This window comes from Rhinatrema bivittatum, chromosome 12 (genome assembly GCF_901001135.1).
Source record: "Rhinatrema bivittatum chromosome 12, aRhiBiv1.1, whole genome shotgun sequence".
Lineage (NCBI taxonomy): Eukaryota > Metazoa > Chordata > Amphibia > Gymnophiona > Rhinatrematidae > Rhinatrema > Rhinatrema bivittatum.
This window is the reverse complement of record NC_042626.1, coordinates 52,746,981-52,891,159: the sequence shown is the minus strand read 5'-3', so window position 1 is coordinate 52,891,159 and position 144,179 is coordinate 52,746,981. Positions and strand designations below refer to the sequence as shown.

Below are 144,179 nucleotides of genomic sequence, written 5' to 3'. Positions count from 1 at the left end.
GACATTTGTAAACCAGAATAAGGAGGGGGCCTGAGGATTGGATCAATGGGAAAAAGAACCACAGATTCACTTATTTGACTTGTTTGTGGATATCCCTTCTGAAAGAGGTTGTACAGAATGTTGTATTCTTTATATTTAAATCATCAGTAAAGTTGTGTTGGAACACCATTCTGCATCCAGTTTGGGTTACTGGCACCCATTAAAGAAGCAGAAAATTCTTGCCCAGGGCAGGGAGTAATCTCCCTCCCCCAGCCCACACGAAACCTGTGGGATGAAGGCTAAAGAGAAATAGTAAAGGCACGAAGGCCACGTAACCCCGAGAATTTATATGTGCCCCATGGACTCCTATAAAGCCCCCCAGTCCAGACGGTTACTGCATTTTATGCAAATTCATGTAAATATGTAGCATATTTGCAGGGGAATTTTAAAATCTCTGCTGAAGAATTTACCCAGAGCTGCTGCAGGCAACTGGAGGCCTCTGCCAATAATCCCTTTGGCCTGCCGACATCCCTGGAACCTCAGGGTTGCCCCCAAATTCCCTCTGCAACCGAAACGCATCCGAATACCCAACCCTTCCACAGACATCTCGGGCTTACAGTGTAATTTAGAGCCCCATGATAAGAAATTGGATCCAGGCCACTTTTTCCCAACACGAGCTTAGTATTAGGCCCAGGTACCCTATCCAACGCCTTTTTGCAATTTTATGTTTTAAGAGGAGTAAGATCAGAAATGTCGGCTCTTCATCAACCAACGAAGCGGTCCAAGTGCTTAAGGCTTAAAGGTTTCTAGCTCCAAGAGAAAAGCGACACTACGAAAACAAAACCAAAAGCACGACAAGGAGAAAGCAGAATTTGTTCTTGAATTAAATGTATTAATTTCCAGGGAATGTGTGCGTAAAGACAGGCTGCTAATGATTTTTGTCCTTCCCCCGGCATTGTGTATACGACGCGCTCAATTCCCGGAACGCTTCCCCAGCCATCGTCAGAGTTTATGAGGATTTTATGACTCTCTCTCTCTTTTTTTTCCTGCTTTGTTCTGTTGGAGTCCCAAAGCTGCAATGCTATTTTCTTCAGAAGCACTGAATGGTTTGCAGGACGCTCTGATTCCTTTCCCGCCTTCAGCGCCATTCTTCCCCACGTGGATCACACAGCAAGGCATAAATCCCGCTGTCTTTTTACCAGCGAGAGATTGTGGCAGTGTGTGTGTGTGTGTGTGCAAGGAATGCAAATCCATTAACGGCTGACCCCGCCCATCAACGTCTGATACGAATGTCTTAGTGAGATGAATTAAGCTTTGCTCCATTCGGTGGAAGACATTACAGCAAGGATGATGGGCTCCGGCCCGTAGCTGGTAGATGGAAATGAGCTGGACTCCGAGGCTAGAAAGTAGGCAAAGCTCTCGCGTGATCATTCATTGCGAGTATCCTAAATAAAAAAAAAAACCCTGATCTCTGCAGCCCTTGGCTGTCCCTATCTTAGAATATTCAAGGGAACACAAACAAAAACGTGAACATTTAATACCGACTATGATAAAGTGCAGATATTAGCAGTTACTTAATGGCAGTGCCAACACACAAGTATTAATTGCAATTTGGATCAGTGAAAGGGTCAACAGAAATCCACAAAGTGCCTATCATTTCAAATTACCCTGTGCTCCCCTACTCCCCACAAAAAAATAGATGAATATCAACTCTATTATCTAAAGTGTTTTTCAAATCTGACAATAGTCTGCATCTGGAAGGAAAAAAAAGTTATTTAAAAAAAAAAAAAAAAAAAGAAATTCAAATTTTTTTCTTTTCATAACACAAAATGCCACACATTCAGTTTCTGTCCAGGTTACACCATCTGCATGCAGGCCAAATCCATCGCTCTAAGGTTACAAGTTATTTAAACCTCTCCGAGAAGCTAAGGAGAAGGAGGCTGTGTCTGGCAGAAGAGAGTAGGCCTCACTCTGTAAAATTTCTCAGACTAAAGGAACTTACTTTTTGGAGGGTTGGCCTTAGCGCCGCCCCTGTCCTGTGGACACTCAGAGGGTCCTGCCAAGCACTGCTCAGACCCACCTGCACCCGTAACCCTTCCCTAGCAACCTCCCTCCCCCCACCCCTCGCCGACTGGGCCAAGTGCACTGCCTGCAAGCTGTCTCCTGGTGGTTTCGAGGGGTGCTGAAACCCCCAAAACCCTAGAGGTAACACAGCTCTTCTACCAGTAGAGGGATGGGCAGTTTTTCAGAGGCTGCCTCTTTGCCCAGGTAAATTTTGCTTTTGAAAATGTCCCTCCCCTGAGAAGCAACGCCGGAACAACGTCATAACACGAAATAGCAGTCGGAAAGTCAGACGTGTCGCATTTCCCCTCCCACCCATTTCAAACGGTGTAGGTGTAGGATTTAATCATTTTTCTAACCTTTGCTTGATCGACCTGCCAAGCAGTGGGAGATGGAGTGGAGGTGGGGGGAGAGAGAGAGGGTGGGTTATACGCACAATCCACAGAAGATACTCAACAAAAGAACGACAAGGAGCAGCTTGCCACATTATGGTAACCAGGTCCAACACATTATCGAAATAAAATTCCTGGCGACTGGTGGCTTATGCAGGCTCAAGCTAATTAGCTAAAGGCTGCAACAGAGTAGCAATGGTGATGGAATTCCACTCTAGTTAACAGCCCTGGATCTGTAATGACCACTTAAGCACAATGAATACCATAAAGGAACCAGTTGAACAACATTTTTTGTTTTTGTTTTCTGAAAGCAACAAGATGTTTCTCTGCAACAGCTGCTAGGGACAGTTCTTCAGTGGCGAGTGCTGCCCACTGCCACGCAGAAGAGCTGGGTTTGATTCTTGGACCGTGCTTCTACTCCCCTGGCTAGCCAGGGCTGGGAATACGGCAGAGGAAGTACCCAGAGCTTCCGTGAGGTGGGAGTCCCAGTCACTGTGCAATGGTGTCACCCAGTGGCCAGACTTAGGGTGTGTGATAGCCAGGTTCCACAGGGAGCCCTAACTTCTGGTCCCTGGCCAAGGACCGTCGCCCTGTTGGTTTGGGTGAGGAATAAGAACATAAGAAACTGCCAGGCTGGGTCAGACCAAGGATCCATCAAGCCCAGCATCCTGTTTCCAACAGAGGCCAAACCAGGCCACAAGAACCTGGCAAGTACCCAAACACTAAGAAGATCCCATGCTACTGATGCAATTAATAGCAGTGGCTATTCCCTAAGTAAACTTGATTAATAGCCGTTAATGGACTTCTCCTCCTCCAAGAACTTATCCAAACCTTTTTTGAACCCAGCTACAGTAACTGCACTAACCACATATCCTCTGGCAACAAATTCCAGAGCCTTATTGTGCGTTGAGTGAAAAAGAATTTTCTCCGATTAGTCTTAAATGTGAAACAGAGTTAAAATCTCTGGGTAGTTGTGAATGAAGGCTCAAGGCCCAGCAGAGATTGGTTCTGATGGAGCTGGAAGAATAAAAGACCAGGAGGAATCTACCAAGCCCAAAATAAAAAGGAAAGGAGAGAGAAAAATGCATCCCAACTGAACTGAAAGAGATGCCAAGGCAGGTACCCACAGTGCCCAAGGACCACGTACCCTCTGCATATTCAGAACTTCTGTATTTGTTCAGCATTTTTACCTGTTTTAGTTCCAATTTTTGTTCTTCACAGGGTCTTGCCTGATCTTCAAAAGTTCATGGTACCCTCTGCGCCAACACACCCCATTCTTATGAAACTTCATTGGCTGCTCATAGAGTGGCGGATAAAATTAAAAATCTTATTGCTCATCTTCAAGGGGCTCCATGGCTTGGTGTCCACAAACTTCAATGCAACATTAAAGCTTTATCAACCCATTACTGGACCATTAAGATCAGCTGTTCGATGCCTACTGAGTGTTCCTTCATTTAAATGCATTAAGCTAGACGAATCCCGAGACCGCCTTTTTTGTGTGCAGGGACCGTCATGGTGGAACACCTTGTCCTTAGGATTAAAAGAAGAGAGTTCAGTTTCAAAATTTAGAAAATTATTAGTCACATTTGTTCACAAAGGTTTTTAATCTGACAGAAGAAAAGAGTATAGAGCGTCCTTACTAGAATGACCTGCAGCACAAAACTATGAGATCTCATGTGGACCTTGCAGAAATTTGCAGCTTACATTGATAGTTTTATGATTTTATTGTTTTACTTAGTTTTATTTTTTTTCTTTTTCATCCCTGTATTGTTTTTCTTTTTTATTTATTGTATATGTTTAAAATTGTATATCTTATTTAATGTTGAAGGTGAATCTGTAAACCGCCTAGAATTTTAGATAGGCAGCCTATACATTTTATAATAAATAAATAAATAAATATCTTTTCATTTAATTTACAATTACATTTTACAAATTTATATTCCATTTTCCATGGTCAAAGACCTCTTCAAGTCAGACTACGGCCATACCAGCATAAAACAAAATAGTGCCAGTTTCAGGGACAGCTGGTGCCATTATGAAAGCAGGAGCTGGTGAGACAGGAGTGACTGGGGATCACTCCTGGGGTTGGCACATAGTGCGGGAGCCATGGGGGAAGAGTAGGGAATTTTTTTCTTTTTTTGTTTGGAAATAGCTGACACTGATAATAGTGCACACTATTTTGTCATATCAAAAAATGTCCAAAGAATTTTCAAATATTTTCGGATGGTTTGATTTCAATGAACCGAACTGAAATTCAACTCATTCAGCATGTTTTGCCCCTTTGGGTAAAGAAAATGCACATCCCTAATAATTAAGTCTTCAAAATGTTGGCCTGGAAAGGACCACGCAAGGTCATTTAGTTCCTCTCTCTTCCTCCAGGCAAGATCTTGTCTGGTCTGCTCTTAAAACCTCCATGAGATGAAGATCTTGCCATCTCTTTGGGTGATTTGGTGCACAGCTTGGCTACCCCCAAAGTTAGAAGTTCTTCCTAAAGTCTAAGCTAAATACTTCCAGCTGTGGTTTGAAGACCATTAGATCTTGGCTTATCCCCTACGGCGATGAGAGAAAACCTATTGTCCTCATTTCAAACTGACCCTCGCCCCCATTGTAGTCGTCATGAGAGTAACAGCAGAAACACTTAGAGGTAGATTTTTAAAGTTATGAGCGGGCATAGATTTGTTCGCGATGCCCGATTTTATAACATGCGCACGCCACTGCGCGCATGTTATAAAATCCAGGGTCAGTGCTCGCAGGGGGTGCACAATTGTGCAACCTGCGCGCGCCGAGCCGAGCAGGCGGCCTCGGAGGGAACTTTTTTTTCCGGCCCCCCCACCTTCCCCTCCCTTCCCCTACCTAACCCACCCCCCAGCCCTAACTAAATCCCCCCCCTACCTTTGTTCAGAAAGTTATGCCTGCCTGAGGCAGGAATAACTTGCGCACACCAGCTGGCTGCTGGCGCGCCATTCCCCAGCCGGGGGCTGTTTTGGAGGCCTTGGCCATGCCCCCGGAATGCCCCGGGCCAGCACTACGCCCATGGCTCCGCCCCCAGAATGCCCCCGAATGCCGCGCCGCCCCAACACGCCCCCCAAGCAAAGCCCCGGGACTTACGTGCGTCCCGGGGCTTTGCGTGCGCCAGCGCCTATGCAACATAGGCGCGCCGGCGTGCAAGTCCCCGCGCGCGTATTCAAAGGAACCTGACAGGGGGGCCACAATGCTAACACTTTTCTTATTGCTCTCAGAACTGGACTGAGACCACAGACTCAATAGCCCACCCTTGTGTGTCCCCATCCAACCTGAGCTATATTTGAACCAGTGACCTAGAAATGAAGGCTCTGTAACCCTGCGCTATTCCCTTAGTCATCCAGTCGCAGCATTTCAGAAATTCACATATACCCTCCTGCCCTTTTTTCCATTTTGCCCAGGACACTTGGAAAGTTAATTGATGGGTTTTGCACTCGCAGCTCTACACAAGGTCTGAGACCTCTCTCACCTGCTCCAAGTTGCCATGCATTTTGCCCATTGACATCCATGGTTAGTGCTAGTTGCAGCCAAACCAAGCCGTATTTTGTTTCTGGTTTTGATAATTCCGTATTGGAACCCCTATTATCTGCATGGCGTGTAGTCCCAGGCCTACTACCTTCTAACCCAAATCCTTTATTTCTCAAAGACTATGAATGCTCTGAAAGCTATAGGCCACTGCTGTACAAATCATTTATCTGCTACTCAGAGGAGTTGATTTTGCTTTTAAAAAGCACACCTATAAAAGCTCACATAACATTCAAAATATCTGATAATTATAGCAACATGTCAATCCTCTTAGTATGGCTTTGCACATTAACGCATTAGCTTATTATACACCTGGTACTTCTGTTAATAAGCCACGTTTTCAGACAAGCTGCATCTTTCTGTAACCATATCACACACATACACAAAGTCAAGCTATGCATGGAAGCTGATACTATGGTGTTAATGAGATTCCTTTCTTGGGTGGCTTTCTTTATTGTGCTCAAGGGGAGGTGGGTGAGATCAGCGCACCAAGCACGTATACCTTCAGGGGAAAGACCAAAATAAAGCCTCTGCTGAGAATGCCAACCCCCCTAATTATACAGAAGCATCCAAATCCCCACCAGGCATTCAGTTCAGTTTGCTCATCTGCAAGTCAGGGGGTGCATGTCCAATTGGCCACATGGTGGAAGGTCACTTCTGTATGGCTTCTTATTCATCAAAGGCCAGTCATGGTGGCTGGGCAAAGTGTTTCTATCCTGGGCTAACTGCCTTGCTGAAGACAAGTAAGGATGGCAACACTTGTTATGCCAGACTTAGAGCCCAGTAGAACTACAGTTTATAGGTTTGAGTTTTGGGCCAAACCCATGAAAACATGTTGACGTCCAAGCGGGTGTTGATTCCTTTTCCCCTATAGCTGACGTTGACCAGCGCCAGGGTGTTCAGCCAGTATGAGGCCTTGGTTTAGATACTACCTTATGAAGCCAGAGGCTCCAGGAAGGACCCAACCAGTACAGCCATCGTCATTACTGTGGGTGTAAGAGATGCAGGATGAGGACTGGCGAGAGGGGGGGCCAAGCTGATGGTTATTTTCTTCAAATTAAAAAAAAAGGAAATTCTCAAGGTCAAAGGGGCATGATATGATGCTGGAGGGAGGTGGACACTCAGAGGAAATAGAGGGCGCTTGGGATAACCTACCAGCAGAGGTGGTAGAAACCAGAATTGTGAGAAAATTCATTCACGCTTGAGAGAGATATATTGGTGGACAGTGGTAAGAACAGAGTTGAAAGGTTCGGTAAAAGGCAAGGGATAAGGGAGGAGGAGGCCTAGGTGTCAGTTACCTATGGGAACCTGTCTGCTGTTCTGGGCAGACTGCTAAAGGATCAAGAGCAAGGTAAGGTAAGGTGTGATATCCTGCAGGCAGTCAAGCACATACACAGCTGACAGCTGGGCGAGTTCCTTAACTAGAGCAGTGCAGATGGGAACAGCCAGGCAGACAGGGTGAGCCAGTTGGCCCTTGTTTGCCAACAGCGACGATGTTCCTTAGGACCGCAGGAGAATATTATAAAGTTGTTTTATGTTGATTTTATTTTGCATACAATGTTGTATCATTTTCATTTTATTACCTCTGTCTTTCCTGTATCATTTGTGTTACATTATTTATACATTGTTCTGAAAATAGTGGCTTGCTTAGTTCACCTTTATGGAAAAATATGCACCAAGGAAAGATGATGATGAGGATGATGATGAAAATATTCCTCCTGTAACTTCTTGCTAATCCACCCCCTCACTCAGCAGCACTGCTTTGATGCCCACACTACCCTTCTGCTATCAGCAGGGGTCATTGTTGATGGCTGAAAGCAAAGGGAAGGCACTAAGATTCCTCAGGTAACCAGGATTGCAGGGGAATAATGTAAATTCTTGCCAAGCAGAGGATAAATTTAGAAAGAAAAAATATTTGCACATGCCTGTAGTGCTAATGCTTATCACCCCAACGCTTTCTAGAGATTTTCGGATTTCTTTGCTCCAGCTGAACAATTTCCCCTGTTCGCAGGATGAAAATCTGGTATTTGCAAGGTAAAGAAACCACAAGCATAAATTATACAAATTAGGAGCAGAACATTAGCGAGCACTGGGGTAGCTGCTTCCTTTACAAAACCGAAGTAATCCTTTAACACTCAGACCTGGCAGAGAAGCCAAACACAAGTCAGGCTTCTGTACACAAGTAAATGTGTGGCCTCAGCGTTAGTTAAGCGAGCCTGCCCAGTGGCGAGTAGCAGTGCTGCACGCAAGCCATGCGGAGGGAGCCGGGCTCAGTTTTCAGGTCAGGTTTTCCACTCCCCAGGCTGGCTGGGGCTGGGACTGCTCACAGTCAGGGCTAGCTTGAATGGGTATGTCATCTGTGTGGTCGCCCGGGGCTCACCACTTCAGGGGCACAGTGCCACGGAGTGGGGGACACTCCCTCCCCAAGCCTTGAAGGATTCCATTCCTGGTGCTGGCACAGGATGCTGCTAGTGCCAAAGCTGGCCCTGCTGCCAGCTCTTGGGGGTAGGGGGCACTATCAGTCATTGCACAATAGTGACACCTAGTGGCCAGGCTTAGGCTCTGAGAGGAGTGCTGGCACATGTTACAACAACTGAGTGAAATCGAGTTGGGGAGGGGAAATCCCCAGGTAGTTGTGAATGAAGGCTCAAGGCATCAGATCCCAGAATCCCAGGAAGGAAACTTTGCCAAAAAAATGTTAACTAAACATGAATATTTTTCCCTGGAGTTGGTAATTATCCCTCTTATAAGCTGGGACATGCCAAGCTCCTCCAGTCTTTGCACAAACAAGAACCTAATTACGTCCTGTTTTGGGGAGCTTTCACAGAGCAAACTAATGATCCTTCTTGCTGGAAATGATGAAATCCCACACTCAGGTTTTCTTCCAAAAGCTGGAAGTATTTATAATATTGGAAATACAAAAGATAAATCCATCAGTAGAGATTAGGCAAAAAATCCACAAAGAGAAAGCGACAGAGAACAAGTTCCCCACAGCTCTTCAGAAGAACATAAGATTTTCCTTGGTTAGACCAAAGGTCCATCAAGCCCAGTATCCTCTTTCCAGCAGTGGCCAAGCCAGGTCACAAGTACCTGGCAGGATCCCAAGGGGTAGATCGATCCCAAGCTGCTTATCCCAAGAATAAGCAGTGGATTTCTGCAACTCTACCTTAATAATGGTTAATGGACTTTTCCTCCAAGAACTTGTCCAAACCTTTTTTAAACACAGCTATACTAACAGCTTTCACCACATCCTCTGGCAACGAATTCCAGAGCTGAATTATGCGCTGAGTGAAAGAAATATTTTCTCCTATTTGTTTTAAATGTACGCAGTAAACTTCATTGCAATGCCCCTAGTCTTTGACGTTTTTGCAGAAACTGAACCAGAAAAAAACCCAAAAAGTCAGTGATCACTGTTCTATCCCATGGACAAAACCAATCCTTCAGCAAAAAGTCTTTGGATCTCCCTGGCAAAACTAGTCCACTATCTTGACTTTCTCCAGTGCAAACACCAGTGGACTATACTATAGCTTAAGCATTGTATTTTGGGGCGTGGTGGTGGGTTTGTTCACAGTTGAAGCAAATTTACAGACTGGTACCCATACTGTCTCCTAAAAGATTCAGGTGGATGAAAAACATCCCAGAGAGAATACTGACAAGTGGTATCTCCTGTCCAGAACTTCACCACTACTAACCTGAGGCAATGGGTTATGTATTTCCGCAGCCTAAGAGAGAGAGAGACTCGCACACACACACTCCCAATTAACAGGCGGAACTGCTGTCTGTGTCTGCCCTGGAACCAGACTGGTGAGGCCAAAGAAGGCATCTCTGAATCGGTCTGTGGTTTAGATCGATGGTCCAAATCATATGGAAATATTATAAAAAGGAACAACTGAGAAGAGAAAGCTATTAAATGACAAGTCAATCTGGGTGCGTTTTTCTTTTGTAAAGACTATTTCCCTGTATGTTGCAATTCACAGGAAAATCTTTTTTTTTTTTTTTTGCGCTGTGCCACAGGCAACACAGAGAAACAATAACCCACATTGTCTTTGAGTTCTGATTAAACAAAGAATCAACAATGAGAGAATATTCACCTGTGAGAAGGAAACCTTAGTTCCTCTCCAATTCAAGGTGGCGCTGGTCCGCACTGTATCTGCTGGGTCCTGCTGGAGGAGCCAAGATGGCAGCTCGAGTGGTGGTGGAGGTGGATCTTCTGCTGACCCACTCTCTTTTCCTCTGTTTTTTTGTATTACCTTTTCTTGTTTGTTATGCCGGCTTCCCCTACATTACAGTTCCATCTCCAGCTCCGCAGAGGCTCTCAATGACCTCTTCGCCTGGGACTTTGGAGAATGTTGTCCCTGTTGCAGACTCTAGTGGAGTTGCATCCGGCTGCTGGGAGTGCAGTATCTCTGAATGCTCCAGATTTTTTTTTTTTTTACTGTTAATGTGGGGAGGTACCCAGAGAGTCTGTCAAGAGATTTGAGGCCAGGAGATCATGTGGACACCAGAAATGCCACAGGGGGAGTCGGTTCTTGGGTGTGCGCCTTGAGAGCTATCTCTGGCTGGAGCAGACAGGAGATGAGAAGGGAGAAAATAGGGCACATCTCCAACCCTGGGAGAGAAGCTGGAGCCCTGGTGTGAAGCCATTGCTCTTATAACCCAAGGCCTCATTCCCTTCTGTGATCAGCAAGCTTAACCCCCACTGGTCACTATGAATGCCTTATGGACGGCTTTGGTGAGATTAGAGGCTTCGTTAACTTATATCAGCAGAGCAATTATTTATCTTTCTCAAAATATGAAACCATTGGCACACAACCAACATTCCTGTTTCAAGGAATACTTGGAAAGGATTGAGGCTTTAGGGAGATAAAACTGGTCAATGCTACCCTAACAGAAGACAAGATCATTTCCCATAGGAAGGTGGAGCAGAGGGAAATCCATGTATGGCATCTTAATCTTTGCCTTTTGAATTTTCACAAGATTCTGGGTCAGGCACCTCCGGATATTTTCAAGGAATATCTGGTGGAGGTTTTGTGTATCTCTGCTGAGACCATCCCTGTGAAGAAGATGTAATATCTCCCAGATTGGAAGGTGAGATAGAAGCCAGGGTGAGAGGAATAGGTTTAGACCTAACAACTGTAGAAGAGCAAAACAGGGCCGCCCTGTTGGGTCTCCTTTGTTTCAGCAGGTCTTAAGCATGACTATGCAATGTCTGTTTTCATAATCCTCAAACTTTGTTTATGGATCAAGAATTTGGATTTACTCTGATTTGGCAAAGGCTACGCAGGAAAGGAGGAAATTGTTTCTGGCCTTGTGCCATGAGACTCCTGCTTGTTGTTTCGAGTCGTTAAAGCGGCAGCAGATTGTGAGAAACTGCAGAAGGACCTTGTGAGACTGGGAGACTGAGCTTCTAAACGGCAGATACTATTTAATGCAGGCAAGTGCAAAGAGATGCATGAAGGAAGAAATAATCCCAACTACAGGTATACGATGCTGGATTCTTAGTTAGGAGTCACCACCCAGGAAAAGGACCTCGGAGTCCTTGTTAACAATGCCTTGAAATCTTTGGCTCAGTGTGCATCGGTGGTCAAATAGGAATTATTTGGAAAGGAATAGAGACCAAACTGAGAATATCATAATGCCTTTGTATAGATCCATAGTGCAACCGCATCTTGAGTACTGGGTGCAGTTCTGAGTCCGCTATGTCTCAAAACGACATAGAGGTCATAGAAAAGGTGCAGAGAAGGAAAGCAAGAATGAAAAAGCTCCCTGTTGGAAAAAGGCTAAACAGCTTGGAAAAGAAATGACTAAGAGGAGATATGAGTGAAATTTATAAAATCAAGGTTGGGGTGGAACGGGTAAATAGGGAACGGTTATTCACCCTTTCAAACACACTAGGACTAGGAGATACCATATGAAACTAGCAATCGGTAGATTTAAAGCAAATTGTAGGAAGTATTATTTCATTCAGCACACTATAAAGCTTTGGAATCTGTTGCCAGAGGACGTGGTCAAGGCAACTAATATAGCAGGGTTCAAAAGAGGGTGGACAGGTTCCTGAAGGAAAAGTCCATAAACGGTTATTAGCCAGGAAGATTTGGAAAACCAGTGCCTATCCCTGGGAGTGAGATGCAAGAAAGAGATCAATCATTGGGATCTGATGGGTAGTTGTGACCAAGATTGTGACCACTGTCGGAGGCAGGATGCTGGGTTCGATGGACCTTGGTCTGACCCAGCCTGGAACTGATAAGGATCTCAAGTTCTTCGCTATCTCTGTAAATGTATGGTTAAGTGATCCGGGATGAACTATGTGTTTTGTCCCAGATCCATTTATTTTGTTCCTTGAGGCTGACGAGGTCTACTGCAGTGGCAGAGACTGAAAGGTCACCAGTGTATAATCATTTTGTCTACATTCAGGTCCTATCAATCACAACCTTAGGTACGATTACTATTTCTTTTTCATGTTACCTATTACCTTCTGTTTGAGGGTCCCCAGCCCTACCATGGGACTGAGGATTAATGTGAAATGTTTCTTTGATTTGGGTTTTTTTTCATGTTGGGCCTGAGTTTCTATGTTAAGATGTATTCGTAATTATATTTTAAAATATAAATTAAAACAACTCTTCCTCCCCAAGAAGTCCTAGCAGAAAGGCAGGCACTCATGTCTGCACGCTCATCTTAAGGAGCAGATTAGTGCAGCAGGTTGGGGGCGGCAGGGCACCACTTGGAAAGGCCACAGGAACGTAGAAGACCGAATGAGCAGCCAGCAGCCACACTGGTATTGGTGGCTTTTTAGATTATTACAAAGCTGTGTGGGTAGACATAGGAGAGTTGCCTTCGAACTAAATAGGGGATGTCGTACGCTCACCTATCCAAGAGGGTGGAGTAGAAAGGAAGAAGATTAACAAAAAATGTCCTGGCTAAGGAGAGCGATCTTCCAAGCAGTCGCTGTGTGGCTGGCAGCTGAGATCTGTAGCAAGGCAGACTGGATGGGCTGGCAGGCCTTTTTCTTCTGTCATCTACTGCGTCACTGAAATTCACCTGGCAGGGAAGATAAGATCATTAGCAAAACCGTAGGGATGTGCACGGGAAATTTCGGTTTGCTTAATGTTTATTTTGGTTCGTTTTGTTTGCTGAACTGAAAAAAACATTAAATTTACAAAAAAATCAACAAAAGAAAAAATAACTGTTGTCTTTTCCCCTGCTCTGGACCATGCTTACCCCTTTGGCAAGGGTCTCTGACGTAGAAAGGGGCAGGAGTGATTCCCCCCTTCCTGCTGGTTCCTGGCTTAAAAATGGTGCCTGCCAGCCCTGGGGCCTCTCTTAGTCTGGTTTTATTTTTCCATTGAATTTCTCAGATGAAAACCAGGGGTTTTGTTTTTGTTTTTTTTGTTTATTTCATTTTTAAACAGAGCAAGACATGACTGTTTCATCACTTTCTTTTTTCATTTTGTTTAAAAACGAATGCCTGCCCCTAAGAGACAATGGGTCAGGTCTTCAAATGCCCAGTTTGCCTGTTTCTTTGTGCTGCCTCTCCCTCTTTCTTACTACATTCCAAGTTCTCCTTTCTTCTAATACCGTCCACATTAAATAAGAACAATCCAAAAATCATTTTAATAAGCTGGGAGAGGAAGCTTTATGGCTTTCGCAGGTCTGGGTCTTCCATTGGATAGTGTCGTGTCACAATTTCAAAATAATCTAATGGCCGATTGCAGTTGGTCCTCTCCTCATGGAAAGACTGGACGAGGAAGGAAGGGTTGCGTGCAGGTAGGACATACGGGCTGCCTGCTTTCCATGGGAGGTGGGATGGGGCAAAATACTATGGGCGAGGAAGGGCGTAGGAAAGCTATGGAGACTTTCATCAGTTCAGCTCTGAGATGGCCTCCTCTGGTCTCCTCTTCTTCAGGCTTTTAATCCAAGTTCTTGGCTTCGGACATCAGTAGTGGGCACAATAGGAAAGAATGGGAAAAAAAGGCCTTTTTGTCTTCTCAGTTTGTTCAGCGGTGCATTGCGGAATGGTTCTTATAGCTGGCATTTGGCTTTACAGATGGAAAACACAACAGTAGGACAAGGCTGTGGCCAGAACCAGAGAGGTGGAAAGAGGTATAATTGGCAGAAGTAAAGGAGGTGATGGTGACTCTCTACAGGTCATTGAGACCTCACCTACAATATTATGTCCAGCTGTGGAGGTCATAGTTCCAAAGGGACATAGGCTAGAGGCGGTCTAGAGAAGGGCTACCAAAATGATACAGAGCATGTAGTCCATGCCCCATGAATGAGACTTAAGAACCTAATTATGCATGCTCAAGAAGGGAGGGGAGAATACGATAGAGGCATTTGAACATCTCAAAGGGAGGAATTATTCACAAGAAGTAAGCATTTTTCACCAGAAAGGAGATTCTAGAGCAAAGGGGGTCACAAGATAAAGCTCCATGAGAGTAGGCTGAGGAACAGCATCCATAAGGAAATATGTTTTCACATAAAGGTTGGAGGATGCATGGATTGGACTCCCCAGGGGACGTGCTGTGAGGGCAAAAACAGTATCAGAACTCCAGAAAGCCTGGAGCACACACAGAGGAAGTGAAGATCAGAGAAGCTCGGGTGGGGGGAGGGGAAGGGAAGAGAGGCTGAGAGCAGATGGCCCTTCCAGTCCCCGTCTGACTCCAGAGCACAAATGGATCGGTGTGGACCCAAGCTCATTTCAGAGCAATTAAACAGAAGAAAATAAAATTAGGATGTGGGGGGGAGGGGGAATTTATTTAATTTTCTCTTTTCCTCATCTGCTCTTGTTGACTTGGGAGCCGTGACACATTGGTAAGTGCCATAGGCCAGGAAGCAGCATAAATAATGAACGAGGGCCCTGCTGAATAATTTAGGATCATGACGATTAGCAATAGAAACAATAAATAGCAAATTAACTCATAATGACAAAGCAATCTAAAAAAAAAGGATTAGCTCGGGTGCTTCCGTCTTTAGTGTGTGTGTGTGTGTTGGGGGGAGGTCTCTCTCAGTGACGTTTCTATGGGAGAATCGGTGTTCCCACAGCAAAAACGCGTTTCAGAATAGAGCAAGAAATGGGTAGGCAGTAGTTCTAGGCCACAAGATCCATCCCCATCTGCCCAACACACACACGCACACACACACACACATACATGCACACGCACACACACATACACACATGCACACACACACGTACATGCACGCACGCACACATACACACACACACACGTGTACACACACGTACATACACGCACTCGCACACACACGTACGCACGCACACACACACGCACGCACACACACGTGCACACACACACACACACGCACACACACACACACATACATGCACACGCACACACACATACACACACACATACACACATGCACACACACATACACACACGCACACACACACACCACGCGCGCACACACACGTACACACACACATACATACACGCACACGCACACACACACGTACACACAGGTACACGCGCACGCACACACACACACACACACGTACACGCACGCACACATACACACACACACGTGTACGCACACGTACACGCACGCACACACGTACATACACGCACACGCACACACACGTACGCACGTACACACACACGCACGCACACACACGTGCACACACACGCACGCACACCCGCACGCACGCACCACGTACACACACCACACACACACCTTCTGCAATACCTTACACTCGCTTCCTGACTCGTCATCTTCAACCCCCTCACTTTTCCCCACCACTAGCGGTGGCTTTCTGCTTGTCCCCTGCTTTCTTGGATTCCCCTGGGAGTTTCTTCTCCCGCCACCCTCTTTTAGCTCAGCAGTCCTGAGTCTCTCCCCTTCCTTCCAGCCTCAGACTGTAACCCCTTGTTCTACTCCAGAACTTCCTCTCTTCCAAAGCTGCGCTGCTCTCCTGTGCATTAATTCACGGATCCCCTTGAGGTGTCCGAGTGCTTCCGGTCACGTCCCCCTGTCACAGTCGCCCTGCACGTCTCACCTCCCAGGGTTTAGGGGGTAGTCCAGGCCTTGCCTATTGCCACCAGGGATTGCCCCACGCTCATCATTTCTGAAGCACTTCGGGCACATGTAGCGCTGTACTGGTACACCCAACACATGGTCCCTTCACCACAGAGCTTTCAATCTAGTCAAGACACGTGGACCAGTGAGAGGCTTCAGGACATTTATTTAGAGTAAACATGGTTAAAACCAAGAAGGCTGTGATCAGGGTTTAAAATGTTAAACGTAGCCTCAAAAAGGTGGGTTTGTGCTTACATAAAACCTGAGAGAAGGGGGGGCATGGAGCATGAGCTCAGGAAGGCTGCTCTAGGCCTACTGCGCAGCACGACGGAAAGGGCAGTCGGCGATCGGGGAGAAGGGCATGGATCAGAGCAGTCCTGCCCGCTTTAAAGGTGGTCACCAGGGAGGGTGAAGGGAGGAGAGGAAAGGTAACGGGAGGAGTACAGAAGACCTCTCGGTCCATTTTGTAGAACAATGCAAGCGTCCCCTTGCAAGGAGAGATTGGGGACAGGGATGGCAGAGTCGGTGCACTCTACGGCGGCCCTGGGGAATGAGGAGGTGGGGGCCTTAGCAGAACCGTTCAGGTATATCTAGCTAAAGCCAGCCTGCCTTATAAGAACATGCCATACTGGGTCAGACCAAGGGTCCATCAAGCGGCCAGTCCAAGTCCCAAGTACCTGGCAGGTCCCCCAGGCCAGATCCCGTGCTACTACCCCGCTGGGCACCAAGCAGCGGCCGCTCCCTATGATTACTAGCAGCTCATGGACTTCTCCTCATCAGCCCTCTACCGTCACAGATGCTGCAGCTCAGTCCCCCTTATTCCAGATTTTCTTTTTCTTTCTCCAAGAAAGTTTCTTCTTTGCCTGGCAGGGGTCACCCTCGCAGCCACGTGGCGAGTCAACGCCAGCGCGCTGATGGATGGCAGCGTCCTGCGATGATTCACGGGTCTCGTGTGAGGGGCAGGCGCTGTAAGGCACTGCAGCTTCATTTCTTACCTATTTTCTTGTGTGTGGCTTCCTGTTTAGCCTTGTCGAATTTTGTTTATCCTATCCCCAGTTGCCGGCTTTGATAAACAAGCGTCTAACGGTGCTAAAATAAAATTTCAACAATAAGAGCCGCCAGCCAATGCGAATGAAAGCTCGGTGCTGTAAACCTAAGTTCCTGTTTGAACGAACATGCAACCTTTCGTCAAAGCCGCTACTAGGACATGGCAGAGGTCAGAGCAGCAGCACGAGCTACACTTTTCAGATATATCAGCTTGCCTGTTTAATGCCCTGTGGGTCTTATTCATGCAGCTCCTTGCTTTTTTCACTTAATACATTTGAACCCTCCTATTCCACCCCTCCCCCCCCCCCCCCCCCCGGCTGATTTTTTCTTTCGTTTTTTATTATAATAAACACTGATAAATTCCCTGGAAAATGAAAATAAAAACTGCAAACAAAGTTTCCCTACTTCTTATTGGCAGCACAAGGAAAAAACGGCGCAGCTCAAGAATCAAAGTGCAACCCTGTGCATGCAACGGGGCAAAACCAGGCCTGGATCAGCCCGTTGGGTTGGGAACCCTAGCAATGGTGCCAGAGAGTGGCTTTGCCCAAGGTTGCAGAAGTGTTGATGGTAGAGGCAGGGTTTCTCTTTTGAACTTCCCAGGTCATTGTTCTGGTCCACTTAGGTCACTTGCCCACTCCACCTTCCTGTCAAGCCAAGACCTGCACGTGACGGTGCTCTTACTCCATAAGACGGACTGCACGCAACACCTTATAATAGCAACATATATACCCTGTACTGCCATTCCCTTCCTCTTTGGGGAGGCCGTAAGAACTATCAGCCCATGTCTCAAATACCTGCCAACACAGGCAGACTCTTCTCCTTCCTATCCCATCTCCAGGTCCTATGCACCAGCGCACATTTTTTTTTTTTCAAACTCATAAAGTAGGTTAAAGCCTTCGGCTATCAGCAGACTGGAGCTGAAGGTTAAAACTTCCATTCTTAAAAAGACGCCCGAAACCCAAAGGCAAATTGCTTTCTTTCAAAGCTAAGCCAGAAATAATGAAAGACTTAATTTGAGCGAGAACAAAACAAAGAAAAATAAAGCTCCCAGATCTACCCAGGGAAGGTTCTGGAAGCGGCACATCGTTCCAGCTCCTGCCTGACGAGCTGATTAGGCCCACTGTGTGCTGGGGAGATATTTTCCCCCCACTAGTTTAAGGAAAGCTGTCACAAATACCTGAATGTAATCTGCTCTGAAGTATTATAAAAGGCGAAATATAAAGACAAATTTATTATTAATATTAAAATGCCTTTTCATTCAATATATTTCCAGCCACCCTCTCAATTATTAGATTTTAATTTCATGTAACAGTGAAGACCGCATTCTAAATAGCCACATTGGCCCTGGAGAAAACCACTTTGAATGACCATTAATGTGAGCAGGGAAGCAGTCTATAAAGGTGATAAAGAAACTGGATCCCGTAATAGGCTCTGAGACCTTTTTAAAGGGCCAGGCAAACAAACATTGCAGCATATATGAGGCCCCACAGGCTCCTTCCTCAGGTCTGCAGTGGTCTCAAAAGCCTCCTACTACAATGTCCTGGGTGGGCTTCAATAGCTCTCACCGCCTGCAAAGGCTCCATCCAGCTCCCTTAAAAAAAAAACAACGCACGAATTGCACCTCCTTAGCTGTGACGGGTTAAAAACCAGGCCCTGCATTTACTTCTCGCTCTCTTTCTAGCACAGGGGTGGGGGGAATTGCCAGGTTTCCAGGACAAGCTTGATGAATATGCTTTAGATAGATTTGCATGCACACTGCTGAAATTGTGCACAAATCTGTTTCTTGCATCTTCGTGAGGGCCAGCCTGAAAACCCGACCTGCTGGCAGCCCTTGAGGAGCAGTGCTTTCTTACCCTGTTCTAGCAGGAGATGCCAAAAAAAAATGTGACAAAGCTGTTTTATCCATCCACCGAACAGTTACTGTCCAGCGGATTCAGTCTGGGTTTTCTTAAACTCCACCCTGTGCTATATTTTGGGGACCATCTCTATAAAACATAAGACTACAAAAGGCCAGGATGCAGGGGGACTGGGATTTGAGAAATGTAAGAACAAATCACTGTATTTTGGGGGGGGGGGGGGAGGTCAAACTGGTTACACCGTCTCTACCCTTGCTGCACTCCAAAATTTCATGAGATCTCAGGGGTCAAAAAAGGTGACTTTTGATGTCCCGAATTGGAAAGCGAGGCGCTGCAGTAGAAGGGCACTGAAGCCAGAACTGCCCCTGATGACGGGGATGGGATCGGGGATGCAGGGGAATGAGGAGTGAGAAAACAAGAGCACGTCACATGCATCGCTGATCGCTGCCCCCCCTCCCCCCCCTAAAAAAAAAAGTCCAGAGAAGACACCGCGGATTCACGCCTCTTCCCTGGCGTGACCCAGGCCCGCAGAGCGTGTGGGAGCGGCTCCGGTTCAGATTAAAGAGTGTTTGTCAAGTTCCAGGAGGGTCCGGACCTCTGCACTCCTCGAAGGGACCGCGTCATTCGCCTCCGGCGTGGAGCGAGCGAGCGCAGAGTCTCTTATTCTTCCAGACGTCGGGCACCTCTCCTTCTAATTACAGACATCTCCAGAAGCTTTCTAAACATATATTAGATGTGCATCTGTGTTGATATATATGCAGATCTTACATTGCTGGCATTCTCACACTCCCCATCCCTGCCTGCGTCTCTTGCTTGATTCTTACTTATAAGATCAGGAAGAGGAGGATTTTCTTCCTCTCTGCATTTTTTTTTTTTTGCCCAGGGAAACCAAAGAAACAGATGGAGATTTAAGTGAAATTATTAATTTTAATTAAAGAAGACCTGGTAAGGTCCGGTCAGGAGTCCTCATTAGGGCTCTGGTGGGGGATGATTGCCCATCACTGCTCTCGGAGTGGCTGAAACCTCAAGGGCGCTAAACGTCTCAGCCGGGAGAGGCACTGCGCAAAGGCACGCGCTCACGTGCATGAGAAACCGAGGGATGGTCGGGACCGTTCCTCTCGACCCGCTAACCCTGGAAACCATTTCGGCCAAAGCCTGGGGATGAAAGAATCACAGGCCCCCAACTGAGGTCCTCAGCTCAGAGCACACATGGGTCTCAGGTTGGCGCCAACCAAAGTGATCCTGTATTTCTACTTCAGGTGCCCACCGAATTACATTAGATTGGACTGAATTAATGCTTTTTTTCTTTTTTTGGACAACACATTTGTAACCCCCCGATGCCTGGACATGTAAAACAATGGGAGGATCTGTCCCCACATGGTAAGGGTCAGTTTATTTTGTGGGTTCAACAAGGCAGGTCATGCAGAGACAGTGAAGAGGACCCTGTTAGAAGCAGAATGTGGTTTCCTGACTGGTACAGGGAGGGCATTGCTCTTATCCTCCCCTTCCCCCTACTAATTCTCGATTAGTGCCGGCATACATAAAGTTTCACAAACAAAAGCATGCAACGGACAGACTTTTAACTCCTAACTTTATTCTTTTGGATTTCTGGTCAGCAATCATGTACATTTTAGAAGAGGATAAACCGTCTGTACTGAATTCTCAGAGTTCATGGGATATACAGGCATAATAAAACTATATTAAAATGATCTGGCACCCCTAAGGTTTGGAATATCACACGTCACTTGAACAGAATTTGAATCCATCACAGAACCCCCTTTTTATCCTTCCCCTTGTGAGGAACATGGAGCTTAGCTCCCCAATTACCTCCTGAGGCCACTCGCACCCGACCCCATGAGCTACTCCCAACCTCTCGACCTCAGGCACCTCTCTCCCACCATCCTGGGCCTCTCCCTCCAGCAATGTGCAGGCTTCCCTGGTTTCCTCCACACTCCAGTCCTCCTCAGGAACTCCTCCTTGTACCTTTTTCCTCACGGGGAGGAATTGCCTGCTGTCCTTGGCCTCTGGCCTTTTCCCTTGGGGAAGGGAAAACCCCTACAGTGCCCACCCCATACTGGCAGGGCTCCTAGACCCCACCTGCCCACTGGCTGGCGATCCAGCACTCTACACCCTGGAGGTCCCTCTCTTTCAAAGCTCCAACCTAGAAAGGGCAACACTCGCCAATTTGACCCAGAATTTATATCGTCCCGGGACATGTCCCCACCAGTCATACCCTCCCAATAATCTTAATCGGGCACCCTCATCAAAACACCTAAACATACGCAGCCTTAAAATATCCCAGAATCCTCATCCCATGGATCCCATATCACACAAAATGCCATCCAGAAGACACTAGCAGGTACTACAGGTTCAAACATTATCCATAACATTTCAAACAGTGACAAATCCCACCCTAAATGTCTTGCACTACTGAATGAGAAAGAGGCACAATCGAGGGCCCTCCCACTATTTGTTTAAACCAGAATAGGTCAGTCCCCAAACAATGCAGGAGATCTGGGGTCCCACTCATAATAAATGAATCGAGACCGGGGCGTCTCTGCTATAAATTCTGAATAGCCGAGTCTGGGCCGCTCCTTCAGCAGTCAGCCCGCTGTGTGACTTGTGGATAATTATAAGGTACAGTGCAGTAAATTCCTCAAACGCGCATGACGCTGGGAAGCCAGAGGCCCCGTGAAAAAGATGACCTTTCAGTTGTAAGGAGATTTATTTTAAGAGCTGTGTAAAACAACTGCGCAAGCCAAGGCAGGCCCCAATCTGCTGAAGGGTCTGTCCCTGGCTCAATGTCAAGACCCTTTAGCGGTGTTGAAGAGCAGGGGAGGAAAGCCAAGGCAGCCAAGAGTGGTGGCATTGCCTGGACCGAACCGGGAAGTAGGAGCGGCGTGACCCTCCCAAGGTCAGACCACTTTTACACCCCGTTTTATAGTGTGGGACCCCATCTTCACACTGGAGAGGAGGAAAGGGGACAGAGTAAAGCTTCCAAGGAGATAGAAGAACACAGGGCAGGCCACCCAAGGCCACGAGTGCAGATCTCTGGTTCCCAGGACAGAGGAGACAACCTGACCACTGGGCCACTGGGAAGGAGCAAGATGCATGGAGGGAAAGACAGCAAGGGAAGGGTTAGAGACAAAGAGGATAAGGAAGGGTGCAACGTTCAGGCATCCTGCCTAGCTGCAAAGTCTGCCGAGGCTTTCTAGCTTGCGCCTCTTGTAGGCCCGTTTTCAAAAGGAAAGTACGCACACCGTTTCCCTACCTCCCCCTCCCCCAGGAAGGCCTCACTTCACCTCCACTAAAAGTAAATGCATTATGGCAGTCTAAGCTTACCTTTAGCTGGAGAGGTGGAAACAGCTTTGTAAATTGCCCTCTGAAGGGGCAAGAGGAAGAAATATGAGTGACAAGAAAAGAGAGAGCAAACCAAATAAAGAGGAAAAAGAAAACGATGGGTCAAACCAGAAAAGAGCCAAGGAGTCTAAACTGAAGCAAAAAAACAGATCAAACCTTTAATTTTTCCCTGAACGGGACCAGAATTACCGGTTCAGAATGAAGGTTTAACATGCAAAAATAGATGTGGTACCCTGGCCGACTCCAGAACCAGAATGAGCAGATAACGCCAACATCTGGGAGGATGTACGTCATCTAGATAGGATTTTAGACAATACTGGGGAGGAGCCAGCTGTCGTGGTACATGTGGGCACCAACAGCATAGGAAAACGTGGGAGGGAGGTTCTGGAAGCCAAATTTAGGCTCTTAGGTAGAAAGTTGAAATCCAGAACCTCCAGGGAGGCATTCTCTGAAATGCTCCCTGTTCCACGCGCAGGTCCCCAGAGGCAGGCAGAGCTCCGGAGTCTCAATGTGTGGATGAGATGATGGTGCAAGGAAGAGGGATTCAGTTTTGTTAGGAACTGGGGAACCTTTTGGGGAAGGGGGAGTCTCTTCCGAAGGGATGGGCTCCACCTTAACCAGGGTGGAACTAGACTGCTGGCGCTAACCTTTAAAAAGGAGATAGAGCAGCTTTTAAACTAGAATAAAGGGGAAAGCCGACAGTCGCCCAGCAGCGCATGGTTCGGAGAGAGGTATCTTCAAAGGATACTAATGATGCATTAGAATTAGGGCATCCCGACAGTGAGGTTCCAATAATAAGAAAAGTAGTCCAAGTGCCTGTAACTACAAACTCACCTGAGCTAAAAAAATTCTAACTTATCCCTATCAATTAAAAAGCAGAATGAAAATACAAACAGAAAACACATTTTGAAATGTTTGTAGGCTAATGCCAGAAGTCTAAGAAGTCAGATGGGAGAATTAGAATGTATAGCAGTGAATGATGACATAGACTTAATTGGCATCTCAGAGACATGGTGGAAGGAGGATAACCAATGGGACAGTGCTATACCGGGGTACAAATTATTTTGAAATGACAGAGGAGCTTCTGGAAGGCAGGGTGGCGCTTTATATCCAGGTTGGCAAAGAGTCCAACAGGATAAAGATCCTGCATGAGACTAAATGCACAATCGAATCTTTATGGGTAGAAATCCCTTGTGTGTCGGGGAAGACTATAGTGATACGAGTATACTACCGTCCACATGGCCAAGATAGTGAGGCGGACAGAGAAATCTTAAGAGAAAATAGGGAAGCTAATCAAACTGGTAGTGCAGTAATAATGGGAGATTTCAATTACCCCAATATTGACTGGGTAAATGGAACATCAGGATATGCTAGAGAGATAACGTTCCTGGATGGAATAAATGACAGTTTTATGAAGCAATTGGTTCTGGAACCGACGAGAGAGGGAGCAATTTTAGATCTAATTCTTAGGATTTGGTGAGAGAGGTAATGGTGGTGGGGCTGCTTGGCAGTAGTGATCATAATATAATCAAATTTGAATTAATAACAGGAAAGGGGGCAGTAAGTAAATCCACGGCTCTAGCACTAAACTTTCAAAAGGGAATCTTTGATAAAATGAGAAAAATAGAAAAAAACTGAAAGGAGCATCTACAAAGTGTGCAAGAGGCATGGACATTGTTAAAAAAAAAAAATAATACCATTGTAGAAGCACAGTCCAGATGTATTCTACACATTAGGAAAGGTGGAAGGAAGGCAAAATTATTACCGGCATGGTTAATTAGTGAGGTGAAAGAGGCTATTTTAGCCTAAAGATCTTCATTCAAAAATTGGAAGGAGGATCCAACAGAAGAAAATAGGATAAAGCATAAGCATTGGCAAGTTAAATGTAAGACATTGATAAGACAGTCTAAGAGAGAATTTGAAAAGAAATTGGCCTTAGAGGCAAAAACTCACAGTAAAAACTTTAAAAAATATATCCAAATCAGAAAGCCTGCGAGGTAGTCAGATAATCGAGGGGTTAAAGGGGCACTTAGAGAAGATAAGGCCATCACTGAAAGATTAAATGATTGCTTTGCTTCAGTGTTTACTGAAGAGGATGTTGGGGAGGTATCCGTAATGGAGAAGGTTTTCATGGGTAATGATTCAGATGGACTGAATCAAATCACGGTGAACCTAGAAGATGTGGTAGGCCTGATTGACAAACTGAAGATTAGTAAATCACCTGGACCAGATGGTATACACCCAGGGTTCTGAAGGAACTCAAACATGAAATTTCAGATCTATTAGGAAAAATTAGTAACTTATTAAAATCATCCATTCTACCTGAAGACTGGAGGGTGGCTAATGTAACCCCAATATTTAAAAATGGCTCCGGGGCAATCTGGGAAACTACAGACCGGTTAGCCTGACTTCAGTGCCAGGAAAAATAGTGGAAAGTGTTCTAAACATCAAAATCACAGAACATATAGAAAGACATGGTTTAATGGAACAAAGTCAGCATGGCTTTACCCAGGGCAAGTCTTGCCTCACAAATCTGCTTCACTTTTTTGAAGGGGTTAATAAACAGATAAGTGAACCTGATGTAGTGTATTTGGATTTTCAGAAGGCATTTGACAAAGTTCCTCATGAGAGGCTTCTAAGAAAAGTAAAAAGTCATGGGATAGGAGGCAATGTCCTTTCATGGAAACAGAGAATAGGATTAAATGGACAATTTTCTCAGTGGAAAAGGGTAAACAGTGGAGTGCCTCAGGGATCTGTACTTGGACCGGTGCTTTTCAATATATTTAAATATGATCTGGAAAAGAATAGCATGAGTGAGGTAATCAAATTTGCAGATGATACAAACTATTCAGAGTAGTTAAATCACAAGCAGATTGTGATAAATTGCAGGAGGACCTTGTGAGACTGGAAAAATGGACATCCAAATGGCAGATGAAATTTAATGTGGATAAGTGCAAGGTGATGCATATAGGGAAAAATAACCCATGCTATAGTTACGCAATAGGTTCCATATTAGCAGCTACCACCCAGGAAAGAGATCTAGGCGTCATAGTGGATAACACATTGAAATCGTCGGTTCAGTGTGCTGCGGCAGTCAAAAAAGCAAACAGAATGTTAGGAATTATTAGGAAGGGAATGGTGAATAAAATGGAAAATGTCATAATGCCTCTGTTTCGCTCCATGGTGAGATTGCACCTTGAATACTGTGTACAATTCTTGTCACCGCATCTCAAGAAAGATATAATTGCGATGGAGAAGGTACAGAGAAGGGTGATCTAAATGATAAAGGGAATGGAACAGCTCCCCTATGAGGAAAGACTAAAGAGGTTAGGGCTGTTCAGCTTGGGGAAGAGACACTGAGGGGGGTTATGATAGAGGTCTTTAAAATCATGAGAGGTCTAGAACTGGTAAATGTGAATCGGTTATTTACTCTTTCGGACAATAGAAGAACTAGGGGGCACTCCATGAAGTTAGAATGTAGCACATTTAAAACTAATTGGAGAAAATACTTTTTCGCTCAACGCACAATTAAACTCTGGAATTTGTTGCCAGAGGATGTGGTTAGTGCAGTTAGTGTAGCTGGGTTTAAAAAAGGTTTGGATAAGTTCTTGGAGGAGAAGTCCATTACCTGCTATAAATCAAGTTGACTTAGGGAATAGCCACTGCTATTACTGGCATCAGTAGCATGGGATCTATTTGGTGTTTGGGTAATTGCCAGGTGCTGGTGGCCTGGATTGGCCACTGTTGGAAACAGGATGCTGGGCTTGATGGACCCTTGCTCTGACCCAGTATGGCAATTTCTTATGTTCTTACTTTTTCGAATCAAGAAGATACTGCATCAATCGTAGCTATATGGGTCATAAGCCATTTTGTTTTAATGGACATATCTGTAACTGGAGCCTTCTCTCCTTCTCAGAAAGAGAATGTGTGGCTTCCTAAGATATTGGGAGGGGGGAGAGATGATTTGCTGTCTGTCTTCTGTTACCCCCACTTCAGTATTCTCTGATGTTATGAAATCTTAAGGGCACGGAAGGGCGGCAGCAGGGGCCGAGCTGGGCCCCTGTATCTCGTGTGGGTGTTCACTGCCTCAGGCAGCAGAGGGCCTTCCCATCTCCCATCTGTAATTTCTGGGTATGAGTTTAAATGCATTTTGATTTGCCCTCTGTTGGTAAGAGGTGACATATCGTAAATATGTTACAATACAACCTTTCTGGCAGTTTCACAAACAAAAGGTCAGGAGACTATCCACTGTCGCACTATCCACAGCACTATCCACAGCGCTGGCTCAGGGGCGGCGTCAGGCAGAGGGACCTGGGCCCTATGCCCGGAGTGCATCTCTGCTCCTCGGGCCGACCTGGGCTGGGGATGCCAAAGGGAGGAAACGTGCTCCATATTGTGTAAGGACTGGAGGAGCCGTGTAATTGGAACAAAGCCACTGTGATTGCACACAGCAGCCCAGGCACTCCCCAGGGAGGGGGGCGAGTATGAGGAACCTTCAAGACCTTTAGAACACAAATACCGCCGGCCTGCCTGGTTGGCTCAGTGCGGTGCGCTGTAGTGCGGAGTACCTGGGCAGGCTGCAGAGGCAGCCCTCACGGCCCCGAGGGCAGCGAGGCAGCCTTGGCTCCACAGTGACACCCTCGCAGCCTGACATGGAGTCCACATTAGCTGGGTTTTCCGAGGGACCTAATGGCTGAGGACTGAGGCTGTGATGGCTGGGCTGAGTTGGGGAAGGGGATATAAAACGGGGGAGGGGGGGGGACCCCAGGTAGCTGTGAGTGAAGGCTCACACCGTAGCCCAGTATATGCCGGTTCTGTCTGAGCTGGTAGCGCAAAGGAGTAGGAGGAAACGGACAGGCCAATCCCTCACTCAAACACACCCACAACCACACTCCTAGCTCCTTAAGGAGGAAGGGAAATCTTGATGGCAGTCGGTTCTACAGTAGGACAAAATATCTTTCTTTGGGCGGGTTCGCAAGGTCTGCGGGGGGGCAGGTTTGATGCAAATTTAAATTTCCCCCCCCCCTCCCCCAGATTGGCTGGGGGGAAATTTTGATGACATTGCCCTGTCAGAAACCCCAAAGCCGGTGAAGCAGAGAACCCAGGTCCAAATTTGCTTGGGCATGAGTGCAACTTTCAGACGTCCCCCACCTGCTTGGTCCCAACTCTTGCGCACTGGCGATGCCCCTACTGAGCTGGCAAAGGGCGCCCTGGCACCGAGGTTCAGAGGGTACCGTGCCTCAGTCAGAGGACTGGGCTAGACCTGGCATGAGAGCTAAAAAAACCCCCCAAAAACAGGGAGGGGAGAAGCCCTCCCCCCCTTACTAACGGTGCGGAGGGGAGAAGCCCCCCCCTTACTAACGGTGCGGAGGGGAGAAGCCCTCCCCCCCTTACTAACGGTGCGGAGGGGAGAAGCCCCCCCCCCTTACTAACGGTGCGGAGGGGAGAAGCCCCCCCCTTACTAACGGCGCATGAAGGTTCGAGGTGCTGCCTCCCCGATTCGGATTGTGCCAAAAAAAAACAAACCAACAAAAGGAGCAGGAAAAAACCAAACCAGGTTACTCAGGTGGCTGAACCGGAACTTTCCCTGTTTATTACTAGTCGCAGCCAATAGCGCTGCTGTGGAGTGACAGACGCACCCGTTACCATTTCTCTCTGGGTCCCGGAGGGATCTTGACAGTCTCTCTGCTAATCAGAGCTCACAGGCTTTCTAAAAACGGAAAGCAGTGGGGGAGATCAGTGCCACTGCTAATCTGAATTCACTCGGGGAGCTGCAGGCATTGCATACCGTCCGCGTGATCATGGCTGCCACAGCTAAAGGCACTTCAAGAAATAAGCAAAAACAACAAAAGCGTATGCACCAACATACATGGGAATAAAGGCGAATCATGAAGGATGCAGGTGAGGAGAGCCTATAGCTCCATGTCAAGGACGACAAATGAGCCAGAGCTAGGGTTGTCAACTCTGAGCCCCCCTCCCCCCACCCACACACTCTCTCTCTCTCTCTCTCTCTCTCTCTCTCTCTCTCTCTCTCTCTCTCTCTATGCCAGTGTCCTCTTATCCTCATCCTACCCCCCATCCTTCTCATCTTCCCTCCCCCAGGCCCAGCCTCTAGCATTCATTCCGCTTCTTCCCTCTGCACTGTCAAGCAACTCCGAACTGTCAGCAGGAGGAGTCAGTTTAGAGTCCTCATGCAATTTTGGTTCCCCTCAACAACATGCTCTCACTATTTAGCTAATGCATTTCTAGTTTTCTCTGCATGAAAATAGCATGATCACCCTATTTCTGACATCATTTCCCATGTTAAATCGTATTGTTTCACTTGGCTTTTTAATGTCCCCAAATTCAAATGTTTTGCAAGCCCATACTATAACTTTTTTTGCAAAGTTTTATTTCCTAGGCATCTCCAGATTAATGCAGTGTGCACCATGGGAGAAATCCCCATTCAGTGTTAGTACAGTGTGCACTGTGGAGGAAGTCCTCATTCCATGTTAGTACAGTGTGCACCGCAAGGGGAAGTCCACATTCAGTGTCAGCACAATGTGCACTGCAAGGGCAATTCTCATTCACTGTCAGTGCAGTGTGCACTGCATGGGGAAATACTCGTTCCATTTTAGTGCACTGTGGGGGAAGTCCTCATTCCATGTTAGTGCAGTGTGCACCGCAAGGGGAAGTCCACATTCAGTGTCAGCACAATGTGCACTGCAAGGGCAATTCTCATTCACTGTCAGTGCAGTGTGCACTGCATGGGGAAATACTCATTCCATGTTAGTGCATTGTGCACTGCAAGGGACAATTCCCATTCAATTGTAACCCCTCTGCACTGTCAAGCATTTCATTTCTATGATGAGAAAAGGTCACCAGTATATGTGCAGTCATTTTGTGCTTCTCATGAGATGAGAGGCTGTAATAACTGGGACAGGACCAGGTCTGGGTGTAAAATAATAGTTTACTGATTAGTAATAATAAATCAGAGTGCATTATCCAGAGGTGTGAGTTTACATCTGACTGATGATACAGTATCCAGACCTCTGAGTAGGGCCCATGGTGGTGGGTTTAAATGCACATAACTCTCCCAGCGACTGTGCGGGAATCCCCAGCTTTACTGAAAAACCCTCATCATGGACACTCCGCCTGTCCTGGTCCCATGGGTGGAAATCTAGAATGGATCCTCCTGATCTTGTTCTTCCTTCTTTTATGTTCTGCCGTAGGGGACTTCTCTGAAGGAAAGGATAGTGGGATCAGGCTCTTACCCCTGCACTGAAATCCCAGTGAGGTGGGGGGTGGGGGGGGGGATCCAAAATCCTCCCCACACAGTTAAAGTTCAAAGCCTACTTCTCATGGTAAAACTGCATGGCTCCTCTGCCCTCACTGTCTCTCGCTGCAGGATCCAGCACTGGTGCTTGCCTACCTAGGGAATAGAGTAGGCTCACAGGTCTTTGGTCCCCTGGAGAGAGCCCCTTTGCCCCAAAGGGGTATCAGGCTTAAAATCTATTTCTCTGTAAAAGAGGAGAAGGACCCATAGGCAGGGAGTGCACTGGGAGGTGTCACTACTTTGGGTGAGACTGGGAGGCCTCACCGGAGGAGGGAAAAAATATATCTTGCTCTCTGACTTCTCTCTAACTGAATCCCATTGTGTGATAAAATGACTGGGCTAAATACTAGTCAGACATCCAATCCAGGCTCTCCTGGTGGGAGGGACGGAGAGGGATGGATGACTTCTTACTAAGGACAGGGACATCAGGTGGCCAGACCGAGAGGGTCTGCCACACGTCAGTGCAGTGCACACTGCGGGGGAAGTCCTCATTCCACGTTAGTGCATTGTGCACTACAGGGGAAGTCCCCGTTCCGTGTTTGTGCAGTGTGCACTGCAAGGGAATGCCCTCATTCCATGTTAGTGCAGTGTGTACTGCGGGGGAAGGCTTCATTCTGTGTTAGTGCAGTATGCACTGCAAGGGGAAATCCCTATTCCATGTCAGTGCAGTATGCACTGCAAGGGGAAATCCCTATTCCATGTCAGTGCAGTTTGCACTGCAAGGGGAAGTCCTCAATCCATATTAGTGCAGTGTGCACTTCAGGGGAAGTTCTTAATCCATCTTAATGCAGTATGCACTGAAATGGGAAATCCCCATTCTATGCCAGTGCAGTATGCACTGCAGGGGAAGTTCTCATTCCATGTCAATGCAGTATATTATACACTGCACTGACCCTGTAGTGAACAAAATGCCCGTCCTACATTGACAGCAGTGTATGATAGGGCTTTCTTATAGAGTCAGAGGCATCTATTAACCTTAATCACCATCTTTACTGTTGATGGGGACAAGTCAGGAGTATGTAATGCAGACTTATTACAGCAACTCCACAGATGCTAAAGAAGCTATTTGCAAAGCAGTGAATTTCCCAATCCATCAGCAGCCAAGGCTATTAGAGTGCGGCTGGCACAATATTAGCCTTTTTTAAGATCTGCCTTCATCAAAAGCTGACAGGTACCAGGCCAGACACATAAATCAGCGGTCAATAACTGGTTAGTGCGGACAGCAGTACCGGCTTGGATGTGTGACTGTCACATCAGGGTTTAGGATGTGGTTGTAAATGCTTGCACTGGCTCCATGGTCACTGCGAGATTCATATCGGGTCCTGATTTTCTGTCTTTCCATCTCCCCCCCCCCCCCCCCCCCCCCCCCCGGCCCACTGCAGCGTTGTTGTTTTCTTCTGCAGAGTGTCCATGAAATAAGAGTATGTAAAAAAAACAAAACAGGAGTGGATTCACACACCTGGTAATAGCCTAGATTTAAGGAGGGTGACAGTCCAGCAATGTCTAAGCACTTCACTTCTGGGCAGCTTGAAACCTAAGGACCTCTTAACGTGGCAACAGTAACTCCGACATTAGTACCGGGACATTTTCCCTTGTGAGGAGATTCATAAGATAAGCACTTGGCACTGGGATCTTTAATCTCCTCACAGCCCAGGGGACAGATCTGAGGTCATGAGATTTCCCAATTCTTATTCTTAAATGTGTCAATTTACTTCTCCTCCCTCACCCCAATATAGGATTGCAACCTCCACCCCAGTTCAGCCCGAACAGCTAATCCAGTCCTGGTTTTATCCCAGTGCATGTAGGGAAATGTAGTTCAGACTTTGCATGGGGAAAAATTAATTTTACTATGCCATGCATGCGGTGGGAGGCAAAAACCAGGTCTGGATCAGCCCGTATGGTTTGATCTGAATGAGGTGGCCATCCTATCCCCCACCTAATCTAGCCAAAATCACAACATTTGACCTCTTTCCCTAGCTTGGTTGTACCTGTTTCCTTAGAAAGCTGCTCCAGACTGGGTGGGGAGCATGAGATAGGACAGAAGTGGCTAAGATGTCCCATCACTAACCTTAACAGTATCACAAAAACAGAACAACTTTCAACTCATGGCGAAAAAAAGATTATTCTTGCAGCATTATCCCCCTTTTTCCTTTCAGATTATTATTTTGTTTTTCAGGAACTGTTAGCAGTCATCTCCCTCGTATTTTCCCCTCGTATTTTCCCCTCGTATTTTCCCCTCTCCTTTTTCTCTCCTCCGGTATGCAGGACAAGTACCTGGATGAAACAGGGTCCTTGTTAACTCAGGACAAGTCTCCTTCAAACCTAGCTGAGCAGTGAGCTCCATTTTTTGCAGGACAGGCAGATCCAGGCCTAAATTTTAATCCCACTGCATGCATGCCAAGAACAGGCCAGCCAGAGACATAGAGGGTGCTGGAAAGTTAATCCCAGAAGTAATGCTGCTTTAACAAAGAGAGGAGGCTGCTGGGAGTTGTAGTCTCAGGGAGTGTAAAACTAGAGCCAATCAAAAGGAAGAAGCTGACCACAGAAGAATACAGATGAAACTAATTTTTTTTATTTATTTGATTTATATTCTGCTTTTCAGGCACCTCAAAGCAGATTACATTCAGGTACTGTAGATATTAAGGATCTACTAAGAGAAAGTAGAGTTTCTCTACAGACAGAAGACTGCCAAGGTGGCAGAGGGCTCCCAGAGATGGCTGCCACTTCAGGTGAGGAAGATGCCAGTAAGGGGACTAGAAAGCTTGCTGCTCAGGGCTAGTTGCATGACACGGTGGAGAAGGATGTATGATTGTGGCATAGAGTTTATGCCAGCCTGGGTTTTAAAAGCTTGTTGTATATATTGGTTCCTTAGGGACATGGAACTGTGCGGTTGTCGGTACAGGACCAGATATTAGGAGAATAAAGAAGCTGTTTGCTGAAGTGCTTGGCCAGGCTATCATTTTCAGGCGATCCAGCAGATCTTTGGAGCTGGTCAATGGCAGTGGCCTATGGCAAGATGCTACACTCAGGTCCCTTGGTCTCTTGTTCTGTCGTGGCCATGATAAAGGCTGCTAAGTCCTTACTGTAGAATTCACTGGTTCCCATGATCCATTTTGAGTCCCTCTCTACTCGGCAGCTGATCGCTCCCTCCTCCCCCTGTACCGATGGGGCTGGCAGGGGGAGGAGGCGGTGAGCGGCACTGCCTCAGGTTGTATCCATCGCCTCTGCTACTTCAGGCCCAGCTGCCATTTTGAAAAGCACAGCGCCGCCAGTGTCCCACACAGTTCAAAGCAGCAGTTGGGCCTGGGTGGCAGCGGAAGAGGATATGGCCCAATGCAACACTTCATCTCCTTCTACTGCAGTGTGATAAGTGCAGAAAAGGGACCGGGGGATCAGATGGGGCTGGGAACTGTGTGAATACGTGGCTCAGTGAAAGGGGTGTGTATGAAAGAGGGATTGGGAAATGAGGGATATTATGTGATAGAGAGCCTGTATGGGTATGAAATGACACTTGGAATAGGGAGGGGAGAGAGAGAGCATTGACAGGGAGAGCAAAGACGATAAATGATCAAGGATAGAGGGAAAGAGGCTGTGAAGATTGGGGGTGAAAAAGGGGAGAGAGAAGGGCTGGGAATGAGAGGTACAGCAGGGCTAGAGTCAGGGAGGGACACTCTCTCTCCTCATCTCTCTTCTCAGGTTCTCACTCCCACCTCCCCCTCCACATCCTCGACCCTTCCTCACCTCTCCCCTCCCTGAGATCTCCTTTTCCTCATCACATTACCTGCAATCCCGACCCAAAATAAATTATACAGACACACAAGCAAAGTTGGAAAACTACTTGATTTTTTTTTTTTTTTTTTTTTTTTAATAATAATTTTTATTGGAGCAACCTGTATATAGCCATTTTGCTTTCTTGTTGTTTGTTACTTGATATCTGTTGTTACTTGATTTTTATTATGCAAAATATATTAACATTATTGAATATGCACAATGAGTCAAATTTCTGCAGATGTGTTAAATTGTTGCAAAATTTCAGAAACTGCCGCAAAAGTTTCTAACGTCTGCCACAGAATCTTTCTCACTCCTGAGAGAGGCAAAGAGAGGATTTGAAAAGAAGCTTGCCATGGAAGCACAAAGTCATAATATAAACTTTTTCAGGTACATTCGAGGTAAAAAGCCTGCGAGGGAATCAGTGGGGCCATTAGATGATAAAGGGGTAAAAAGGGGCACTTAGGGATGACAAAGCAATAGCAGAGAGAGTAAATGAATTATTCGCTTCAGTATTCACTGAGGAAGATATAAGAGGGATACCCATGCTATGGGTATCTGTCTTACATGAAATGATATTCAAAGGTGATGTTTCAGAGGAAATAAAACAAATCTCAGTGAACCTTGAAGAGTAGCAAATCACCTGGACCAGATGGTATACAATACATCCCAGAGTTCTGAAAGAACTGAGAATTTAAATTTTCAGACCTGCTATTGGAAATTTGTAAACTATCTTTAACATCGTCTGTGGTACCTGGAGGGTTGCCAATATAATGCCAATTTTTAAAAAGGGTTCAAGGGATGATTCAGGAAACTACAGACCAGCGAATCTAACACCCATGCCAGGCAAAATGATAATTTCTATCATAAAGAACAAAATTGTTGAACATACGCATAGTTTAATGGGACAAAGCCAACATGGGTTTAGCCAAGGGAAGTCTTGCCTCACCAATTTGCTACATTTATTTGAGGGTGTAAATAAAAATGTGGATAAAGGTGAGCAGGTTAATATAGTGTAACTGGATTTCCAGAAAGCATATGATAAAGTCACTCATGAGAGACTTCTGACTTCTTAGGAAATTAAAATCTCATGGGATAGGGGGCAGTGTCCTGTTGTGGATTGCCAACTGGTTAAAAGAAAGAAAATGGAGAGTAAAGCTAAATGGTAAATTTGCCCAATGGAGGAAGGTGTAAAGTGGAGTGCCTCAGGGATCTGTCCTGAGACCGTTGCTTGTTAATATATTTATAAATAACCTGGTAATATAAGAACATAAGAACATAAGAAAATGCCATACTGGGTCAGACCAAGAGTCCATCAAGCCCAGCATCCTGTTTTCAACAGTGGCCAATCCAGGCCATAAGAACCTGGCAATTACCCAAAAATGGGAACAATGTGTGAGGTGATCATATTTACTGAAGACACAAAATTATTCAAAGTTGTTAAATCACAGAGAATTGTGAGAAATTGCAAGAGGACCTTGCAAAACTGGGAAATTGAGCATGCAAATGGCAAATGAAATTTAATGTGGACAAGTGCAATGTGATGCACTTAGGGAAGAGTAACCCAAATTACAGATACACAATGCAAGGTTCCACATTAAGAGTCACCATTTAAGAAACGGATCTAGGCATCATTGTTAATACGTTGAAATCTTCTGCCCAGGGTGCAGCAGCAGCCAAGAAAGCAAATAGAATGCTAGGAATTATTAGGAAAGGAATGGACAATAAAACAGAGAATATCATAATGCCTCTGTATCGATCCATGGTGCGATCTCATCTTGAATATTTTGTGCAGTTCTGGTCATAACATCTCAAAGATCTAGCAGAATTAGAAAAGATATAGAGAAGGGCGACCAAAATGATAAAGGGGATGGAACGATTCCATTATGAGGAAAGGCTAAAGAGGTTAGAGCTCTTCAGCATGGGGAAGAGACGGCTGAGGGGGGATATGATAGAGGTTTATAAAATAATGAGAGGAATGAAACGAATAAATGTTAATCAGTTTACTCTGTTGAAAAGTGCAATGAAGTTGCTAAGCGAAACATTTAATGAGAGAAAATATGTTTTTACTCACCGCATAATTAGGCTCTGGAATTTGCTGCCAGAGGATGTGGTGAAAGCTGTTAGTGTAGCTGCATTTAAAAAAGGTTTGGACAAGTTCCTGGAGGAAAAGTCCATTAACCATTAATAAGGTAGAGTTGCTGCTTATTCATGGGAGATGCAGCATGGAATCTCTCTACCCCCTGGGATCCTGTCAGGTTCTCGTGAGCCGGATTGGCCACTGTTGGAAAAGGAATGTTGGGCTTGATGGACCCTTGGTCTTAAGAGCTGTCACAGGAAACTGAGGGATTCTGCCTATACCTTATTTCTATAAACAAATATTATTTTTGTTTGTAAAACTGATGGTTTATATTCACAACAATTAAGTACATTCGGAGCTTACATTTCCTGGCAAACGAAAGTGGTGAGGCCTTAATTGGTGAGAAGCATAGAAGAACTAGTTAAGTGAGTCCAAAGATCCGAAATCTGGCTCAGGTCTTATGACGTTTTGAATTTCTTTAATGCATAATTGATCCAAGGCCAGGCTTCCTTTACAGCAAAAATATTGTAGGCTCAGCAGAGGGTACGAGAGAGCCGGATTTTTGTTTCTAAATCTCTAAAGTCAATAGAAACAGCTGGGCACGATGATACATGGTGGCAGACAGAACTTCAGATCGCCTGCTAAAAACGAGAGACCGATGACCTCTCTTATCCCAAAGATTGCCAAGGTTCCCCTCCTCAGGTGTGAGGGCCTTCTGGGTCAGGAAAGCTCGGGTGCAGTATCCTTTGTGGGTAATTCTCCAGTTGGTCCCCAGTAAAAGCTTATCCTGGCCTACAGCGAACTAACCAGCGTTCTCCAATGCAGCCAACCCAACACGAATTGAGTTCAGGTCAGTTCAAGGGAACTCTGCAGCTAGAAGCATTGCCCAGAGACCTGTGTGATTCTCCTTAATTATCTTTTTTTTAATTATAAAAAACCCCCAAAAAAAATGTTTAGCAAGTTACTTGGTGTGAAGAAATGCAGAAGAGATGACATATTTTTAAATTAAACAGCATCAAACATTCTGTTTTCCAGCAGGCGCGCCAGGAACCAGGCCAGACTGGTGCCAGTTGGCTCCAATAGAGGCCTGTAACAATAACTGGAATGTCGTCTCATTTTCAAATCCATCAAGCTACTGATAAAAGAAAAAAAAAAAAAGTAACTAGCATAAAAAAACAATACAACACTGCTCCAAACACCATATGGCTGTCTGGTCTTTTTAAAGTTCTTCTTTTCCTATCCTGCCTGGTTACAGAAGATTTGTGTGTGCATCAGAACGCTTGTATTTATTTTCCTGAACACTCATTCATAGGCTGGAAGTCCTTGTGAGGAAAGAAGGCGGATGGCCCTTTCCGAGGTTGGAGGTGTGTTTGTGAGCCAAGGCTAACTTTCTAGTCAATGGAAGCAGATCTTTCTTTTTTGGGTCATTCTACAGTCATCGTTCCCCTCTAGCTTGGTTTTGGTATGGTTATCCACTAGCTCCATGGCATCTGGGGCAGGCTAATCTGGTCCTGGTTTTGTCTGTAGTTCCTGCTGTTTGTAGTCAAATTGGCACCGCAAGACCTGAGATGCAATAGGGTAAAACCCGGACCAGCTCAGCCTGCCTCTGTTGGCCCCGAGCCATCTGGTCAACTTAGATTTTAGCGATGGGTTAACTTCCTCTGACCAGCTTCAAAAACAAGTCAGGTCTTGAAGTCATTTATTTATTTTATTTATATGCCACCCAATAACACAATCTAAATTCCCTTGGATAATCAGAATCTGGTGTGAACTGGCATTTTTTTTATGGGGGTGGTGTAGAAGGAGTTCAGAATTTTGGATTTATTCAAAACCAGTTCAGGATTACATGAATATTTTGCAGATTTTTCACTGTCCAAGGATAACACAGATCTTCCACTGCAAGTGCGAACCTACCCGCTCCCCACCCCGAGGTCACAGAGCTCCAAACCAAGTGGGGTGGGGAAGTACGGAGATTGGAGTTGACCAGTGAATGGCTCAGAGTTATGAGACCTGTCCTGCCATGATTTCGCTTTTCCAAATCTCCTATCCCTCCAGTTCAGATGAGGTGCAAACTTGATCCTCGCTGGTTTGTTCAACTACACCTCACCTTAAGTATCCTGGTTTTAATTGTTACACTTCAAGTAGGTCAATTTAGGTGCCTGCACCGTACAAACATAGAAACATAGAAATGACGGCAGAAGAAGACCAAACGGCCCATCCAGTCTGCCCAGCAAGCTTCACACATTTTTTTCTCATACTTATCTGTTTCTCTTAGCTCTTTGGTTCTATTTCCCTTCCACCCCCACCATTAATGTAGAGAGCAGTGATGGAGCTGCATCCAAGTGAAATATCAAGCTTGATTAGTTAGGGGTAGTAGGGGTAGTAGCCGCCGCAATAAGCAAGCTACACCCATGCTTATTTGTTTTACCCAGAATATGTTATTCAGCCCTTATTGGTTGTTTTTCTTCTCCCCTGCCGTTGAAGCAGAGAGCTATGCAGGATATGCATTGAAAGTGAAGTATCAGGCTTATTTGGTTTGGGGTAGTAACCGCCGTAACAAGCCAGCTACTCCCCGCTTTGTGAGTGCGAATCCTTTTTTCTTCTCCCCTGCCGTTGAAGCAGAGAGCTATGCTGGATATGCGTGAAGTATCAGTTTTTCTTCTCCCTTGCCGTTGAAGCAGAGAGCTATGCTGGATATGCGTGAAGTATCAGTTTTTCTTCTCCCCTGCCGTTGAAGCAGAGAGCTATGCTGGATATGCGTGAAGTATCAGTTTTTCTTCTCCCCTGCCGTTGAAGCAGAGAGCTATGCTGGATATGCATGAAGTATCAGTTCTTCTTCTCCCCTGCCATTGAAGCAGAGAGCTATGCTGGATATGCATTGAAAGTGAAGTATCAGGCTTATTTGGTTCACAGTCATAAGAACATAAGAAGAGCCTTGCTGGGTCAGACCAAGGCCCATCAAGCCCAGCATCCTATCTCTCACAGAGGCCAGTTTCAGCTGCCATTTAGATGCCCAGTTCCTCAGTCTCGCAATGTCCTCCCACAATTCCTCACTATCAGTTTGCATTTTAACTACCTCCAATAATTTTGGGTCATCTGCCAATTTGATCACCTTGTTCAGTGTTCGTTTTTCTCGATCATTTATGAATAGTTTAAGCAACAACACCGGTCCCTTAGGCTCTTAGGTAGAAAGTTGAAATCCAGAACCTCCAGGGTAGCATTCTCTGAAATGCTCCCTGTTCCACGTGCAGGTCACCAGAGGCAGGCAGAGCTCCGGAGTCTCAATGCGTGGATGAGATGATGGTGCAAGGAAGAGGGATTCAGTTTTGTTAGGAACTGGGGAACCTTTTAAGGAAGGGGGAGGCTTTTCCGAAGGGATGGGCTTCACCTTAACCAGGGTGGAACCAGACTGCTGGTGCTAATCTTTAAAAAGGAAATAGAGCAGCTTTTAAACTAAATCAAAGGGGAAAACCAACAGTAGCTCAGCAGCACATGATTTGGAGGGAGGTATCTTCAAATGATACTAATGAAGCATTAGAGTTATGGCATCCAGACAGTGGGGTTCCAATAATAAGAAAAGTAGTCCATGTGCCTATAAGTAAAGAATCACCTAAGCTAAAAGATTCCAATGTATCCGTGTCAAATGAAAAGCAGAATGTAAATACAAGCAAAAAACAAACTTTGAAATGTTTATATGCTAATGCCAGAAGTCTAAGAAGTAAGATGGGAGAATTAGAATGTATAGCAGTGAATGATGTCATAGACTTAATTGGCATCTCAGAGACATGGTAGTAAGAGGATACCAATGGGGCAGTGTTATACTGGGGTACAAATTATATTGGGATGACAGAGAGGAGCATCTTGGTGGTAGGGTGGCGCTTTATGCCTGGGCTGGCATAGAGTCCAACAGGATGCAGATCCTGCATGAGACTAAATGCACAATCAAATCTTTATGGGTAGAAATCCCTTGTGTATTGGGGAAGAGTATAGTGATAGGAGTATACTACCATCCACCTGGCCAAAATGGTGAGGCGGACAGTAAAATGCTTCCAAAGGGAAGCTAACCAAACTGTTAGTGCAGTAATGGGAGATTTCAATTACCCCAATACTGACTGGGTAAGTGAAACATCAGGACATGCTAGAGAGAGAAAGTTCCTGGATGGAATAAATGAAAGTTTTATGGAGCAATTGTTTCAGGAACCAATGAGAGAGGGAGCAATTTTAGATCTAATTCTCAGTGGAGCTCACAATTTGGTGAGAGAGGTAACAGTGGTGGGGTTGCTTGGCAATAGTGATCATAATATGATCAAATTTGAATTGATGACTGGAAGGGGGACAGTAAGTAAATAAATCTACAGCTCTATAAATAAACTTTCAAAAGGCAAATCTTGATAAAATGAGAAAAATAGTTTTAAAAAAGTGAAAGGTGCAGCTCAAAGGTAAAAAGTGTGCAACAGGCATGGACATTGTTAAAAAATACCATCCTAGAAGCACAGACCAGATGTATTCCATGCATTAAGAAAGGCAGAAGGAAGGTCAAATGATTGCCAGCATGGCTAAAAAGTGAGGTGAAAGAGGCTATTTTAGCCAAAAGATCTTCATTCAAAAATTGGAAGGAACTATCAGAAGAAAATAGGATAAAGCATAAGCATTGGCAAGTTAAGTGTAAAACATTGATAAGGTAGGCTAACAGAGAATTTGAAAATAAGTTGGCCGAAGAGGCAAAACCTCACAATAAAAACTTTAAAAAATATATCCAAAGCATAAAGCCTGTGAGAGAGTCGGACCATTAGATGGTCGAGGGGTTAAAGGGGTACATAAGGAAAATAAGACCATCAAAGAAAGATTAAATTATTTCTTTGCTCCAGTGTTTACTAATGAGGATGTTGGGGAGATACCTGTTCCAGAGATGGTTTTCATGGGTGATGATTCAGATGAACTGAACCAAATCATGGTGAACCTGGAAGATGTGGTAGGCCAGATTGCCAAACTGAAGAGTAGTAAATCATCTGGACCGGATGGTATACACCCAGGGTTCTGAAAGAACTAAAAAATTAAATTTCAGACCTATTAGTAAAAATTTGTAACCTATCATTAAAATCATCCGTTGTACCTGAAGCTTGGAAGATGTCCAATGTTACCCCAATATTTAAAAAGGGGTCTCTGGTCTATAGTCAGGCTCTCTGGTCTATAGTTTCCCAGAACACCAGGGGTGTTCTGGGAAACTATAGACCAGAGAGCCTGACTTCAGTGCCAGAAAAAATCATGGAAACTGTTATAAAGAATAAAATCACAAAACATTTAGAAAGACATGGTTTAATGGGCCACAGCCAGCATGGATTTTCCCAAGGGAAGTCTTGTCTCACAAATCTCCTACATATTTTTGAAAGGGTGAGTAAACATGTGGAAAATGTTGAGCCAGTAGATGTGGTGTATTTGGATTTTCAGAAGGCGTTCGACAAAGTCCCTCATGAGAGGCTTCTAAGAAAACTATAAAGTCATGGGATGGGAGGCAATGTCCTTTTGTGGATTGCAAACTGGTTAAAAGATAAGAAACAGAGTAGGATTAAATGGTCTGTTTTCACAGTGGAAAAAGATAACAGTGGAGTGCATAAGAACATAAGAAATTGCCATGCTGGGTCAGACCAAGGGTCCATCAAGCCCAGCATCCTTTTTCCAACAGAGGCCAAAACCAGGCCACAAGAACCTGGCAATTACCCAAACACTAAGAAGAACCCATGCTACTGATGCAATTAATAGCAGTGGCTATTCCCTAAGTATAATTGATTAATAGCCATTAATGGACTTCTCTTCCAAGAACTTATCCAAACCTTTTTTGAACCCAGCTACACTAACTGCACTAACCACCTCCTCTGGCAACAAATTCCAGAGCTTTATTGTGCGTTGAGAGAAAAAGAATTTTCTCAGATTAGTCTTAAATGTGTTACTTGCAACTTCATGGAATGCCCCCTAGTCCTTCTATTATTCGAAAGTGTAAATAACCGAGTCACATCTACTCGTTCAAGACCTCTCATGATCTTAAAGACCTCTATCATATCCCCCCTCAGCCATCTCTTCTCCAAGCTGAACAGCCCTAACCTCTTCAGCCTTTCCTCATAGGGGAGCTGTTCCATCCCCTTTATCATTTTGGTTGCCCTTCTCTGTACCTTCTCCATCGCAACTATATCTTTTTTGAGATGCGGCAACCAGAATTGTACACAGTATTCAAGGTGCGGTCTCACCATGGAGCGATACAGAGGCATTATGACACTTTCCGTTCTATTAACCATTCCCTTCCTAATAATTCCTAACATTCTGTTTGCTTTTTTGACTGCTGCAGTACACTGAGCAGACGATTTTAAAGTATTATCCACTATGATGCCTAGATCTTTTTCCTGGGTGGTAGCCCCTAATATGGAACCTAACATTGTGTAACTACAGCAACGGTTATTTTTCCCTATATGCAACACCTTGCACGTATCCACATTAAATTTCATCTGCCATCTGAATGCCCAATCTTCCAGTCTTGCAAGGTCCTCCTGTATTGTATCACAGTCTGCTTGTGATTTAACTACTCTGAATAATTTTGTATCATCCGCAAATTTGATAAACTCACTCGTCGTATTCCTTTCCAGATCATTTATATATATATTGAAAAGCACCGGTCCAAGTACAGATCCCTGAGGCACTCCACTGTTTACCCTTTTCCACTGAGAAAATTGACCATTTAATCCTACTCTCTGTTTCCTGTCTTTTAATCAGTTTGTAATCCACGAAAGGACATCGCCTCCTATCCCATGACTTTTTAGTTTTCGTAGAAGCCTCTCATGAGGGACTTTGTCAAACGCCTTCTGAAAATCCAAATACACTACATCTACCGGTTCATCTTTATCCACATGCTTATTAACCCCTTCAAAAAAGTGAAGCAGATTTGTTAGGCAAGACTTCCCTTGGGTAAATCCATGCTGACTGTGTCCCATTAAACCATGTCTTTCTATATGCTCTACGATTTTGATCTTGAGAACAGTTTCCATTATCTTTCCTGGCACTGAAGTCAGGCTCACTGGTCTATAGTTACCCGGATCGCCTCTGGAGCCTTTTTTAAATATTGGGGTTACATTGACCTCATGGATCTGTACTTGGACCGGTGTTTTTTAATATACATATAAATGATCTGGAAAGGGGTATGACGAGTGAGGTGATCAAATTTGTGGACAGCACAAAATTATGCAGAGTAGTTACATTTCAAGCAGATTGTGATAAACTGCAGGAGGACCTTGTGAGACTGGAAGATTGGGCATCCAAATGGCAGATGAAATTTAGCGTGGACAAGTGCAAAGTGATGCATATAGGGAAAAATAAACCTTGCTGTAGTTACACAATATTAGGCTCTATCTTAGGTGTTACCAGCCAGGAAAGAGATCTAGGCATCATAGTGGATAATACTTTAAAATCGTCGGCTCAGTGTGCTGCGGCAGTCAAAAAAGCAAACAGAATGTTAGGAAGTATTAGGAAGGGAATAGCAAATGTCATAATGCCTCTGTATCGCTCCCTGGTGAGACCGCATCTTGAATACTCTGTACAATTCTGGTCGCTGCATCTCAAAAAAAGATATAGTTAACTGGAGAAAGTGCAGAGAAGGGCAACCAAAATGATAAAGGGGCATGGAAGGGCTGCCCTATGAGGAAAGACTAAGGATGTTAGGGCTGTTCAGTTTGGAGAAGAGTCGACTTAGGGGGGGATACGATGGAGGTCTTTAAAATCATGAAAGGACTTGAACAAGTTAATGTGAATCGGTTATTTACTCTCTCAGATAATAGAAGGATTAGGGGGCACTCCATGAAGTTAGCAAGTAGCTCATTTAAAACAAATCGAAGAAAATTCTTTTTCACTCAGCGCAGAGTTAAGTTCTGGAATTCGTTGCCAGAGAATGAGATTAATGCAGTTAGTATAACTGGGTTTGAAAAAGGTTTGGATAAGTTCCTAGAGGAAAAATTGCTTATTATTAATTAATTTAATTATTATTATTTAATAAGCAATAGTAGCTTGATTTATTTAATGTTTGGGTACTTGCCAGGTCCTTGTGACTTGGATTGGTCACTGTTGGAAACAGAATACTGGGCATGATGGACCCTTGGTCTGACCCAATGTGGCATTTCTTATGTTCTTATGACCCAGGACAGATCTCTGGGGCACTCAACTATTCACTTCCCTTTATTGGGAAAACTGACCAGTCGGTCCAGCTCTGTCTGCTATTTTCTAATCATTCCCCAAGCCACAATAGGACATTGCTTACTAGCCCGAGATGTTGTAATTTCCTGCGGAGTCTCTCATGTGGGACTTGGCTGAAAATCTAGGTGCAGCATGTCGTCGGCTCACCCTTATCCACGTGTGCATTAACCCCTTCGGTAGGGTGGACTCTAAACAAATACCCTGCTAAATTATTCTTCAGGGAAGGTATCGGTGGCTTGTCTCCTCTTGACGTCGCTTGCCTAGCCTACATTTTGTCTTCTCGATATGGGTGCCAATTAGTTCCCCTGGTAGACTTTCCAGTTTTCCCACATCTTCTCCGGCGGCGCCTCCATTCCATCCTCTGATTTGCGTTTCATTGTTTCATTCCACGCTCTCCCCCTCCCCATCCCGGAAGAGAGATGGCTCATTATCTCTGCCAGACTTTCCCTTGGGCTGGGAGGAGCACGAGAGGTCAGCCAAGCCGGAAGGCTTCCGGTGGGTGGGCAGCGCCACAGTACAGAAATGACTTGTTTGCTGAAACGTTCGTTTTCTCTGTAATTTTGGTGGTTTGGAGTCCAGCAGGAGAGCCTTCCTCCCTCCTCAAGAAACTGCTGAGCTTCCCGAAAGGGTTTGCAGCCGTCCGGAGGAGGGACCGGGTGGGCCTGACGAGCTTTCCCATTTTGTGCCTTTGGGGGAGAACGGGCGCGGCCTGCACGCTTGAGTGAGGAAGTCCCCTGCGGTGCATACCGCACTAGCACCCAACGACGACCTCCCCTGCAGCGCGCATTGCATTACTAGGAGTGATAACCCATGAAAAGGTTCCAGGAGTCACCGTGGACAATGTGCACATCCTCAGCTCAGTGTGTGGCGTCTGGCAGGAAAAAGCAAATAGAACGCTGGGAATTATTAGGAAAGGGACGGAGCGCAAATCTGTCGACTATCATATTGTCTCTGAAAAGAGTGCAACTGCACCTTGAGTACTGTGTGCAGATCCGGTCCAGAAAGCTTAAGCAGAACTAGAAAAGCTGCAGAGGAGGAAGACCAAGCAGGGCTGTAGATGGGATGGGGGGGGGGGGGGGGGGGGGTGGAGGCAGTGGTCACCATAGTATGAAAACGAAAAGAAAGAAAAGTTTGTTTGGGTTTTTTTTGTGTATTTTTGTTTCATTTTCACTGAAATTTCCTGTTTCGTTTCAGATGACAGCACATCCCTGATTTAGCAAGGGATGTGCAACAGGGCAGCCCTCTCCCCTAGCCTCAGGGCCATTAGGCAACCTAGGCTTCCAGTGGGTGGACAGCATCAAAATACGAACTGACCTGTTTGCTGAAACGTTCGCGTTCTCTGCAATTTGGTGGTTTGGGGTCCAGCAAAAGAGCTTTCTTCCCTCTTCGGTGACACTTTGGTCTAGAGTGCCAACATTTTGGGAATGGCAAACTCCTGCCAGCATGAGGCCCAAAGGGGTGCGGTGCCAGGACCAACTGTGCTGGAGCTCTTGCAGCCGAAGGAGAAAGGGCTGTGCCGGAGGGGAAGCTGGGGAGGGGGGTGGAGGACCAATGGTTTGGTTAGGGTGCCAGATACTCTTGCACCAGCCCTGCCTAGCCTCGGATGGGTGGTTAGGGGGTCAATGGCCCTCAGTGCCCAGGGGCCTATATCTCTGTTGGTGAGCACCGGGGCCCCAGTGATGGTGAACCTTCTGCTTCAGGTGATTCACAGCAAATGCATGGGCGCAGCCTTGCTGCTATTCCCTCAGTCAGCCAGAGGAAGCCTTGACTTTTCACATTTCCACAGAAAGGTAGCAATTTAAAATAAAAAAAGAAGAAGAAAAGTGCATTTCAAAAAGAGAAGCGCCGTGTTGGAAGCGTTCACTGTTCTGTATGTGGCTTTCCGCACTGTGCTGCCCCAGGCATCTCTGCCTGCCATTAACCAGGCCCCAGGTCACCCTAACTACCCAGTCAGCATCTTTCAGCCCGGGCTCTCCAGCCACAATCAGCCTCTGACACAGCCTCCAGAGGTCAGATTTAACAGCCTCAGAAGCCTTTAATGAACCTTAATTTGATTTGAGTGTTTAGTGGCTTGTCTTCCATCTGGGTGCTCTTTTGACCTCACATGGCTGCAAGTTGCCTGTCGTGACCGGGAGGGAGTCACGTCTCTAACAATATTCTGTTTGATTTAGTGAATCCTTTCCGTGGGGGTGTGCTGGGAGTGGGGAGGAGGCGAGCCCTGCTACGGAGTGAATATTCGTGTAAAATGCTCGGGCATTTTACGTCTGTGCCACACATTTAAAATCTTACCTTTATTGGCCTATCCTCTTCTGAGCCTAGTTCACTTTTTAACTTTTTTTTTTTTTGCTGTCATTTGAATAGTTTAATTGTGAATGTTTTGGGGGGATGGGGAATTTTTGGTACTGGTAGCAAGACTATCTTACAGGGCGATGGCCAATCGATTTTTGTGTAGGATGGTTTATTAAACATTTGCAGTGAACAACAGTACGAAAACACTACAAATATATACAGTGAAGTGAATGTAAGAGCCAAGAACTCCTGCCTAAACAAACTGAAACCAATATCTAGTTCAGCTTTTATATAGCACCCTTAGTCACAGCAAGTTATGGATTGATGGAAAGTCCCTGCTTCCGGAGAGCTTACGAGCTGGGTGCGTCCCCCCACCAGGAGACTTGAAAGTGGAAGAGACTGGATTTGAACCCGCCTCGCCATGTTCTTAGCCCTGTCATTCCAGCCACTATAGAATGTGTCCCGCCTCCCTTTCCCCAAGGGCTCTGATCCTGGAGTTTTCTAGCGCGTGAGGTAATGGCCTTTAATTTTGGAATTATCCTGCCTCCTCCTTATCTGCTGACAAATCAGCCTACTCCCAGTTTGCCCCCCCCCCCCCCCCCCCAGTGGGAAACACCCCTGTGTGTGAATGTGTGATATTTTTCATGGGTGTGCAGTCTTTAAAGGGGTTACACAAATAAATATTGGAAAATCCCGAGTAATATTGTGAATTTTCTCTAGACAAGAGTGATGGGGTGGGCTCCCTCCATCCTCTTCCCCTTTTCTTTCTTTGGATCCAGCAGTTTCCTCCTGTGCCTTCGAGTTAGAACCAGAACCAGCCTCTGTTGGGTTACGGCATGCATGCAGCCTTCATTCACTTATTTTATTCCCCCACCAGACACACACAGATAGAGCCCAGCCATTGGGTGACGGGCCGAGGTCAGGAGCTACAGATCACGGCCCTCTCTGTGAACCCAACGTCTGGCCACTAGGTGTCGCCATTGTGCAGTGACAGACTTCTCTCCACCTCAAGGGCTGCGAGCCCTGCCTCCTCAACATCCCCAGTCGCCTTGGGGGGGGGGGGGGGGAGCAGTTCCCCAGTCTGGGATTTAAACTTGGGTCCCCTGCGCCACAGTGCACAGCACTTGTCCCTGAGCTCCCAGATGGCTCCCTCCTTCTGGTGATGGCACAGATGAACCCAAACTGTAAGCAGCGAACTACAAAAATAAATATTATCGTCTCTATATTCCTAAAGTTGGTTCTCCTGTAACTGGGTTTCTTTGCTCACAATTATTTCTCCTTAAACGCTAACATTGCAAACACTGGCTGGACTCTCATCTCCAGGCATATGCGAACCCCTTAAACAGTGTCCATATTCTGTAAGATTTAATTTACCTGCAGGGTATAAGGCATGATCTATCCTGAATTTTTATTTAGAAGAAGCCTTGATTTATTTATTTATTTATTTATTTAACACTTTTTTATACCGACCTTCATAGTAATAACCATATCGGATCGGTTTACATTTAACAAGAGTATAACTGGAGCATAACTAAAGTAAGTTAAACAATAGAGGTGAATAAAGAAAAGTTACATTCAACAAGGAGAAAGAACTTGGAAGCTTATGTAGCTGGAAGGAAGTAAAAGGTGGTAATAATCAAGAAAATACAATAGAGGATACGGGTTAAAGCTTAAGGTGCTTTAACCTAGAAGTGCCATAGTCCATCGTTCATGAAGATCAAAGGCCATCGTCCAAGTAAGAGAAGGGCAAATAGTGATTGTCTGGGGGATCCCCGAAGGCTTGGTGAAAGAGCCACGTCTTGAGTTCTTTTCTGAAAGTTAAAAGGCAGGGTTCCAGTCTGAGGTCTGAAGGGATATTATTCCAGATAGATGGTCCTGCGATCGAAAACGCTCGATCTTTGGTCGAGGAGAGGCGTGTGGCTTTAGTCGGGGGAAATTTCAGAGTTCCTTTGTGAATATCTCTAGTTGGTCTGTTGGAGGAGTGTAGATTGAAGGGGAATTCAAGATCGAGTTGAAGTTGATGGTGGATGAATTTGTGTATTAGGGTGATTGATTTGTATAATATTCTAAAATTCACTGGTAACCAATGTAGGTTTCTGAGAATGGGAGAGATGTGTTCACCACGGCTGGTGTTGGTCAGCAATCTCGCTGCGGCATTTTGTATCATCTGCAGTGGTTTGGTGGTAGATTTGGGGAGGCCTAAGAAGAGGGCACTGCAGTAGTCGATCTTAGCGAATAGCAGCGCTTGGAGGACTGTCCTGAAGTCATAGAAAAATAGGAGTGGTTTGAGACGTTTTAGAACCTTTAGTCTGTAGAAGCAGTCTTTGGATGTGGTGTTGACCATTTTCTTTAGGTTTAGTCGATTATCTAGAATTACCCCAAGGTCTCTGACATGAGTATGGGTGATGTGGGAGTTGTGTGGGGATGAAGGGGGGAAGTTTTCTTCGTTTGATGAGATGAGGAGGAGCTCTGTTTTTGAGGCATTGAGGACCAAGTTTAGACTGTTGAGAAGACTGGTGATAGATAGGAGGCAGTTATTCCAATGGGAGAGAGCTTTTGAGATAGAATCTGTTATTGGGATTAGAATCTGTACGTCGTCTGCGTACAGATAATGAATTAGATTGAGATCTGTTAGTAATTGGCAAAGGGGGAGGAGGTAGATGTTAAAAAGGGTTGGGGATAAGGAGGATCCTTGTGGTACACCAAGAGTGGACTTTGTTAAAGGTGACTCTTTATTATTGATTTTGACTTTAAAGGTTCTATTGCAGAGGAAGGACTTGAACCAACTGTGGGCTGATCCAGAGATACCGATATCTGTTAGGCGATCCAGAAGGATGGAATGGTTGACGGTGTCAAATGCCGCCGAGATGTCTAGCAGGACTAATAAAAAGGAGTTGCCTTTGTCTAAACCCATTATAATATGGTCTGTAAGATGTTGAGTGGGGGTCCAATTACCAATGACAGAGGGCATCAGCAGTTATGCAATGATATTTAACAATTTTTCAGGTCATGGAAAATTAAGCTGGCTGGTGTGGGCTAGTTTACGGTTGGGGTTGGCTGGGATGGATTTGTTTTAAGTTTTATGGTGGTGAATGTTGTATTTCTAGAATTTACATTTGTAGGAATCTATGTTTTGAGGAGTTGAGTTTGGTTGGTATGTGTTTTTTCTGTAATCCGCTTTGTTGAATTTGATGCTGTAAAAGTGGAACATAAATCCAGAAAATTAAATTAGACCCAATGAGAAGCTGATAAATCAGATTTATTTTATCATTTTGTAGTGTTTTTAATTATAATTCCCTATGAGTTCTTCCAGGATTGCTTGTAGATGAGGGCCCTGGAAGAAGACTTTAATTCATGGAGACCTCAGAACAAATGTAGAAGGCTGGCAACCAACCATAGGTACAAGTAGCAATCAGCAGATTTAAAACAAACGGCAGGAAGTGTTTTTCACTCAGCACACAAGCAAGCTACGAAATCCATTGCCAGAGGATATGGTCAAGCAACTAACATGGTGGGGCTCAACAGAGGATTGAACAAGTTCCTGGATGAAAAGTCCATAAACAGTTGTTAGCCAGGTAGACCTGGCAAAGCCAGGCAGGTGTGACCTGGACTGGCCACTGTTAGAGACAGGATGCTGGGCTCAATGGAAATTGGTCTTACTCAGCATGGCTTGCTTATGTTCTTATATTAGTTCTGAAAAAAAATTGATTGGGTGTGGGTTTGTGATAATCTTTTTATTGGACAGTAAGACTAATCCTGAGATGGTGTTTCACATGAAATGTAACTTGACAAAAAATATGTACAAATTAAAAAGAATAAAAGGCAGCCATCTTTGTTTTCCAACTCCCATGTTGCACTGCAGGTGAGGATGTTATGCAGAGCATTGCTGAAGGAGGCACCTGTGCACATGAAGCAGAGAAGAAAGGCACAAAACCCAAGAAGTGCATTGACATTATAGAAATTACTGACGACACATAGAAAATTTTATTACCATATTTTATGACACCTCCCCCTTTCAAACGGCACAGAGGTTACTTAGTGGTGCATTGAAAGAAAGAAAAAAACAAAAACATTGTAGCCAACAGGCTTGGTGAAAAGTCTGTGCAGTCTGACAGGGATGCCAATCCAGACCAAAGGTCAGATAGAAAAATCATTTAGGATTCGATTTCCAGAGCCAGCTTTCTTTGCTGATGCATTTTGCATGAACTGGAGACGGAAATCAGTTTGTTCACCTGCTCTGCGCCCCTTCCCTGCCTCCTCTGAATATTCCTCTTATCAAATTATGCATAGTTTAATGCCTTTGCTCCGAGTTCTTACATTCTACCCATGTTTGGCACCCATCAGCACACAGGGTCGCTCACTCGCCCTGCTCTGCCCAAGAGATCGATTGGTCCTGGTGATGCCCCCATTGCAGCCATGGACTTATAGGCTTGCACTGTTCTCAGGGGCACAATCAAAACTACAAGTCCCCCAAAAACCAGGCCCACCTTGTGGGCTGACCTAGGTGCCTTGGCAGTGATGTCAGCAAAGCCCCATGACTTTTGTGGTACCATTAAAGAAGAGAAAAGCACGCAAGAAATCATCTTTTTGAAGACAGGGCTGTAATGTGCTGCTGCTGCTGCTACTACTACTACTGATAATTTTTAAAGCACTACTAGACATAAACAGCACCGTACAAAACCATTCACAAGACAGTCCCTGCTCTGTGGAGCTTACAATCTAGTAAAGACAAACATGCCTGACAAACAAGTCTGTGGGAAGTTTATTTATTGTAGAGAAGTGTTTAGGATGTAAAAGAAGCCTCACAAAGGTACATTTTTAGACTGGACTTGAATATGGCCAGAGAAGGGAGTATGATGCGCCGAATCGGAAACTGGATTCATTCAGGGCCGGATTTTAACACCTACACGCGCGGCCTACATTTGTGCTCGCAACCCGGATGAGCAAGTTGCAGTAGCCTGAGTGAGAAGGGGATAAGAGAATGGATGAATGCTGTGGTAGCGTGTCCAGAAAGGAATGGATGGATTTTAGCAGTATTACAGAGGAAGAACCAACACACTTTGTGTTCTGGATGGGCACAGAGAAAGAAAGGGGGGCATCAAAGATAACCTGAAGATTATAGGCCAAGGGAACTGGGAGGATGAGAGCACAGAGCCAGAAAGCAGTCAAGAGAGGACATGAGTTTGGGGGGGTGGGGGGTGGGGGGAGTGGGCAGGCATGTGAGCCGGTATTTGGAAGGAAATGTTTGGCTTTCAAATGTGGAATCGCTCATTCCATTTGAAATCAATATTATGGCTACCAAAACACATTACAAGAAGTGGAGATCCAGGCCAGTCTTAGTGGAGGCAGAACTGAGGTGACCAACCAGATTCCACGCTTTGGAGAACCCAACAACTGACACATGGCCCAGTATATGACATCACTTCCTGTTCTCCAAGAGCACCAGTGAGCCAGGAGTTGCCACGGCAACATCATGGAGATAGCAGTGTGCCAGGAGATATAGTGGCAGACGTTCAGGACAGCATCCCCCCCACCGCCCTTCAATCTTGGGGGACACTTTTCAGTGTCAGGGTGGGGCCCCACTCCAGCTGAATCGGACTGGGTCCTGCCCTCCCTCTGAGAGTGCCACCTGACAGAATTGGCCTAAATTCGCCATTCAGAAACTTTCTATCTAGGTTTTTATTCACAAACACACGTGAAGTAAATTCTTTAGGAAACAGAGCTCCTTTCGAACCAGTGCACTCAAAGGATGTCCTTCCATCATTTCACTAGAAATTCCTGTGGTATGCAGCCCAGGGCATCAGGATTATACAAGTGAGCATAGCCTCGAGGGGGGGGGGGAGGGGGAGAATTATGGGTAAAGTGACCAGTGGGGGAGGGGGAGGGGGGAATTATGGGTAAAGTGACCAGTTGATTTAGGGTTTCTGCATAGCAAGCAGATCCAGTCCTGGGTCCCACGCCACTGCATGCATGACGTTTTACGCTCCTCTCTTGCTTTTTTCCATGAGTATGTAACCCCTGGGTGGGATAGAATCTGGATGCTGTCCCCAAAGGCACATAGAGATAGACTAGACCCTACCTGCAGCCAGTTCTCTGGGGTCCAGGGCTCCCAGTGGAGGGCAGCATAGCTTCGAGGCCGTTTGCATTATCCAATGTGCACAGCCCTTTTCTAGCCCCTGTAAACAGCACTGAATCTTCACAGGCTATAGCAGCAGTAATCATACTGAGAAGCAGTGTGGTTTCCAACGTCTTTACTGATAGTTGATTAAATTGACTGAAGATTCTTCCCAGCACTTAGATGTTAAATAAAAGTGATGAACAATGATGAAGAATAAAGATTAATAAATTTGTGACCTCCCTCTTCTAGCAACCTCTCTGGATTTATGGAAGCCAATTCCTTAGTAATTTATCTCCTTCTCCTTTTCAATTACTCAGATTGAAGAAAGCATAATCCTGCCCCACTGTAGAATGGTTATAATTTAGTCCCAATTATTAATCAGAAGAAAGCAAGTGCCAGTTCAACTGCCTTTCCTGCGGTCTTCTTAAGTATTTGGATCTCCTCCTGAAAGCACCAGTGGATGCACTCCTCCTCCTACTTGGGTCCGTAGAAAAACAACGCTTGCACAGTGCCTCCACGCCTCCGGCTCTTCCCAGGAGAAAGACACATCTTCTCCCAAATGGTACCAAGGGCTCTCGGTTCCAAAAGTAACCAAATTAGACTTTGACTCAAAAGGGCGAAAGACGAAATAAGAGCCAGGAAGGGTGGAAGAAAACGTTGTCTTCCAAACTGAGAGGATAGTCACTGAGGAAAACCACTCCAAATTGACCCCCCTCTGCATCGGGTCACTGACCATTCTATCCACGGGAGGTGAGATAGAAAGCAGCAGATCTCCCCCTACCCCTTAGGCTAACCTTACAAAGGGACTCCCCAAATCCTCTGAAAAAGGGATGCTAAGGGTCTCGCAGGGAAAGCTTTTCCAAAAATAGAGCAAGAGAGTAAATAAGCCAAGCGGTAGGTCAGACAAAAGACTGATCCCAAGAGGGTAACTCAGGAAAAGTCAGCAAAAATAATTAACAGGAGGCAGAACAACCTGCCTTCTTGAGTCCATAATACAAAAAATATCCAGCATTAAGAACATAAGAACATAAGAAAATGCCATACTGGGTCAGACCAAGGGTCCATCAAGCCCAGCATCCTGTTTCCAACAGTGGCCAATCCAGGCCATAAGAACCTGGCAAGTACCCAAAAACTAAGTCTATTCCATGTAACCATTGCTAATGGCAGTGGCTATTCTCTAAGTGAACTTAATAGCAGGTAATGGACTTCTCCTCCAAGAACTTATCCAATCCTTTTTTAAACACAGCTATACTAACTGCACGAACCACATTCTCTGGCAACAAATTCCAGAGTTTAATTGTGCGTTGAGTAAAAAAGAACTTTCTCCGATTAGTTTTAAATGTGCCCCATGCTAACTTCATGGAGTGTCCCCTAGTCCTTCTACTATCCGAAAGAGTAAATAACCGATTCACATCTACCCGTTCTAGACCTCTCATGATTTTAAACACCTCTATCATATCCCCCCTCAGTCGTCTCTTCTCCAAGCTGAAAAGTCCTAACCTCTTTAGTCTTTCCTCATAGGGGAGTTGTTCCATTCCCCTTATCATTTTGGTAGCCCTTCTCTGTACCTTCTCCATCGCAATTATATCTTTTTTGAGATGCGGCGACCAGAATTGTACACAGTATTCAAGGTGCGGTCTCACCATGGAGCGATACAGAGGCATTATGACATTTTCCGTTTTATTCATCATTCCTTTTCTAATAATTCCCAACATTCTGTTTGCTTTTTTGACTGCCGCAGCACACTGAACCGACGATTTCAATGTGTTATCCACTATGACACCTAGATCTCTTTCTTGGGTTGTAGCACCTAATATGGAACCCAACATCGTGTAATTATAGCATGGGTTATTTTTCCCTAAATGCATCACCTTGCACTTATCCACATTAAATTTCATCTGCCATTTGGATGCCCAATTTTCCAGTCTCACAAGGTCTTCCTGCAATTTATCACAATCTGCTTGTGATTTAACTACTCTGGACAATTTTGTGTCATCTGCAAATTTGATTATCTCACTCGTCGTATTTCTTTCCAGATCATTTATAAATATATTGAACAGTAAGGGTCCCAATACAGATCCCTGAGGCACTCCACTGTCCACTCCCTTCCACTGAGAAAATTGCCCATTTAATCCTACTCTCTGTTTCCTGTCTTTTAGCCAGTTTGCAATCTACGAAAGGACATCGCCACCTATCCCATGACTTTTTACTTTTCCTAGAAGCCTCTCATGAGGAACTTTGTCAAACGCCTTCTGAAAATCCAAGTATACTATATCTACCGGTTCACCTTTATCCACATGTTTATTAACTCCTTCAAAAAAGTGAAGCAGATTTGTGAGGCAAGACTTGCCCTGGGTAAAGCCATGCTGACTTTGTTCCATTAAACCATGTCTTTCTATATGTTCTGTGATTTTGATGTTTAGAACACTTTCCACTATTTTTCCTGGCACTGAAGTCAGGCTAACCGGTCTGTAGTTTCCCGGATCGCCCCTGGAGCCCTTTTTAAATATTGGGGTTACATTTGCTATCCTCCAGTCTTCAGGTACAATGGATGATTTTAATGATAAGTTACAAATTTTTACTAATAGGTCTGAAATTTCATTTTTTAGTTCCTTCAGAACTCTGGGGTGTATACCATCCGGTCCAGGTGATTTACTACTCTTCAGTTTGTCAATCAGGCCTACCACATCTTCTAGGTTTACCGTGATTTGATTCAGTCCATCTGAATCATTACCCATGAAAACCTTCTCCATTACGGGTACCTCCCCAACATCCTCTTCAGTAAACACCGAAGCAAAGAAATCATTTAATCTTTCCGCGATGGCCTTATCTTCTCTAAGTGCCCCTTTAACCCCTCGATCATCTAACGGTCCAACTGATTCCCTCACAGGCTTTCTGCTTCGGATATATTTAAAAAAGTTTTTACTGTGAGTTTTTGCCTCTACAGCCAACTTCTTTTCAAATTCTCTCTTAGCCTGTCTTATCAATGTCTTACATTTAACTTGCCAATGTTTATGCTTTATCCTATTTTCTTCTGTTGGATCCTTCTTCCAATTTTTGAATGAAGATCTTTTGGCTAAAATAGCTTCTTTCACCTCCCCTTTTAACCATGCCGGTAATCGTTTTGCCTTCTTTCCACCTTTCTTAATGTGTGGAATACATCTGGACTGTGCTTCTAGAATGGTATTTTTTAACAATGACCACGCCTCTTGGACATTTTTTACTTTTGTAGCTGCTCCTTTCAGTTTTTTTCTAACAATTTTTCTCATTTTATCAAAGTTTCCCTTTTGAAAGTTTAGCACGAGAGCCTTGGATTTGCACACTGTTCCTTTTCCAGTCATTAAATCAAATTTGATCATATTATGATCACTATTGCCAAGTGGCCCCACCACCGTTACCTCTCTCACCAAGTCCTGTGCTCCACTGAGAATTAGATCTAAAATTGCTCCCTCTCTCGTCGGTTCCTGAACCAATTGCTCCATAAAGCTATCATTTATTCCATCCAGGAACGTTATCTCTCTAGCGTGACCCGATGATACATTTACCCAGTCTATATTGGGGTAATTGAAGTCTCCCATTGGGGTAATTGAAGTCTCCCATTATTACTGCACTACTAATTTGGTTAGCTTCCCTAATTTCTCTTAGCATTAAAATCCATACCCTAACCTGGTGGCAGGAGTTTATATAATGCTAGAGCACACCATCTGCAGTTCCCCAAACCTCTCGTCACTAAATCCCCAGCTAGTTGGTGCACTCCTTCTGGTAAGGAAACCACAGGTTCCTTACAAGTAGATCTCAGCGCTTGTGCTTCTTGAAAGCTCCTACTACATGGCCACCAGTTGACTCTTGGTCATCGAGGACAACCCCCCACCACCCTCAATCAATGGACTTGTAGTTCCTGTTGTTTGCTGGAGCTTCCAAAGTTCAGAGGTGCAGTGGGGAGAGGACAAGCCTAGGAAAGGCCCATCCTGTCCTTGCTGACCTGCAGTCATCTGGTCCTCTTTACCCCACTTCCACAGTTTATAAGGAGATGCTGCTGTATCCTCACTGGATCTGAACAATAGACACCATGTTTTTTTTTAAGGGGGCATTGTGGGTTTCTTTGTTAGATTTACTGAAAGGTAATCTGCAGTACAATTTCAAGAGCTGCTCTTTTTCGTTTATTATCTTGAACAAAGGCAAGTTAAGCACAAAGTTGCTGTCTGACAAGTTAATTGCTTTCTCCTTAGTTTAACACTGAAAACTAACTCCAGGGTGTGGATGGAGCTGTTCCTCCCCCCGGCTGTAGAAGTTATCCAGGTGAGAGATGGGGGCCATGCCTCTATTATTTTTATTTCAAGATATGTAGTAAAAATTGTAAGATTTTTTTCAAAATGACTATGAAAGGGCTGGCTGTGGGGCACGGGGCAAATAGAGCAATTGCCTGGGACCCCAGCACCACAAAGGGAGCCCCTTTGGTAAAGTTGAGTGAACCTCACTTGTGGTAGAGCTTCATGATGTCAGGCACTGGTTGGAGTAGCGACCAAGACAAGAGGATCAGTGAATACCAGGAGTTCTTTATTCCATAAAGCAGTTCAGCCTCTTTAGAATTGTTTAAACAATTGCCACCACCATTTAAATGCCGGTGCAAACACTTCAGCGATTAGTTCCGTTTCATCCGGACAGGAATTCAGCCGGATCGATACCAGCCTTCAAACGGTCAAAGCCATCAAAATTACAGCCGGAAATGCCCTATCAGTTATCAGTTTCTGGTTTTTTTGGGGGGGGGTGGGGTTTGGACCTTCCCTTTATCAGTTTCCGGTTTGTTTTTTTAGGCACTTGTTGGAGGCCCGTTCCTTAGTTTCTACCTTGGGCCAAAGTGTGTCTGCTGCGGGCCCTCTCCCGGCTACAAAAGGGTCAACAAAGTAAGGAAATCCACAGCCTTGTTCTAATGTACGGAGCAGTGTTCTGACATTGCGGTGCGTCGGAGCTTGGACAGCACAGATCGTGCTGCTCCCCTGGTCTCGCCTGTCAAGGATCCATCGCCAGGCCCTCTGTCGTGCAGCAGATCAGATGGATGAACTCGTTTGCATGATGCGTTCTTTTAAAGTTCATAGCCACTTCTTCACGGTGTGGGCAGGCAGTGGTTATCTGGAATCGTGGGAGACAGTAGCAACCAAACCAGTGACCAGGATTTGAGCATACTTGGGATGGACACCCCCAAATGGTGAGTAGGGCGAGGGAGGGTGACTGGAAACTGAGTGGAGTCTATGAGGTGGGCGCAGGGGAGGTGTGCCCAGGCAGACTGCGTAGATAGACCAGGAGATCCTTCTCTTCCAACCACAACCCGATTATCCTCTCACTAGTCCCACCATCTGTTGTGTACTATTAGAAATTAAACACACACATGCGCGCGATGGTGGCAACTTAGAGCGTATACTATACTAATTTCAGCAAATGTGAGAGCAGTGGGACATACCCAACAATCATTTTTTTGCATACCTGCAAATTAGGCGTTATGCGATGTCAACTATGAGGGATTCGCTGTGAAATACTGCCTTCTCAGATGAGGAGACTTTTTTGGAAACTATCCCCAACTTTAACAAAGTTAGTGTCTGGGTTATTACTTTAAAGAAACAATTGGACTTGAATCACTTGGGAAACTTAGTGCAGAAGTGGAGGGCTGACCTGGGGGAGGATATTGGAGGGGAAGCCAATCTTGGGGCTGTTGCTAAGATTTATCGGTATTTGTCCCATGCGAATTTAAGGGAGTTGCAATTTAAAATATTACATCGTATGTACATAACTAGAGAAAGAGGGGCACGGATGCAATTGTGGGAGTCAGATTTATGGCTCAAATGGCAGCAGATGAAAGGGGACTTTGCTCACATGTTCACGGAATGCTCAAAGCTGCAGGGGTTCTGGGAAAATGTAAGGGATCTGAGAGGGAGGAAGATAAAGTGGAATGGTAAAATAATATAATATATCTGCATTTATTTGATAGGGAACCTCAATTACCGAGGGTGGAGGTAAGGTTTTGGCCACAGCGCTTTGGTTTGGCAAAGAGGGAGGTGTTGGCTTGTTGACACAATGCTGATCCTCCATCTTTTAGTACCTGGAGCGATGCTATGAAACGTAATGCCTTATTTGAAAGGATTAAAAGAAGGGAAATGAATGACAAGCAGGCCCAGCGCGACTGGGTGTGCATACCTGGGGGAAGTGGGGAGCCAGCGGCAGCAGGAGAGGCCGTGGAGCCGTCAACAACTGAAGAAGGAGAGAGGCTGCAAGCTGCTGGCGCTCAAGCTGCCAGCAGCCGTCAGAGGACCCGTCTACCGTTTGCGTGTACGCATGCGCACAGCTTCCGCTCTCCCCCGCCCCCCCATCAGGAGGGCCCGCAGGGCCGTGATTGAGCTCATCCCACCACGGCCCAAAGATATCAGGAGGCCTGCGGGGCCATGGTGGAGCTTATCCCACCATGGCCTAAAGATATCAGGAGAGCCTGTTTATGCATATGTGTGTGTCTGTTTGAGAGCTTATGTGTGTGACCCTATGTGTGTGTGTCTGAGAGCCTGTATGTCTGTGAATGTGACTGGGTGTATGTTTGTGTGCCTCGGAATGCCCATGTGTCACATTTAGGCTCTCACAGGCATACACACACACATAGGGGCGGATTTTAAAAGGGCCGCGCGCGCCGGCACGCCTATTTTGCATAGGCCGCCGGCGCGCGTAAAGCCCCGGGATGCGCGTAAGTCCCGGGGCTTTCAAAAAGGGGCGGGAGGGGACGTGCCGCGGCGTTTCGGGGGCGGGCCGGGGGGGGGCGTGGCGCCGGCCCGGGGGAGTGGTCGAGGCCTCCGGACCAGCCCCCGGGACCGGAGGACGGAGCGGGGCTGCCGGCGATGCGCGCAAAGTTAAGGGGGGGGGTTTAGATAGGGCCGGGGGGGTGGGTTAGGTAGGGGAAGGGAGGGCGAAGAAAAGTTCCCTCCAAGGCCGCTCCGAAATCGGAGCGGCCTTGGAGGGAACAGGCAGCGCGCGCTGGGCTCGGCGCGCGCAGGTTGCACAAATGTGCACCCCCTTGCGCGCGCCGACCCCGGATTTTATAAGATATGCGCGCCTGCTACGCGAACAAAAGTTCGCGTAGCAGGCGCGCATACTGCCCCAGTATGTGTATGTTAGAGAGAGGGAGTGTGTGAGAGAATAAATGTATTATTGTGCGTGTTTGTGAGAGAGAAGATAAAATTTAGGCAACAGTCTCCCCCAGTCCATGACAATCTCAGGGTGAGTGGAAATCAGAAGATCACAGGTATGGAGATCAGGAGATTTTTTTAAATCCTTATTATTTTTAATTATTGGGTGTAAGTTGGGGTCAGATCTTTCCAAATATTTAATTTGGGGGGGGGAATACAACATTTTTTAATTATTGGATATTTTATTCATCAGATATTTGGAAATATTTTTTGGTGTTTGGGAAATTTTGTATATTCTATTCATTAACTGTTAGAAATATTCTTTTTATGAATATGATTTTACTATTATGATTGTTTTATATTTCTTAATTTTATTATTCAATGTTTTTATGAAGAATGGTAATGTTTCTGTGTTTTCATTGTTGCTCTGCATGTACAGGCTGGCTTGTTGTGGGTTCCAGTTCAGTTCTTCTCAGCACATTTCTGTTTATACTTTCTGATCTCTTTGTTCTGTATTTGGTGAGGGTGATAGAGGTGAGGTATTTTGTTGGCATGTAATTTCTGTGAAAGGATCTATAAGAGCCTGGTTTCCTAATAAGATTGGTGTTCTAGGGCCTGTCTAATGTGTGCAGTGTTGCATTTTCATAGATAAGGTTGTTAGAGTTGTTTTGGTGTGGGAGGTTTACTATATTGTAATGGTAATTCTGTTTGTTCAAGGCTTTCTGAGGGCCAAGCTCACACAGCATGCATTGCATTACAAAAAGTCTAATTCCATAGGGGCGCCAAGTGTCTTTTTTTGCAGAGTTTTCTGGCTGGCACCACAGCAGTGCATGTAAATATAACATGCATGTTGTGTTATTTTTGCCTCAGCGGACTGTACTTTTGAATGTTGTCATGTAAAATGTATTATAACTGCATAATTTAATTGTCTGTGTCTGTAAAGGGTGTGGGAGTGTGTCTGTGTGTGTGTGGGGGGGGGGGGGGAGTGTATGCAAGGCTGTAAGGTTTGCCTAGGGTACCTCATACTCTTCCCTATCCATGGGTTCTGGGGTGAGGGAGAGTGTCTATTTTTAAAAATATAGATTGTAGAACGGAGCTGGGCTTTATTTGATGGGCCTGGGATGGACACTGAATGAATCAGGGGGAAGGGGCGCAGCACAGTCATTTTTGGTACAGGGTAGTAAAAATGCTAGCAGCGGCCCTGACGACAAGAAAACTTTGTGGTTGTGGAAGGGATATTTTGCATTGTGGAAGACAAGTTTTTGAAAATGGGGTGACTGAGCAAGCTGCAGGCTACCGCGTGGTGGAAAGTTGCTTGAGGCCTCAACTAATAAGTTGTATGGAAGTTGCTGGAAGGTTGTCGGGTGTATGTGGATGAATGTGGGATTAGTGGGTGTGTGTGAATGTGGATGGGGGTCTTAAAAATGTGAAAACTCGGGTGAGATACAATGTGATATTATTGCCTATGTTTTCCGATTGTTGTATTGTCGATACCTTGGTTGGTTTATGTGCATGTTCTGTGCAGTGTTGCACTTGGTATTAAAAACAATTTACAAAGAAAAGAAATTCCACGCACATTCACACACACACTTACTAATTAAGGCTGGAGGAACTTGTTTTTTGGGGTTTTTTGCAGACTCTACAAGAACTTTGCAAGTCACAGTTTGGACAAGAACCAGCGAGACATTTTGGAAATTTTGAGTTCAGCTTGGCCTAGCAGCTGGGAAAATCAGATCTTTTCTTTTTATATCACCTCCCCAGTACATCTTCTTGAGCTTAAGCTTAAAAGCCCCAAGGAAGGCAGGAAGAGTTAAAAGGTCCTTACAGCTTTGCTGGCCCTGGTGGAGCTCTCACACCTTCCTTCGGGCCCTAACCTTGAGCCAGCCAGGCCTGAAGGAGCTGTGACTAAGAGCAGAGCCTGGTACGGGAGCTGAAAGCGAGGGGAGGAGGGGGACGCCAGGAGTTAAGAGCAGCAATGATAATAAAAGCAAAGTGTTGTCGAGACCAACTTTATCTTTCGGCATCAGTGATTTAAGAAAATGGAAATGGGATAGTGAGCCGCCTGGGGAGCCGCAGGTCAGTGCTTAAGTGTTCGTTTTCATAGATTAAGTGTTCAGTAGGTGCCACAGGGCAGTAAAGACTCAGCATCTTGTTAATTGAAAACAAAAAAAAAAAACAGGACATCTCTGAAGAGCTGCCGACAGCGCTCCTGGGAACCGGAGCTCTGCACTCACTTATCAAGGAAAAGTCCTGCTGAATAATCCCCCACATCAAAGGACTTAGAGGAACCTCTACAAATCACTAAGCGATGCTGCATGCGATCACCTTCTAGGGATGCTGAAATGGGCTAGTGAGCTGCTCTCCACAGCAGTAAGTGGAAGGCCATACAGCCCCTCTTCTCTTGGGCAGGCAAAGTTCAGTGTGCTCCTGGGAGAGCTGGCAGCCTGGCTGAAGAGGTGGTGCTGGAGCTCGCTGATCCTCCTGCTGACAGCACCCGGCCTCAGATGGGGGAAGGGGAGAAGGGTAACTTAAACATCTGTCCTGCCTCTGGAGGGACAGATCCACAAAAAAAAAAAAAGATGAAATTTTCTTTTAAGCCAATGTATAAATCTGAAAGCATAACTCATTCCGTAGTGAGACTTTGAAAGCACAAAACCAGAACTGGGCAGAGTGATTGTGATTTCAGACCGCAGTCCCACACTTTACCCATCGACTTGAGTAAGGATGTGAATCGGTTTTCTAACGGATTGAAATATTGTACGATATTTCTAAATTCGTTAGAAATCGGTTAAAAGAAAGAAACGATCAATTTTACCCCCGAGTTTTCGTAAAAATCGTTTTTCGGGTTAGCGCGCGCTAACTCATGTAAGCGCGCGCTATCAAAAAAACGTTTATTTTTGTAACTTTTTGTTATTTTTTGCTATTTTTGTTAGCGCGCGCTAACCTGAAAAACGATTTTTCACTAAAAAAAAAAACAACGGGGAAACGCGGGAAAATGATTTTTTCCCGTGGCCAGACGATCCCGAAAGCGGGAACGATCGGGCACCCGATTCGCCTCCCTAGACTTGAGTATTTGTACTTGCAGGACGGGGTCGTTTGGTGCATCGCAACGTAAGATTGGGTGAAAATCTTTGAAGAGCAGCAGTGGGTGAAAGAACTCCATCCTTCCTGCTCATGCTAGCCTTGAGACAGAGCTAAAGTACCGGCACCACTCTCACTACAAACTCCGCTGCCACTCTTTACGAACGGTAAAACTTGTTTTGCCTTATTTAGAGTCCAGCTAGCGCGATATGGGTGTGAGTTTCGGCAAAGCAGAGAAAGCATTTTGATGGTGGGGTTGCCCTGTTTATTTTATTTTTTTTTCTTTTCATCTGTCGTTGCTGTTGATGAGAGCTGGGACATTGTCCACCCTAGGACAAACTCTACCCCCTCCTCTCTTCCACAGCCAGTGACTGGCCTGAAAGTGCCCCCCAGCACAAACATTTTTCATCTCCACCTACTGGGGAGGGGATGGGTCCTCAGTGGTGCAGATGTGGCGGGGAGAGGAGAGAGAGAAAGGATCAAACAGACCCCAGCCAGCTCCACCCAGGCATAGCAGGACAGTCATGAGCTCTATAGCAGGAGTGTTCAGTTGTGTTCCTTCCTTATAACTGCTTCTCAACCTTCAGCCCCACACAGCTAGTCTGGTTTTCAGGACATCCACAATGAATATACATGAGATGAGTTGCATGCCATGGAGGCAATGTATGCAAATTATCTCATGCATAGTCATTGTGGATATTCTAAAACCAGACTAGCTAGGTATGTCCTGAGAACCGGGTTGAAACCACTGCTTTTTTTTTATTTTTTTTATATAATCTGTTTATAATGAGTCACACTTAAATAATATGAACCATTGGAATACGAAAGAAAACACTAGAGCAATATGCTTAACACTCAAGAATATATGGTAGAATGTACTCCACAGCAGTGATACAAAAAGAAATAAGAGCAGACTCAATTTTTTTTCCCCCTAATTGACCGTTCCTGCCAATAAACCACAATCTACCCTCACACACATGCAGACTCATCTACCACACATTCAGGCCCCTGTGGCTAAGTTTTGTATGGATTGTTTTTTAAATATTATTCAGCAATTGAGTAGAAAGAAAGCATCACAACTGCCTAATCCATCGCCATATCTGGAAGTAAGGCCTTAGACCCTATACGCAGTTGGGGGGGTCAGATCTTTTTTTAAGCAATAGATTCGATCAATGATATATGCTGCCCCGATACCCTCCACAACTGGAATGATGGTGAATCATCCCAGTTCCAAACTTGTAGTATAATCGTTTTTGCTAATAAGAGCAATATAGCCAAAAATGTACATCCCCCCCCCCCTTTGGCAAAGAAAAATCTCTGTCAAACAAATGTAAATAAATCATTGTGCCAGACCACGTACTAGAAATGGTTAATACTCTTTGCAGATAGGCATAGACTCAAGAGCAGAAAGACTGGCGTTTGTGACACTAGGTAAACATATGACATAAAAGTGACACTAGGTAAACATATGACATAAAATTCCTTCCTGGATGTTGCATTTCTATCGCAAATCATCAACCCATAGTTTAATTCTCGTTCCCCTAGACTTGGTAAGTTAATATCTAAGTATAACTTTGAACTGAATTTCTCTCAGATTAGCAGCCACAAAGTACTTATACACCAATGAGAAGATCCTGGAAATATCCCCTTCATCAAAAGTGAAACCCAAATCCTTACCTCCACTTCGCAGGCCAATTCATGAAAATGGTGATCCTTAAAATGATCATGGAGCATGAATACCCAAGTCGAAGTTTTGCTAAATTTAGATATAGGATCAAAAAAAAGAATCCTCTTCATCTGAAAAATGTAAATTCACCAACGACCCTTTATCCAAGGATTGACAATGGTGCCTGGCTTGAAAATTTGCAAAATAATGTGAGGAAGGGCGAGTCCATTGATCACGAAGCTGCAGTAGGAAGTAAATACAATGTAATTCAATTAACTGACCAATGCTGTAAAGCCCTTGATCCTTCTAGTCCTCAAATATGGATGAGTCCACGGCCGCTGGGAAGTTCAGGTTGCCAGGAGAAAATAGAAATGGTGACTTGTCCATGGTCTGTTCTGCTGAAGTTCTCCACCATTTCCACCCTTTACGCAGAGAACATAACCAAAAGGCTTTACAATTTAAAGATATCACATGCTCCCTTGTCATGTGAAGAAGATTGACTGGGTGGTAAGGATGTACCCATTCCAGCAACAAGTACTCCAACTCCATGTTGCCCCAAGAAACCCAATCCTGAACGAAGCGCAACAAACAGGCCACATTGTATACTCGTAAATTAGGTAAAGCCAATCCCCCTCTATCTTTAATATTACAAAAGGAATGGAAACTTATACAAGCTCGGTTCCCATGTCAAACTAGAGAAGACATCAGAGAATGAATGTACTGAATGCAGGATTGCTTAATCCAAAGGGGCAGCATCTGCATGGCATAGAGAATTTTAGGTAAAACAACCATCTTGATCAAAGCGCAACGACCTGAGAGAGATCATGGTAAAGCATGCCATCGGATCAAAAGATTCTTAATATTTTCCCATAGAGGAAAAAAATTGTAATTATAAGTTCTGCCACAGTACGCGTTAATTGAATCCCCAGATATCGCATTTTATTACCAGCCCACTGTATTGGAAATGGTTCATGCCAGTTGTCTCTCACAATAACATCTACAGGGAAAGCCTGTGATTTTGAATAATTGATTTTAATCCTGAGAATATTCCAAAGAGTCAGTGGTATTCATAATAGACTTGGGGGTCACACAAAAAAAAACCAAACAAACAGACATATCGTCTGCAAATTGACTCAGTTTAACCTCGTTTCTTCCCACTGGAATCCCCCAAAAAAGCAGGCATAGATAAGAAATACGACATGACCCACAAAATAACTTTAGCAGCATTCCAAAACGCTACTGGAACGATAACTGGGGTTTGACTGAACTGCTTGTATTCCTCCCTTTTCTCTCTCAGGAAGTTAAATGTTTTATCTTCATACAACCAGTGGTGCCATTTTCCACGCAGGCGACTTTTGAACCATCCGAACAAGACAGCTACAAGTGATTACTAAAGAATGGTCAGAAAAAAGGGATTTCTATCATTTTACTCTTAGTAATAGCACCAAATAAGTACTCTGCTAAAAGGATACAATCAAGGCGAGAATAGACGTTATGGACATGAGGGGAAAAAAAATAAAATTCCCTGTTTTCAAACTGCTGCTTGCTCCAGGAATCAAGAAGCTGTAACTCTTAGATTAAGAAACCCAAGCCTGATATTGTCCTGATTCTTCGGTGTCTTGGCAGGAAAACAATCAATCAATATATATATATATATATATATTAAAATCACCTCCAACAACCAAAGAGTAACCATCCCAAGTTCCCAATTTGCCCACCAATTCAGAGAAAAAGGAGTGGGAGTATACATTCAGGGCATAAATATTGGCAAGGCTGAGCTTTTTGCTTGAGATAGACCCCAAGATAATAACATATCTTATGTATTAGTATGGCAAACCCCGGCTTTGTCTGGGAATGAAAGTGGCAAAGAAACCTTGTCCCACCCATTCCCTTTGGAGTTTAATGTTCCTGATCATCCACATGGGTCTCCTGGATGAAGGCAACATTCACCCTGCATTTACAGAGAGTGGATAACATTTTCTTTCTTTTTACAGGAGAGTGTAAACCATCAATGTTCAAAGTAGAAAAAAAACTAACCAGACATGTCATATCAGGGATAGACAAATGTGCAGAAAATTTAGTACCAAAGGGGGAAGAGCTTCCGAGCCTGGGCTCCCCCATAATATTAAGATGGGGTAAATGACACGTCACCTCCACTAATATATCGAACACAGGCCACAGCTCTAGTGAAAACTATTCATACTCACACTCTCACACACACACACACATACACCTACAAAACATTCACACCTCCAAAAGTATCCTTCCCATCCTCCATCCCATCCCAACCCAAACAAAAACTCCTGTCATCTCCCACACTGCACACAGGAACAACAAGAACCCATAGTAAGAGTAGAAAGATCTTGAAATCAGGTCTCGCACTTCCCTTATCCATCGTGTTCCACCTGCTGTGTTAGCGGAGCTCCGGGGAACAGCAGAAAACCAAGAAGGAAAAAAGCAACAGGATCCGCTCTTTAGTCAGCTAACTAAAACTGTAACCACAAACCGCTATAGCCAAGCTACCACAAGATGAAAGTTCCGTTTGGAAAAGTAGGAAACCATTCAGGTCAAGCCGACCATATACACACCAACATCCACTTTGGCAGGGGACGTGTGGGTTTCCCCCAGATGAGAAATTCTCAAGTATGCAGGAAACTGTAGGGTGAATTTAATTCCCTTGGCAAACAAGTACGAGCAGTATGACATCAGTTTGCGCCTAGCAGCCATCAACCAGGCAGAGGAATCTGGGAAGATCAACAGTTTATGATCGTTGTAACGCAACTCTTTTCTTTGCTTGCAGTATGCATTGAGCACTCTCATTTTATCCAAAAAATTTAGACATTTTAAGATAACTTGCCTCAATTTGTTTTCCGGAGCCCCTGAGGGCCCGAAGCAGTGCGCACGCTCAACAATCATTTGTCAATTAGACATATCCAACGATAATGGTTCTGGAAGGGCTATGGTACACCATTTGAGCAGGGCCTCACCTTGTATATTTTCTGGGAGTCCCACAATTCTCAAATTGTTCCTCCAGCTTTGATTTTCGAGATCATCTAATTTGTCGTGCAAAAGTCGATTTTTCTGCTTTAGCTGCGTCACCTCCATGTCTAGTGCAGCCAGTTGCTTCCCGGGCTGCTCAACACTTTGTTCCTCTGCCTCACGATTGCTATGGCTAGCTTCCACCTTTTCATGAAGGGTATCTTCTGTAACTTTTCATTGACAGCCTCTGCAACTGCATTAGAAAGCGCCTTCAACAAAGCATTTGATATGTTTTCCTGTGCAAGGCCAAGCTCCAATGCCGAGTTGTCTTCTTGGGATGCAATTTTTTCTTGTCCTGTCCTCTTTAGGCTTGTAGATGTTTCCTTCGTCTTTTTAACAACAAAATTGTGCATGAAGGAAGGATGCTGGGCTGACATCAGATGTAAAGAATGGCACCTGCTATGATAATGTGCAGGCTAAGGATGGCAGCTGATCCCCCCAGGCGCTCAGACCCTCGGCCCTCTCTCAGCAGCACGTCATCGCTGGAAGTCTCGCGAACCACTGCTTTATAATATAGGTTACAGGTTCTCAAACCTGTCCTGGTCATCCCCTAGTCAGCTGGGTTTTCAGGGAGTCAAACCATTAAATGTTTTGGTTTGGGTCCAGCCACGATTGATTCTGGGTCAGGCTGGTAAACCGTTCAGCACACGTGAACCGACCCGTTCGGTTCCAGTTCACAAGAAAATGCAGCTATAAGTGAGGCACGTTATAACTATGATTTGCAAAATGGGGTGGAATGTGCGACCAGGTCCGCATGAGTTACAGCTAGCCTTAGCCACAAGTGCTCGGAAACATGCAGGAAATAGAAAAGGATTTCCAAGTCCTTAATACATTTGAAATTCTTATTTTCTTTGTTCTGTCAAACCCAAATGTAAATCCTCCCAGAGATTGATGGAGGCCGTTCATCCTGGTTCTGGAGGCAGCACATATACCACATCAGATTTCCCAACCCCTTATTCAGAACCCAAACTCTAAAATTTTTTTGTGGGTCCATTCCAGGTCAGGTTGAACAGAGACTTTTCAAATAATGGTTCCAGTTCAGTTTGGTTGGACTCCCTGCTTTGCACACAGTCCACAAGGAATATGCATGAGATACATTTGCATACAGCAGAGACCCAGTCTGTGTGAAATTTCTCATGCATATTCATCAGGGATATCTTGAAAAGCCAACTGGCTGTGGGTCCCCAGGGCAGGCTTGAGAGGCCTTGGTAAAAAAAAAAAAAAAAAAAAGTGGGGGCGGGAGGGATAAAGTAGTCTCTTTTTTTTTCCCCATGGTGCTTTGCTGCAGTTTCATCTAAATTTACAGACTGAAGCCAGGGAGCCACGAAGACGACTCAACCAGCGGAAAATTATCAGGCAGAAAACCCTCACTCCATTACGGCTTTCTATCATTACTCAGTGCGTTCGCTGCAGACACCGCAATAAATAACTGCCAGCTTTTCTCACGTCTCATTTGCAGGAGAGATGTAGTAACTTTCACTGGTGGATAAACATCCCTGGCCGCGGTGGAGCAGCTCGCGCTGTAAAACCTCCCTGGGAGGCGGGGGGGGAACGGGTGCTGCTTTCCTAGGGTGCCATCAGCGCCCATCCTTGGGCACAACCCCCGCCAGCACCCAGGATGCCTGACTAGGAGGCATAGGGTTTGGGCTGCGAAGCAGGCCAATTGACATTTTGGTGATCTTGAAACTAGGGAGTGCCCCACTATCCACTGCAAACCAATGACCCATTTTGCAGCATGTGGTATTGGATTTTTGATTGGGGGGGGGGGGGGGGCTGGGGGTTGTTGAGCTAGCAGTATCCTAAGGCTCCTTAGGGTTTCCAGCACAATCACAACCAGGGGTGGGTGCCTTTACTCACAACTACTCAGGCATTTTTTTGGTCTCATATAGATATATATATATATATATAAATAATATATGTGTGTGTGTGTGTGTGTGAATAAAGGGATTATATATATATATATATATATAAATAATATATGTGTGTGTGTGTGTGTGTGACTACAGGGATTATCTCTATCTCTATATATATCTCTACCTCCTATTGTGTGTGGTGTGTGAATAAAGGGATTATATATATATATATTATTAATCCCTTTATTCACACACACACACACACAAATGTGTTTGTGTGTGTGAATAAAGGGATTATATATATTATATATATATATAAATATGTGTGTGTGTGTGTGAATAAAGGGATTATTATATATATTATATATATATAGATATCTCCTTTATTCACAACACCCACCACATATATTATTTATATATATATAATTAATCCCTTTATTCACACCACACACACATATATTATTTATTATATATATATATATATATATATATATATATATGTGTGTGTGTGTGTGAATAAAGGGATTATTTATATATATATATATATATAATATAATCCCTTTATTCACACACACACACATATATTATTTATATATATATATATAATATATAATCCCTTTATTCACACACACACACATATATTATTTATTATATATATATATATATATATATAATATATATGTGTGTGTGTGTGTGCCTCCCGGGCTTCTTTCATCTATACTCTATACTATCTAATCCCTTTCTTCACACCACACACACCCACCTTTCGGGCCGAGGGTTGCAGGAGGGGCACTGGTGTATGCCTCCTGGTCCATAGACTGTTATTGCAAGGCCTGATCTAGGAGGTCTATGACCAGGAGCCATGCACCAGTGCCCCTCCTGCAACCCTCGGCCCTAAATCCAGCCACCAGGTGTTGGCATTGTGCAATGACTGGGCCCTCCCTATAGGGGTTGTGAGCACGGCAGCAGCCCCAGCTCTGGCCAGCCCCAGGATTAGAAGACCCGATCTAGGAATCGCACGTACATCATCTGCACCGTTACCGAGCTTCCGGATTTCGATTTACTATTATCCAAACCAAGTGTGGTGAAGAGCGGCACCAAGCATTAGTGCGCACCACGATACACGTACCCCCCGCTTCAGTGCAATCCCAGTGGCATGCTGAAACCCACCGAGAGCAGTGCACTCCCCTGCCTTCTTCTGAAAGGGAGCAGAGGCGCTCAAAACGCAGTAGTTACACACGGACATATTCCTGCACACACAAGTGTGGAGGAGATGTGAGCAGGCTTCCAGCGAAAGGCATGAGGCAATGGTGGCATTGGAATTCCAGAAAGCCCGAGAGAAGCCACAGGAGGTCCTTCGTGGCATGGCAGGGAAGGAAAAGCCAGATGTGAGCTCCTCGCTGCATCATTGCTGCAGAGAGGGCTAAAAACGGGTCCTCCTGATCTTCATCCGTTGTCCAGTTCTCTGTTTCTAGAAGGAAACTTACTGACCTGTTACATAATCTTATCTCTTGCCTTCTGAAGCTCTCCCACGGCAACAATAAAAATTAATTCAGAGAATGCCAGCTCATAATGGGAAGAAATTAAAGGGACAACAGATTTACTTCTTTAATTACCATCACATTTAATTTAATTAGGTTGGCATTTAGAGTGGCTTTTTATGGAGGGTCCTCGCTTTTGCATGCTTGCCATTCTAAAGAACGGTGAACACCACCAAGCCTTGCCCTTTCCAATTCCCAAGGAGCTAGCCCAGTAGCCAGTCACATAGGTTGCCACCCTTCCCAAATATTTGTGCTCTGCATGCTGGCCAGATTTATTTTTTTTCCCTCTTCAATCTATTAGGGAAACCTGCCAAAAGAAACGTTGAATGGCACTGGGAGTGTCCAAATGTCATCTTGCTGATGACTGAAGCCCAGGGAAAAAAAAAAAAAGAGCCAGAACCTTTTAACAAAATAATTTGTTGACCAATGAGTGAAATACGAATGGATGATATTAATAAAATTCACAAGTCCATGTTCAGCCACAATCAAGATGGCAACGTTAGCCGGCTAACTTTACAGGCATATTCAATAGTGCGGCCACAGTACTGACTATAGCTGGCTATCCTTAACCGGATAACTTTAGGACAAGTCTACAGGCCGACCAGCCTTAGCCGACTAACTCCCAATATCGGAGCTAGCTGGCTAACAACTCTTTCCAGTTACCCGCTATTTAGCTGGCTAGAATTTAGCCGGCTAGTGCCCCAATCTCGAGTTAGCCAGCTAAATGCTTCTGAATATGGACCTCCATAATTATTCTTAAAGCCACACATGGGGAGGGGAGGGGGGGGGGAGCAGGAAAAGAGTAAATACATGAAAAGTACATTTGATGACAATGTTCAGGTACAGACACAGGATGCATCCGAACAGCAGCAAAGAAAAAAAAAGACAAACACATTTTTCTTCATGTTGTTTATTTGATTCCTGTAAAACTCAAGTTGGACATTTTTTGGTACAGGGAACCAAGGATGTCATTTTTTTTGTCATTTTTATTTCTTCAATTTTACTTAAAGTGTCTAAGTTAAAACTGCTGTCAAAGGCATTAGAGAGTGCACAGCAAGCAATGACATGGTAAGGATGGGGCGTACAACGGACGGATGGTTATTTTCTGCGGGGGCTTGTGCACCGTGTTAAATACTTTGGACATTATCTTTCATTATTTTATTGCCATGTCAGATGAACGCGGGGGGCGGGGGGGGGGGGGTTGGTAGGCACCATGCAACACTATTTTGCAGTTGAGAATGGTTGTGTAAAGCGAGACAGCATCTTGCTTTTTCCGGAAATGCTGTGGGGGGATGCGTCGGCCCCTCGCTGGAGGAGGGCCCCTGGGACACCCCTGGCCAGCTTACAGTGGCCTTTTACTGAACAAAGGCAAGGCCGGCCGCTGAACGCCTTGGAGCTTTTGGTCAATTCAAGTTCTGTCCTCCGTGCGCACAGCAGGGATAGGCCCTTGGCGTTACAGTAATGCAGTCCGCCATGACTCCTCCCCCAAGTGATCGCTTTCTGGGAGAGACTGAAATGCCGGGCCTGGCTTTCCGACCCCTGCCTCCCGCTGCATTCTGGTACCTGTAGATGCAAGACTACGCCTACCAAAATGGACTGGCAATATTAGCAAAAATAAATGACAGTTAAAAAAAAATTAAGAGACCAACTGGCCCATCCAATATGCCCCAGTTATTCCTCTCCGTTTGGCACGGATATAATCCCAGCTGCCAGGCACAATGCATGATTGCTTGTAAGATATTGCTCCTTATCCAAGTCAAGTTTTTTGTCATTTCCTCAATGGGTCTCTCGTATTTACACTTAATCCAGTCCAGAACAGCTTCCCACCCCCATAATCTAACATCAAGCTTCATAAAAAATCTAAACTGCTAGCAAAGTCGGCAAGCAGTTGGCCTGGAGTATCGGGTCTCCCAGGCCCCTGTGGCCTTGCTGGATGGTAACCAGCCAACGCCAACCCGGATGATTCGTGGGAGCCTGCCGTTACCAGCCCAGCTAACCCCTTGCCCTGCAGTGGCACTAGGTTGTGTTTTCCTTATTTGCCCCTCGTTTTGGCCCTTAGCACCTTGCTGGACAGTACCTCAGATTACCATTCCCACTGGCACGCAGTAACATTTTAGGGGCCACTGGCCCTAAAAGTTAATCTAATCTCCTCCCCTTAGAAACTCACAATTTTTGCCTGGATTTTAATTAAGGAAGTAAGACGTGCCACGCTGGGTCACACCAAAGGTCCATCAAGCCCAGCATTCTGTCTCCATTCCAGCTCTTTGGGAAGTATGCAGCGGATCCTAAAGAGCAGATCCATGCTGCTCGCTCCCAGGCAGAAGCGGTGGCTTTCCCCAAGGACACAAGGCCAATAGTTATTTGTGGACTCTTCCTCCAGGAACTTGTCCACATGCTAGATACCTTGACCACATCATCCAGCAACAAATTCCACAGCTTGATTGTGCACAGAGTGAAAACATAGTCTCCAGTTTATTTTAATCTGCTTCCTGTTTGTTTCAGGGCATGTCCCCTACTCCTAGCTGGAAGGGTAAATAACCATTTTTTATTTACCTTTTCTACCCCACTCATGATTTGAGAAACACGTGTCCTATCCCCTTCTCCGTCACCTCTTCTCAACCTGTTTAACCTTGCTTCCATCCCTATATCAGTTTTTATGCACTTTTCCCTACCTTTTCTAGTTCCGGGATACCTTTCTTGGGATGGGGCGAACAGAACTGCACAGAGTACTGGAGGTGCAATTGTGCTATAGGATAGTCCTCAGTTTTATTCTCCATTCTTTTCCGAATCGTTCCTAACATTCTGTCCTGCTTTTTTGGCCGCTGCCACGCACTAAGCCGGGGGATTTCAACATCCGGAATTAATCCAAACTCCTTTCCTGGGGAGAATTTATTCAGATTTCACCCCCCCCCCCCCCCAAGGGCAATGCCCCTTCTTCAGGCACTGATCAACATTCTGTTAAACTCAATTGCAACCCACGTAATCAAACTCCTTTTCTATGTTCCAAAACTTTCTATAAAGATTTTAAATTTGCCAATTGAACCGGCGTGGAGGAATCTAGTTTAGGAGTGATGTCACTGATGACATCATGTCTCATTTCAGAGAAAAGCCCATCTCAAAATCAAGGTTTTACTTGTTTATTTTCTAGAAACTTGTCTAGCATATGCCTGCCTCCTATCGAAAGCCGCCTCCACAAAGGTGGAAGTATGAAATGGTGCTTTAAAAAGGGCGTTGTGTCAGACTGGGATGTTTCAATCACCCGATACCAAACGATTTCATTGTCACCCCCGAAGGAAGCTGACTCAGTGCTGGGTTCGATCCTATGGCATGCACGGAACGTTTAGTCCTGTGCTTTCATCGGTGGCATTGTTACGTTATTTCTGGGGCAAAAGCAGGCTTGGATCAGCCTTTCCAAGGGAACACGGAGACACAAACAGAGCAGAAGTCCATGAGTAGGGCAGCAGTCGTCATTTAGAATCCATCACGCACAAGTGTTGTGGTAATAATTGTATATGACGGCAGAGAACTATTTGCAACCTCCAGCCATGGTTATTTAAACTTTTAAAGCATCAGTTGTCACACGTGTACTTGAAGTAGGTGGGGTGCCCCGGCCAGTACGTATTCGCAGACCTGTTGCATCAGGAGGGACATATCACTAGGACTTCAGAAAACATTAAATTGTGTAAAAGAAAAGGTTTGGGGAAAAAAGAACCTTTTTTACAATTTTGTGTTTTCTCAGTTTCTAGTGATTTGTGCTCCTGATGCATCAGGTCCGCAAAATACCTATGTGCCGGGGATGCACCTACGTCAAAGTACATGTGTGCCAATTAATGCTTTAAAAGTTTAAACCATGGCTGGAGGTTGCAAATAATTTCTGCCGTCATATACAATTATACCACAACACTTGTGCTTGATGGATTCTAAATGATGACTGCTGCCCTATTCATGGACTTCTGATTGCTATCGACGTGGTGCAGTCTTCTCCACTGGTCCCTTTGGACCATAAACTGATGACAGAACTATTCGATAAAACGTCTTGCTCACCATGTCAGCTGAACGGAATAACAAAATCTAATAACAGACCATGAAGCAGTAAAAAAAAAAAAAAGTCAATGTGGTGATTTCCTTATTGTGTAGTTAGGCACATGATTGTAGACTGAGTCAGAGGCAAGTCTGATAATAACTGTGCTTCAAAACACACACATTCCAACTCTGACCCCTCCCCTCAAGCATCCCAGTATTTTGGAATAACTCTAGGACGGGTACGGAACGGGAAATGGAGGAGCAGTAGGTAGGGTTGCCCAACAGACCTAGCTCTACCTAAAATGGACGAGGCCAAATCCGGTCCGTCCGTCCCCCCTCCCTATTTCCACGCATGCATGGAGATGCTGTTCTGACCATGCCCTAAGAGAAGCAGGCCCTGCACCTCCATGCTGAGGTAAACCTGGATTTAAATCGGCTAGACAGAAACCCGTGGTGCAGCACTGTGCGGTGATAACGGACTCCACAGTTTGCACCAGGTCTAAGAGTGGTGGCTGGCAGGGGAGGGAAGATATCAAATGTCAGGGGGTCGTGGACAAATCCAACGAGAGGATCTGATGCAAAAAGGATGGGCAGTGTTAGCAAGTGCCGCTCCAAGCACGTGCACTGATAGATCACTCTTTAAATGCAGGCATGTATTTATTTTTACAAAAAATGCTTTCAAAATAATCTGACCTGTGATCCTGTTGATCCTGGCCATGAATGCAATACACCAATGAAAAAATGTAAAACAACATACATCTTTATCTGTAACGTGTGGTCTGTTTAAATAACTCCAAAGAGGATACTGAAAACCCACGATTGGAATTTTTTTTTTTAATTTGGTTCCAGGAATTTAGCAGTTAACGAGTTAATGGCAGCTATGAGATAAATTAAAAGCAAGCACCAGAAAGCTGCTGTGTATTTTTGATTCTATCTTCTATCCTTTAGCTTGATCTTAGCTGCATTTATTTGGGTTCGCTTCCTTCGTATGTTTTCTCTGCTGGGGAGGTGAGGGAGGAGGTCCCCACAGATTTGGGGGCAAACTCCAGACTGGTGCTGTGATGTGGAGCCTTTTGGTGGTGGGGGAGAGCGAGGAAGGGGGGAATAAGCCGAGCTCATCTAAATGTGTAATCGCCGTCCCAAAACACGCATTCAACTCCCTCCGCTGGTATGGCTTAGAACAGGACTGAACTGGAGGGGCATAGACGGCCATAACTGTACATCTGAGGGAATAACGGTGGTTTGGTTCTGGGTTTTAACACCCAAAATCAATCTAAACAAAGTTTCTGTACTGCATAGTAGAGGTTTAGTCATTCCAGACCACAAGATGATCCTGCATCACTGCAAGGAACTCTCTGTCCACCAGAAGGGGCTATGGGGAACACCACTGGCTTATGGCTTTATGAAACACTGCGGAAGGTGCCGGAACCAGACAGTCCAATTTTGTAGAAAGGGAGTTTTGTCGTAGGTTACAGGCTGCCCCTCCCCCTTTTAAGACCAGGGATCTGCCTATACTCCTGGGAAAGCTGCAGGGAGGACAATGCTTTTGTGAGTCAAACATATGAGGTTTCAAACCTGGATTCAGATCAGGCGGGGGGGGGGGGGGGGGGGGGGGGGAGGGCGTTCACTAGCCCCCCATTCACTCTGGCCATAATGTAATCCAGATTAATTCCATGCCCTTGAAAAGGCAATTTGTTCTTGAAACAGGGCTACTTTAGAACTAGTGAATGGCCTTGGGTCTATTAAGTCTTGATTTTGGGTCTATTAAGTCTTGATTTCGCCCTATTAAATTTATAGGCATGTGCTTTTTTTGTCTTGGCCATTTCCTCCAGCAAAGTATTTTTGGACTTCCAGCTAGTCAAAACTAGGCTCTTTTGGGTTGTAGCGCCGTGAGTTTTCATTCACGACCACCTTGGTTCCCCCCCCAAACTGTCCAAGTAGCCCATTTGTTGTAGTGAACCGTGGCTCTCTCTCTGGAACCCAGCTAACGTAGATTCTACTTCTGGCCACTAGATGTCTCCACTGCGCGATGGCTGAGTCTCCCTATCCAGGGGCTGTGAACACCAGCGCCACCACAACCCCAGCCCTGATCAGCCTGCCCGAGGCACAGGAGCCAGGCCTGGGATAGAACCTGGCTCTTCCGCTCAGCAATGCACTGCGCCATTACTGAGTCACTAGGCTGGCCCCTTTCTAAAGAGGGCCCAGCTCCATAAGCCCGGGAGAAAAAAAAAACACTTGGGCCTGGCCCCGATACCCTGGAGCTATCTGGAAAAAAAAAACTTATAAAAGCCACAATGCAGAAAAACCTGAGACAGCTACAGTGTGGGCTGGGTGACCTTGGGATGTCAATGCCCTGACCCTTGTTAGAGCTGGATTCTGGCAGATGAAAAGCCATTGATTTGCAAAGTGTGATGGAGAAAGCGTTCAGACTGGACACCGCAGGGAAGAAAACAAGATAAGCTGTAATTTTCCTGCCTTGCTCCTGGTGAGCAATTTCAATACTTTGCTGCTAATCACAGTCTGTTCTTCTCCTTTTACCATTCCTTACTATAAACACAATTACACAGCTCTCTGAGTCATTGCAAAACTTAAGTACACATTATATGCATGTGTATGCATATCTATCTATAGATAGATAAACTATATATGTGTACATGTACTTAATGTATGTATACAGTTTTGTATATACTTACATATAAAAATATATATATGCATGTATACATACAGGAAATCATGTAACTGTATTTTACACACACACACAATATAGAACAAACATAGGACCATCACTGAATGCTATACCGTAAAGAGTATGCCCCATGGGAAGCAGCGATTACCAATAACGTTGACCCCCCTCTTGAAGTCACAGTTCCCACCCAAAGGGCCAACAGCATCTCACTCGGACATGCAAAGGGGGGTAGTCAGCATTTACGTTGAGAAACCATTAAGAAAAAAAAACTGTCACCACCCTCCACGCCAAAATCAAGTCCGAGGACCTCATAAGGCAGACTACTGCCCATTAACCTGAACTATTGCCCGCTGTCTTCCTGATGTGATCATGTGATCGCAAACAGACCAATGACACGATACATTACCAAAAACCCTAAGATTTCATAACATATATAGAGACACGCAACTCCAGGAGAATCAATGCCCACCTATTTTCTACTCCTGGTGCCATTCACTATCAAGCGTGGCAACACCTGAATAAGCCCTCAACCAATTGGTTCTTCTCTCAAGCAACCGGCCTAGCAACAGCTGCTGCACAACCACCTTGCGGGGGAGGTGAAGGGGGGGGACACACATATACAACCCACACCCTCCCTCCATTTGCAGATAAGGCCTTCTTCCCCAACCAGGCCTAGAGCGTGAAATAAAGCCTTGGATACACACACTGGCCTAGCAACCAGCACGATGCCTTTTGTTCCTACACCCTCGCCAGTCACTGTACAAAACGAACAATAAAACACTAATTATTTACAGTCCGTTTTCTTTTTGTTTTTGTTGGCGATTTGGCGTTTCACATTACAGAGCAGCTCTTGGCCCGATCTTTCCGGATCTCCGTGCCCGTCAACAAATCAGTCCTGCCGGGCATCTGAGACACCCGCTTCAGTCCCCTCTTGGAGTTGCTGCGCTTCAGGTGTTTGTGGATCCTGTTCACCGATGCCAGCGTGGTCACATGGAACACATCCCGGACGCTGTTCTCGGACACTTTGGACGAGCACTCGGTGTAGGCCACAGCTCCTACTTGCCGGGCCAGCATACTGCCCTGGGGGGGGGGAGAAACAGATGAAGGAAAAAAAAAAAAAAAAAGAAAGAACACAAATGTCAGCAATCCATGTATGGAAACCAGAATTTTCTCTCCCCCACCAACCCTGTCCTCCCAACTCTCAATCCATTCAGTTCGTAACAGTGGTTGAGCCTAGAAAAAGTAGCCCAGAGCCTTCGCTTTACCAGCCGTCTTGTTCCCCGCCCCTCCCTCTTTAAATCCAGGCCTTGTATGTCACTTGGTCTGTAAAACTTGAAAGGCCTTGCTTCAGGGTGCTGAAAGGCCTGAGCATCCAATTACAGGCTGTTGCAATCCGTGGCCTTCCTCTCATCACCCCTGCCCCTGGATTAAGCAGGCCGTGATGGCACTTAAAAGCGAATGCAGCCCGCCGTGACAGCTTAATGCACACACTACAGACAACCCCCCTCCCTAGCAGGAGGGAGCAGCATGGCGTGGGCCAAGAGCTTAACCTGCATTAGGTTTCCTACTGTTCAGCGGCCTGGCTTAACCTTGTGAACATGAAAAACTCCTCATGCTCCTATAAACAGGATCCGAAGGCCAGTCAAAAGTTACTGCAGGTTTTAGTGGAGGGGGAAAAACAAAAAAAAGGTAGCATTTTTTAATTAAATTTGGTCTGTTCCCTTTTTCCAAAAGAAAGTTTGCTAGTATTGTAACTTTAGTAAACAGGTATCTTTATACCATGTGAAGTTTTGTGTATGTAAATACACACGCACACACACCCACAAAAGACCTGTTAACTAAAGCCACAATACTAGCAAACTTTCTTCAGGAAAAAGGGAACAGACCAAATGTAATCAAAAATCATTTAAGGTCTCCCCTTTTTTGTCCAACTTTTATGCCTTTGCTGAGGATATATTAATGCAAAAGCTTTTGAAATGCCTACTGCTTAGTTGTTCCATTATGAACTAGAGATGCGCAATAAAAAAAAATGTTTTGGGTTGTTTATTTTCGTTTCGGGGACTTTTTTTTGTTTTGCTTTTCGGTTCAGTTAATGTGTTTTTCATTACGGCCTTACAACAATAATGGCAATGGCTGCACCCGAGACAGGCACCATTTTTAAATCTACAATAGTTAGGGCAGGATTGCTCCTGCCCTTCTGCAGCTTTAAGGGCCCCAACAGAAAGAGGTAAATGGGGCTGGGGAGGAGGTCCCCATCAAATATTTCCATGGGTTGGGCGGGAGGGGCCCTGGAACAGATTTTTTTTTTTTTTTTTAATAGGACAGCACTGAGAGCGGCCCAAGGAGGCCCCAGCTGCCAAGGCTGAAAAGTGGATTGCAGGGCCTCCAGGAGGCCTTTTTATTTTATTTATTTATTTATTTATTTAACCAAAATGTACCTGAAAATTTTCAGATATTTTTGTGAAAGACTATTCCATTCAGAATGAACTGAAAATAGCCTCATTTGACCTTTTTGTCCCTTAGGGTGAAGCAAATACACATCCCTATTATGAACCCATTTCAAAGTTGAAAGGCACAGTTGGGCTGATGTTCAGCAGAGCCCGGTGCAGGCATCACACCGATATCCTTAAAGCAGAATACAGCACGGACAGCTGAAGAGCAGATCTTCAGAGCCCTATGCAGGCATGTGAAGTATGAAAACAGCATGGACAGCTGCATAGTAGATCTTCATGAGAACCTCATTAAGGCCTCAGGCAGATATAAATAAGGCAATAGACGTGTGTTCAAGGAAAGAGATTTTCATAAACCAGGCAGACATTGGATGTAATGTCTGACTGATTTTTTTTTTTTTTTTTAAATTATTATTGATTTTATTGTTATCGCATAAATGTATTTTGTTTGTTGATGTTCTTGTGATCCACCCTGGACAGAATCTTTTTAGAAGAGTGCAGAATTTAAGATAGTAAAATAAAATGAATAAATAAAAAAGACAAGTAAGAGCACGGGCTTTTGGTTGGGACACAATTTATCATTTTTGAAGTGCTCCTAGACATATGCAGTTCTACCCAGATACACATAAGAGACATCCCTGCTCCATGGAGCTTACTATCAAGTCAAGACAAGCATGGATGACAAACGAGGGTCTGTAGGAAGTATACACATTGCAGAAAAGTGGTTAGGATTTAAAAGCTGCCTCATGTTTAATTTTGGACACAACATTTTGTCATCCCTGTTCCCTTTTCCCAAAAATCTCTGAATTAACTCCTCATTTATACTGCATTAATGCTTCTGTTGTATCAACAGGATTGATTGCGTAGACTTCGGTGGTGAACAGTGTAACGGCACCCCCACATTACTCTGATTTCCAGACACAGGAGCCACAAAGAACCTTTAAAATCTCTCTTCTCTCCTTGGAAATTAAAACAGCAGTTACAAAATAACAGGATCTTCAGAGCACAGCAAAGCCAGGGAGAGGTCCTGAATTTACCCCACTGCACCCACAGATCTCTGAGGACTACTCTGAGAAAGGACTACAAATCCATAAATGTTGTGGCAGGAAAAACTTCTGACCTGGCTCAGCCTGTACCATTCTTGATGACTTGCAGCCAACCTGGTGGCCTCTAAGGAACAACGAATTGCAACTTCCACCATTTTAGGGGGCGGGAAGCCACCAAGAGGCCACTGCAGGACTCCGACTTCAGAAAATCGGCAGTTATGTTACAAACCTTATGTTACTTATCAAATTTTCCTTGGATGACAAAACATGACAATAGCCTTTTTTTTTTTTTTTAATTGATGGAAAACAACCCTACTCGCATACATCAGCTGATGTCAAAACAAAAAAAACAACTTATTGTCAATGTGACCCATTGTAAAGAAAATACCAACCGGCGCTTTACTTCAAGCAGGAGTTCTGTGAGCGTGAAGCTCATCACGATATCACTTCAAATAAAAATCTGTGGAAAACGTTACCATGGAAGAATCTGTGACCAGCTAGTAGTAATGCAGATGTTGTTGAAGCACAATCAGTGTTGGGTCAGTTCACAAGAACAGGAGAGTGGTTGAAGATGCTCTCAATCAATAAAGGTTTCCCTACAGCATTTTTAGTTGCATGGACCAAAGTTTCATATTTTGGACACGGAGACGCTCAGTGACCAATGATTAGAATTACAAATGCATGAAAAAGACATTAGACACACAGCATAGGTGCAGTCAGCATTTTCTCTAGCATGGTCCCTTTCACAATAAGTTGGGCTTTCTTTTGGCATTGTGAGCAGGATTGCTTTGATCTATTTTGGTATTTTTCTACTCCGATATCAGTATCCTGCCTACTAGACCATCGAAACTGTAAAAACCGGGTAACCGGCAAGAGTACAGCTCTGTTTAGTTCTGGATATGCAGGGCCTGAAGCATCTGGTGCGATCCGAAGTAACCATACCCAGCTGGGCAGCTACAACAATACTGTACGCGTCAAAACCCCGATGGCAACCGTGCCTTCTGCCTATCAGTTCATTAAAGAAACAGAGGCCATCACTTCTTACTGAGTATTCTCAAGCCCTTTAGTTTAAAAAGAGGACGAGAAAAAGAAAAAAAAAAAAAAAGTACTGAACAGGAACTGCAAAGGATACATTTCTGCCCCGTTATCTTCACTCCAGCCCCCGGTTTGAAAGCAGGCAGCGGCCACTGAGTGGGCAATCCTGCCGACCGGCAGCCCTGGGATGGTGCCATTGTCTGAAGGGTTATTCTGTGACGTGCAGTCCCTGGGTTCAGCCCAGTGCTCTCTTGCATGCTCTCTGGATGTGGCCCCTTAACCCACAAGGGTTTTTCTTACCGCTACACGTGATGGAGGTATTTTTTTGCTGAAATTACGGGTTTATAGTATGCTCCTATCTCAGCCATGCCTGGGGTATACAGCACCAGACAAAATGTAGCTTAGTAACACAGAAATAGTCACTAGACAGAGCGGATCCCATCGCCCCCTTTACGAAGGAGCAGGTGAAGAAACTTCCTGTATGCAAAATGTTCTTATCCCAGGATGTACAATGGAATTTGTCTTCTTAAACACGTCCTGATGTCTTGGGCTTAACACATTGTTGCCTAGTAACACTTACGTCCATCACCGATGATAAATAAGCCAGGGAGTTTGGAGAAATTTTCACAAGCATTTAGGACTCAGAACCTATTAGTATGGAGTGTCCAGATCAGGCAAAGTGGTTCATCCAGGCTTGGGCTGGCACACACAGGCCCTGAAGCCAAAGATGTATACCCTAGACAGGGGGATGAGAGAGAGAGAGACCCTCAAAGCAAAAGAAGCAAGCCTTTAGTGGAAAAGAAATTCTAGGGTCCGAGGCTCAGCGAGGGAAGACTCTGGAGTAGTTTCTTCACGAAAAGGAGTGGCGGATGCTTGGAGCGGCTTCCCGGGAGAGGCAGTGGAGAGGAAACAGGTCGCAAACAAGAGAAGGAAAGCCAAATAAAATCGACTGGGATCTACAGCACTGAAACTGGAAGCGAATTTAAAACTGACAAGGTAGGCCTTATGGTCCTTATCTGGCATCACATTTCACCCACAGCTTCTGTAAACCCACCAGAAGCCAGTCCGCTCTTATTTACATGTCTAGCAAGGAATGCCAGCGGATTAAAGAGGGCCGCACTCCGCGCGAGTCTCCTAATTAGCGGGTTAGATCACACTTCAGCGACAAGCAGCTCCCTTCTCCGCCGGAAGTATTACAAAAATACAAAGTGTGCCTTCACGTCCAGGGCCCTGGGCATATTATCACAGCAGCGCCTGCAGAGCTCAGCAGCTTAACACCCGAAGCCCGTTTCCTGCCTCTGTACCTTCCTTCCATGATATTAACCTCGGGTGTGTTTCCTTCTCAGTCCCTCCAGGCCGCTCCTGGAAGATCCGAGGCTGCGCAGGGCGGCTCCAGGTTCCCAGGACATTGCCAGTTACGCTTGTCTACGCTGACTGCATTAAAAAAAAAAAAACAACCCCCACACACGACCTCAACCCATTCCAGAAACATAGGTGAATTTGCCTTACAATTCTAACTTGCGGTGCGTCCGACTGACCGGTCGGTTCTTGACGCGGTTTAATTCTTACGACGCAGCGAAGATGCAGTGAGAGAGAGAGAAAGAGGCAGAAGAGGAACCTCACCTGCTCATGAGTGACGGGAATCAGCCTCTGCTTGGAGAGCTCCCGCAGCGTGTTCAGGTCAGTCCTCATGTCCAACTTGCAGCCCACCAGCACGACCTTGGCGTTGGGACAGAACTCCTGAGTCTCCCCTTGCCACTGCAGGCCAAGAAACAAGCCAGAGTTAGAGTTAGAAAACCAGGGCCAGTGGTCATTGGGCGGACCTAGAGGGAGGGCCCCCCTCCCCCGCTGAAGGATCTCCCATACAGCATTTTATGTCTTTTTGGGGGATCTATGTCCTTGGAAGAGGTAAGGAGATGTAAAACACTTTGTATAACTCCTGTACATGGAAGCTAATCTGCCTTCTGGGAGGTTGCCTCTTATTATACAAAAAGCGTTACCCATGCTAGGCTTGGTGAAATGCAGGAGGTGTCCCGTCCAACAAGATAAAGTACCTCCCGCAAAGAGGTTTGTCACTTTACCCAGGTCAACTCGGACAGGCTGAACCGGCCCTGATCCTGCCCTAGTGTCGTAAGGAGATGCAGTTCCTATATTTCTCCTTCTGGGAAGTCAGAACTTACAACGCAGTGGGTGAATGTGTGTGTGGGGGGGGGTGGGGGGGGGGGGGCAGACCTAAGCCAGGCCTGGTGCAACCTCTTCAGGTTGACCTGGGTGAGGTGGTCATCCTGCCCCACAAGACAATGATACAGTGTTTCTCAACCCAGTCCTCAGGACACAGCTAGCCAGTCTGGTTTTCCGGATCTCCACCATGAATACGCATGAGATCAGATTTGCATACCCTACCTCCATTATATGCAAATCTAATCTCATGCATATTCATGGTGATCCTGATTGGCTAGCTGGTTACAAAAGGCTGGGTTAAGAACCCCTGCATTAATATATTATAGACAATTTCTCATTTTCAGGTATATTACAAAATGTAAAAAGTTTTTAAACAAAAAAAAAAAAAAAAAAAAAGTTGCAGAAGGAATAGCTCCCCCCCCATCCTATTTCACAACAGTGGAACAGTCCAACTGCAATACAGAGCAAGTCCCTGCAGGTGGGAAAAGGGGAGGGGCCTGGCATAATGCTAAAAAAAATTCTTTATATACACAGCTCAAGTTCTAGCTTGCTAAGCTCTCAGCCTCTCATGTTGGCACGCACAAAATTATACAACATAACAGAACACTACATACAGTCCTGCAAAATAACCTGGCAGAGGTTTAAAAAAAAATATCCTGACTGATGCTGATTTTTGTCTGTGTCTTCTGCAAATAGCTGAGGAGACCCAGGTAGAGAGTGCACGTGCTGGAAATGAAAGTAAAAAAAAAAACTGGGCAGGCTGAAATTCCCCTCCCAGCACTAACATATAGTGTTTTATAACTCTGAAGTAACAAGTTAGTCCCTTGGCATTTTGGGACCTTCCTCCAGATGTGCAGAGGTGGATCCCTAACCTCCTGCCCTCTCATATGACTGCAAGACTAAATATGCACATGTGATATCCTCAGCAAGGTGTTGGAGCCCTGCAGGGGTGAGACAAAAACATTTCTTTAAAAAAAATAAAAAAAATAAATAAAGCTATTTTTCTCCATGTGCAGTTCAAGTGATTTTACCACTCTATACCCAGAGGGGATTTCATTTTGGTCGACATTTGAGTTTGCTGAAGATGAAATACTCTTTTTAAAATGGCAAAAGGAATACCCTATATTATACGGACACCGTGAGTCTGTCCAAGTCATGGTTAAGTGGAAAAAAAAACCCCAGCTCCAATCCTATTCATTAGGTCAGAAAAAAATATATATAAAAACTGTGTCAAAGAGCCTCCTTTATCCACAGATCAAGGAAAGAGACAAAATTCACTTTGCAGTTTACCTCGCTTTGAAAAACTAAAAGCAATGCGGGAACTGAAGCAAGAAACATAAGTACTGAGCAAACTGAAGTTTCAGAGTGCTAAGATCCCATCTTTTTCACATGTTTTCTGAAATACATTTTGGAGGGAAATCAAGCGATACTGCACTTCCCCCTTCACCTCCACACCGCTCCTGCAAATAAAGATGTTCTCAGAAACAAAACAAAAAAAATCAGTTTCAGTCTGCCGGCCCCAAGATCAGAGAGGCCACGGAGCCCATCAGGGGATCCTCTCTGCACACAAGGGCCCTTGAGAGGCAGAACACAGCTGGAGCTTCCCCTCCTCCATCGGGATCTCCTTCTCCTCAGCAGTACCCTTCAGAAAACTGCAAAGGAAAGCGCCAGAATCAAAAATGCTGCACAGCCCTAGGAGGAGAAAAACAGCTCCTTTTAAAATTTAAAAAGTGATTTTCCTCAGAAGCACAACCGCAGACTGTATCCTACGACAGCTAATCGATCTAAAAATTCTTTACAAAACAAAACACAACTGGAAAACCTAGCGAAAAGCTTGTATTTTTTTTCCCCAGATCTTACGCAAGTAAATCTGCCTGGAAATTTATGGGAATAAAAACGAGGGAAAAGGTGGTAAAGGGAAAAAAAATGGAGAGACAAGGAACCTGGTTATCCCCCCAACTCGAGCGTCTGGACAAATGAGGTTTGCAGTAAATGGGACCTGTGCCGTAGTTCTTTTGGGGAGATTATTCCCGAGCAAAGGAGACCCACAGGACATAAAACACCTTTTTCTCCAGCTCCTAAATCACCTTCCTACTGACAGCTCTGCCTGTCCAGCCTTGCCTTCGGTTTAACATTTCGACAGCTGGTTATGAGTAGCCTGCCGGCACTATGAAAGCCGAGGACATATGGCTTCTAATGCTAAATTGCCTTTAAATGTGTTTACTCCTCCACAGGTTGTCCGCAGTGGAATTACGGATCGATAGAAGCCAGAATTAATGCTCTGCGGACACGACACAGCCGTACAGGCAAGCAGCTAGAATGCGCCTAGTAGGTACAAAAAAAATTATTATTATATTTTAATATAGCGCTGATAGAGGGGAGACCGTGCCCAGTAAATGGAGGAAAAGATGCACGGGAAGGGGGGCCAGGCTCCGTGGCAGCGCAGGCATGTACTGCTACACAGGCTCCAAACTCGCTCTCCAGGCCCGACTTCTATCCCTCGGCCCAGCCAGCGGAGACACCTCCGGGAGGGGGGGGGGGGGCCACACAGCAATGCCCTACCGACCCAGACTCGGGTGTGCAGAGTGAGGTGGAGACCCATCACTGCCCCCCCCCGGCCCATGTCTGGCACTGTGATGGCTGGGTTAGACAGAAGCTGGGGACAGGGAGGAAAGAGCTTACCGTCAAAGCAAACCAAAAACTCAGGTTAAACTCTCTCTCTCTGCTGGTACAAGTCACCACGTGAATGTGCGCAACAGTCTCGCCACTTTCAGCCTGTACCTTCGGGTTACTGGTCACGAGCCCTTTTCTACATCTTTAGACACCGCACGGGGGAAACTGGAGGAGGAAGCTCAGGCTGAGTTCTTCCCTGCGGCTGAACTCAGAAAGCCAGGGATCAACAACTCTGCTGCTGCAGGGTTTGACAGGTGGGGGCTGGTGTATGGGTGTGACCGGATCTAAGTGGGCTAGCCCATCCCTACAAGGAAAGCAACCTAGATGTTAGAGAAATTAAAAAAAAAAAACAAACACACAACACTTTTTCACATTGCAGTGTGTGGTCAAGTGTGGAAAATCCCAGCGGCCCCAAATCGATTAGCCTCCCGAGTACTCCGTGAAACCTTAGCTCCAGCCGGGCTCACACCAGTATCCTCCGAAGCGGGGAGTTAACAAAACAAAACAGGCAGACCCCGCTAACACCTCTCTGCCTGGGCCAAAAAAGAGACAGCCAGCTGCTGAAAGGGGAGATTAGCTCAGCGAAGCACTTCATGGACGGTGGGAGAGGTCAGCCTGGCGTCCCTAGGTGGGCTCTCTGCCTTGCAAGGCCTCTAAGCCTCTCAATCAAGTAGGTCCCAAGAGACCACGATCAGGGAGTAGGGGAGGGATTCAATTCCTTTAAACTATGGGAAACACCCCCCCCCTGCTGCACGCTAATTGCCGAATTCAAAAAGGTTGTTCGGGCTGAGGAGCTCGGACAACTGGAGATCTTTTTTTTCCTTCTCCCCCAAGCAGACTCCGCTTCCGGCCCGCTAATCTTGCACAGGAGTTCGTTTGGGGCCAAGAAGGCGGCCTGAGGTTTGTGAAGGCCAGCAGGGGCGGGAGACTGCAAGCCACGCTGGCCCATGCCGTGATCAGAGCAGGGAAACGAGCCTGTGAGATGCCCTCCAGAAGAGAAGATAAAAAGTAGAGTAAACTATCAAGCACAAAGTGCTCAACCACAAGTGGGCGGGTATTAGATCCCCTTCCCTGCAGAATCCCTTAGCATTATGCCCAGCTGAAGTTCAGGTTTTTGGCCTCTCAGTGCGGTGTACGAGGAAACGTGGACTGTTCCATTCGGGGGGAGGGGCCCACGTCCACGTCGCCCATTTAAGGCTAGGTGGCTACCGACTGCCAGAGTTAAGCTTCTAGCTTCCATCTGTGACCAAAGTCCTCTGAGCACGGCAAACGCAGAGGGAACCTCTCTTGTTTCAGATGAGGGAGCCACTCTTTCAAGATTCAGGGAGGCCTGAATTTGGCACCAGAGATCTGGGGGGATCAATTCTCTGAGGAAGGGGGGGAAATCCCGGACACAGAGGCAAATCTGCAGCCTGCACACCAGCCGGAAACTTTTCCCCTATTAAACACAAGGCTTACGGGATAGGCAGTGGCCTGTGCAGGCAGGAAATCATTTTCCTGGTGCCGGTGGCGTAATCTCTCCCTGATCCAAGTCTTACAAAGCCATTTTAAGCTCTCCGGAAGTGTCCCCGATTATAATAAGAATCATTTGAGAAGCTTTTCATCCAAATGCTTCCACGCAGAAAACCGCAGCGTGGGGGGGCCAGCACGCAGCGGTCCCTGGTACGTGCGCAGCCGGCAGCACGTCCCCGGCATGGAAGGGCTTTGAAAAGGAGAAGGGGCATACGGGACCAAGTTAAAGAACTGGAGAGAAATGAGAAAGGATGGACCCCCAGGGGCAGCCTCCTCTGCCCCTAAACCATCCCAGATCAGATGGGGGTCTAACTGCTCTGGATAAATCTCCCATGACAGATCTCACCCTTTTCTTGCATATCTTGCTCCAATGCCTTAGCTACCCACAAGGTCAAAAGGTTTGCCCTACATCTGCTCTACTGCAATTTAAACAATCGGGAAATTACTGTTTAGTGTTATTTCTGTTCTATAGAGTTTCGGGAAGCTACCACGCCCAGCATCCTATGCCAGCCAAGAGCCACAGCAGTTTAAGAGTGAAGACTACACTCCCAATTACTGGGGAGTTAAGACAGGTGCTGGGTCTCATCTGGCCTTCGTCATTCCACCTTGCAGTCGGACATTAAATGCAATACACACACGCACACACACACAAGCACTTTTGCAAACAGGGCAAACAGTCGTACGGACCCTGAAGAAGACGGCATTCTCTGGAGGGCCAACATAACAAGGACCCACAAACTATCACGCACCTGTGTGCTTCCCAGCCCACCTGGGTCCTTTCCTGCTGTCACAGTTTGTACTCTCTATAATTTGCTTCTCTAATTATTGACTGACAAGTCCCTCCACACCTTAATATCTTTCTTTTATGCTTGCACATAATGTTCCAGAACAAGACAAAGCTGGCTGCCAGTTATTAGAAGTTATCAAAAAAAAAAAAAAAAAAAATTCAAGACGTTAAAAGCAGCATTGACAAGAGTCTCCAGAGCCCCAAAGACTGCGCCAAGGGACTAAGAAAAAAAACAAAAAAAAATCACCTGCCAGCTATATTCTAGATTTCCCTAAGGTATCAGCTCTGGAGATGTTGACATGGTACATCTCACTCTTAAACCCCACCTCCCAACCTCGCTCTCGAGAATTCATTACCCCCTCCCGTGTAAGGAGGAGGCCGTTGGTGCCCATTCCAGAGGATAACCTGGATGTGACAGCCTCCTTAAGAGAGCTACTCCTACATTAAGAGTGCCCCTAGCTTTGGGCACTAACAGAGAATGACTGCTGGCAAGAGTTACTGCTTCAGATGAAAGTCAGAGTCCGATGTAGACAGAGGCCTTCACTACTTCATTTAAAGGGCTGTTTGGGTTTGGTTTTTTTAAGTTCCCATGTAAAAGTTTAATTAAATAATGTAATACTAGTGTCTCCAATATGTTTTTTGAATCAGGTCACCTGACACTTTTTTCTTTTTTTTTTTTTTTCGAGCGATAAGTCAAGCCCAGGATGGATGGACTCTGACGCCTTCCCTTCCACCTGCAATTTACGTTATCCTCTCCTTCTCCGATGATGCCTTGTTGCTCACTTATTTGGTTTTTCCTGCGTGATAATTCCCCTGTTGGGTTGTAAAGTCGCCTGCCAGGGATGATGGCACGATATTTTGGACCGGTAAGCAGCCATCTGCCATCGGGCTCCCATCAGCCCAGCTGAGGAAGATATGCCCCGGCACTGACAACTGGAGATACGTCTTCCCAGCTCTATAAGCCTTGGTCAGAACGGGACGCTTTGCCATTCTGTGCAAAAAAAAAAAAAAAGTATTTTTTGATTAAGGTCCCACTGGAAGGACAATGAATTTCTCAACGTTTCAAAAAGAAAAAAAGCGTGTTATTCAACCGAGTAAAATTGAGACTCGTGGGACTGATGGATTTTTTTTGGATTTCTGACCTAGCACCTCCCACCTGCTCCTTTCGGGGGTTCCGGTTCAATCGGAACCGCCTGCATCACATCAGGATACCGTGAGCCTTGGTACGTGTGCATTCCCTGTCCGTCCACCAGGTGCTGCCGTCGCGCAATGGACGCCCTTTCCCCACTCCCAATGCGGCCTGTGCGGCCCCCTGGGAGCAGAAGCCGGGAGCTGCACCCCAGGGCCCTCTGGAGTGCCGGGAACTCGTCATCTCCGGTAACCTTCCACTGGCTGCTTATTTCTTATCTGGCACAACCGCATTAAAAAAAAAAAAAATGGGTACAAATTGCATTGTTTTATTTTTTGCACAAAATCTTGAATTTTAAGACAATTCGTCGCCTGCTAATTCCAGTGTGCTGGTGGCTAACGAAAATATATAAATATTTAAAAAGAGAAAAAAGCTTTAACAAGGGAAAGGAATGAATGCAGTTTCTTTTGTTTATTGTAATCTGTTTATCCTTCCTCAGGCAGCCTCTCCTCCCCCCCACCCCTTTTCCTTCACCTCCATTCATTTTCCATTTTCTTCTCCCACCATCCCCACCCCAGCCTGCTGCTGTATTAGTCACTTGCGGTCGAGAGCAGAGAGGCCTCCTTTGCCAGCCGCTTCCGGTTCTGAACTGTAGGTCCAACGGCCAGGAAGCCCGTTCCCCCCCCCCCCCCCCCCCATAGTGCCTCTCTGGCCTGGCGCGCTTACCCTTCTGCATTATTCTTTTCTGCAATGCCCCCCCCCCCCCCTCGGTTTCTTGTGCATCGGTGTCTATCGGGAAAGCACTGCTCGAGTACAAGGCTCCCGGGCCTCACTCTGCAAAGGTTTGGAACCCCACCAGGGAGAGAACAAGGCTTTCTCTTGTGGCATGCCAAGTCATGAATTACAGAGGACAGACAGATGTGGGGTGAGGCTTTCTGGTTTTTCTTTTTTAATATACGAGAGGACTAGACAAACATCTTCTCCGGGGGTGGTTTAGAGACAGAGGGAGGGCCTACCAATCTCCCCCTCAGCCAGGTCTGGATTTCAGGTTCTTCACAATGAGGAGTCGGGAGCTCCTCTCCTTTGCTCGCGCGCTGCTCCGGGCCCTCTTCCCCTCCGGCCTTCTGCAGCAGGGTGCCCGGATTTTTCAGGGGCTGGCCCGGAGCCCCAGCAATTCGTTCAGCATTCCGGAGCCTCCAGGCCAAATCCGGAGAGGTCCCAGGTATGAGCGCGAGGCAGGGGGCAGGCAGCGTGAGGCAGATGCCACAGCGGCGTTCTGAGGGGGACATTTTTTTTGCCGCCTCAAAATTCTGCCGCCTGAAGCGGCCGCCTCACCCTGCCTCGTTATAGAGCTGCCCCTGGTCCCAAAGTCCTATGTTTGGGAAGCCCTGGACAGGACAATCTTCTAAAGCCTCTTTTAGCCCTAGGATTCTTTGCATCTGAAGCCAGGACCCAGGTGTCGTCGGGAGGCTGGTGCACGCCTTGGGATGATCTTCATGGTGAAGGATCATCCCCAACCTCACCCAAGAAGATTTAATGCCAAAGACCAAAAGTTTCTCAACAAAAACAAACAAAGAAACTGATAATGAGGGATGCCTGCTAATACAGGCATTACAAGAATCCCCAGGATGATTTAAAAATATATAAACAAACAATGAACTCTTTTTCAAAAGCAATGCGGTTTTGTAAATCAGGTCTGTCTGGAGTGGGGGGGGGGGGGGGGAAGAAATAATTTTAAGCATTCCCAGCTGATCACTGGAGATTTGGCAGGTCAATAAAGTCTACCAGATTTATAGGCCCTATTATACCGTGGATGGTGAGATGAGTGATAAATCTTCACACAGCCTTCCACACTGCAGCCCTTTCCTCCTCTCACCTCCCAGCGCCCGAACTTTCAGAAATATTTCTTTTCCCGACATGAAGTCATTGGCTCGGTGATGTGAAGGCTCTTTGTCTGCTTAAGCCGATGAGAGAAAGCTGGCGTGAGGGAGGGGGCCAGGCCTCGCAGCCTCCACCCAATTCGGAAGCGTTTTCCGATCGGCAGAACCAGCCTCGCAATTAAAAAAAAAAAAAATGATTAGGGTCTTCGCTTCATTGCCGTGGCTGGCAACGGACTTTTTTGGGTCGCGAGGCCAAGAGGGCCCACAATGCAATTTATTCATAAAGGCACAGCCTGGCCCGAAACAAGCGACTACTTTGGCTGCCTCACGTGGGGTTTTTTCTTTTTTTCTTTTTCAGTTGCTCACAACCAACAATAATTTGCATAGTGTTATTTGCAGGCTCTGTGCTGGACTCGCTTGAAACCGAACAAAGGAGATTTGTCACAAAAAAAAAAAAAAAGAAGAAAAGTCAGAAACACTGGAGAGTAATTACTGAGAGGGGTGGGGGAGGTTTCTATCCTACAAAGGAATATTTTTTTTTTTATTAATAAGCTGAAGGATAAAAGAGAAAAAAAAGGCTTAAATGTTCCAAGTAGACTCTTCTTCTAAGAGAGAATTCTTCCACAGAAGCCTTTCAGGCGACGCTTCCCCTTCTGACTGCGGCAATCGGCATTTCTCTTTGGCCACTAGCAAGCCGAAACACCTCTGCAAGCCACCCAGAGATGAGCAACTCTGAACGGCTTCTGTAGCCTTGGAGGCTCGACAGAGAAAAGAAGCTGTTAAAAGGCTTGTTTAAAAAAAAAAAAAAAAGATTAGCAAATCAATTTAAAACAGAAACAAAAAAAAACGAGAGGCAGAATGGACTGAGCAAGAGTTCTTAGAGATAAGCCAAATCAGAAGATAACTCCCAATCTCCTGCAAACCAGCAGGGAATCGCAAATAAAACACCCAAATGAGTTACGGATCACTGCCTGGCAAGGCCCTGGCTGACGAGTTTCCCAGATCTGGACTCTTCCCACCACCGAGAACACACACTCACACACCCAAAAAAGCATCAACACCACAGAAACAGAGCACACGCTGCACCCGCATCACTGACAAGGCGCCGATGTACCAAAGGAGCACGCGCTGTGCTATCACTGGCAGCACCACGCTGTTGCTACTTTATTACTTCAGATCTAGCACAGGCTGGGCCGCTCCTATTCGGAATCTGGTGATGCCGAAGGAAAGGAAAACCATAGCCCCAGGATTCAAAGCCCCCCCCCCCCACACACACACACACACACACACACACACTCAAAGCAGTTTGAGGGCAAGGTGTGCGGAGAGAAGGGGGAAAGATCCTGGCCTGCTGAGCTCTACAAAGAGCAGATCTGCCAGGGGGCTCAGCTGAGCCGCTCCGGGTTTTACCCCGCTGCATCTATGGGATTTGTAGTGGCTGCTGGTCTTAGGGAGATTAGAACTACAAGTCCAGCTCAGCCTGCCCCCCAGTGACACGGCGCCATCTACTAACCCAAAAACCAGGGGTAGGGAACTGTGGACCTTGAGTGCCACAAGCCACAATGACCATGCATGAGATATATGTTTGCAAGCAAATGCATTCATGGACATTCAGCGTGGATATCTTGAAATCCGACCGGCCTGTGGAACTTGAGGACGGGTGGGGTTGCCTACCCCTACCCTTAACCGTTCCACGGTTGGAGGTACGGAGCAGCGAGAACAGCCCTTTGCAGAGGTTTCACCGCTAGGGCCAGCTGGAGATCAAAGACGCCGGCCTGGCGTAATGAACACCTGGGAACCATTAGCTTCATGGGGGTAACGCAGGGAAGCTTCCGGTCCCTCCGAGGGCTTCAGATGATTTCAGCCATTACCCAAGCCAAAGTGTATCCTGCCTCCTACTGGCCAAGAACACTTCTAAATGTTCACCTCCTCAGAAGTTATGACAGATTCTGCCCCCCCCCCCCCCCCAAGCAAACAAATACAGGAAAACAAGTCAGACAAGTGGCAAAACCATAGAAATGTGTTCTAGAAAGGTCCAGAAACACTCCTCCTCCCCTCCTTTCGGCACAGCTGGCTGTGGACAAAGTTTTATGCAATGAGACGAGCAAAAACAATCTTAGCATGGGCTTAAAATTAAATAAATAAATAAATAACTTAACAAGTCATGCGAAACGACTTGGCATGCTTGAGATAAAAAGAAATGTCAGCAACAACATGGTCATTCTAATCCCGTGCACGGAAACCCAAAAACGCACTGGCTGAACAGTGTGCTCAAGGTAAAGCGAACACGCTCGGTCCTCTCGCAGGGCTTCCAAGGGGCTACATAAGTACGCCTGCTACTTAGGGAAACGCAGTCAGTGTGGAGAGAAGAAGCAGGAGACCCATTATACTCCTGGAGAGGAGGTCACAGGGAGAGCAGAGTTATATAGGGAAGCACATGACTGCAAGTTTGCTACCAACAAGGGCCCTGAACTTGGTGGTTGGCGAAACAGATAAGGATGGGAAAATAAGTGTGGATGGGCCGTTTTGGTCTTTTTCTGCCGTCATTTCTATGTTTCTATATGCTTACAACCCTCTATCTTCCGTGTCAGTAAAGAGCGTGGTCAGATGGATGTGGTTGGGGACAGGAGGACTCGGGCAGGAATCTGGGTGCCCTGATTGAGGGCGGCACCGGCATTTGACCATTCCTCCAATCTGCCACTATCCTGTGGTGTGGGCACCGCAATGGCTGCACCACACCGTCTGCCACGGCCTCAAAGCTCACAGACGTGAGCTCTGCCCAAAACAACTGGGCAACTGAAAAAAACAAAAAAATCTTCTGAGGCTCAGACTGCTCTTCTCCTCAAGCGTCTTTGGCTACCCTTAACAATGTCAATAATAAACTCCTGGGGGAATTCTGTGCAAAACATTTAAAATTCTGCATTCTTTATATTGGTCAGAATAACATAATATACATGACAGTCTTTAAGTAACAAATCTAAAATGTAATCCAAAAAAAAGTTATTTCTTAAAGCTGCAGAGTTTTAAATATTTTGAGCAGAATTTCCCTAGAAGTTCACTGTAAGAGCATCTCTTCCACACTCTCTCCCTACTCCCTTTGGCCAGTCTCCTTTCACTTTGCCCTCTCAGACCCCCAACTCCTCCATCTTCCACTATCTCTCCCCTCCCCCTTTAGGTTCAATCCCTTCCACTCTAACTCCACTCCCAGAGTTTGACCCCTCTCTCAGTATTGCCCCTCACGTAGGCTCCCTCTGTCTCACACACACACCCTCATACAGTCTCCCTCTCTCTTGCACACACACCCACACAGGCTTCCTTTCTCTCTCACGCATACACCCTCACATAGGCTACCTAAGACTCTTTCTCACGCCCCCCTGCAAACTGGCTCCCTTCTCACACACCCCATACATATAGGCTGCCTGTCTCTCTCTCTCACACACACACACACACACACACACACACACACACACACACCCCTTCATACAGGCTCTCTTTCTCACAAACAAACATCCCCCACTCTCTACAAACAATCCCTTTTTCATACACCAGTTCCCAATCTCTCACACCTATACACACTCCTTCCCAATCTCCTCACACAAGCTCCCTCTCTCCTGCACCCTCACATATGCTCTCTCCCCCCGGCTCGCAGTCTTACACATGCACACCTCTACACAGCCTCACTCTCAGCCGGTCTGCTTCGTCTTTGCCGTAAACAGGACAGGCTTGGCTTGTGGCATACCAGGGCCTCCTCCATTTTTGTCAAATTCTGAGGCAGAAAACGGAAATTCTGCACAGGAAAGGAATTCTGCACAAATTCTGCGCTCCGCAGTAGCGCACAATTCCCCCAGGCCTAATAATAGTAAAAGCCTTTGTCCTATGGCCGATCTCTTAGGTGGAAATACATTGCCTTATGTAAAGAAAGGCAGATTTATTTTTGAAGTGCTCAAGTGCATCTTCCCTGTCTTGCTGTTACCCTCCAAAACTCTTTTCATGTAGGAGAGAGGAATGGAGAAAGGACTAGGGAGACCTACTGGCTAGTCCCTTGCCCCAGGGGAAATCTCCAGGTTAGTGGGGAGATGTGTGTAAGGGACAGACATGCAAATGCCTGCAAAGGAAAAGGAAGAACGTGCAGCTTTCGTCACACCCAGCTACCAATTCCACTGCTCTCTCCACTTTTTTTCCATCTGAGGATTATCTGTGCTTAAGTGTTGAAGAGGGCATGGGATAATCACAGAGAATCCATAGCTGCCAATAAGGGAAAAAGTAGCAGAAGATTCAGAGCTGGAGCCTGTCCGGCAGGCTGCACTATTCCTCCTTGGCAGTTCTCTGAGGCCTGTTTATTTTTTTTGGACTGGTTTTAACTTTTTTTTTTTGGGACTTCTCTGTTCTCCGACGACTTCCTCTCCTGGACTGCAGGAGATCTTCCCTCGGCACTGAAGAGCAGTCCCCAGATGCCAGGCCTCCGTGTACAAGGCTTAGAGAAGCCGTCAAGGCAAGAAGAAAACCGAGCCCGGTCGTGCTTATTTACCTTCCCCTCGGTAAAATGACCGGGCTCACGTTAACAACAGAACGAGGCAGGGGGATTCAACAGCGGCCATTTGCAGAGCTCTCGATAAACGGCGCAAGTTTTGGCAACCTCTCATCTGCATATAACATTCCTTCATTTGCATGCGTGGACGCACACATATTTACATGCTTGCGATAATGTCTTCTAGGACCCCTTTAATGTTCACGTTAAGGCCGTCCTAATTTTACTGTGCGCACGAGAGCCTGAACATGCAAGCTAAAGTTTATTACATTGACTATTTTGGGAGCCCATGTTCCAAACATCTACCACCACCTCTAAGTGTCCTTCCAGATTTATCTTGTCGTTGACACCCCCCCCCCCCCTTTCCCTGTTCTCCTCCCAACCATGTGGCTGTCCTCTTGCACGCAATTTAAAATTTTGATAGAAAGCTCCAAATATTAGCCCTGGGGCACATGTGGTAATGCCGAGACAGGTCCAGGGTCTGGGAACATCCTGTAACTTTAGTCTGGCTCAAGGCTCTGCCGACACCTAACATTTTAAGGCAGGATTAGATAAGCAGCTGTCACGGGTGAACAGGGAAGGGGTTTTATGCACTTCAACCCTATCTTCCGGCTTTCTCAGAGCTGGGTGATCTCATCTCCACATGCCTCGGCCTGCTGCATATAAATCTGCCCCTGCACGGGACAGCAGGGAAAGAACAAAGGCCTACATTAAATAGGGATCTTATACCAGCTCAACCAAGGGGGGACGAGTCCCTGATTTGGCACCAATCCCCCCCCCCCCACCTCACTGTTCCCCCTCCCAGTTGGAAAAGGCACAGCACACGAGAGCCCTGGGACCACAGAATCACCAGGTCTGCACTCACGGGGGTGAGGAGAGAAAAAACAGCAAACCTTTTTCAGCACGCTGTCTAGCGTTTCCGGGCGACTGATGTCGAAACAGATGAGAACGGCGTCCGAGTCGGGGTAGGCCAGCGGGCGGACGTTGTCGTAATACGCGGAGCCTGCAAGGGAGAAAAAAGGGTAAGGCGGAGAAGTGGGTAACAGCAGATATCCAGCGCGTTAGCGAGGGGAAAGGAAGACATGGAGCGTCACTTGCGAACAGCAATCACTTAAGAGCTGGAAATACAAGAAACTGGCATCACGGGGGAGAAGAACTGGGGAGAATGGGAAAAAAAAAAAAATCACTCACTCAGTTTCCTGAAATACAACTTTTGTTAAAAAAAAAATACAAGAAAAGTTCCAAAGAGATTTAGCTGTGGTTCGCTAAATTCCTGTCAGCAGAACGTAGGATGGCAGCGAGAGAACCGCCGCAGCAGGCCCAGCTCCTCTGCAGGCCCCTCTTACTCCTCTCTTGGCACTCGTCTTCAGAAAGAGGAAGTAGGTGCAAACTTTTCTTCTAAAAACTTGCCGTGGTTACAAAGTACCCAAAGGCCTGGGCATCTGCTTTTTGAGTAGGCCCCCCTTTTTTTTTTTTTTTTTTAATGATTATTTCCTCACAGACCACCACCACCACATAAAAATAAATAAATAAATATATATATATATATATATGATCTGCGTGTGTACTTTTCCCTTTTCCTTCCCCCTCCCCCCTCCTAAACTTGCCCTTGCAAATGCCCCCTCTCAAGGGGTAACTTTCAACCGCATTTCAAGTGGGCTAATTCAGAGCTTCCCAAACCTGTCCTGGGCACCCCACAGCCAGTCGGGTTTTCAGGATACCTACCATGAATATGAATGAGATACATTTGCATATGAAAATATTCATGATGGGTATCCTGAAAACCCGACTGGCTGTGGGGTCCCCAGGACAGGTTTGGGAAGCCCTGGAATTGTTAAAACAGACCATTTACATAAGAAAAATCACCAATTCTCCCTCAAAAATTACAACAATTACAAAATACCTCCTTCCCCACCAGAAAATTTCAAAGAAACAGTCCATCTAAATTTAAAAAATTAAAAATGTTGCAACACATGATTACCCCCTACTAAATTCTCTGCAGATTCTTCTCTTCCAGGGAAATCTTGCCCACAGAGCTTGTGAAAATGCAAAAGCTGCCCCCGCTCAGCCCAGGGGAATTGATGCTCGCAAATTTTTCCGCATGTCGGGCAGGCACACGGGTAAAAGGTCATCTACTTGGCTAAAGCCCACTTTTGGCTGTATAAATGCCTCATGACCCCTTAAGGGGGGGGGGGGGGAAGGTGTCATTTTATAACAGCCCCCTCCCGACACTGATGCTTCCCACCCGGCCTGCTGCTCTTCTTTCTGGCCCCAGTGGCCAACGAATTTACCCGCACCGGTTCCCCTTGCCAGCAAGAAATCCCGGCTCCTTTTTCCGGCCAGGTCTGGGCGGCCTCTGCTTCTCCCAGCTCCGTCCCCCCTCTCAGTGGCCCAAGTTTTTTCCATCACCGCTCCCTTCCGGAGGCGCCAGGCACGGAGGTCTGGGCCCCCCTGAGTGACCTGGCACCTGGATTTTTTCCAGCCCTGAGCAGGGCCCACAGTTAGGACCCCATCCACCTGACCATGAGAGCACGGAAGCGTACGATTTCCCTACGAAATTCGGGAAAGCAAAAAAAGCAGAGAATAGCAAGACAACGGGGTTTTATTTACAAACATTTGATATAATGCTTTTTGTCAGAGGCAATCAAATGAAGGATTCACAAATATATGAACAGGTCTACTGGTTAGCAATTTGTCATTATACCAGATGAAGTCCTGGGGAAGGGAAGCTGAGTTCTTCCTACTGAGATGACCCGAGGAAAGGCCTTTGCTATTTTTCCGGAAAGCATTGTAGCTTGATCCCTGCTGTGGAACCTTATTCCATATCTTGGGGGGGGGGGGGGGGGCGGAGCAACTAAAGGCCCTCAGGCTTGTGCAGTGCAATTTGGTAGCGTTGGAGGGTGCCGGCTCTCTGGGTGCTTAAGCACCCTCAATTCTTGAGCAAAGGGAGGGGCCATCTGTAGTTCAGGTTAGCAAACCCCCCTCCCCCCCAACCCAATCGTTTTGACAAGTTGGCACTAATGGTGGAGCATAGAAAGCAGCCTTTTGTGAGAAGCGGAGCTCCCTAGCAGGGATGTAGAAGGCAAGGAGACAGAACAAAAGTATTCACGGGCCAGTTTGTTCACACATTTGTAGACAAAGCAGAGTTTTAACTTTAATCCTGGTTTCAGCAGTGTAGCCTGCAAAGCAGGGGGCCTTATGCAATCCAATCATTTTGGCTCCTACCAGGATTCTAGCTGCCATGGTTTTTCTTTTCACTAGCTGTAGCCGTTTCAAGCTGGGTTGGGAGATACCACTCAGCAGAGCAGGGATTCCCAGCCCGGGCCATAGAACCCAGCTAACGAGTCAGATCTGCAGGCTATCCACAGGGAATATGCATGAGATAGAGCTGCATACAGTGGAGGCAGTACATGCAAATCCATCTCATGCATATTCCTTGCGGATAGCCTGCAAATCTGACTCGTTAGCTGCCGCGAGGACCGGTTTGAGAGCCACTGCGGTAGAGCGCTGCAGTAATCTAATTGACTGGCAATTAGTGTACGGAGAGCCACAGTGAGGTTGTGATGATAAGGGGCAGTGGTGTAACTAGCAAATCTGGCGGAGTTACATAAGGGAGTGTCTTGTTACCTTACAGACCTGGGATTGGGATCAAGCTGTACCCCTAGGCTTCATGCAGAGTTTTTTGATTGGTTATTTATTTAGATTTATATTCCAGTTTTCAGCACTTCATTCAGGTACTGAAGGTATTTCCCTATCCCCAGAGGGCTTACAATCTAACGGGCCGATAAGGAAAAAGTCGCGGGAGAGCGCCCGCTCTCCTGTGCGCGCAATTTAGTATCGGCCCGCATGCAAATGAGGGCCAGCGGTAAAAAGAGGCGCTAGGGACACTAGCACATCCCTAGCGCCTCTTTTTGGACAGGAGCGGCGGCCGTCAGCGAGTTTGATAGCCGACGCTCAATTTTGTCGGCGTCGGTTCTCAAACCCGCTGACAGCCACGGGTTCGGAAACCGGACACCGGCAAAATTGAGCATCCGGTTTTCAACCCGCGAGCTGATTTAAAATTTTTTTTTTTAAATTTTTATTTTTAACTTTTGGGACCTCCGACTTAATATCATGGCGATATGGTGTTCTGAAAAGCTTTTCTAAGCACTTTCCCAGTGCCGGCAGAAATTAACGCCAGCCTTTGGGTAGGCACTAATTTCTGAAAGTAAAATGTGCAGCTTGGCTGCACATTTTACTTACTGAATCGCGCGGGAATACCTAATAGGGCCATCAACATGCATTTGCATGTTGCAGGCGCTATTAGTTTCAGGGGGGTTGGATGCGCGTTTGACGCGCTATTACCCCTTACTGAATAAGGGGTAAAGCTAGCTCGTTAAAAACACAGGTTAACAGTGCGCGCCACTGGAGCACACTGTACTGTATATTTGTACCTGAGGCAATGGAAGGTAAAGTGACTTGCCCAAGGTCACATGGAGCGACAGCGGGACTCAAATCGTGGTCTCCTGGTTCATAACCTGCTGCTCCAACCACTAGGCTACTCCTCCACTCCCAATGTTGGAACAAGGATCCAGATAGGGAGCGTATCGACCGTAGTGGGTGACTTGCAGCTTAGTCAAAGGAGTTCGGATTTGGAGGGGTTGAGTTTGAGTTTGTGATTGCTGAGCCACTGGGCTACTACTGTCAGACAGTTTCTGAGAGTGGCCACGGGAGAGGCTTGATTGGATCCAAGTTTAAAACACAAAGTTGGATGCAAACAGGTGGCATTTGATGTAAAAGGGTAGAATCCAATCACAGATGAGACGTAGACAGATGTTGAAGAGAACTGGGGGACAGAGCAGAGCCTTGCGGTACTGTCACAAAGGAGGTTTTTAAGACGTGGATTGTTCGTTGGCCCGTCTGATTGATTGAGTTCTTTGGACAGAAAGGATTCAAACCGTCTCAGGGCCATCTCTTCCATACCGATATTCCCTAGGCACTGTATCAAGAGACTGATCTACTATGGCCAAGGATGAGTCACCCACTTCATCAGCATTTACATGAATACCGCTGGTGATGTCCAATAGGACAAATTCAATGCTGTGGCTTTTTTTTTTCAAAGGGGTGAGCTTAAGGGCAGGGGTGGGGAGACTCAAAACAGAGCCTGCCACCACATTTCCTGCATTAAAGTTAAGGAAAAGCAGCAGTGTTTGAACTGGAGCCTGTGGCTTTGGACTGTGGGATTTCTCTTGCAGTTTAAAAGCAGATCCCTAACCCTCGCTCTCAGACACACTCACACACCCCCGTCAGAGTTTGGTGTTTTGGCCCCTGTCTGATGTTGAAATGGTACGTTAGGGTGGGCCACATCAGACAGTGCAAAATAGTTCCCGAAATCTGAGCACGGGGCGAGGGAGAGAAGAAGCACATCGCCACTCTGTAAAACCGCTGCCTCTGCTTGGCCTGTAATCATCTGTGCGATAGAAGCAGCAACAAGGGGAACTATGCAGTCAAACTATGCAACAAAAAAAAAAAATGGTGGGTTGTTTTTTTTTTCATTTTTAAAAATAAAAGCCAGCTGACGCCGCAGGTCCCTGTTTAGCTGCATCCCCAGCTTCAGCGAAAACACCTTTCTCCCCTTGAAGCTATTCTGCAGTAGCAAAAAGAGATTGGGGGCAGGAGGCGATGGAAAGGAGGCTGAAACAATAATGCTGACATCTGCCTTCTGCACCACAAAGGCAGCTCCACCGACTGAATCACCTCAAACCCCCCAGCTTCCTCTCCAAGCCAGAATCCACAATCTCTCTTCTTTGTGCTCTTAATACACTGTGGCTGACATGTTTCTCTGCATTTTGTTTTTGGAATAAAAAAGTATGCACTTTTAATTATGGCAATATTGCTTGGTTTGAAATATATTAAAAGCCCCTCCCCCATCAGACTCTATTCTAATGCTCCATGCAGTCTTCATGCTTTACATGAATCAGCAGGACGCCTGCACGAGGCCCTCACGGAGAATGGCTTCTCAGATGTCTGTGCTGTGCCTGCATGGGGCTCTGAGGAAGATGAATTTTTCAGCTTTCTGTGCTGTCTTCCTGCTTTACGCGCATCACCGTCATGCCTGCACTGGGCTCTGAGGAAGATCCGCTCTTCAGCTGTCCGTGCTGTATTCATGCCTCACAAATCTTAGCAACACACCTGTAGGAGGCTCTGATGATTACCTACCCAGCAGCGTCCCAAGATGCTTCGATTTAGGATGGTGTGGGAGTGGCCGAATAGGATCCTCTCCAAAATACAACTCTGAACTTTTCGGTACATTAAAATCTCTTCAGGAACGAAACGAAGACCAGAATGAAAAACAGGGAAGCCTAATTAGATGGGGGCGAGAAGGGCTGGGGAGTTGTATGCTGACGCGTGCAAAAATCATTAAAGCCCCTGGTTTTCCATTCTGCTTTGGGGCGGGGATGTGAACCAGGGCCCTTCAGACTCGGCTGCCGGGGGGGGGGGAACAGGGCTCACTAAAAGGAAACTGCTGAGGAGCACTGCTCAACATCTGGGGCACCAGTCTGAATAATTCATAACAGCCAATTATGGCCCTAGGTCCTTATGGGAGAAAGCGTTGCATGCCTTTAAAATCCGTGTCATATCAGGAACGGAATCAGGGTTAATCTCCCACACTGGGGAATTTTATGGCATCTCTAACTATTCCGCAAATAAATTGGAAAATAATTTTACCGTTCCTCGCCGTCCCCCACCCCCCCATCTGTAGGGGCCCCTGAGTGTCCACCACAATTCAGCTGCCCTGGGAAGACAATCTCCTTGCCTGGAAATGGGGTGGGGTGAGCAGGGTCTCCATGCAGACTATAGCTCAGATGCAAGGCACACAAGATGCAAAAAAAAAATAATCCTGAAAAAGGAGTCTGCAATTACCACCACAGCATATGTCATCTCAGTTCTCCCCTTCTACAGAAAAGTCACCTGAATATCTCCAGCCCGCAGAAGAACTAAATCCTGGAGAGAAATGAACCTCATCGTGTTCTTGGCACGTGGGCATAAAAATGTCCAGCCACGGCTGTGTGTGTTTGTGCAAGCGCATACGCGAAAACCTAAGAGGCGGTAATGATCCGGCGAGGCTACCTGACAAACATGGCACAAGTCCTGGGGGTTCAGACTCCTCCAGGGACCACAACTGTGGCAACTGAGTACCCTCAGCTACTAACTGCCCCCCCCCCCCCTCCTCTCGCACCCAGCTTCCTGTACTGCATGTCAGCGGGTCTAGGCTGGAAGGGAAAGAGGAGGCTGATGGGCAACAACAGAAGCTGAAGGGGAAGAGGGGCAGTTCTGGAAAAGAGCTCAAGCTCCACCCAAAGCTTTTGAGCTGCCATTCTGAAAATAGTGATTTACAGATTATTACTGGGCAGTACTCAGCTACCCAATAACTTCTAAACACTGGCTTGCCAATGGCTTTTTATTTTTAGACTGCACTTCAAGCAAGGCCACGATTATTAAAATTACTTCTAGACAAGATTTGTAGATCCAAAGTAGAGAGTTTGAGTTCATCGTGTGTAATCAAGTGAACCAGGGCAGTGGTATCCTTTGATGCCCCCTGTACATGTTTGCCAGAGGATGGTCCTGTCCCTCAAGGTTTGTGTTGCATGACATCACAAATGTCTGGAAACCCATCAAGAAGAGCTTGCTTCATTGGGTGTGAATTCCATGTTCGTACCAAGGGAAGAAGACTAGAACACCTGCATCCCCCACTTTCAAAACTGATACACTAGGGGATGAATTTTCAAAAAGTTACATACATAACAAATTTACATATGCACGCCCCATAGCCTCTACTTACATATTCTGTATTTTATAAAGGTAAAAAAATGCATGTGCATTTTTACTTTCGCACACATATGCACAAAAAAAAAAAAGGGGGATGGTCTAGAGGCGTTCACAGGTGGGGCTAACAGTTATGTTCATAAGTTGCTATGTTAAGACACGTATATTTTCCAGCTTGGTCCCATAATTTTATACCTGCTAATAATCTGGCATAAGTGATCTCACTGTATTAAACGCGCAAGCTTTACCCACCTATTTTAAAAATATATGTGCGTTTTATCAATCAGTCCACCAGTCCTCCTCCAAGTCATCAAGACCCTCCTGATTCTTCAGCCTGAACTTTCCCTAGTTCACCCAGACTGCCCACCCAGCCAACAGTACACAATAAACATTTAATAGGCATGTGCATTTGTTGCTCCATTCGTTGCAGCAGTACGCGCATATCTGACAGATAGTGGGCGCACCGAAACGAATAGTGTGTGCATATGTACTCGGCGTGTACATACGTGCACAACATTCATGTTCGTATTCATCCGATACATGCGTACTGATAAGATTAATCAAACAAATGGAGCAACGGACGCACATCCCTAACATTTAACAGATACTGTGTCAATGCATTGCTTGTATTCACGCGCAAGCTCACATGCTTGCATATGTGCCGAGGTAAACATACGCATATTTTTATAATATGCACGAGTTATAAAATACTAGCGTAAATCTGTTTGCAGCCATATACATGCCTATATGCTGCCGCATGCATTTTATGAAACTCTTATGCTTTAGCATTGTCTGCTGGCAGATGATTCCAAGTAGCCAGCGCCGGTGGTCTCAGAGTGCTCTGTGGCTCTGAAGCCTCTCAGCAGGACAGCTAGAGAAATTCCACACCAAGGTAGGACCGGGTGTGCCCTGCGCTCCCAGGCAGTTGGGATTAAACAGGAAATAAGTGTGCGTTAGTCATGCAAATATGAAATGCTCCGTGCCCCATGCGATTTTAAGTTCTCATTTTCTCCAAGGGGCGGGTCCTGCAGCAGCGGCTGTGCCTCACTTGCTTTCACAACTATTTACTTTTGCATGAAATGTGGGTGGAGCCTGGGTGTTGTGGGGGATGCATATCCAGATTGTGTGCTTCCCCTGGAAAGTGCACCAACTCAGCCAGCTAAAAAATGCAGAGCAGCAAGGGGTTATAGCGCTATTGTGTAGTGCTACAGCATACCTTAAGAACATACGAGCATAAGATGCACCATGCTGGGTCAAACCAAAAGGTCTATCAAGCCCAGCATCCTGTCTCAGACAATGCCTAGTCCAGGTCACACATACTCAGCAGGATCCCAAAGAGTAGGTCCATTCCTTGTTGCTGTATCCCAGGGTTGCGCTGGCTTTCCCTGAGCCCACCTACTGTTTATGGATTTTTCCTCCAGGATCTTGTCCAAACCCTAGTTTTAAACCCACCTGGGCTGGATGCCTTGCCCAATCCTCCTGTGCAGGCCCTCTCTAATCATCATCTCCCACCCCCAACGCTATGAGAGGGCCAGGGAGCAGCCCTAATGACGCTATTTCCCTTTCCCAGACGGGCCACCCCATTACAGTGAATTTCTACTGCAAAAGTATACCCTCCCCTCCTGAAACAGATAACATGGCAATGCTCTGGAAGCAAGCCACAAACTGCCAGCGTTGAACCTCGAATCCACTGCTGGAGCCTCTGGCAAAGCTGGGGGTGGACAGGAGCACCAGAAGCAGAAACAAACCTCGGGCAACAGGTACCCTTAAAGCAAACCCAAAAATCAGCAGCCCAGAATGTCTCTAAGCACATCTTGTGCCTTTTTAGTGCATCTCTAATGGAAGAACCCAGGGTGAGTCTACACATCAAACTGCTGTTCAAAAAAAAAAGAAAATATAAATATAAAATTGCACAGAGACAATTCTGCAACTTTTCTCAAAGAGGAGAACAGGTGCCTTGGAGTTTGGGGGGAGAAGCTGGGGGCTCGTATTACCTGGGGTTTAAAAATGAGAGGTTCCACCGGGAACTAAGGAAAGCCTTCTTTCCAGATGTGCACGTGCACAGCCCATGCATGCGCTTCTATTCAAAAACAAAGCCCTGTCCAGATCCTCCTGTGACACCCCCCCTCCCCCCAGTCCCTGAACATCTGGTGCGGTTAAGACACCAAACCAAATAAAGTTAGTCGTTGGACACACAGACACAGCATCTCCGACGCCTATGCCTTCAGAACGCAGGATAGAGGCATGAACGCACATGGAGTCAGAGAGACAGGGAAAAAAAGCCCCATTGCAATTCCTAAACAAGAAAAACAGGAAATACCTAAATATCAAATAACCAACCTAATTGCTTACATCAGCCAGAAAGTTTGCTCCTGCTTTCCCAAAGGTACAAATTACAGAGGGAGGGCAGCATTTAAATAATAAGGGGGAAAAAAAAGTACAGTTCTTTGACAAGATGTAAATGTGCATAAATTGATTTAAATTGGCTTGTCGGCTGATTAATTCATTCTCCCAAGGAACAGCGTTTCAGAGCTTCACTGAAAAATAATCAGGAGGTCTGGAGCTGGTGCTGGGCTGCTTTTTTTTTTTTTTTTTTGAGGTGGAGGAGGAGGAATGGAAAGAGAGAGAGGTGATCCCCAGATGTGCAGGGTGGATTGGATTTAGCTGGACAGTGGGATGTTAACTTTTTCCCAATGCTACTTTTGTTCGGGTACATTTTTAGCCTGGGGAGGTTTAAGTTCCAGGGTGGAACTCAAACCACCGCTAGTCAGCGCCATCCGGGTAAGTCTGGTCGTGCGGGAGAGCCATCCTACAGTTATCCGGATAGCTTGATCTGGATGCCTTAAAGCTGAACGCAGAACCGGCTGCGGTCCACTGACTGTGCCAACGAAAGTTATCCCGGTAGAGTTACCAGTCTCCCAGATTTTAGTTTATTAATAAAATTTGGCGGTTGCCAGGTATGGACGAAAGAGCTATAGCTTCAATACTACACACCCAATGTCCTGCCAGGGTCCCAGAAGCTCACGGCCAGCATTGCCTCTGCATAATTATTACATCCGAGAGCAGGAAATCTTTTTTCATAGCGAGGCCCCAGACAGGAGACGGGGAATTCTAATCTTTATAGCTTTTTTGTTTTTTTTCCATTTTTATTTACAGTTTCAGTTTTTTCCTCTCCCCCCCTCCAGCCAACTAGTCCCATCTTCTTCAGCCCAAACAGTCGCTCCTGGTCCCCCCAGCCTCTGCCGTCTCCTCTCGGGTCCTGCCGCCGCATGCTGATCCAATAACAGTTATCACGGCCTGTGGAGAATCCAGTTTTCTGCAACACCGAATACAGCTGCCAGGACTGGGCACCACCCTCTGCTGAGAGCAGGGCACATCTGGTGTCACATCTGTCCTCAGCACGCATGTTAAACATGGCTGCAGCAGATGCTCACATAGCACGGCTCGGCTCCGAAATCAAAGTACACCGCAACCCAAAGATCATTTCTTTCTTTTTTTTTTTTTTTTTGGCAGTGCTAAAAATGCTGCTTCAGTGCCAGGCCATGCCACGCCCCTTTAAAGGACCTCTTACTCCAAACCCTCCTCTCACCGGCTGTTGTGAAAGTAAAGCAACAACTCTCTCCCTCTTCCAGTTAATAAACAGAAAGACAGGAACTCCGGAAATGCCATGATAAAAGGGCCTGTAATCTTTCCTGCATTTATTTGTAAAAGGAGGCCTCGAAGACTTAAATCCCTCAGGGCCAACTTCCCTAGCTACTCGGCAGTCTCACTGATTTTATGAGCATTCAGGCAGAGTGAAGCTAAAAAAAATACATATTTTTCAGAATCCAGCATGGATAGCGGGAAGCCTGCTCCCCTGCAAACCCTTTTCCTCCCATCGGTTGCTGGGTACCGTACAGTCGGCACCTACAGGATGCATCCATTCTCTGATAAATCGGACTCCCCGCCTCCCTTCGCTTTGACCGTTTTTTTCCAGGGCCACTGGAGGACTCCAGGTTGTTGGGAACAGATCAAGCCTTGCTACGTTCATGGCTGCTAGCACGCCTAGGGTGTCCCCGAAGCCACGGAGGGAGGGGGGTGATGGAATAAAATCACTTGCCTGAGGTCGCAGCCAGTGTCGGGAATGAGGACCGGGCCCCATTCCATTAGCCCTTACTATTTCCAGATCCTCTGCCTGGATTCAGAACACAAGGGCCTATGGATGATCTGGGACAACGCCATTTATAAAGCCCTGATCGGACTAGGCCAAGTCTTTCCCCCCTGGAAACCGAGCTTCTTCCGCTCTTTTGCTGCTCTCCTCAAAATCACTCTACTGCCCCAAACTCCCCACCACATTCTCTTACCCTCTGTGTCCCTCTGCCCCCCTGACCTAGGCGCTCATGCAATGAACTATAGGAACGTTCACAGATATAAAACCCTGGAAGGAATATTACCGATGTAATTCTGCATGAAGCGTTCTCAACAGGAGTGGCAAGCTCGAACACGTCCTGTCACTCCAGGACCGTAACTGTCACTAGGGGCTCCTGCGTACAGAAATTCTTTGGTTTTCTCAGATTTCTAAAGTAAGGATCAACGAAGAGGACGAGAGAAGGGGAGGGCTGGGGGTGAAGGAAGCAGGGAGGAGAGTGAGAGGGAGGCTCCAGATGGAAAAGCTCTTCTTGATGGTTGAGTTTCCGGGAACTCGCTTTCCGGCGCCCCCTGCTGGTGAGGGGAAGATGCTGTGGACCGTTGGAAAGAGGCAAAAAAACCCCCAAAACCCGAAACAGACAAGAAAACAAGATGTGGATAAAAGCTGACAGGCTCTGCAGGCCACCGGGTAAGCCAGGCGGGAACCAAAACAGGCCACAACTCCCCAGAAACCAAGCAGGTCAACGCCGGCAGGCTGGTGGTGGTCGGGTACTGTCCAGCAAGGCCATGGTGACCTAGGCAACCGTATGCTAGTGGCACAGTCTCACTAGTTTGGGCAGCTGTTTAGATTATTCCTAAACTTAAGAGGTAAGACATTGGGGGAGGGCAGAAGGGAGAAGCGTGGGATCTTGTATGGATGATAGAGTGTGTCAAACAAAAACTTGGATAAGGAGCAATATCCTACCAGCAGCCAGGCTTCGAAAGCCGAGATATCGATCATTAGAGATCAAAAAGGAATACAATTCTTTAACAATTTCGCACATATTTTAAAGCCTGGTTCTTTTTACAAGCTTACGAGTCGTAATCGGTATAGGTTAACCAGTTTTGGTAGACTGATGCCCCAGTCTGTAGTGTTTTGATATTTTAATGTATATTTTTGTCGCGATTGAAGGGCAGTCAACCAAATAGAATAAAACTAATAAAATCAATCCTTAACAGGGTGGACAGGAATAACTGGACAGACAGGATGGGTCTCAGCTGGGCTTTCTCTGCCATCACCTACTAGGTTACAAAAAACAGGCAGCCAGGAGCTGGTTCAGCTTCACACACACACACACAACCTGCCCCGAAGCGGAGCCAGGTAGGGAGGTGCGAGATGTTCCAAGAAGGACTTCAGACTTAAAGTTAACAAAAGTAATGGTGAGAGGGGAGCAGGAACCCCACACAGGCACGTAAAGCCTGAATGCCAACAGGGACAGCTGAAGAGCTGACGCCGGGAAGGCGGGTTTTACAGACAACGGGATGTGGTGGCAAACATCATGGCAGCTTACATTTTAAATCCCAAGAAAGAGCAAAAATAACTAAATCAGAAGACATTAGTGCTTTCGCTTTTAAACATAAACTGCTTAAGACTTGAAAAGACAAAAGGAAGGTGGTCAAGATCTATGGAGCTAAAAATTCCATGAAAAAGAAAAAAAAAACAAAAAAACAAACAAACAAACCAAAAAGAGACACCAGAACTGCCCCAAGCTCTGGCAAATCTCGAGGGGAAGCAGCTGGCTGCAAAACGGGATAGGTTACAAAAAAAAAAAAGTGCCACCTCAGTTGTACTGCAAGACCCAGGTTCAAAACCCACCTCCCTCTTTGCTACACAAAAGTCTCTTAACTTCACTGGCGGGAAGGGACAGAGGTATCTGCATTAATTACCTCTCGCAAAACGGTGGCAAACGAACGTAATTGTCCTCACGTGAGAAGCTGGAATAAAACTTTCGTTGGGAGCTTTTTCCTCACCTGCTTCCTAAGCGAGGGACAGAAAAAAAATGTTCCTGCTTTCTACCCATATCTAGTTTTCGGTTGGCCAGATGGCTCCCATCGATTGGCTCAGCCTCTATGCAGTTGGCTATTGAAGTGGACAGCTGCAGAGCCCACAACGCAGACTCGGGTCTTTTCTCTCTCTAAATACCACCAGCAATAAACAAGCAATATTCAAGATATTTTGTGTTAAATGCCGAGTGCATTAAGATCTCGCCCTCTGGCTCCGCGACAGTGCGCATTCTCTTGAAAACAGCACACAATGGGGCTAATGCAATAAAACACGTATTGAAGACAAGCGCTCAAATCGAGCGCCTGTTTTCCAAATGCACGCGCAGCCACATCACCTGGGCACCCGATGCCGTATCTAAATGAGGGGCCGGCGCGCTAGGGGAGATTTGTGCATCCCTAGAGCTCAAATGCATTGGGCGCCCACGATCGCAAAAGGCGTTCAATACGAGCGTCTGTTTTTTTATCCCGCTTCTTCTGGCCGAGTTTGCTGAGGTTGCTGAAGACGCCCATAGCTAAGCGCCCTTTGCTATGGGTGTCGAAATTGTACGTCCAGAAGATTTTTTTTTTTTTTTAAATCGAGCCAAAATACATTTATTTTTCTACACCGCAAGCAGTACATTTAAGTGTCACAATAATACTAAGTAGGAGGAACCACAGAGAATCATTTATTTAAATTTCTCACGAGTCCTTGATTCATGGATTGACTTAATGCCACCTCCAGGGCTGGAGTTAATTTTGCTGCGTTAAAAAGTGTGCGTTGAGCACCCAGCAAATTTTTGCATCTGGGTAATAGCTAATAGTCTCATCCACATGGAATTTACATGTGATGGGCTTTGTCGGCTACGTATTTGCTTGGGCGTGCGTTTCGATGCGCTAATCTCCTTACTGCATCGGGTGCTAATCTAGCACGTCCAAAATGCGCCTCCAACCACACGTAAACCCGGGCACACTTTATTGCATCGGCCCCAATATTTGCTTTAGCATGCAGTAAGATTAACACGAACGAAACCTATTAGTGCGCATACTATTGTGAAACTAAATCCCTAGCCAAAACAGCAAGCTTCCCACAAAAGAATGAGCAGGAAATACTCCGTGCAATCCTGGGGGAAACAGGAGATACAGCAGCTACAGCAGCCAAATGTAGAGCGTGATCTGACCAGAGACAAAACTGCACATCCCCAGTACCCGGGAACTGTCTTTATCCTTTCTGTGCTTTGTAATTTTGTTTTACTGTTATTACTGTTCTTATGTTCTTATCTGAATCAGGGATGGTCTCCCATTCCTTCCTTTGCTCTTCCTGTTGTGTCTTAGGTTCTCCTATCAAGCATTTATTACATGGAACTTGTCTACTGCACACTATCCTGAGATCATCAATCCCACAGAAAAAACTCTCTACATGAAACACTTCTCCTAATTTCAAAGATTATATTTACACTACTAAGATTGTAGGATATGTATCGTATCCCCTGAGCCCTCCAGTCCTAGAGGCGACAGGCTCTGTATCCCTATACCCATCCCCTGAGCCCTCCAGTTCTAGAGGTGTCCATCTCTGTATTCATCCAGCTCTTGGCAACTTTGGAGTTAGATTGGAACTTAGTTCTTACATTAAGCAATGAGATATCCATAAAGATGTTTCCATACTGGGTCAGACCAAGGGTCCATCAAGCAGAGCATCCTGTTTCCAACAGTGGCCAATCCAGGCTACAAGTACCTGGCAAGTACCCAAACACTAAGTAGATCCCATGCTACTGATGCCAGTTATAGCAGAGACTATTCTCTAAGTCAACTCAATTAATAACAGTTAATGGACTTCTCCAAGAACTTATCTAAACCTTTTTGAAACTCAACTACACTAACTGCCTTAACTACATCCTCTGGCAATAAATTCCAGAGCTTAATTGTGCGCTGAGTGAAAACAAAATTGTCTTCGATTAATTTTAAATGTGCTACTTGCTAACTTGATGGAGTGCCTCCTATTCCTTCTATTATCCAAAAGAGTAAATAACTGATTTCACATTTATCTGTTCTAGACCTCTCATGATTTTAAACATCTCTATCATATCACCCCTTAGCCGTCTCTTCTCCAAGCTGAACACCCCTAACTTCTTTAGCCTTTCCTCACAGGGGAGCTGTTCCAACCCCTTTATCATTTTGGTTTCCCTTCTCTGTACCTTCTCCAGTGCAACTATATCTTTTTTGAGATGCGGTGACCAGAATTGTACACAGTATTCAAGGTGCAGTCTCACCTTGGAGCGATATAGAGGCATTATGACATTTTCCATTTTATTCACCATTCCCTTCCTAATAATTCCTAACATTGTTTTTTTTTTGGTTTTTTTTTACTGCTGCAGCACACTGAGCCGACGATTTTAAAGTATTATGTGCTATGATGCCTAGATTGTTTTCCTGGGTGGTAACTCCTAATATGGAACCTAACATTGTGTAACTACAGCATGGGTTATTTTTTCTTATATGCATCACCTTGCACTTATCCACATTAAATTTCATCTGCCATTTGGATGCCCAATCTTCCAGTTTCGCAAGGTACTCCTGCAATTTATCACAATCCGCTTGTGATTTAACTACTCTGAATAATTTTGTATCATCTGCAAATTTGATTACCTCACTTGTCTTATTCCTTTCCAGATCATTTATATATATATTGAAAAGCACCAGTCCAAGTACAGATCCCTGAGGCACTCCACTGTTTACCTTTTTCCACAGAGAAAATTGACCATAAGAACATAAGAAAATGCCATACTGGGTCAGACCAAGGGTCCATCAAGCCCAGCATCCTGTTTCCAACAGTGGCCAATCCAGGCCATAAGAACCTGGCAAGTACCCAAAAACTAAGTCTATTCCATGTTACCATTGCTAATGGCAGTGGCTATTCTCTAAGTGAACTTAATAGCAGGTAATGGACTTCTCCTCCAAGAACGTATCCAATCCTTTTTTAAACACAGCTATACTAACTGCACTAACCACATCCTCTGGCAACAAATTCCAGAGTTTAATTGTGCGTTGAGTAAAAAAGAACTTTCTCCGATTAGTTTTAAATGTGCCCCATGCTAACTTCATGGAGTGCCCCCTAGTCTTTCTACTATCCGAAAGAGTAAATAACCGATTCACATCTACCCGTTCTAGACCTCTCATGATTTTAAACACCTCTATCATATCCCCCCTCAGTCGTCTCTTCTCCAAGCTGAAACGTCCTAACCTCTTTAGTCTTTCCTCATAGGGGAGTTGTTCCATTCCCCTTATCATTTTGGTAGCCCTTCTCTGTACCTTCTCCATCACAATTATATCTTTTTTGAGATGCGGCGACCAGAATTGTACACAGGATTCAAGGTGCGGTCTCACCATGGAGCGATACAGAGGCATTATGACATTTTCCGTTTTATTCACCATTCCCTTTCTAATAATTCCCAACATTCTGTTTGCTTTTTTGACTGCCGCAGCACACGGTACCGACGATTTCAATGTGTTATCCACTATGACACCTAGATCTCTTTCTTGGGTTGTAGCACCTAATATGGAACCCAACATTGTGTAATTATAGCATGGGTTATTTTTCCCTATATGCATCACCTTGCACTTTAATCCTACTCTCTGTTTCCTGTCTTTTAACCAGTTTGTAATCCACGAAAGGACATCGCCTCCTATCCCATGACTTTTTAGTTTTCATAGAAGCCTCTCATGAGGGACTTTGTCAAACACCTTCTGAAAATCCAAATACACTACATCTACTGGTTCACCTTTATCCACATGTTTATTAACCCCTTCAAAAAAATGAAAACAGATTTGCGAGGCAAGACTTCCCTTTGGGTAAATCCATACTGGCTGTTTTCCATTAAACCATGTCTTTCTATATGCTCTACGATTTTGATCTTTAGAATAGTTTCCACTATTTTACCTGGCACTGAAGTCAGGCTCACTGGTCTATAGTTTCCTGGATCACCCCTGGAGCCCTTTTTAAATATTGGGGTTTCTTTGGCTACCCTCGTCTTCAGGTAAAATGGATGATTTTAAATGATAGGTTACACATTTTAACTAACAGATCTGGTTACTTTTCTAGTCGCAAAAAGTCCAAAATCGGTGTGAAAAACGCCAACTTCACAGTGAGCACCCACCCTGCTGAACTCCCTAGATGCAGATGGAGGCTGCCATTTGCCCATCAGCAGCACCTTCCCATATGCCCAGCCTTATTTAATGGGAATTCAAACACAGAAGTATAACGCAACGTAACCTACAGGGCATTCAGTCGGCTCACAAGTGGCCCTTTAAGCAGATTTCATGTTGTCCAAGATACTGCAGACTACTTCCCCTCTCTCCTATCACCCCGCTACCCTCTTGCTTTCCACGGTAATAAGATAAATGCATGAATGTGCATTTGTGTTGAAAGAGGGAAGAATGACATTTATCTCATTGTAATTCAAACAGGAGTTAATCTCATCAGCTGCCTTTAACTTTCCCTGGTTGTTGTTTGTTTTTTTTTTTTGGAGGGGAGGGAGGGAGGGAGTCTGTAGAGGGCGAGGTGGTTTGCATAGCGCAGAAATTTCTCCGCAAGCCCGTATCATAGCAACGCCTCCCATTCAAGCATGTGCACGAGGGGCCTGTGCGGCCTGTGAATAGCTTTATTGCATTCAGCAAGCAGAACAAGAGACAAAAAGGTCAGTTTTGCTGAAGAGCTAGATCGGGAGGGGAGGAGTGGATTTTTTTTTTTTAAAGCTTTTTTTCCCCTCCTCCCCGCTGCAGTTCCTTCCAATGCGACTCTGTTCTCTGCTTCACTCTCTCCGCTCCCCCCAACCTCCTTCGTCCTCTTGTAGACTGCAGATACATCTCCGTAGCATCTTTCAAGGACTAGTTTTAGAGCCATGGATTTATGCCTGGAACCTGCGCTAAGAGTCACACAAAAGGAAGCCGAGGAGCTGCTAAAAAGATTCCTCGGTTTAAAAGCGAGAACTTCCCTCCATCCTTTAGCACGTCTACAATGTTCGCATAATGTGGGACAATAAATAGATACAGCCATAGGGGGTACTTTTCAAAGGGAATTACGTGCAGAGATGAAACTATTGTAGCAATTTTCAAAAGTCATTAACCCATGTATGTGCACTTACATGGGTAAATCCTATGGCCCATTCCTTGGCATGTATTGTAGCAATTTTCAAAAGCCCCACTTACAGCAGAAAAGTGCATTTACACATGTTATCCCGATTTTAAGCATGTAAATGCTTTTGAAAAATCGGGTCCATCCAGAACAGCCCATGGTAGGGCTGTCTAATTATTAAATATAACCAGTGCCAACAATAGCTGAGGAGGCAAGACATTAAGGGAGGAGGGGGGTCAGTAAGCTATAAGACACCTGAACAACAATACATGTGCAGATTTTACTGCTTCAACAAAGTGGGGGGAATCAGTGTGCTTTATGTCTATAGGGGAGGATTGACCATGCACGCACTTTTTGAAAAACTGGAAGCCGTGCCTGCAGGAAGGTCTCTTTTAACCGCAGTTAACACGCATGCATAGCTTCACGGCGCGCCAACCTTTAGCTGCCTGAATATCCATTTGAACGAACTCTGCCATTCCACCCATAACACGTCCCTCCCTATTCCTCCCCCTCGCAGGATTTTACCCACAGAGGCCCAGATGTAATAAGATGAAATTCAGCTTGTGTCTTCTTTACTCATACACTAAAAAGAGCTAACTTCCCATGCGATAAGCAAGTTTTTAAAAAAATGTTTTTTTAAGTACACGAACCACAAAGTGCACAGAAAGACATGTTTAGCGTGCATAAAACAATTCATGTACACAAAAACATGTGTAATGGGTAAAAATCCCAAGTTCAGTATCCTTACACCATGAACCAGGTTCAGCCCTATAGAAACTAACCCCAGAAATTTTATGCCACCTCTGACCAGGAGTTAAAATAATCCAGCGTTGAGAAAACATGAGTTAAGCCTATGCGCCTCTCCCCGCTGGGCAGTAATAGCTAATGCCTTGATCATCATGGGATTTGCATTAATTTGTGCGCACCATTTTTTTTTTTTTTTTTTTTTCGCTAAACTCCTTGCTAAATCAGGAGCAAAGCTGTATGCACAAACAAGTGCACAGCCCCTGATTATCAGTAGGTACGCACAGTGCACCTTATTACCAAGGAGCCGGAGGCTTTGAAAATTGACTTCAAGAGCTCCCAGTTCCATCTGTTGGGGCTGATGCACGAGAGAGGCATCTGGGAAAAGCCAGAGTGGTAATGCGATTGGCCCTGTCCTCTAACATGCCTTTTTCCCCTGAGCAAGCAACACCCACAAATACAACTCGCCGAGTCTATGTAGTTAATTACAAAGAGTCCTAGCAAGAGCACCCTTCTCCAAAGAGATTATGGTAGGAGTTTCAGCTCCCATTCCTTAGTTCTGGTTTTTCAAGCAGTGAACCTAATGCAAAATTAGCCTTGTTCTTAGGTCATGAGTATGGAGACACCCCTGATGAATATGAATGATGGACATCTCGACAACCAGATAGGGTTTCTCAGCAAGGGCTGTGAACCTCTGACTTATGGCAGAATACAAATAAATGCAATTTAAAAAACCCAAAACAAAACTGCATATCAGGGAGCCAGTCAGTGTACATAGATTTGCTGCTAGCGATTCACACATGCAGAATGACACATAATTATGCATTTGCACAGCACAGGCAATAAACACTGCAGAGGCAGTGCTGGGGCAGGTGAAATCAGTGTACACCAATTCTTCAGTGCTACTAGTGATGGGTACAGTCTTCTGGTACGAGCTGCTACCTGCTTAGGGAGAGTAGAGGCAGTTTGCTAGCAGGGAACTCAAGAGGTTGAAAGCACCCAGCTACACTCACTGGAAACCCTGGTCCAGACTGGCCCACCTTGGGCATTGCTTGACCTCTGATGCTTTCACTTACACCGCGGTGACCCTGCTAGCACAGCGACCATGAATCGGGTTTGGGTGACTAGAATGCGGCAGAATGCCAGTTTAGCCCCCTCTCCTCGTTCCGGTTTGACCCAGCATAGCAAAGCCCACAAGCTCCAGAGAGTCCCACGCAGCACAACCCTGGCACTTGCACTGCCGGTGACTCAAAGCAGGCCCCGTTCGCCTTCTCCCACTGTAAAGTTTAATATCTGACAGTTGGAATATTATGTTGCCACTGCTCTCAAGTTTCTTAAAAAAAAAAAAAAAAGAACAAAAAAAACCCCACAGTTCAAGATTTATTACTCCCCATCAAAGCAATTCGGCTTAGCAAAAAAAAAAAAGTGTCATTAAAACGATTACTTGAATGCATGCTATGTTAGAACATCTGCATATACAAAGAAGGGGCCGTACTTCAGAATCAATACAAAAAAAACCAATAAACCAATAAAGGCGCTTCTTCCTGTACAGCATTAAAAAGAGAGGGAATTCAGCATTATACAGCGTTATTTTCTTATCTGAAATTCCAGGGAGACGCAGGGAATTAAAAACTCATTTAGACAAAACGCTCAGCAAACCTAACAATCCAATCAAAATTACAGAACTATCAGCAATTCTAGGTAATAAACAACTTTTAGCAGGCTTATTCCTCCTGCAATTATATTTAAATCATATTTCCTTGTAGTTTTTCCACTTTCCTTTTTTTTTTTTTTTTCACCCTCCCAGAGAGAGGGGCAACAGACCTTACTAATTCCATTCCACTCCATAAGCAGTAATTGCCGGTGTTCATCCTTAATGTGTCCCTCTGCCGATATAAGTCACCCTGTAAATCTGAGTGGCTCATACCTGCTCGGCCTTCCCTCCTCCTTCGGTCACCGTACAAAGGAACCAGCATGCAAAGCTCAGGCCGCGTCTTCCACTGCAACCGATAAAAATCGGACAACAGTATCTGGCTACAGGTCAGTCAGGGGCGCACGTGTCGGGCCTGCGCCCGACTGCACACCCAGCCGGAGGCCTCAGAGCCATACGAAAAAAAAGCTACAGGACTCTCAGTGGTAGCACACACGGGTGGGCACGGAGCACGACCGCTTTCCTCAAGGAGCTGGCCCAAGTGCTGTGCGGAAGTCCTGGTCAAAGGGGCACCCAAGGGTCCCGTGGGCTAGAATAAGTAATTAGGCTCTTTGCGAGCGGCAGGCTGCCGGCCAGGATTCCCCACTTCACCTTCCAAGTTTCAGAACTGGCGGCAGGAGGCGACATTCCAGACTCCGGAGAATCAGACATTAAGGGCCGAGGTGGACTCAGGTGCTCAAGGTTCCCTGTCAGCTTTATTGTGCTTCTTTTTTTTTGGGGGGGGGGGGGGGGGAAATCTGGCTCGATTCTTTTCCTTCCAGCTCAGTCGGAACTATTATTAGGATCCTGGAGCCAAGAGCCTTCATTCGTAATTACCCAAGGATTTTCCTGCTATTTTAACAGGCCCACCGTACCTAGTCCGGGAACCATGCACCAGGTCCTCCTTCCAGAACCCTGCGTCACGGGCTCTAAATCCGGCTGCCCTTAAAGAGCGAGTCTTTTGCCCCCTCGGAGGCTGTTGGGAAGTCGGGGGGGGGTTCGGCCACCCTGATGGTTTACGGTAGCCACCGATGGGAGATGGTGAAGGCTTTCAGTTTCGATGCTCATTGAAAATAAATAAATAATGTCCCCTGTATGGTCAAAGCTAAACCTTACCGTGTGTGCACAGAGGGATTATAAAAAGGCCTGATCAGGAAGCACAAGTGTCCCCCAGCCTGAGAGCCAGGCAGCTCCTCTCACCTCTCTGCCCCTTCTGAGGCAGTGGGGGGGGGGGCGGGGGGAGAGGCCTCCATCCTGGCATCTCGCTTTCTCAGGGAATCCCCCTCCCCGTGGGAAGGGCAGACCTCGCTAAGTCGCATGAGCCGGCTCACAACTTAAAAAAAAAAAAACCCCACACAACCAGCACTGCTGAAATCAAAACATTCAGACTGCTAAAAGCAGAGCAGAAAGTTGATCTGTGCTAAAACGCTCTCCAGGGGCAACAGCTTATGCCCTTATTGCAGAATACAAAAAGAAAAAAAAAAAAAAGAAATGTAATTCCTGTAGTTTTTTGAGGGGTGGAGAGTAGGCAGTTTCCCCCTGCTCAGTGGAACTTACAACTCAGTTGAGCCGAGCATCATAAGCCTTCGTTCACAAATACCTGGGGCAGGGGGGGGGGGTCTCCCCACTTTTTTGTATCCCCTCTTATCCTACTTTAGTCATTCTAGCAGTAGTCCTTGGCTAGGGGCCACACACACACGCTCCTTCAGAAACCCTAACACTAGATGTCGTCATTGCACGATGACCGAGGCGCCCTCCTCCCGGGGCCTGTGAACATTGCCTCCACAATCTCAAAGCAGTTTCCCTTTCTAAAACGCCAAGCCCCATGGCACGGGATTGCAATCGCCAAATCTGCAGATGACGGGTAGCAAGCAAGGGGCACCCAACCGCATTTGTGAAAAGTCAGGAATGGGTGTTTCTCGACATCACCTCCACTCTTTAAAACACATAATCGAGTCGCCACCACCATTCCAGCTGACTCCAATACCACCATCACCGATTCCTGCTGATCTCCAGCTCTGCCCAGAAAGCCAGACCTCATGGTTTGCCCATTTCATCCCGGCTGGCAATGGGATAGCAAGATCCTACGCCCCTTCCCTGCCGGTGTTGCAGCCTCATTTTTCTCCCAAAACCACAGGGGCTGAGTGGCCTTCTTAGGTCCTTTCCGGCATCAAAAACACCACCCTTACCTCTGGGCATTCTCCCCTGAATCCTATCCAACCTGCCTGCAAGGATCCCCGAAATCTGCACACGTCAGAGAGAGAGAGAGAGAGAGATTGGCCTAGAGGCCTACTAGTCCCTCCCCCTACCATGGTATGGAAATCAGACAAGAAAAAGTGAAAAGGGAGAGAGCCTCCTATCCCCCAGGCTTCTCCCATGCTAGAAAGACACCACAGTCTCACTCCTTAGCAACTCCGAAGGCAGAGAGGGATTTTCTTTTTAAAAATGTTCTTCCCCCAAAGGGAAACAATACAACTAAATTTAAAAGTTTGGTTGTTCGGTTTGATGTGAAGAAATTCGGTAGCTTCATTTACTTTGGAGCATCCAGAGACGTTAAAAGCCTCTGAAAGGCCTAGGGTGGCATGAAGGAGTGTGGGGAGCACCACAACTCAGATCAGCCTAGCCCACAAATAAAATGGAGCCAGCCGGTAACATTCAAATTTCTACCAGCAAAGAACTATTGGTGTCTTTGCAATCTCAAACCGCCACTGGAAGCAAGAGAAACAAAGAGCCAATTGGAAAGCAGTGGCCGCTGCCCAGGCGACCAATCAAACTGCTCGGGCCGAGCTCTTCCAATGGTCGCCATTTTCATTTCCGTGGTCTACAGGGAGCCCCTGCTGGCAGCGCAGTAGCAGAATGCCCTGGCAAGGGAGGTCATCTGCATCCTACCACACAGCAAGTGGGAGAAGAAAAAAAGAAAAAACAGTATCTGGTCGGCTAGGCTAACCTAGAAAGCTGTTTACTCTATAAGCACAGACAAGTACATTACACATTCCTCCTAGAACGCTTTCTCACCTCATCCTGAGCAGAGGGAAAAAAAAAAAAAAACTGTGTGAAAGGTGATCCGTCTGGGAAGAAATTGAACCGTGAGATCTGACTTACGGTGTCACAGAAGCAACACACAGGATACCAGGTTTTCTCAGCCGTAACATAACTCTGGGCTGTGTCTTATCACTTTACAACTGCCTTGGTTACTATTTCTAAATTTAAAAAAAAGCAACTGCTTCCAAGTGAACGAATGAAAAACAGTAGCATAATAGATGGTGGCGGCAGTCAAAGATCAACTGGGCCTACCCGGTCTGTCCGGTTGTTCCCATCTGTATTGCGCTTGCTAAGGAGATCTCCCAGCTGATGGCTGTACAGGTTTGACCACCTGCAGGAGGTTGTTTCTTATCTAAACCATTTTTTTTTTTTGCGTCATCGGCCGATACTAGGCGGAGCTGTCTCTCAAAGCTTTGAGCTTTTGCCCTATTGGGCATGCACGGCAATTCCTGCACAATTGATCATTCTAGAAGTCTCCTCAGTTCATATCCAAGCAAAGAAGATATTCAGATCTGTACAAATGCTGTCCAGGGAGGAAGGGCAGGAATGTATGGCTAAGTCATCCTATTATCTATGGAAAACACTGTTTACGAGATGCAAACTTGCTCCCCCCCCCCGCCCCCCGTAGAAAAGAAATTTGAATTAGCCATGCTACATGAGTGACATCAGGCGGTACTAGATGAGCTAGGTCGGGGGATGAGAGGTTATCCCGTGTAGGGCAGATTGTCAGCACTAACCAACCAATTTAACCCGCCTAAAACTAGGCCAGTGATTTGCAGACTGAAATCAAGCCTGTCACATTTTCAATGAATACTTAAGCCGGTTTAGGTTCAGCTGAAGAGGCACCTGCCAGTAAGCAGTTCAAGTGAACCAGTTATCCATGCTGAAAACAAAGTCCCTCTAGCGCACTGATACCTTATTGCCATTTCTTTACTGGCATCCAGATGTGTTCTGGATCCTTCCAGGCCTTGTGTTGGAAGGATTCATTGCCAGAAGAACTCTTCACCATTTCACGCCATAGAATTATCACGATGGCCATGTAGTGGCATCTACTTGTGGGAGTAATTTTTATGTTCTCTGCCCAGGGCGTTGCAGCGAGATTACTGAGTGTTTGTGTGCGAGGATGGATAGAAACGGGAGGTCAATGTCTGCCTCCCGAGGCTGCTGTCACTCTGTAATTCACAGCTTAAATACCAGGCAGGCTTTTTTTTTCGCTAAGGTCAGGGCTATCTTTAGATATAAGAAAAGGCATAACCTTTAAATAGTGTTTAAAAAGAAAAAAAGACCATTTTTCTCTAGTGAAGCTTTTCTAAGTGGTGTCCCATGGGTGCTGGATTAAGTATGGGAACTCTTATGCTCCTCTGACAAGCATGGTAAAGAACAAATGACGTAGACAAAAAAAAAACAAAACAGTTTACACACAGAAAGGACCAAGAGCATGAAAGCAGGACCCTGGAGAGGGAAGGATTCTGAGAGAGAGAGAGAGAGAGAGAGAGATTAACTTTCAGGTGTATGGAAGTTGCCAATTTTCTTGAAACTGCACTATCAAGACCTGCTTCTTAACCATCCTGCCATAAAATATAAGAAGAAATCATGTTTCCTAGGTCTATATTATATGCACCCATGCACCGTTAGCCATGGGAGTTTGTGTGCGCTGTAGCATACTAATGGTATAATCCTTTATACCGGGATTGAGAAAAAAAAAGGACAGAACATCTTCTTCCTGCCTGGAACCACAAAAACATAACATTTTACCTAAGTAAAAAAAAATTCTCTTCTTGCTTGTTGTCAACCAATCAATAAAAGCGGCCAGAAATAATCCAGAAAGCAGATTGGTGCGTGCCCCCATCTGACCCCTAGCCCCAATCGGGCCACAAAGAGAGGTCAAGGGTGCGTGACCTCCTATGAGCCAAATGCCACTGTGGCCTGTCCATCATCCGGACAAGAAGGCCCTGCGAACATCTGGAGAGGGAGGAAGGGGCGTGGCCCACAAAAAGTTTCAAAACCCAGTCTCAACTCAAAATCCCATTAAAAAAAATAAATAAATTGGCGATTTATCCAGCAGGTTATCTGGGGGAGGGAAGGTGAGCTCTTTCAGATCCATACTGTACCCAGAACACGAGCTGGGAAGAGAAATACCTCCAGTACCTGAATGAAATCTGCTTTGATGTGCCTGAAAGGCAGTACATGAACCAGATAAGGAAATAGGGGTGGTGGGGAGAGAAAGCCATTTCTACCTGCAGAGAGATGTAAGTGTGACACACGGTCACATTTGCAGGGAAAGGAAGAGAAAGAGAATAAAGGTGAGAACAGTATAAGAAAAAAAAAAAAAAGAAGAAGAACACATGATGACAGCAGAAACGACTGAAAAAGATAGAAACAGATTTCATTACCAAAACACAGGGTTGACTCCAAGGCAAATGGTGCCCTGGGTAAAGACTGGCTCCCCACCAGCTCTTCAGCCTGCTGGCCAATGCTACAGTGCCCAGGGCGCTCCATCCAAAGGGCCAGCACTGCCAAGGAAATCTGCCCTTATTCTTAAACCGCGCAGCTGGCCTATCCCGAGACCCCCACGGAGGAAGGGAAGTATTTGTTACTCTGGGGTGGGTGTGCTCCGGCCTCCAGAAGCCACGACTGAATCTTGTAAGGCAAAAAAAAAGTACAAGTCCACATAAAATGTGCCTCATTTCTGTGTTGGTCCCGCCAAAAATCACATTTACACTGCCTTTTTGGGAGATTTAATGATCGATACACTGAACACAAAATAAAATCTGTTTCTCAAGGGACACGTAAAGGTGGCAGTTCTCCGCATTTCCCACGGGTGAGCGAGTGTCCAGCTGCTTTCTGAACACTGCCTGGCCTCTACGTGGGAGAGTCACGGGCACGCTCCTGCAACCTCGCAGTACCAGGCGTGACAAGAGAGAGGCGGCACTTTTACGAGGGCCAACAAGTGCATTAGGATGGGCAAGAACCTTAGTAATCCCACAAATCTTTAGAGACGTTTCTGCATTTAACAGCCTAATAACGAGGTAGCAGCTCTGCCAGAACACTCTGTTGGCTTCTCCGCTAACTGCTCGCAGTCCGAGGCTGCAATCCCAAGGGGGAAATTCTGTGCGGAGCCCAGACATGCAGAAGCTTTCCCTCTGAAACCGCAGGGTCCGGCTGCACAGCAGCTACGTCGATACCAGTGGCGCAGCGGGGAACAAAGCCAGAGGCTGAAAGCGTGTAAAAGGGGGGGGGTTTCCAAAACGAAATCCCTGCGCATTGTCAGCTGACTCTGCCCTCCCCTCTGGACCCACCTCACCCTCCTTTTGGCACAGGTAATTTTTACTCAGAGGGGGAGGGCAATATTCAGCATTCCCCCATTTTAGAACATAAGAACATAAGAAAATGCCATATTGGGTCAGACCAAGGGTCCATCAAGCCCAGCATCCTGTTTTCCAACAGTGACCAATCCAGGCCATAAGAACCTGGCAAGTACCCAGGCAAAGCTTCAAAATCCTCATGCGACCTTTGTTGGTCCTGGATCTTTTGGCGGGCTGTCGTAGCTCGTACTAGACCAGTGTAAGATGTATTCAGAGATATCATGCCTGATCTTCCCAGATCAAACAGGCTCCACCTAACCTGTACGCAAATGAACACAGGACCCACCCCATTCTGAATATATAATTTTTTTTTTTAAACTTCCATCTCTACGTTCATGCAGTCACACTATGTTTCACGCTCTGGTTATGAAGTGGCTTGGTGTAGGAAAGAATGTGTTAAAATTAATTAGCATAGCATTTCAACCTGCTTTACAAGTTTATATTTGTCTTAAGACCTGGGCTGTTAATTCAGAATCTACCCCCCCAACCCAATCCAGATGCAGTCCATGGTGCCAACTGCTGGACAGAAAAAAAATAAATAAATAAGGAGGGTGGGTTATCCAAACCAATGCCACGATTGCGAGAGATTCTGCCATTATCTGAGGCTGAATCACGCTCTCGCAGCATGAGACCAAAAAGCACCAGTCTTTTTCAACCTCGGGGTCGCAACCCAGAACTGGGGGGGGTGGTCACTGGATGCCAATGACTAGGTCACAGATCCAGTTCCGCACCTGCAGTAACTCTGGCTCATCTGGAGGGAAACAGAGTAAAAGCAGCGCGTGGCAGCCTTTTGCTGCCAACTCCGGCCTCCTCGTAGCTTTTGGGACCTGGCCTCCTGCGCAGCTCTCACAGCGACTAACAAGAAATGTCAAAGTAAATGCACCGCACAGCTCAAAGTGGACAAGAGCCGTGCAGAGTCAGCCAGGGGCATCAGAGATGGCAGAGTGAGTTCTTGGGAGGAGGAAGGGAGAGTGAGCAGTGGGGGCAAGGAGCGTGCTTTTCCTTCCACTAGGTCCCTGAGGAGTAAAAACCCACTGCTTTATATACTGGATCAAACACTAAGGGTATGCCTGGGAAAAAAAAAGTTTCATTATCCATTTACTATTTACTTTTCCTCTCTGCACATGCTAAAACCTTTTTGCTTGTGTAAAACCAAGACGAAAATATTGTTGCCGTTTTTCGTTTTGGAAATGACACAACAAGTGTCATCTATGTTTTCAATGTCATTTTAAAACTATTGCACATCCCTCCCAAGCACTTCTACAAAGTAACGAGGGAAAAAGCAGCACCAAAAGCTCATAATCTTCTGAATCAATAATGTATTTTGTGTGCGCGTTTCTGGCTACATAACTTTATTCCACTGGAATACGCTTTCAATTCAATTTTTCACTAGTTTGGAAATGCGGCCACGGAGGCATCAGTATTGTAGGTGGCATGCACTCTTATACAAGGATGAGTTATACTGAAAACAGGGTTACGTCTGGCGTGTTTAAAATTGTATTTAAATCTGAATTTATTTAGAATGGTTGCACCAGACTGTGCAGAATATAAGACTTAAATAAATAAAAGAATGTGCAATGGGGCCTGGTTTACTCACATAAAAAAGCACAGGAAAGGGTTTATAAAATCCTAGAGGTAGAAAGTCCTTAAAAACAAAACAAGGGATACTTTCGCTGGAAGAAAGAGAGACTGGGGCTTAGAAAGGAAGCTATAAAACTCAAGACTGTCCTTGGCTACTCAGTACTCTTAATTCAAAGTGGCATTCTGTTTCCCGAGGAGGTCTCCTAACCATTTAAACCAGCAGCCTGAGGGACGTTTTATTCTCTTAACAGGCTGTTCCTCAGTGCTGTAAAAAGATAAAATATATTTCAAAAACAGTAGAAACTGGCACTTTTAAAATTCATTTCGCCTTCAACCATTTGGGTTTTATAGTGTAACCAGCAGTGCAAGGCACTCAAAGGGAAAGGGGGGGGGGGGGGGGGTGGAGGGATGCGTTTGATGGTCATAGTTCCTGATGACAAACAGCACAACTGCACCCCCTTACCCGCAGAACTCTGACTCATGTTCCTAGGAGGAGTTTTCAAACAAACTTTACACAGCAATTATCTTGACAACAAATAAATATAAACCAGAACAAAAAAAGAAAAGAAGGGTCTGCTAAAAATTAACCTAAAAATTTAAAATAAACAATTGGTGTTGGGTTGTTTTTTTTTTACTATTACTGCTGCTGTCAGCTGAAAGAAATCTCCCCTCCACTGCACTGTCAGCTCAGCGTGTGCTTGAAGATGGACCATCCGTCACCGCCGAGAAAAACGGGACACAGAAAAAAGGCGCAATGTGGGCCACGCTCTGACAAAATTCATCCCAGGTTAAAGTTCTGCTGGCTTTGGAAGCTGCGGGCTGGCGGGAGGAAGGCAAGGCCCTTGCACGTTCCTGCGACGAGGAACGTTTCATTCAGGGGGGGGGGGGCGGAACCAATAAACGGGTCTGAGAACCCGGAGCGAGGTCAGCAGAGCTAAACCTCTCCGCCTCCCCCCTCCGCATTCCTGGACGCTCTCCGCTGAAGGGATTCAGTTATTCCAGACTGCGGCTTTCCCACACTCTGTCACCATCGCAGCATCAGCCCGGAGAAGAGAGGGATGGAGGGGGAAGGCCGCAGGAATAATTCACATCGCACAGTGCCCCTTCTTTTAGGAAGGGGGGGGGGGCAGGAGCAATGGTTATTCCATTTCACACCAGGGTGATACAATAATAAAACAACAACAAAACAAAAAGGGGGAGTCGCCCCTGGTTTTTGTTCCAAGCCAAAACTCCCAGGTGATGAGGGGCTACCGCGATTCCTGCCATGCCCATGAGACGGAGCCGGGTAACTCCAAAATCTGATGGCAAACTGCAGAGAGGAAAGGTTGCCTCAATGTACACACACTGGACATGGAAACGGCCTTCCTTTTTCGAAAGCTGAGAAGAAAGGAGCAAACTATGAACGGGACACAGACAACTGAAGGCTTTGGTCTCACTCCGGAAGATTTTAATTATTGTACAGGGAGAGAGGAGGCCGGAGATAGCAGGACTTAGGCCAGTGCCAGCTAAGAAAAGTAGGCAACTATGTAAGGATCTGATGTGATACTTAAGAAGAGAAATCGTTTTCTAAATTTCCCAAATAATTGTTATTTATTTAAAAAGGTTTAGGAGCTTTTTTGTTAGAAAATTCTTCAATTACAATTGAAATTTTTATTTATACATGTTAGAAATAGATATATTTAGCTTTTTCTTTTTTTTTTTTAATTTTGCCCAACAAAAGTAGGCCCCTTGAACATTGTAGGCCCTAGTCAAATGGTCATGCTGGCACCCCCTCTCTCCTGGCATGTCTTTAGGACCAGGGGCGGATTGGCCTATCGGGCATCCCCCGGTGGGCCGATCGCTCCAGTCACGTGGTCTGCCGTGCACGACCGTGACAGGGCCGCGCTCGGCAGACCACGTGACGTGTCCTGGGCCGGCCTGGGCGGCGAATACCCGGGCCGGTCCAACATCATGAGTCCGCCGCTGTTTAGGACTGGAGGGATCAGGGGATGGGGCAGGGATACAGAGCCTGTGACCTCTAGGACTGGAGGGCTCAGGGATAGAGAGCCTGTCACCTCTGGGAATGGGTGGGGCTCAGGAGTTTATCACTCACCCTAAATTCCCTACTTTTGAGCAAGGTTTCAGACCGTGCAAAATCCCAGGGCCTTCCACATTCTTTTCATCCTTACAGAGCTGCCTACTATTTCAACGGAGCCATGCCTCTAACCCAGGAAAGAGTACAGAGGAGACCTTGCCCCACACTATAACAGAATCATCCATGGCTTTTAGCCAGTGCACCCTGTAGTACAATCCATACATTCTGGGGAGGAGCGGTCATCGAGAGAGCCAGATCGAGGATGATCGACCACATCCCCTGTGGCCAAAGAGAAATCATGGACTGCTTCATCTCATACTACAAATACGGCCCACAATGGATATTCACATCCATGCACACAACCCTTCCACAATCATAAGATACACAAGAAGGCCCGTCATCCCATAATTAATTACATTTCCAACCATTCGCCAGGATCTGCCCCCTTACTTAAATGACTTGGGCCCAGGTGGTGCAGTCTCCCCGTGGCTGCAGCTTCTAGGTCCTTCGTAATGAGGAGGGCTGCACCCTTCGCAGACCCGCAAGCAGGATGCAGACCCGCAAGCAGGATGCTGCCCCAGCCCTAAGCGGCATACCAGCCCCTGCGCCCGGCACAGCGCATCCCTAGGTACGGCACCCCCCACACACAAATCACCTTAAGAAGCATGAGAATATGTTAGAGGGTGCAAAACCCGGCTCAGTCCAGCTCCAGCTCGCATCAGGCGATAACATTTCTCTACCCTGGGCATCGAACAAAAATACTGCCTGAACCCTGTGTTGGTCTCGTCGGAGGTCACGGAACGAAGCCCGTTCTTTTCGGCTGCCTTTGGGTTCTGTCCCCAGGGGACAGCAGCATCTGCTTGGGAATGTAACCCCTTTGTGGGTCCTGCTGCCGTGCGTCCCGTGCATGCGCAGGTATTTTCTTCCAGCCGTTTCCAGGTCAAAAGGAGGAGTGCGAGAAGGCCTCCTCCCCGCTGACTTTTTAACATTAATCTGTCAGCTGCTAACCTGCTGGTGCATTCTCTGCCTCTTTTCATCGCCTACCCCCCCCCCCCCCCCCCCCCAAGAGTGCATTTCCTTTCCGTTTAGGAGATAAGTGCTAGTAAATCTTATTAGCCCAACAATAACTGGCCATGGTAGCCACTGGCTGCAATTAGCCAAGAGCAGCTGTCGACAGTATCTTCCTCACGTTACGCCCCATACAACAGAAACCACTTAACAGCAATATTACAAAAAAAAAAAAAAGAAAACTTGCCCCCAGAAGTCAGGCTTGGGGCCCATGCAGGGTAGAGAACCCCCCTCGTTGGGTCACGCAGCCTCTCCCACTGGACTTCCTAATGGCCTGTGTGGCAACCTAATAGCCAAGGAAAAAAAAAAAAAAAGATCAATGAGATCCAAAGTGAGGAAAGAAGAGGAGGGGGTCAGCTTTCTTTTAGGAGTCTCAGAAAGGTTGTGGCTCAGTTGCCTATGGGGGGGGGCAGAGAGACGAACCCCCCCCCCCCCAGTTCACCACAATGGCAAACAATAGGCGGCACTAGGAACCCGGATGAAAAGGTGGGACAGCGGGTAGCCCCGGGGACAAGAGAGAAAGAAAGCCGGCAGGGACCTCGGTGCTGAAGCAGGGCAATTAAACCACTCTGGATCCTTCTCATCTCAAAGGGGGTCCGAATGCTTTGTGTGAAAAAAAAAAAAGTAATAATTGGGGTGGGGGAGGAGCAGGGGTTTTTCTATACCCAAGATTTCTATTGGGAAATGGGGAGGGGGGGGGGGGGAATCACCAATATGAAGTCCAAATCGTCCAATTACCGGGAGGGTTGTTCTTAAGTTATCTTCTAAGGCAGCCTGCTTGACCTTAAAGGTATATCGCCTCTTCCTGAGGCCACAAATGGCAGAAACACAAAATATCCGTCATGAAATTACAAATGATGCTCTAAATTCTGAAGCTCCGTGTTAGATATATTTTTTCTCCCCATCCCACCCCATTCAGGTGGGCGGCGGCATGGATGAGCCTCCCCAGCGGAGCTGATGAGAGAGGGGGATAAAAAAAACCAAAACAGGAAGTGAAGAGGCGAGGCGAAAGCCCAAGAGCAACTGGGGGTCTGCGGTGCTGCCCCAGGAAGTAAACTGGGCAGACTGGTGGGCCCCTACGGCCCTTATTTGCTGCTCTATTACAGGTCTTCTAGTGCTCTTTTGCCAGTTCCTTCTGAGGTCTCTATTATATTTATTTATATTATTTATATACCGATATTCTGTCATCAATCATACCGGTTCACAATTTCAAAATAAGGCTTTTAGGGAAAAAAATTGAGGTTTATTTTTTTTAAACAGGCTTTTAGCACAGACTACAGAGGTGATAGTGGGTTTTGCGTGTTGAGCTGATATTTGTTTGCCATGCCTGGTTGATAATATTTTTTAGCAGATGCCGTGCATTTTTATTATTTGTTTTATTGTTCTGTTTCATTTTTGCTTTTTCTGCAGTGCTGAATTGTTTTATGTCTGTTTTGGATGTACATTTGTGAGAGGCAGTTTATAAATACAATTTGATTGGCATTTAAAAAAACAAAACCACACAGTACCATTCCTATTTGGGGGTTTTTTTTTTTTTAATTCTAAAACCAGGGAGGTGTCAGGGGTCTATCCCGTTCAAAGACTGCCACCCTTGGCCTCGTCTGCGGCCCCCCCAGGGCCAGGCGTCATACTTGGCACATACAGAGGGTCCTTTTCATCAAAAACTGAAACAGGATGGTAGGAAGAGACCATACCACCGACCCAGACTGCAGGTAAAGTAGTGGCCTCCCAGCAGAAAGGGTCCCCTAGATAACCGCTCAGCCGATCCGCAGACTTTTTACAGCAGTCAGAGCTTATGCATTCCAGGGACGAGCAAAGACTGGACGGACTTGGGACTTAACACGCGCTCGTTGACTTGTAAAACGATGGGGACAATTTTGAAAGGATATCTGCGCACAAGAAGCCGCATCTCTCGTAGCAAACTCCCAAAGCTTTCATATGCAAGCGGAAAATCTTATAATTCAGCCCTGCGGAGCACATTCTCCAAAACGGACTTAGGTGCGTAAAGATGGCAATTTTCACAACCCCGGTTTGGGGGCAGGCCTAAATCCTTTTCGAACGCTACCTCCCAGGGCCGCAAAATCTCGCAGCCATACCAGGCATGCCCAGCGGCAGGTGCGATGGTGCGCACGCAGCTCTGCCGGGAGAAACTTTCAAACAGTGCCTCAGCCCAGTTGCAAACTGGGGTAACTCATGCGCACGTATGGCGGCTAACTTATGCACGATGCTATAACGTTAGCCACCAAAAGGCAAATTAAAAAATGCAAAAAACAGCTGGAGAGGGGACGCAGAGAAGGCGTTGAAAAATAAGAGGGCAGAGAGCCGAAGACATTTTGCTCCAAAAATAATAATAATAGAAGTGGTAACATGATGTGAGATGAAAAAAAGAAAATTAAAAAAAAAAAAAAAGGAGACCTAGGAAGAAAACCCAAAGTCACCGCAGTTGTCAAGAAATAGGCAAGTAGCCCCCTCCCCCCCAACCCGCCACGCCTTTACCAATCGGATTTCTGTCTTGCTGAATACTTGCCGCAGGCAGTCAACGAACCACAAGCAAATCAAGGCTAGAGGAATGTGCTTTATACTTAAAAATCAAAGCGAACACCCTAGAGCAGAATTAAGACAACAAACCACCACCACCCCATGTCGGCTGGATCATAACGGAGCGGTATAAACCTAAAAGCACGTCTATCCCTTTGTACCCTGGCCTCCCCCAACATGAGGCTAGGGCCAGGACTCTGGACGAGGTCCTGACTCACACTGCGGTGGAAGGGGGGGGGGAGGGGAATGTCCCTGCATAGCTAACCAGTGACCTCTATCTGCAAGAAGTGGCCTTAAATATTTATTTAATATAAAACAGCTGGAGCAAACAGATATAGAAAGCCGTACATGGAGGCGTAACTACAAGAACACAAAGTACACTTTCAGGCCAGTTCTCCTCCCGAGAAACCTTAGGGCCCCGTCTGTCCTAAAGCCAACCTCACTGGACAGAGCGTAGAGAAACCTTTCTGCGCGTGGCAACCCTAGGTAAAATATACTTTTTTTTTTGGGGGGGGGGGGGGAATTGCGATCTCTTATGTTGGATCAACAAGATCGATACAGCCTGCGCCTTCCAGACCAGCTGGGGCCCCTCTCGGTCTATAAACTTAGGACTATGTCTCATCCCCTGGGTGCTTACTTCTGATCTGAATGGAGAGGTGAGGGAGTTCATAGCCCAAAAAAAAAAATTTAACCCAGAAATCCACAAATGTTGCAAAGTGCCATAAGGTTAAAAAAAAATTCTTTCAATACAAAAATAAACAAACAATCACAAGAAACGGTATTTGGAATGCCTATTGGGGTCGTTGGCTTTTAAACGGAGCTGCATGTGAGCCAAGTTTCACATGTTTCCACTTTGGATTTTTTTTGAGAATTGCCTTGGAGCACATTTGAAAGTGATTAATTTTGAACATGAAAAGCAAACATGCAAATGTTGCCCTGCCTTTATCCCTAAACCTTTGGGAGGATTTCTGGGCAGTACGTCTGGCTGAGGTAGGTCACGGCCGGCCTGGGGTCGTTAAGAAGGACTTTGACAGCTCAGTTGAATAAGCTTCCCCTGACACCTCCCTGGTTTTAGAATTAAAAATTCCTAATTCCCGGGTCTGAACTGACAGGTCAAGCTTCCCATTCAGCATGCATAAGTGGGTTTTGTTCACAAAAAAAGTCTGCCCTTCCCATCCCTCTGTCCCCTCCCTGAAACACACACATCTTTTTTTTTTTCAAGTAACAAGTTCCAGCATTTTCACTCTTCCATCACCCCTTCCTCATCCGTCACATCAGCACTTAAAAAAAAGTGGCTTTTTATTTTTATCCTTCTGGAGGACGTTGGCTTATTCAGCTGCCTTTTCCAGATGTGGAAGACCTCAAGATCAGGACCCTGTGTATTATCCCTCCAAACCGGCCATTTCCCAACCAGCAGCTCTGCACCATATGCCAGGTTGCATGTAAGAAATGGGTAAGCTCACTGAGATAGGAACCACTTTGCATGCACTGACTGTAAAGCCTTACTACTGAAAATTTCTAACTTCACACAACCAACAGGATAGACCGGGCTAGAAATGCCTTAATTACATCCCTGCCCCTTCCCCTATCAGCTGGACGTCCAGTCACATTGCCTACAACCACCACTATGGCTATAATCATCTGGCTCCAGAATTACCCTTAAAAGAATGGACCTTCCCCTCTGGCAAAGCTGGCTACTTGTGTGGCTAGTCCAGTATAGAAAAAGATCCAGTGCATGCTTCTCAAAAGAGGTCCTTCCTGCTCCTCAGGCTGGGGATCAAAGAAATTAAAAAAAAGTCAACTTACATCCCAAACTGCTTTTCATCTGGCCCTGTTGGACAGAGGTATGAAAAATAAAAAACGAGAGCCAACCATTCTAGACTTTGCTAGTCTAATGCACCAGGCTCTTCGGCTTGGTCTTTATTTTAACTATGAATATTAAATGAGAAACTACAGTATATGCAGTTTTTGCAGATGAAGGCTTAAAGTTTGCCTGCTCATTGTCTAAAAATAACCCCCAAACCAACCATGGATCCCTAGGATTAGCAAACTGTACATAACTTTTACAGCCTGCTGCTGATTCATTAAAAAAAAAAAAAATAAAATAAAATAAAATATATATATATATATATATATATATATATATATATATATATATATATATATATAATCACCCAGGACTGACAGAAACTTGGGAGTATATCAAAACTCTATGAACTGAATATTAAAATAGCTAAATTGCCAGATACAAAATATTACACAGCAGTCCAGGGTCCCAAGGACAAAGTGTTTAAACCACTTTTACTTGCCCATGTAGCATGGGGAGATGAACAGGAAATATTCCTGGTGGAAAATCAAAAGTTTTCTTCTGCAGCAGGTAGAACAGCCAGGGCACCTCTAAAAAGGGGTCAGAAACCCCCCTCCTCCACTGACACTCCTTGTGACCCGGTCAAGTGATTTTATCTACTCCTGCCTGAAGTAGCCACTTGGATTGTACGCTCTTCGGGAGCAGGGACTTAGTGTACCTGGAAACTACTAATCCTGTAGCCTCATGGAGGAAAAGGCAGGCTACAAATCCAAAAATTATTATTTCACAACCGTGAAGTGGCTGATCGGGAGGGGCAGGTGACAGATCAAGCCAAGGACAGACCGGCGTGTGTGAAGAACCTGTAGAATTCTGGAAAATATCTTACATTGAAAGGGGGGAAAAAAAACCTCACACACACGATGCTATGAATGAGATCTCTTTAGGCTGGGAAGCATCCCAATGAATAAATCCTTTTAATCCACAAGAAAAAAAAAAACCCGAAATACATATATAAATGAAACACTTCCACCTACCTGATGTGTCCCACATGTTCAGCTCTATCCGCTGTTTCTCAATTTCAAAACTTGCGGTGTAGTTTTCAAAAACCGTGGGGACGTAATTCTGAAAAGCAAGGCGACAAAAAAATTAGATAAATCGATTTTAGATCCCCGCCCCATGACTGTCAGCTGTAGGATTTTCGGTCTCAGGAAAGTGAGTGTGTGTGAGGAGGGGACGACGACCCCCAAAACAACTGGAAGGGTTTCAGGCTTTTTTTCCCGCATCGCCTGCAATAACCTTCCCTAACCTTTGTGGCCACAGATCCCAGACAGAAAAGTTTCTGGGGGGGGGGGGGGGGGAACCGATTCCGATGTGGGTTCATTCTAGTCCGGGAGACAAACGATCGCTTGCTTCCGTCTGTCGCTGGGGACACCGAGACGAGCAGCGACCGAACCCAACCCAATACAAAGTCACCGGGTGAGGAGTCCAAGCCCCTAACGATCCCAAGCAGCTCTCCTAGAAAAAAAAACATTTTTATTTTTTTTAAACCCAACACCCCACTACGTTCCCGGCACTGAGACTGCAATGAATAAATGCAGTATCCAGCATGGATCGCCGCCTGCTCTCTTTTCTCAGCCCTCCTCGTTAATATTTCTCTCCCCGCATCCGCGGAACAAGCCAAAGGCTGCGCTCTGCCCCTTCGCCGGGCGCGCAACTTGCCTCGGGGTAGCAGTCCTTGGCGAAGACGTGCAACAAAGCCGTCTTCCCGCACTGAGCATCCCCCACCACCACGATCTTGCAGCGGGCCACCTGGCTCTCCATGCTCGGCTCCGCATGGAGGGCGAACCGGGCTGCGGGAGTCAGCGCCGAGCAGACCCTTACCCCGCTGGGGGGGGGGAAGGGGGAAGAAGCTCCCGGATCCAAGCCAGAGACTCCCACGACCACCTCCGCCGCCACCGCCGCTTTCTGCTGGAGCACTTTCCCATCCCCCCAGCACCGGGGAGGAGGGGGCGGAGCCGGAGATCGCCCTGCCCCCCTAGCCGAGGGTGAAACCCGCCAGCCGCGCCTCTAAGGGGTGGGGCTAGATTGCGGCCGCCAGAAGGGGATCGGGGAGGGAGCGAGTGAGGGGGGCGTTTACCTCATTTGTACAGTGCAAGGGGCTGCCAGAGGGCAGGAGGCTGCAACGCTGGACTTTGGGCGAGTTGGCAGGTTTAAGGGTGAGGGAGATTTATTTTCCCATTTGTAAACCAGGCTGACCCCCTCGCCCCATCCAACAGATGACATTCACAGGTACAAGGAGTGCCCTGCCTTTGACCCCTCTCTAATCTATCTAAGGATCATCTGTTCTGTCCTCAAGGTCACATCCAGGGTCACTCCTGGGGGAAGCAGGTTCGCAGCCTTGCTGGAGGTGAAGCAAGCAGGACCTAAACACAGAAGTGCAACCTGAGCATCCCAGGACCCATGGCCTCCCCTGTTCACTGCCCACCCTAAGCAATTAATTTAACCTCCTCCTGTTCAAATCTCCACTGTAATATTCTGGGAGGTCATTGTACACCGCGGTAATTTCTGAATTCGTGATAGAGCATATGAAAAGTAATATTCCTGTTAACGATATCATGCCTTGATTTAAGATGAAACTTCTTTTGCCAAAAGAGGGTCATTTTGTAATGAAGGTTTATCCATAATAACATATCAGATGATGTCAGAAAAAGACCATCCAGCCCTTCCTGTCATTCCCATCCACAGTGCTAAGGATACATCCCAGCTGCCAGCCAGAGTGCAACTTTTTTGTCTTCCTCCTTGGTACGCCACCATCTTTGGTAGAAAAGTAATGCAAGATCCCTTTTCTTAGCTCCCTCTGGCAGCCCCCTTTCCCATGTCTAATCACAAAGCCCCATGATAATCTAAAGAGCCAGCAATACTAGCATGGCCACTACATAGGACTTCTAGTTAATTACAGATTGCAACCTGCCAGACAGACCCAGCTAGTCAATCCTACCACTGCAGGCTGTCAGATAGTCCAGCCAGGTGGAGGCCCGCATTACCACTAGGACTTCTAATATTCCACATTCACCTCTTTGTCATGCGTCCTACCAGCCCTAACAATTGTTGAATCAGATGGGCCACCAGGCATGTGCACAGATTGTGTTTTCTGTGCCTAAATCATGTTTTATGCGCTAAATATGGCTTTGTGTGCACATTTTATGGTTGACATACATTTTTTTTACTTCCCAATGCAGTAACATAACATCAGCTCACTGCATCGGGAGTTAACTTTTTTTCTTTTTTTTTTTAGCACACAAGTAAAGGAAATGTGCACTGAAGCTCAGCATGCTTTTACTCCTATCTTACTACACTGGGACCTCAGTTTGCAAAACTGAAAGAACACCAGGCAAGCTTTTTCAGAAAGGCAGAGCTGAAAGAGGGGAAAGAGCATTTGAAAGGCAACATGGTTAATTTGTATTCAAATCGATAATACTGTTATTCTGACAACATGGGTGTTGGGTCTGGCAGTGCAGAATAATGACTTCTGTTGTTAGATCTTTGAATCCCAAATAAACAGTTATGCCATGCAATGCTGATCCTAAGGAGGTGTGGGGCCTGGAGCGAGAATCGACTGGTGTGGGATCCCTCCCACCATGAGACCAAGAGAACAGCTGGGGGAGGGAAGAGAGAAGAGGAGGAAGAAGGAAGGAGGAAAGGAGGAATAGAAGGTCCTCTTCATACTTGTAGTACCTTCTGACCCACCAAAAATTATGTTGAAGGTGGATGCACCCCTCCCCCAAGGACAACCCTCCCCCCCCCCCCCCCCCCCCATCTGTGTCATCCCACAGTCCATTCTATTCCACATTCATGAACACCTCCCCCCAAAAACATCACATAATACCTTGGTCCCTATATTGAAGATTAGTCTTCCAGGATCCTCTCCCTCACCCCCCTCCTCTGCCCAGTGAGCAGGAGAGCCAGGACAGTGCTCTGCACCTGTAGCAGCCCCTGCTACCACCGGCTCTTCTCCCTCCCGTGCTGGTCAGAGCAACTGTTTAACGGTGGGAGAAGGAAGGCGAGGAAGCAATGGCAGCCGGAGCAGGCTAGTGATGCTGGGGCTGTTGGCACTGCTCTCCTGCCAGCCGGGCCAAAGACACAAATGCCTCTTAGTTCCTTTCCTCCAGTGGGACAAGGAGAAGCAGTGACGCCCACCCCAGGCAGCGTGAAAAAGAGGCACCGGCTTAAAGACACGACACTGGGGCTACCGTGGCTCAAAGCTGCAGGGGCCATCGGCCCCATTTGTCCCCCTCCCCAGGGACGGGCCTAACAGAAATGCAAGAAAATCTCTCTGCAAACATTTTAGAAATATCACTTTCAAAAAATACCAACCAACAGAGACGCTGCTAGGTACCTACAAGATCCAGTAAAGGGACCCATAAGCCCTTCCTTCTCTCCTTGACACCTCCCCCAGATTAGGATAATGAAATAACTCCGCTTTCTTCTTCCCCTCCCTTCCAAGAACAGTCCTGGAAAAACGCATAATTAGACATCACACCTTAAAATATTAAATTATTTTTGTTCTGTGTTCCCAAGCAGCTGTCATCAGGAAGTGAAAGGGAAACCACCCTATTAGTTCGGTCCCAGCGGGGACCCAATGGCTCTCTCCACAGCCGCCTCTTACTAAACTCCTGCCATGTGGCAACCAGACACCTCCCCTGCTCAAAGCAGGAGGCACCACTACAAGGTGCTGGGCATGCAGGTCAGTGATGTCTCTAGGCAGAAGGACCTTCTATGCAACAAATAAACTCTTGGCCAGATTAAATCATCCAGTAAAACTATCATTAAACTGCTTCAATATCATCAATCAATAAAATTCTTCTATATGAAAGTGAAGTCTGTAGTTTATACAGAGTAGGATAGAATCCCAATGTAAACCCTGCACTTCAAGTTCCATAACATCCTGCATTCACAGAACCTCCCCAACAAAGGGTGCAGAGCAGAGCTAGGACATTGCCTCTTACCACTCACCACAGAAAAATAATATTCCAATTCTGGCGTTGCCTCAGAAACAGCAACACTAACTCCCTCCATTATGTAAGAATTTAAAATCCGGCAAAAAAAAAAAAAAAGAAATGTGCTAACTGCCGGACTCAAACAATAACAACTCCACCTATGAAAAAGCAACAATGCAAATATAACACCAGGCCCTAAAACACCAATACACCTCCTATTAGGAAAATGTAACAAGCCAGACTGCTGTAGACCCCTGCACACAAACTACATGACAGCAGAATAGCTCACCTCAGTCACACACAACAGAACACAAACCCTAACCAAATATAAAATAAAGAAACCACAAAGTACGAACAGAAACATGCAGACAAAAACTGAATTGGAAACTGCAACAAGCCAGACTCCATATAGTGCAACAATGGAAAACCAGAAACATGACCATGCCTCATAAAACATCAAACAAAAAAAATAAATAAAAAAATATATAACATCAACCATACTAATAAAAAGAATAAATATTTCAAAACAGCTAAATAGAAAAGCAGCCAATTATTAAAAACTCATATTAAAATTTTTAGAAATTTACCAAACATCAATAAACTATTTCAAAACAGCAGACACATTCAGTTTCACCCAGTAATTACATCTAATAGGGATTTAAAGAAATCCTCTTCTGCCCAGACCTGGGAACTTTTGATTTCCAGTCACCCTGAGATTGTCATGGGTTAGTGGGGGAGGGAGACAGTGCACAAATGTTATCTGCTTTCACTCTCATAAGCATGCACGTCCATTCTCCCTCTCACTCACATTCAGACATTTTCACTCATGCAAATTTCCCCTCTCTCACTACACCACACACGCGCATACACACACATTCGCGCTCTCTCACACAGGCTGGGCCTCATATTCCGCCGTGGGTGGGACAGATTGTGCCGGAGCTCCAATGGGCTTCTTGTTTAACCACGAGCAGGAGGGGAGGCCTGGCACCTTTTAGTCAGCCGCAGGCAGATGAGCTGCCGGTGGCCCCACTGGGCCTATTCTTCGGCCGCCAGTAGGAGGGGATGCAATAGGGCCCCGCTGAGCCTCATCTTCGGGAGGGAGGAGAGGTGCTGGTGTCTGAAGAAGCAACGACATGGGGCACAGGCCCCGTGAGCCCCTTGCTAACAATGCCCCTGCCAAGCAAAGCAAATGATACAAAGGGTCAGAAAATACTCAGCTTCTAGTCAGTCCCTTCAAGAACTTTTCACAGTTCCTTAGCGGATGAGGACTGCATTGGCAGGGCATTGAGATTTGTATTATTATTTAGGAGAGTTGTGGGTGAATCCTTGGGCCGGTGGCAGATGACCACGCCCCCAGGGGAAGATCCCGAGAGGGACCACCGGTCAGGCTCAGAGTATGGAGACAGACACACACTAGTTCTTTTATTAAACAGTATAGTGAACCACCAGAGGTGGCAGTAGTGAGCTGGAATGCCCGGCTGGGCTGTAGTCCCTCAGATACTGGAACAGCGATCCCTGGAGGCTGAGCTGTAGAGAAACTGAGATATAGTGAGTAGGCAGGGTATGCAGAGTTCATGGACAGAACCTGATGGTAACACTCACACAATGTCTCATAGAAGCCCAGCAGCTGGAATGAAGTAGGCCCTCGAGGAGCGAGTACCTGGTTCCAGGGAAAGCTCTGAGAGACAGAGATGGTAAATCACAGAAGTAGTAGGCAGCGATGACTTCCAGGCAGAAGTGAATTCCGAAGAAGTCCAGGAACGAGGGCCCTCGAGGAGCGAGTACCGGTTCCAGACTGCAACCTACAAAGTAAGAGAGAGAGCAAGGCCTCCGAGGAACGGGTACCCCTGGTAAGTCCGAGGAGGCAGAGTAGCTTGGAAAGTTGTAGCGAGACCATTGCCATTCCTTGCTAACTTGAGTTGTTAGCAAGGTCTCTGGTTAGCAAGGTTAGTTAGCTGACTAAAAGGTGTTAGCAATTCAGAGACCTTTAAATATCTGAAGCGGATGACATCATCTCAGGGGGACGCCCCTGAGGTTCGCACCACTTCTGGTACTTGAGGCGGGGCCGCGCCGTGCGCGCGCCCCTAGGCATCAGGTCAACATGGAGGATTGCAGCTTCGGGCTGGTCCGGGGATGCTGGACGAGGTCAACAGAGAGACGCCACGGCAGCCAGCCTTCCATCAACCCCGGAGGGAGTTGCCAATTCGGTAAGGTGGGCGGAGTGGAGACGCCGGGCAGCGACGGTTGCAACAATTTGTGAGGTTCCCTGGGGCATCTTCCTGACACGGGATGCCTTTTCCCTTTATAACCCCAACCCACAGGCCCAACTGAAGGCAGGTATGTGTGAGTATTAATTACCATGTCACACACCCTCTTAAAAAAAAAAAAAAAAAAGGACCAGTAAAATGCACAGATAGTGCAAAATTTTGGATTCACACCTTTCAGCTTTTTACTAATCAGCAAATACAGAGAAGAGAACAGTACAGCAGGAAACACAGTCCTGTTTTTTACCCTTATCAGAAGGCATGGGGGTAACCTGCACGGGATGGCAGTTACTACCATAAGCAAATTGCTGGGCAGACTGGATTGGCTATTTGGTCTTTTTCTGCCATCATTGCTATGTTTATTTATTTTATTTATTTATTGATTTTTATATACCATTGTTCGGTTTCGACATCACAACGGTTTACAAAGTTTCGATGTTTAACAGAGTGTTCAAAATTCATACGCTTGTTAACATATTTATCTTAGTCATTATAACATAGTTGGGTTGTAACTTGTACAGGTTAAATTACGTGCTTTGGATTGGTTCTGCATGTTTATATGGGTCGATAGTGTCAAAAACAGGTGGCCTAATGGTTAGAGCTGTGGCCTCGGAACCAGGTTCAAATCCATCCACTGTTACCCCTGGTATTCCTGTTACCCCTCTAGGCAAGCCACGTTAACTCCCTCTCAGACTGTCCTTTGGTTCAGGGTGCTGCCCCGAGGCTGGACTTACACCAGCTTCCACTGTACTCATTGCTATCAAAAGCATCCTTTAACACTGAGAGCATTTGATTTTTGGATTTCTATTAAACGGCACATTTACTGCTTCAGAAAAAAAAACAGAAAAGCATTTCCTTGAATAAATTGAGGTCCCATGAATTAAGCGGTGCTTCAGGGACTTTGCTGTTTCTACGGGCAGGCAAGGTGAACCAAGCTAATCTCTCATCCTTACACCTGCCACATTCTGATTATCCTGAGAGGCAGAACAATTTGCTACCCGTTTTGCCAATAAATGCTAATCGAGTTAAAGAAGAAAAGGCTGGAGAATGCAAAAATTGTGACTGCAATCAAGAAAGAAAATCCCCCACTACAGTAATCTGTTTAGGAGATACAAACGGATCTCCGGCCCTGGAGGCTGCCGAAGGCCAGAAGTTGCTGATCGTTTAATCTGCAGAGGCAGGAGGCTTTGTACATCCTGGGGAGTCCCTTAAATGTGTTTTTTTTAATTTTGCATTTAAACAGGAGGAGCACTCGGTAAAGATTTCCCCGCCTCTGCAGTCTTCCCTTCATATGTCAGAGTACAGCTGCTGGCATTTGAAGGCTGAACCAAACAGATAAGCTCAAGCGGGGTTTGCAGATGTCTGCTTGGAGAATCCAGGATTGGAGGAAGGTCAGGAGATCGGCACGGTTTGGGATGTCCTCTACAGAAGAAGCGATGTCTCATTGCATTTGACTCCCACTCCTTGGAGGGCTCTGCAGGGTACTTTCTAGGATTTGTGCTGGCGAGCTGGGATAACTCAGAAATGGATGCAATCATTGACGGCAGATAAAAACCAAATGGTCCATCCAGTCTGCCCAGCAAGTTGCTTATGGTTGTAACTGCCACTCTATGCAGGTTACCCTCATGCCTTCTGTTAAGGGTAGTAACTGCTGCCCCGTGCAGGTTACCCCCATGCCTTCTGTTAAGGGTAATAACTGCTGCCCCGTGCAGGTTACCCACATGCCTTCTGTTAAGGGTAGTAACTGCCGCTCTGTGCACATTAGCCCCCCCCCCCCCCCATGCAGAAATCTTATACCTTAGTTAATATAATTATCCTTAGTTCTTCATTCCTTTCCCATCCCATTTTGAATTCCAATACTGTCCTCTTCACCACCTCCTCCAGAAGGGCGTTTCAGGCATCCAACACCTTCTCAGTGAAGAAATATTTTCTGATGTTAGTTCTGGAGTTTCATATCATGACCCCTAGTTCTACTGTTTCCTTTCCAATGGAAAAGGTCTGAAGTTTGTGTATCATTAAAGCCTTTCAGGTATCTGAAGGTCTGTATCCTATTTCCCCTGCACCTCCTCTCCTCTAGAGTATCCATATTTAGATCCTTCACCCTCTCCCCATAGGTCATCTGATACAGACCCCCACACCATTTTGGTCACCTTGTCTTATCCTTTTTTAGATACAGTCTCCAGAACTGAACAGAGTACTCCAGGCGAGGCCTCACCAACAACCTGCACAAGGGAATCATCACCTCCTTTTCCCTGCTAGTTATACCTCTCTCTGTGCAGCCCAGAATCCTTTTGGCTTTAGCCATCATCTTGACATATTGCTTCATTGCCTTCAGAAGCCCAGGCACTATCATCCCAAGATCCCTCTTCTGGTCCATGCACATTTCAAAGATGTTCCAGCAATAGAAAACAAAGTTGCGTCTGAAAGGGAAGAGGGTGCCCAGTGCACCCAGAAACCCAATGCAATAAGCTCCTCAGTGCTGCTGTACATTGTGAGAGGAGGAGGAGGAATTATTGTGGAAAGGATGAGTATCATTGATGCTGTACGTGCCTCAGCAAGGCAGTATAAGAAAATGATGAGAGAGTTTTCAGTGATCCTCATGGGGACAGGTACTGCAGGAAGTCCTGGGGAAAATTAGAGAGTGCCCATGTCACCTCTTACATCAAATCTTGACATAGTTCTGGGAAGGACAGCCTGGATCATTTGTGTGAAGGGACCTTACACTCTGGAGCAAGTTAGGTGTAAGGGAACCCCGAGGGACCAAGATACAGCCACTGGAACAGACAGACATAGAAACAACACAAACATTTTTGATTTTACACTAGAGAAGCGAGGCATCTTTGTAATATGTTGCTTATGCCTGTAATTCTTCATTAAGATTGTCACTGTTTCTTCAGATTCTTTTGTTCCTATTGTGCGTTCTTCATTCCACGCTACGGACAAACTTTAGACATAAAATGCCAGTCCTCATCTATTCCCTCTGCCCCACCACACACACAGTCCAGCTCTCATTCAATAACAAAGAAGGAGCTCTGTACGTTTGTATTCTGCTAGAGATTTCTTTGCTTATCTGTACTTCTCATCTCCTGTATCTGGCTTCTAGTGGTTACTGTGCCTGAGCCTGAAGACACAGCCTATCCTTGGAGGAAAAAAAAAGACTGCTTTGCAGTTCTTTGCCGGCTCCCGTTTTATGTTGAGTACACATATGGCTTGCCGTTACCGGGTTAGTTCATGGATGCTAGCAGTAAATACTGCATGGACAGTAAATACAGCAGGGACAGAGCTCCTTGTGCCGATACTGTATATATGAAGCATGAACACAGCACGGGCAATTTAAGAGCGGATCCTCATCGTAACCCCGTGCAGACATCACACCGGTACATGCAAAGTATGAACACAGCACAGATGAAGAGCAGATGTTCATCAGAGCACCATGCATGCATCACATTGATACATAAAGCATGAGCAGAACACGAACAGCTGAAAAGCAGACTCTGGGAAGGAAGGGCAGCCATAATAAAAGCCGTACAACTTTCCCTGCAGAAAGTGTGAAGATACAGGAAAAAAAAATAGACAG

General features: G+C 46.0%; 1 protein-coding gene and 1 long non-coding RNA gene across 2 annotated transcripts; one reads left to right on the top strand and one right to left on the bottom strand.

The window, feature by feature from the left end:
* Window positions 1-75,085: 75,085 nt before the first annotated feature.
* On the bottom strand, window positions 75,086-135,347 carry RND2 (Rho family GTPase 2). The gene is made up of 5 exons (XM_029572691.1): window positions 135,061-135,347; window positions 134,376-134,463; window positions 97,242-97,351; window positions 83,282-83,416; window positions 75,086-78,207 (listed from the first exon to the last, which is right to left on the bottom strand). Exons 1-5 carry the CDS (start codon window positions 135,160-135,162, stop codon window positions 77,959-77,961), a joined length of 684 nt encoding a protein of 227 aa, XP_029428551.1. The 5' UTR covers window positions 135,163-135,347; the 3' UTR covers window positions 75,086-77,958.
* LOC115073829 lies at window positions 79,972-90,236 on the top strand. Its single transcript, XR_003852129.1, has 3 exons — window positions 79,972-82,654; window positions 86,074-86,171; window positions 89,498-90,236. It is a non-coding gene; the product is annotated as an uncharacterized LOC115073829 (long non-coding RNA).
* Window positions 135,348-144,179: the final 8,832 nt, after the last annotated feature.

Bases quoted from the DNA above. Each gene is read 5' to 3' on its own strand.
- RND2 (XM_029572691.1), bottom strand. From the start codon at position 135,162: ATGGAGAGCCAGGTGGCCCGCTGCAAGATCGTGGTGGTGGGGGATGCT. The intron at 97,352-134,375 runs GTAGGTGGAAGT...TCTCCCTTGCAG, and splicing joins GAACATGTGGGACACATCAG to GCTCCGCGTATTACGACAAC. The intron at 78,208-83,281 runs GTGAGGTTCCTC...CCCCCCCCCCAG, and splicing joins TTCCCGTCACTCATGAGCAG to GGCAGTATGCTGGCCCGGCA.